Below are 139,123 nucleotides of genomic sequence, written 5' to 3'. Positions count from 1 at the left end.
TCTCAAGGTTTTGCTCGCCTGAGGTAGAGTATCTCATGATAAGCTGTAGACCAAAACTATTTACCAAGAGAGTTTTCATCTGTATTTTTCGTAGCTGTCTATATACCACCACAAACCGATGCTGACACTAAGACCGCACTCAATGAGATGTATATGGCCATAAACAAACAGGAAAACGCTCAACCAGAGGCGGCGCTCCTAGTGGCCGTGGACTAATGCAGGGAAACTCAAATCCGTTTTACCTCATTTCTAGCAGCATGTTCAATGTGCACATGGGAAAAAATGTGCAATGTGGAGAAAAAAACTCTAGACCACCTTTACTCCAAACACAGAGATGCATACAAAGCTCTCCCTCACTCTCCGTTTGGCAAATCTGACCATTTTATCCTCCTGTTTCCAGCTTACAAGCAAAAACTAAAGCAGGAAGCAGCAGTGATTTGGTCTATAAAAAAGTGGTCAGATGAAGCAGATGCTAAATTCAGGACTTCTTTGCTAGCACGGACTGGAATATGTTCCGGGATTCTACTGACGGCATTGAGGAGTGACCGTACGCACAAACCCCAACCAGAAGCCATGGATTACAGGCAACATCCGCACTGAGCTAAAGGGTAGAGCTGCCGCTTTCAAGGAGCAGGACCCTAACCTGGAAGCTTATAAGAAATCCCGCTATGCCTTCCAACTAACCATCAAACAGTCAAAGGGTCAAGATTGAATCGTACTACACTGGCTCCGACGCTCGTCGGATGTGGCAGGGACTTGCAAACTATTACAGACTACAAAGGTAAGCACAGCCGCGAGCTGCCCAGTGACACGAGCCTACAAGACGAATTAAATTACTTCTATGCAAGTAATACTGAAACATGCATGAGAGCATCAGATGTTCCGGACGACTGTGTGATCACACTCTCCGCAGCCGATGTAACACCTTTAAACAGTTCAACATTCCTGGTAAACCAACTGGCAAGTGTCTCCACTGACATTTTCAACCTGTCCCTGACTGCGTCTGTAATACCAACATGTTTCAAGCAGACCACCATAGTCCCTGTGCCCAAGAACACTAAGTAACCTGCTTAAATGACTTCCGACCCGTAGCACTCATGTCTGTAGCCATGAAGTGCTTTGAAAGGCTGTTCATGGCTCCCATCAACACTCTGATGTGAGCCACTCTGACCTCCTCCCTATAGGCTGTCTCGTCATTGTGATTTACCCTCTGATAAACTTGCTGCAGTCCTACGCATAATTTATGCAAGTATTGGCAACCAGTTCTTATTGTGATAGTAAGTTGTAGTTCATGGTTTATGTCACCTGCAGAGCAGAGCTATTCGATATGAACTCAGGAAAAAAAATGTCCTCTCACTGTCAACTGTGTTTATTTTCAGTAAACTTGTGTAAATATGTATGAACATAAGATTAACATAAGATTCATCAACTGAGACATAAACTGAACAAGTTCCACAGACATGGAATAATGTGTCCCTGAACAAAGCTGGCCGCAAGCTGTATTAAGTACTGCAGTGCATCTCCCCCTCATGGACTGAACCAGACCTGCCCGTTTTTGCTGTGAGATGTTTCCCCACTTCCACCAAGGCACCTGCAAGTTCCAGGACATTTCTGGGGGGAATGGCCCTAGCCCTCACCCTCCAATCCAACAGGTCCCAGACATGCTCAATGGGATTGAGATCCGGGCTCTTCACTGGCCATGGCAGAACACTGACATTCCTGTCTTGCAGGAAATCTTGCAAAGAACAAGCAGTATGGCTGGTGGCATTGTCTTGCTGGAGGGTCATGTCAGGATGAGCCTGCAGGAAGGATACCACATGAGGGAGGAGGATGTCTTCCCTGTAACGCACAGAGTTAAGAATGCCTGCAATGACAACAGGCTCAGTTTGATGATGTTTTTGGCGTCTCACAGTACGGACATTGCAATTTATTGCCCTGGCCACATCTGCAGTCCTCATGCCTCCTTGCAGCATGCCTAAGGCATGTTCACGCAGATGGATGAGCAGGGACCCTGGGCATCTTTCTTTTGGTGTTTTTCAGAGTCAGTAGAAAGGCCTCTTCAGTGTCCTAAGTTTTCATAACTGTGAACTTAATTGCCTACCGTCTGTAATCTGTTAGTGTCTTAACGACCGTTCCACAGGTGCATATTCATTAATTGTTTATGGTTCATTGAACAAGCATGGGAAACAGTGTTTATGTCCCTTTACAATGAAGATCTGTGAAGTTATTTGGATTTTTACCAATTATCTTTGAAAGACAGGGTCCTGAAAAAGGGACGTTTCTTTTTTTGCTGAGTTTATATGGTGTCCATATTAGGACAGACTTATTATGACTAGGTGGCAGTACGAATATGGACACCGTACTCATAAAATAAGTAAAGTATGTATAGGATCCAGTTTAGCGGGAGCAAGACAACACCAAAGTACCAGTCAAATGAAAGTATATTAGGGAGGATAAAACAGCTGTGATAAAATAATACACATTTTTGTAATTTCCCCAAATTGAGTACAAAATGTGGATACATCTAAAAGACACCTGTGATAGTGTTTACTTCTAATTCATAACTATAATCCCCATACATAGGCCTACTGAATGTGAATATGACAAAAACACTGAGTTTACAAAACGTTAGGAACGTCTGCTCTTTCCATGACATACACTGACCAGGTGAATCCAGGTGAACGCTATGATCCCTTATTGATGTCACTTGTTTAATCCACTTCAATCAGTGTAGATGAAGGGGAGGAGACGGGTTAAAGGAGGATTGAGACAATTGAGACATGGATTGTCTGTGTGTGCCATTCAGAGGGTGAATGGGCGAGACAAACGATTTAAGTGCCTTTGAACGGGGTATGGTTGTAAGTGCCAGGCGGACCAGTTTGTGTCAAGAACTGCAGCGCTGCTGGGTTTTTCACGCTCAAACAGTTTCCCGTGTATATCAAGAATGTTCCACCATCCAAAGGACATCCGGCCAACTTGACACAACAGTGGGATGCATTGAGTCTACATGGGCCAGCATCCCTGTGGAATGCTTTCGACACCTTGTAGATCCAATGCCCCAACAAACTGAGGCTATTGTTAGCGGGAAAAGGGGGTGCAACTCAACATTAGGAAGATGCTCCTAATGTTTTGTACACTCAGTGTATGTCAGACGAGGCTGATGGGAGGAGCTATAGGACAGGCTCGTTGTAATGGCTGGAATGGAATAAATGGAAAGGTATTACACATATGAACATGTTTAACTCCGTTCCAATAATTCCATTCCAGACATTACAACGAGCCTGTCCTATAGCTCCTCCCACCAGCCTTGTCAGGTGTAGGTAGTATATGATCTTATGCAACTGGAAGCTTTCACTTCTCTATGGCTACTTGGACAGTTACATTACCTATTTAAATAGGTAATGTATCTCTTTAGAAGACACAGGGTAACATTTTAAACAACTTTTAGAATTATTTTGAAGGTTTCATATCTATTATTTGAATTTATTTTCTTTATCAAAGAAATTAAGTCAAGCCCAAACGGGTGTGGTTAAAATATCTTTCATTAAAAACATTTGTTGTTTTTTTTCCTACAAATGTGGTTGATCAAATTTCATTTTCACAGCATTGATTCTATTAGGACGTACAACGGATTGTGCAAAAGCCGTTTCATAAAGAATCTAAAATAATATAAATAATATAATATTTAAATACAGTACTAGTATGTATTTTGAGATGGTATTCAAATTTTGGCGCATGTCTCCCATTGACATCGATGAATGATTTACACAAAAGTAAGAGTTAAACGTGAGGATCTCAACTCTGCATACCAACCAAAATGAATAACCTGTACTCCCTCCCCCTAAAACCTGACGTGAACCCTGTGGTTGTTATGGAGATATTTTGTGTGTGGTTGTTATGGAGATATTTTGTGTGTGGTTGTTATGGAGATATTTTGTGTTGTGAATACACATAGTAGAGTCTTGCATTTCGTCAGTTGGGGCTTCTTCCTGAGGGGTTTTCCTCTTATATTGTTAACATCCAACACCTGCTGAGAGACAAGAAGCAAAATATCATTTAGTCCTGAAGAAATGTCTCCAACAAAAAGTGGCCAAAAGACTCAAACATCTTATAAAATGGTAAAACTGTGCAGAAAGTGGCAAAGTGTTGCAAGAAAACTGAAAAACAACCAGAACAGCCAAAATATAGCAGTAAGGTAATTCTAGTACTAAGTGAGTCATAGTTAATCAAATCTAACCACTCCTTCAGACAATGGCATAGCGTATCAAACTTTATTAGGTGTTAATAGAGACACTGATTGATAAACGAGTCATCTAATGTAAGAGCTGTTAATCAGAGTGTGTGTGTACGTACAAGCATGCGTTTGTGTGTGTGAGCGTTGCTTTGCGCGTGAATGCGTGTGTAGCTGTGTGTCAGACCCAGTACACCTCTGTTGACACATACTCTGAGGTCTCTGCAGTGACACTAGAGGGATTGATAGCTGTACCGTTGTCATTTGCCCTTCAATTCATTACCATGGGGCTATTTCAGCTGAAGAATTGCGAAGGTTTCAAGGGTGGGGGCGCTATTTAGGGTGACACTCAAAAGGACTGCGACAGCTTTTCCATTCCCCCAAGTCTGACTCAGTGGTACCATCCTGAGAGGAATCCCTAGTTGGGCTTGGACTGGGCTGAGGGTGCTACTGATAATACAGAGTATACTGTATTGGGGAACTAGAAAAAGTATCACTGTCGGGTGAAAGATACATGGGCAGAAAGAGGTACTGTAATAAACGTATCAACTGGATGCCCATACAGTAGGTGCCAAGTCTTTCTGCTCTGGGTCAGTACAACTGCATCAGTAAATACTATGTTATTAGTCTCACTCAACAGCCATCGACCTACTGAGAGAACAAGCCTTTAAAACATTAAGGTTGAGTGTATAAGCCCGGTGACTTTGCTGCTTAACCGGCTGGTAATCCTCCACAGCACACAGGCGTAATGCAACAGTAATGGGACAATACATGCAGCTGCTCTGTGGCATGCACGGCATCAAGCCGACGCTCGGCACGGTATTCCGCTGCTCCTGGTGGCGTGGGGTGAACTACGTAGGAATGGGACTGCGTCCCAAATGGCACACTATGTAGTGCACTACTTTTGACCAGGACCCATAGACCCTATTCCCTATGCAGTGCACTACTTTTGACCAGGACCCATAGAACCTATTCCCTGTGTAGTGCACTACTTTTGATCAGGACCCATAGACCCTATTCCCTATGTAGTGCACTACTTTTGACCAGGACCCATAGACCCTATTCCCTATGTAGTGCACTACTTTTGACCAGGACCCATAGACCCTATTCCCTATGTAGTGCACTACTTTTGATCAGGACCCATAGACCCTATTCCCTATGTAGTGCACTACTTTTGACCAGGACCCATAGACCCTATTCCCTATGTAGTGCGCTACTTTTGACCAGGGTCTATAGTAGTGCAGTATTCAGTGAATAGGAAGCCATTTGGGAAGCAGGACAGTGACATGGAAGCCATCTAAGGAGTGTGAAAGGTTCTTTCTACAGGGAAACAAGGTCAGAGGGAACAGCCTCTTTAAATATAGAACAGCAATGCAGTGAGGCAGGGACCTTTGAAGGAGCCCAAGATGACAAGCAGATTTGATTTACGGTGGCCAGCGGAACACAAAGAGGACGATGGTTGTAGGAGTTGTGGACACCTGGTTTCCATGGGAGGGGGTCGTAAATCAATTTGAGGTGTGTGTGTGTGTGTCCGTCCTTCAGAAGAGACACTTTTCTTAGTCTCACCACCTTTTCATGGGTGACGATGTCAACCACAACAGGTTCGGAAAAGCCCTGTTTCAAAACACACACAGACAGACACCATGGTGAGAGAACTTGCTTACCATTTGTGACAGATTTGCTCGAGACTCCAACTGTCTCCTGTGAAAACAAATGAGACTGTATTTCAGGAGGTGTCCTGTCTTACCATGGGCCAATCATTATTACTTTTTAACATTTCTTTGTGGAGCTCAGATTCACAAATCTGAACAAAAAATGTAAAAGCAACACGCAACAATTTCAAGGATTTTACTGAGTTAAAGTTCATATCAGATAATCTGTCCGTTTAAATAAATTCATTAGGCCCTAATCTATGGATTTCACATGACTGGGATCACAGATACACCCCCCCCCCCACACACAAAAAAAAGATGACAACGTGGACCAGAAAACCAGTCAGTATCTGGTGTGACCACTATTTGCCTCATGCAGCGAGACACATCTCCTTCGCATAGAGTTGATCAGGCTGTTGATTTTGGCCTGTGGAATGTTGTCCCACTCCTCTTCAATGGCTGTGCAAGTTGTTGGATTTTGGCGGGAACTGGAACACGCTGTCGTACACGTCGATCCAAAGCATCCCAAACATGCTCAGTGGGTGACATGTCTGGGGAGTATGCAGACCATGGATGAACTGGGACATTTAAAGAGTCCAGGAATTGTGTAAATAATGTATTGTGATCTTTTGGAGTCACTTTTATTAGTTACAGAAAAGACCTTTGACCCTCTAACTTTCTCATCATTATTCACGATTCATACAGTACTGTGGTCCAATCTCTCATTTACCCCTAAATCCAACACACAATTATTGGACAGGTGTTCGCAATAATTATGGAATAATTCCACCGAGCTTGGTGAAGCTATCACAACATTGTTAACACCCATCAAATCCTCTCAGGTCCTCATAAGTGTCTGGGGCTAGGGGTTGATTTGGGACAGGGCCATCGTCTGGTCTACTAGCTCTTAGAAGGGGAGGAGCCCTTTGTTTCCCCATAGGCGTGCCATGGGGAAGGAGACATAGTGAGGCTGTAAATCATTTAATCTGAACTAAAGCCTGGATGGAACTACGCTGGATGCTAGCAAGTGCATCAATGTTTGGTGAATGATCATGAGTAAATGATTAATAATCTATTGGCTAACTGAAGGTTTGTGTTTCTATTAATGGTGCATTCAAGAATGTACTTTTTAAAGATATTAAATGCATCTCGCTAATGTAAAGTACGCTTTAGACCATACAATACCTGTCCCACAGTTAAAATGAAGCAGAAGTCAGAACAGGAAAGACCAAGAGGAGGAAAACTGCAGAACTAGTAAAGTAGAAGAGAAGAAAATAAGTTGCTAAGCAACAGTAACTGATAGATATATAGAAATGTCCTCAAAAGAAATAGCCTACCTCAAAGGCTAAATACAAATCTAACCTAAAGATTTTATATTGCAAGAGAAGAGTGCTATAGAACTTCTCTCCATGAGAGGGAAGCCTTGTAGTGTTCATGTAAAAACAACTTGGCTCGTACAAGTTCTTGTGGCTGGTAGGAATGGGACTAAAGATATCCCCTCATAAAATTGAGGTTAGAACAATGTGCCTTGTCAATCAACAGTAGGTCTGTATGTGGGAACATAGGTTCACAAACGGTCCCGAGTGTCTCTAAAAGAACATGAAAGATTAGCCTGCTAGCTCGTTATAAAGAATAGGACACATTCACTGTCATCACACTATTTCAAATGACCTTCATATCACTGGACATGGCTAGGATATGTGTACAGAAATGATCTAGTTTAACTCTCTAGTTTTGGTCTAAATTCGATTAAAACAAATCAACTGTTTTGAGAAAGAAAAAGTTGGCTGTTATGAAAATGGTCGTCAACTGAAAACATTTGAGGGACTTGACCTTTTGTTCTTGTCTTAAACAGAACTCCAGAGGGAGCCGCTCTCTGATTGGTCAAATATGGACAGTGTCACAATGTCACCAAGATATACAACGTATGCCATGATGTACTCTACCAGCGGTAAGATAACCTTGAACCCATAAGAGCCAAGCAAGGTGAAATATTGCCTCAGAGTGGATGGTGGGGTGAGGGCAGAACCAGGAAGTTATGTTGGCTCGATGCCACCTGCCACAGAGCTATCATTCTTCTACTGCTCGCTTGGTCTTCTTCTGAACTGGAGGCGACACGTTTGACATGATGTGTATACAAATCCTATTTCAACTTGTTTACACTAGTGTAGTAGACAGGTCTATGTACCCGTAGCTACCACTACCAGATCTCACGGTCTCATGTCAGAATAAGCCGTTCATCCATGTTTCCCAAAATGTATAAGTGTTTAAGGTTAAGTTTAGGTATTAACTCTGAATATTTAAGGTTAAGTCTGTCCTGTCTGTCTGTCCTGTCTGTCTGTCTGTCTGTCTGTCTGTCTGTCTGTCTGTCTGTCTGTCTGTCCTCACTCTCTCTTTCTCTCTCCATCACTCCATCACCCCCCCAACCACCACCACCGCCCCTCTCACCGCTCTCTCTCTCTCTCTCTCTCTCTCTCTCTCTCTCTCTCTCTCCTCTAGTCCCTTACCTTATTCATAGCTTTGGGGCATTCTGTGGCCCCCACAACGTTGCCTTTCTCCCACATGGTCTTGATGTTGCGGATGCTGGGGGTCTCAGGCAGTTCTGAGAATGGAGACGGATCTGACATCCTGGTTGGTCTGTGGAAAGTAGACATTTTATCAGGAGTTTATTTAACTTTTATTTAACCAGACGAGACGGCTAACAATACATTCTCATTTAGGAGGATGCCACATTTAATAAAAACGAGGGAATGGGAGCCGAAAAGGTATTGAACATCTTGCCTGATAGCATCTTTATTCCATGTCCACAATCTGTCCACAACCATATAGGATAGGATAAACTTAAAATCTGGGTGGTTCAAGGCCTGAATGCTTGATTGGCTGAAAGCCATGCCATATCAGACCGTATACCATGGGTATGACAAAACATTTATTTTTACTGCTCTAACTATGATGGTAACCATTTTCTAATAAGGAACTTTGTGTCAATATAACACAACGTTTTTATTTAAATGTTTTACCTTCATTTAACTAGGCAAGTCAGTTAAGAACAAACACGGACAACGCTGGGCCAATTGCGCGCCGCCCTATGGGGCTCCCAATCACAGCCGGTTGTGATACAGCCTGGATTCAAACCAGGGTGTCTATAGTGATGCCTCTAACACTGAGATGCAGAGCCTTAGACTGCTGCGTCACTCAGGAGCGCCACTGTTAGCAATACAGTACAGGTACAATCACCTAACATGTTTAACTTTTCCCAGTCTCTCTACTTTTTGACCTACGATTTTGACCTGTGAAGCGCTGTGTGCCCACTGCTTACATAATCATTTTGAGGATGCTATACACAGGAGGCTGCTGAAGGGAGGACAGCTCATAATAATGGCTGGAACAGCCCCAGTGGAATGTGTTTGATGTACTGTACTTGATACCGTTCCAGCCATTCCGCTCCACCCATTCCGCTCCAGCCATTCCGCTCCAGCCATTCCGCTCCAGCCATTCCGCTCCAGCCATTCCGCTCCACCCATTCCGCTCCAGCCATTCCGTTCCACCCATTCCGCTCCAGGCATTCCGCTCCAGCCATTCCGCTCCAGCCATTCCGCTCCAGCCATTCCGCTCCAGCCATTCCGCTCCACCCATTCCGCTCCAGCCATTCCGCTCCAGCCATTCCGCTCCAGCCATTCCGCTCCAGGCATTCCGCTCCAGCCATTCCGCTCCAGCCATTCCGTTCCACCCATTCCGCTCCAGCCACTCCGCTCCAGACATTCCGTTCCACCCATTCCGCTCCAGGCATTCCGCTCCAGCCATTCCGCTCCAGCCATTCCGCTCCAGCCATTCCGCTCCAGGCATTCCGCTCCAGCCATTCCGCTCCAGCCATTCCGCTCCAGGCATTCCGCTCCAGCCATTCCGCTCCACCCATTCCGCTCCAGGCATTCCGCTCCAGGCATTCTGCTCCAGGCATTCCGCTCCAGCCATTCCGTTCCACCCATTCCGCTCCAGGCATTCCGCTCCAGGCATTCTGCTCCAGGCATTCCGCTCCAGCCATTCCGTTCCACCCATTCCGCTCCAGGCATTCCGCTCCAGCCATTCCGCTCCAGCCATTCCGCTCCAGCCATTCCGCTCCAGGCATTCCGCTCCAGCCACTCCGCTCCAGCCATTCCGTTCCACCCATTCCGCTCCAGGCATTCCGCTCCAGCCATTCCGCTCCAGCCATTCCGCTCCAGGCATTCCGCGCCAGCCATTCCGCTCCAGCCATTCCGCTCCAGGCATTCCGCTCCAGCCATTCCGCTCCACCCATTCCGCTCCAGGCATTCCGCTCCAGGCATTCCGCTCCAGGCATTCCGCTCCAGCCATTCCGTTCCAGGCATTCCGCTCCAGGCATTCCGCTCCAGCCATTCCGCTCCAGGCATTCCGCTCCAGGTATTCCGCTCCAGCCATTCCGCTCCAGCCATTCCGCTCCAGCCATTCCGCTCCAGCCATTCCGCTCCAGCTATTCCGCTCCACCCATTCCGCTCCAGCCATTCCGCTCCAGCCATTCCGCTCCAACCATTACCGCGAGCTTGTCCTCTCCATTTAAGGTGCCACCAACCTCCTGTGATGCCATATTTGACATTCAATAACATGAAGTGTAGACCTAATGACAGTGTGATGGAATACAGTATACTCTATTTATACAGTGTGTTCCAGTGTGTTACCTGTCTGGGAGACAATAGGCGTGTGTGATGTCTTACAGCTGTAGGAAGAAGAACACAGGAAGCAGCCTCGGGCGCTCATCGGAGACCAAGTCTCTAATATGAACCCGAGTGGGCAGATCTCATCTACGAGGACAGCGACCGCTCCGTCTTTTCTGGCATGACCGGCAGAATTGAGAGAGAGGGTATGAAGATGTCTGGCGAGGACATACTGCAGATGAAGCAGGAGGACCTCAGCAAGCTGGTGAGAGTAACCCACATTCGACATAAGGTACAGGGACAACATCGACTGGCCTCAGTTTGTTAACCACATTCTGAAAAACACCAGCGAGTTCCAGCCCTCCTGGAAGGTGTCTGCCGAACCCCAGGTGCTGGTCGAATGGTGGTTCATGCTCGGACACATAGACAGCATGATGCTGGTCAAGAAGAGGACCGGGCCAGAGCACGTCTTTGTGGTGGAGAACAAGGGCACTGTGGGAACGATGGCAGGCCGCGCTTACAAGAAGGGAGCCGAAGGAGAGGCCTTAGTGGACCCGAATAGCGCATACAGTCTTCATGTGCAGGGTTACCTGATGATGTTGCCAAAACTCCTCACGCCAAAACTCCTCCCTCCTCCTGCCTTGGACTGGAAGCTCAACGATAAGGCCTTTCTGATTTTCAGGGACTCTCCCGTGGAGTACCACATCTACACAATCTCCCATTGCAAAAAACTGCAGACTGATCTGGAGTAGCTGAACCGCTACGTGATAGGCTTCGTGTTCAAGATAGTGCTGCTGGCTCTGGAGAGGGCTTATCATTTGTAGCAATCGTTCGAATCAATTGGTCAGTAAAATGGTCGAATGTAAAATTTGCTCAACCTATCCTTTCAAAACTTGTGCTTTTTATTACAATAAATAATAAAGACGGCCAGTTTTATTCATATCACTGCACATCCACAACAGTCTAGTCTTGTCAACAGTCTTAATGACAACAGGCTTAATCTCAATTCAATGTTCTTATATTCTTACTCAGAGCAATCTTTAAGAGACATGGCGCTTAAGTAGACCATCTTAATTTAGACAGATATGCAGTTTTTTTGTTTGTTTTACATGCAATTTTTCAGTGGGTCAGTGGGTCTCTATACTCTATACTCTGCAACCTCGGTGATACGATTCGTTTGCACGGTCTGCAGGTGCATCACATCATGGGGGGGTCATGGGTTAGTCGTCCTTTTCGGGCGGGTCGACGAGAAGCCCCCCACTCGGACGTGAAGGCCGTCTCGAGGGATATCACCTCGGTGCGGGCTGGGGGGGGGGAGCAACTCGAGGGACCCCGCTGGAATACTTCGGGTCTCAAGGGAGGGCTCTTCTTCGAGCAGTCGTGTAACTTCTTGTAGAGATCGACTCACTCCATCTCTTCGAAGACGACCATCGCGACTGAGACGATCAAATCGACCACGTTCCAGCTGTATTTTGCCCGTTCCAAGGGACTCCGCTTGATGTACCTGGGATCGTCGGAAAGGACTGGCCTGTTCAGGCAGTCCTTGAAAATGTCCAGTTCCTTCTCGGTGAGACGATCCATAACACTGCTCAGTTCAGATCGAGAGTAGTCCGTCTCAATGGGTTTCGGGTGAGGACTCCGACCGCCGCACTTCCACACTCTCGAGGAATCCTCCTTGTGAGAGAGCGCTGCGTGCTCAGTGTGCAGTCTCTCGTACAGCCGGGTGTTGACGCGGCTTAAGACTCTCATCACGATGTTCACTGCCAAGTCGCCGCACCGCCATCGGATCAAAGTCACCACATCCCAGGGTTTAGCGTATTCCAGGTGGCTCGCCGAATGACTGCTCACGGCAGGGAGCTCGGGGACCAGGGGACCTTGTCCTCGGGCCAGTTCATGTTCAAATCTATCAAACTCTGAGAACGTGAGGTCGTCCAGGTACCCTGCTAGTGCGGAGTCATCGATGCATTTCGACATCTCAGCAGAAGTGGAGGGATCTTGTGAGGCCAATGCTGGTGAGTACAAGGAGTCGTGGAGTCTGTTATAACAGAGTCCGGTATGAACGAGGTGGGGGCCGGCTCAGAGGTCGAAAGGTGCACTCGGCAGTTCCAACTTGGTCGTCTCCAAGGGGAGAGATGGTAAAACTTTGGAGTTTGCACCAAATGAGTCCCGGAGTCTGAGAGTCCCTAAACTGACAAAGAGGCCTAAGGTTTCTCATGTACGAGTCCGTCAGAGTTTGTACGAACCGTGTAATCTGTCGGAGTTTGGTATGACAAGGACTCCTTTTCTGGTTCCAATCTCAAATTCCTCCGTTTCCGAGGGAGAGTCTAAACTATGTGTGCCGACCGAGTAAACCGTGTATGTGGACCGAGTTCTGGGATCGAGTCTGATAATGCCGCCCCCAGCTTGACCCTATAAACACACACAGAGACTTCTGTGCATTTAGGAACGAGACATTGAAGTTCAACATTCTCCCGAGACAGACCAGATCAGAGACACACCGACCGCAGTTACCATCCAGGCCGACCCAGACATGAGTAGCCAAGACAGGGCTGACTTTGTGGACACATTTCACCGAGGACTCAGTTTTAGAGTGACCTACCTATGGCCGACGATTTATTGGGAAAGGGACTGCTAACTAGTGAGAGTTACCATGAAGTCGCAAAGAGAGAGCGGAGGGATACGGCTGGGATGTCTCGTCTGTTGGAAGAAACTACACTCCACCAGCATGTCTACACCCTACACTTGACTCACGAACCTCACCTGATGAGAGAACTCACCCAAAACTGTGATTCTTACAAAGATACGGTGAGCCTGAATCAAATTCCATGGTTATTAAACTCAATTCCCAGATTGGTTTGCGTTTGAATTTAGCTAATTCTGTGTTCTTTTTTTACAGGACCTATCAAGAAAGAGCTCATCGATTCCCACGTCGAGTATGTGGAGTTGTTGGCCAATTTGGGGGGTCGACAATATTTCCAAGTTGCTGTACTCTTCAGGTGTGTACCACAAGGAAGAACTGGATATTCTGACACTTATATTCCATTCAGTGTTCTGTTCCCAAAATAAAGAAAAGTATATCTCAAAACACGTGGTTCTTATTATATTTGTTGGGTAGTAAATCCGAGGTTTATTTTTTGTTACAGGTAATCCAAGTAACCATACATTTACCAGGTTCATTTACCAAAGGCATCCCGTCGAGAAAGGACAACTGAAGCTTTCTTTCCATCAGGACCTGAACCCCGCCGCTCGGCAGAGCTTTGTTAGAAACTTATTGAAACATATACCTTGATCTACCTAAGGTGGTAACATTTATCCTACTGATCTGAGAAAGTGTACCTTTCTTAAGGACAGTACAAAATAGTTTTGGGATGTTATACTTTGTGCGATAATAATAACATTTTAAATTCGGAAGAGAACTACATTGACCCAGTGTCCCCCAGAGATGTTGTTTTTATTATCAGAGAGATGTTAACCACACAGAACATACCAATATCTGAGATTATACAAAAGATACAATAAATAATGACACTTAGAAACACGAATTCAGGTTCATTACATCAGATCCGTCAGCTCGTCTCCCTCGTCGGCAGTACGTTTGAATTTCAACCTGCCGGAGAATCCCTCAACGCCCGGCTCACCGTCTCTGCCAGCCAGTTTCACAGTAACATCTTCGCCGGTGACAATCTCCAAGACGTCATAAGGGGACCGCTCAAAGGCGGTGTCCGTGACACTCCACTCTGAGGAGGAGTCGTCCGTGGTCTTTGTAGAAACACTGTAAACTCATTGAGGTGAAGTTTGATGTCTAGTGTCTCGCCGTTCTCGTATGATCGCAGCGTCGCGGTGGCGGAGGTCTGGTGTGGTTCGGGAGAATCGATAGCTACCTCAGGCCTAGGCCCCTTGATGACCACTTCCATCTCGGCCAGCTCCTTCTCCAGTGAAATCGATCGACATCGGCGCGGAGGTGACCAACAGAGATTGCAATCCGTTTATGGATAGGCAGCTGTCCAGGTTGTGTTTCTCCATTGCGTTTTTCCACACCTCCACCTCAGTGTCCCAACAACCATAATCGGCGGCGGTGGTGGGTGTTGAAAAAGCCGTTCTTGCTCCAACCGTCCACTGGCTTTGACCAAGTGACAATGCGTCCGTCGGCTGTATGCATTGAGAAATCTAAAGCTTGTTGTATCGACACCGCCTTGTCCAGGATAAAATCTCCATCCTCTGTTTCCTCGAGGACCAATGCAGCGAGGACGAGGTGAGACTTGACCAAAATGGCGGTGTTGGAGCTCCGTACACAGTCACGTTGTCACTTCTTCGAATGTCACCGTCGTGTGAGATCCGACTTCGACCAGACTCATAGCCGATTCGGTCCTCGCCCGTACCTCGCTGTCGGTCGCAGCGCAGCGTTCCCCAAATGCCCTCCTACCGAGAGTTTGGTGGGACTGCCGATGGCAGACAGAACTTCTATTTCCTCCAGAAGGATGTTGATCCCCCCCACCCATGACTCGCCTTGACACCTCGACCTACAGCTGAGGTACCCGCCCGCGAATCATGAGGACGTCACCAAGTTTTCCTCCCAGAAGCCGACCCCTTGCGGTGGTACCAGTCAGCAGAAAGACAGTGGGTGCTTTTGTGCTACCGACAATGTCAAACACACGGTTGACAAGAATCGCTCCCGGGAAGTCCTTCTGAGCAATCAGTATCTTCTTGCCATCGGTGTCGACCAGCAGATTCATGTACAAAATCATATCACCAGATTCGAGCCATTCCTGCTGAGAGCGGGATGCTCTTGTCGTCATCACATATGCCCTCACGGCAGAGTCTCCTACCCCAACTATAGCTGTAGTCTCGGTACATACACCCTGCTCCCTGCAAAGATAGTACGCGATACCATGGTGACTTAAACTTCCTAGTCTCTTCATTTTGACTCTTGGCACTCTGAACTTCCCGCATTTCATCTGAGTTGATAGCGTACCCTGAGGCCTGGACACTAACGAAATACCTAGAGACACAACCTTATCCGCTGCAAGGTTGGGTTCAAGCAGGGCTTCTCCGATGTTCCTTAACGCCAGTTTCATTAAACGTCTTGCCAGTAGATCCTGTTGCAAAACGTCTCTGCTAGCTCATGGCTCCGAAGGAGCTCGGTCCCCCTGCCTGTATTGCCGCAGCAATCGACATATGCGAGTCTGCTCCCTTGTCTTGCAATCGTAGTGTGTGTGCGCTATGCATATCTCCTGTGACATTGCGAAGCACAGAAAAATCTCTTGGAGGGGGATGTCTACAAATAGGTCAATTTCAGACAAGTCGTGTGCGTTTTGATGATTCGGTATAGTTGTTATCGTAGTCTGCGGCTCAATGCAGGTCCAACTTGTTCTTTACGGTCACCATCGGCGGACAGGCCACCACTGCCTTCGCGACGGGCATCTCCAAGGCGCTGTACATCGAATTCAGATCATTTTCCAATAGTAAGTAGTAGTTCCCCAATGAACCGTAATAGTCGACGACGCTCGGCATGCTGAAAAAGACCACCGCATGTAGCCTAGCCCGACCCAGCGTCGTCATATCCAACATAGTCCCAGCGTCCTCCAGTACAAGTCTAGCTTCTTCCAGCTGTACCGTTACAGTTATTGCAATGTCTACCAGCATCAGTGGAACAAATGTGTGACCCAGAGGCTTAAAGATCATACTGAGGAGCTGCTGTGTCGAGCGCACCAGCCCGTAGTAGTTCAGGGGGCGAGCATCGCCCGAGATCAACCGCCTCCAGACTCTGGGCAAAGACGAAAGCTTTCCTGCGATCTTAGTCAGTGGATTTTTAGTGAGCTTCTGAAAAACCGAGGACGCTGCTTGAGTCTTGGCCAACCGATGGGCTATCATATCGTTGACGGTCTCCGCTAAGTCTATGGAGGCAAAACACCTGGCCTGCTCATTCCTGAAAAGACAAACAGTATCAAGTGAAGTTATGTGTTTTTATTTCCCATTTAGAACAAACATCATAGGACGTACATCACAGGACTGATCGTTTGTGTGTGCTCAGTTTGTGAGCATCGACCCTAATTATATGTAGAATCCTCGCTTCTCGCCACCCAACCGCCTTTCAGAGACACCTCGAAGCCAAAAGCTGGCTTATGGTAAGGCCATAAACAAGGGCAGTTGTTTGTACACGGGTACTCCGGGATTCCTCCCCTCCGTGTATTCTTGCAGCCAACTGGTCATTGGTTTATGAGCCATTTTCGTTATATACACCACTCTATCCAATATCCACACCACGATGTAAGTCGACTTCGAGATTCTGGCGTGCACTGATCTAGACTTCTGCGTAAGTGAGAATTAAATACACGCGAGGCGGTGACTCGACAGGGACAATATGGGGCGGTACTTCTACGCAAACATCTGGTCCTCATACGTGTGCAACCCGAAACTAGGTCCCCATAGAGATACTCAAGGATTATGCCTTTTAAAAGTTATTGTATGTGATAATTTTATAATGTGCCTCTCTTAGCCCTGGGAGGGTCTAACCTGATAACTTATCACTTTAAAACTCTCCACTTAAACTCACCACGGGTCATAATATAACACTTAAACTCCCTCCGTCGGAGGGGGGCAAAACTCGGTCGCCGTACATGGGTTGACCATAACTCGGCTGCCATACATGGGTTGACCATAACTCGGTCACCGTACATGGGTTGACCATAACTCGGCTGCCGTACATGGGTTGACCATAACTAGGGCGCCGTACATGGGTTGACCATAACTCGGTCGCCGTACATGGGTTGACCATAACTCGGTCGCCGTACATGGGTTGACCATAACTCGGTCGCCGTACATGGGTTGACCATAACTAGGGCGCCGTACATGGGTTGACCATAACTCGGTCGCCGTACATGGGTTGACCATAACTCGGCTGCCGTACATGGGTTGACCATAACTCGGTCGCCGTACATGGGTTGACCATAACTCGGCTGCCATACATGGGTTGACCATAACTCGGTCACCGTACATGGGTTGACCATAACTCGGCTGCCGTACATGGGTTGACCATAACTAGGGCGCCGTACATGGGTTGACCATAACTCGGTCGCCGTACATGGGTTGACCATAACTCGGTCGCCGTACATGGGTTGACCATAACTCGGTCGCCGTACATGGGTTGACCATAACTAGGGCGCCGTACATGGGTTGACCATAACTCGGTCGCCGTACATGGGTTGACCATAACTCGGCTGCCGTACATGGGTTGACCATAACTCGGTCGCCGTACATGGGTTGACCATAACTAGGGCGCCGTACATGGGTTGACCATAACTCGGCCGCCGTACATGGGTTGACCATAACTCGGTCGCCGTACATGGGTTGACCATAACTCGGTTGCCGTATATGGTCGCCGTACATGGGTTGACCATAACTCGGTCGCCGTACATGGAGGTAGAATTTATACACATCATTTTAGAGATAATTGGTTTCCGGGTTTTTAACAAATGGGATTGTTTGTATTGTCGACCAACATAACCCAATTATGTGCAATTGAGGTATAAAATAAAAACATATTCTGGTGTATGAGTAATGCAGGACAGGTATGTTGTAGGAGGAAAAAGGCATTTACAAAAAAAATTCACTCTATATGAGGTGAGGAGTATGAGATTATACAAGGGTGTGTGAAAAAAGAGGAGACAGGGCAAGATGGAGTACTCATCAATCAGGAGGATGGTGTCAACCAGCGTCAAACGGGACCCTCATCCAAGTACTGGAGTATCTGGGATCGCTGGGTCCCTCCACCGAAGAACTGGAAGAGAACGCCTTTATGCCCACGCCCGACCAAGCCACAGCTCACAGTCACATAGTGGTCACCGGCCCTCCGCCAGTGAAGCGCAGTCCCCGAGACCTTCGGTTCTGGTGCTACCCCCAGCTGCTCAGCGACATAGTGGTCACGGGCCGGCGCTCCCCCCCCGAGACGATCGGTTTACACGCCCAGCTGCTAAGCGTGGAGAACATGGAGTCACTACTGGGAAATGAGGAAGCAGGCGGTAAAAAAGACGTGAATTATGGCAGAATAACGCATTGAGTCGGAGGATGGCAGCAGCTTTTTCTACAGGTTCGTCCATGACAATTAGTGTTCCGCCGTGTTCTCGGGGTTCAACGTCTCAAGACTTGTGTGTATTTGTGTGTATTTGTAAAACACTGAATGTACCCTGTCTCATAGGGTTTTTAGACCTGAGTCTCTTGGATATGTATTGTGGCGTACAGCAGGTCAGCCACCAGGGGGAGATTCATTGAGGCCTGGTGGCAAACGGAGTCTACATCACGAGGTAATGGCCCCCTCTGCTGGACGTGCCAGGTCTCGAAGGGCCTCTCCGGCCAGGACTAATTGGGGCTGATTGTGGTTGGTGGTTGGTTGCTCACCAACTGTATGAGTCCCATAAAGCTGCCAGAAGGGCAACATACAAGGAAAGGGACAGGGAGGAAGAAAGGTGACTTCTGTATAGTTGAAGACGGTGCCCGAGCTAAAAGGAGGGAGTTCAGTTCTTGTGCCCGACAGGATACAGCAAGACCCGTCTGCAACAAACTGTACCACAAGATCTCGGAGGATAGTGAGTGAAGGAGGCCTCCTCTGTTCGTTGGCCTCAACGTCCTGGCGGTGGACAAGTACGGTATGCTCAACGCGGACGGCTTCGCTGGTGGTGCTCTCCGGGAGCGTGTCTCAATTGCAGCCACCAGGGCGATGGGGCCCCGCTGTGGAAGGGTCTCGAGTTCGATCGAGAGCTCACCAGCCGCACTCCTCTGATTGTCAACAAGAGGCAATTTGACGACCCGCCTTAAGGCGAGGCCCTTTCCTACACCGTCACCAAGAACGCCAAGAGGATATTTCAGGCTTGGGCCTGTTTGCTGAACCTTGAGAAGATGTTGGACCCAGAGTTCAGACCTGCAGGACCTCTACACCAACGCCGTGTTGAAGAGCAAGGCGGACGGAGCAGTGTGCAAGCAGGTACAATGGATGGATGGGTACTTCCTGCCATAATGGTGGGAGGTCAAATCGAGAGAGAGCCCCCAGAGAAAGTGACCCCCTCACTATCCCTACAACAAGAAAAATAGAAAGAGAGAGGAAGATAGTGGGGGAGGGAGAAAGTGAGAGAGAACTGGAAAGATTTAAAGACAATCTTCTCTTTATTAACTCCCTTGTCTTGTTTTTGCATTCTTCTACTCTTCCTCCTCCCTCTCTCCCTCTTCCTCCTCACTCTCTCGCCGTTCCCACTCCCTCTCTCTCCCTCTTCCTCCACCCACCCTCCCTTCCTCTCTCTCCCTCTTCCTCCCTCTCTCTCCCTCCTCCCTCTCTCTTCATCTTCCTTCTCGCTCTCTCTCCCTCTTCCTTTTAATCGATCCCACTTCACTTCAATTAAATTACGTAGAACCAACATGGAATAGACATTGAATTGACGTTTGTGTCCAGTGGGAAGCTACCAGACTGACAAGAAGCATATGGAATAAGGCAGAGAGAGGGAGATAAGAGTGGCAGCTATTTACCTAACAAAAATAGGGAGGGAGGGAGGGAGGGAGGGAGGGAGGGAGGGAGGGAGGGAGGGAGGGAGGGAGGGAGGGAGGGAGGGAGGGAGGGAGGGAGGGAGGGAGGGAGGGAGGGAGGGAGGGAGGGAGGAGAGGAGTACAGTCCTTTCCAGTCTGCAGGAGAGGAGCAGAGCGGCTGCATCCCAGACCCACGGGAGTGAGCTCTGACAGAGGCCAGAGCTATTCTGCAGACTGGAGACACACACAGAGAAGGAGACCTAGCTCTCTAAACAGCACAGCCAACCTGTTATTTAATGGAAGAGCAAAGCAATAGAAAAATTCCCTTTAAAAGGTGCAGACAAAAACAGGCGATCGGAATCATTCTAGTGTGGAGTCAGTCAATTAGTCAGTCAGTCAGTCCGGTTTGGCCGAGGATCAACACTGCTGAAACTAACCAGGAAATGACTGAGGGACTGGCCCAAAGCTGTCTGGCAACAGTTCTCCAGTTATCCTGGGTGCTTGAATGCAAGCGAGTGTGTGCGTGCCAATACTGACTGAGGTTTACCAGTGCATGCCCAGCGGCAGGGATGAGTTTGGCACAGAGATCAGAAAACTCTTACTGAGCTCAGAGGAGAACGTCTCATCCACTATATTCGATCCATATCACATTTGTTCACATCCTGTATGCTGATGTCATTACTTTACTGCTTCCTGTCTGGTTTACTGTAAAACACCTTGTGACATCGATCGATTGATTAACAACTAGTGTTGGTATTATTACAAAGTGCATTACCTAAGGTCATAATATTTCCTACATGGGAAAATCTAAGCTGAACGTTATCACACAATAGCGTACAGAATGTACAGAATGATCATGACCTGCTGCACAACATGCTTGTTCCATATATTCCTCAGAGCCCATCCTCTGTTCCACCTGGATACACTGAACTAAGCAGGGGACTGTGAGAAAACCCTGCTTTTCTCACATCAGAGCTCTGGGTTCACACTCCTAAGGATGCAAGAATCACTCAACGGTTTGTGGTCATCAGCTATCCTTTAGCTCGAAAATCTATTGCCAGTTCTGTACAGCACGGCTTGGACCGGAAAATACCAGACCTATTTTTCTCTCCATGTCCCCGGATTTCTACCGCAAGCTCTGGACATTTATACCTGGATCTCACAGCTAGCTAGCTGCTATCCGTGTGACTGTCGGCTTACGTCGATCCCGGAGCAAACATCAATTATTCCGGAGCTCGCCAGCTGAAGAGTTCCATCAGCCACTCCTGGGCTACAATCACCTATCCGGACCCGTTTTACTGCCAACGAGGAGCACCACCGGGCCTTCACAACTGGACTACCGACGTTATCTGCCAGAGGGAGTTATCCAGCTGGCTCCTCCGTCGCGCCGTTACCTGAACGCCCATCTGCGGTCCTACCAACGGAAACGCACGAGGTGGCTAAAAACAGACCCTACTCAAAAAAGTTCAGGGACACTGTAAAGTCCATGGAGAATAAGAACACCTCCTCCCAGCTGCCCACTGCACTGAAGATAGGAAACACTGTCACAACTGATAAATCCACTATAATTGAGAATTTCAATAAGCATTTTTCTACGGCTGGCCATGCTTTTCACCTGGCTACCCCTACCCCGGTCAACAGCACTGCACCGCCCATAGGAACTCGCCCAAGAAATGGGGACATTTCTCCTTCTCCCAAATCCATTCAGCTGATGTTCTGAAAGAGCTGCAAAATCTGGACCCCTACAAATCAGCCGGGCTAGACAATCTAGAGCCTTTCTTTCTAAAATGATCTGCTGAAATTGTTGCCACCCCTATTACTAGCCTGTTCAACCTCTCTTTCGTGTCGTCTGAGGTCCTAAATTATATCTTAACCGCCATCGATGAGAAACATTACTGTGCAGCCGTATTCATTGATCTGGCCAAGGCTTTCGACTCTGTCAATCACCACATCCTCATCGGCAGACTCGACAGCCTTGGTTTCTCAAATGATTGCCTCGCCTGGTTCACCAACTACTTCTCTGATAGAGTTCAGTGTGTCAAATCGGAGGGTCTGCTGTCCGGACCTCTGGCAGTCTCTATTGGGGTGCCACAGGGTTCAATTCTTGGACCGACTCTCTTCTTTGTATACGTCAATGATGTCGCTCTTGCTGCTGGTGAGTCTCTGATCCATCTCTACGCAGACGACACCATTCTGTATACTTCTGGCCCTTCTTTGGACACTGTGTTAACAACCCTCCAGGCAAGCTTCAATGCCATACAACTCTCCTTCCGTGGCGTCCAATTGCTCTTAAATACAAGTAAAACTAAATGCATTCTCGTCAACTGGCTTCAATTTGCTTCCTATTTCGCAACAAAGCAGCCTTCACTCATGCTGCCAAACATACCCTTGTAAAACTGACCATCCTACCAATCCTCGACTTCGGCGATGTCATTTACAAAATAGCCTCCAATACCCTACTCAACAAATTGGATGCAGTCTATCACAGTGCAATCCGTTTTGTCACCAAAGCCCCATATACTACCCACCATTGCGACCTGTACGCTCTCGTTGGCTGGCCCTCGCTTCATACTCGTCGCCAAACCCACTGGCTCCATGTCATCTACAAGACCCTGCTAGGTAAAGTCCCCCCTTATCTCAGCTCGCTGGTCACCATAGCAGCACCCACCTGTAGCATGCACTCCAGCAGGTATATCTCTCTGGTCACCCCCAAAACCAATTCATTCTTTGGCCACCTCTCCTTCCAGTTCTCTGCTGCCAATGACTGGAACGAACTACAAAAATCTCTGAAACTGGAAACACATATCTCCCTCACTAGCTTTAAGCACCAGCTGTCAGAGCAGCTCACAGATTACTGCACCTGTACATAGCCCATCTATAATTTAGCCCGAACAACTACCTCTCCCCCTACTGTATTTATTTATTTTGCTCCTTTGCACCCCATTATTTCTCTCTATTTTGCACATTCTTCCACTGCAACTCTACCATTCCAGTGTTTTACTTGCTATATTGTATTTACCTTACCTCCCTTATCTCACCTCATTTGCTCACATTGTATATACTTATTTTTCTACTGTATTATTGACTACCAACACTTATCTCCCTCACTAGCTTTAAGCACCAGCTGTCAGAGCAGCTCACAGATTACTGCACCTCGACATAGCCCACCTATAATTTAGCACAAACAACTACCACTTTGCCTACTGTATTTATTTTTATTTTATTTATTTATTTTGCTCCTTTGCACCCCATTATTATTATTTCTACTTTGCACATGCTTCCACTGCAAATCTACCATTCCAGTGTTTTACTTGCTATATTGTGTTTACTTTGCCACCATGGCCTTTTTTTTGCCTTTATCTCCCTTATCTCACCTCATTTGCTCACATCGTATATAGACTTGTTTCTACTGTATTATTGACTGTATGTTTGTTTTACTCCATGTGTAACTCTGTGTAGTTGTGTGTGTCGAGCTGCTTTGCTTTATCTTGGCCAGGTCGCAGTTGTAAATGAGAACTTGTTCTCAACTTGCCTACCTGGTTAAATAAAGGTGAAATAAAAAATAAATAAAGTAGCAACTCTTAGGCTTAGTCCATGTGCAGCCCTCCCTCCTCTCTCAGAATATCAAGTCCACAGTCTGGTTTATATACCTCTGCGCTCTCTCCTACTGCACAAATCATTCCTGCTTGCTCTTTCAGCAGCTATAACTATCAGCCTCCCTCCCTCTTCCCTCTCATCCTCCCTCCCTCTAGCCTCTCATCCTCCCTCCCTCTCCCCCCCTCATCCTCCCTCCCTCGAGCCTCTCATCCTCCCTCTCTCTCCCCCCCTCATCCTCCCTCCCTCAAGCCTCTCATTCTCCCTCCCCCTTCCCTCCCTCATCCTCCCTCCCTCTATCCTCTCATCCTCCCTCCCCCTTCCCTCCCTCACCCCTCATCCTCCCTCCCTCTAGCCTCTCATCCTCCCTCCCTCTCCCCCCCCCCTCATCCTCCCTCCCTCGAGCCTCTCATCCTCCCTCCCCCTTCCCTCCCTCATCCTCCCTCCCTCTAGCCTCTCATCCTCCCTCCCCCTTCCCTCCCCCCTCATCCTCCCTCCCTCTAGCCTCTCATCCTCCCTCCCTCTCCCCCCTCATCCTCCCTCCCTCGAGCCTCTCATCCTCCCTCCCCCTCCCCTCCCTCATCCTCCCTCCCTCTAGCCTCTCATCCTCCCTCCCCCTTCCCTCCCTCCCCCCTCATCCTCCCTCCCTCTAGCCTCTCATCCTCCCTCCCTCTCCCCCCCCCCCATCCTCCCTCCCTCGAGCCTCTCATCCTCCCTCCCCCTTCCCTCCCTCATCCTCCCTCCCTCTAGCCTCTCATCCTCCCTCCCCCTTCCCTCCCTCGCTCTTTCCCCCCCTCTCATCCTCCCTCCCTCTAGCCTCTCATCCTCCCTCCCTCTTCCCTCACAGCCTCCCTCTCTCTCGAGCCTCTCATCCTCCCTCCCCCTTCCCTCCCTCTCTCTCCCCCCTCTCATTCTCCCTCCCCCTCTCATCCTTCCTCCCTCTTCCTTCTCCACCCCTCTCATCCTCCCTCCCCCTCTCATCCTCCCTCCCCCTTCCCTCCCTCTCCCCCCTCTCATCCTCCCTCCCCCTCTCATCCCCCCTCCCCCTTCCTTCTCTCCCGCTCCCCCCTCTCCCTTTCTCCCTCTGTGCTGCAGAAGACATTGTCTATGGCACTCCGTGTTGAACGTTTTCCATCTTTTCTAAGGTGTGTATGTATTGTTACATTTACATTACATTTAAGTCATTTAGCAGACGCTCTTATCCAGAGCGACTTACAAATTGGTGAATTCACCTTCTGACATCCAGTGGAACAGCCACTTTACAATAGTGCATCTAAATCATTAAGGGGGGGTGGTGAGAAGGATTACTTATCCTATCCTAGGTATTCCTTGAAGAGGTGGGGTTTCAGGTGTCTCCGGAAGGTGGTGATTGACTCCGCTGTCCTGGCGTCGTGAGGGAGTTTGTTCCACCATTGGGGGGCCAGAGCAGCGAACAGTTTTGACTGGGCTGAGCGGGAACTGTACTTCCTCAATGGTAGGGAGGCGAGCAGGCCAGAGGTGGATGAACGCAGTGCCCTTGCTTGGGTGTAGGGCCTGATCAGAGCCTGGAGGTACTGCGGTGCCGTTCCCCTCACAGCTCCGTAGGCAAGCACCATGGTCTTGTAGCGGATGCGAGCTTCAACTGGAAGCCAGTGGAGAGAGCGGAGGAGCGGGGTGACGTGAGAGAACTTGGGAAGGTTGAACACCAGACGGGCTGTGGCGTTCTGGATGAGTTGTAGGGGTTTAATGGCACAGGCAGGGAGCCCAGCCAACAGCGAGTTGCAGTAATCCAGACGGGAGATGACAAGTGCCTGGATTAGGACCTGCGCCGCTTCCTGTGTGAGGCAGGGTCGTACTCTGCGGATGTTGTAGAGCATGAACCTACAGGAACGGGCCACCGCCATGATGTTGGTTGAGAACGACAGGGTGTTGTCCAGGATCACGCCAAGGTTCTTAGCGCTCTGGGAGGAGGACACAATGGAGTTGTCAACCGTGATGGCGAGATCATGGAACGGGCAGTCCTTCCCCGGGAGGAAGAGCAGCTCCGTCTTGCCGAGGTTCAGCTTGAGGTGGTGATCCGTCATCCACACTGATATGTCTGCCAGACATGCAGAGATGCGATTCGCCACCTGGTCATCAGAAGGGGAAAGGAGAAGATTAATTGTGTGTCGTCTGCATAGCAATGATAGGAGAGACCATGTGAGGTTATGACAGAGCCAAGTGACTTGGTGTATAGCGAGAATAGGAGAGGGCCTAGAACAGAGCCCTGGGGGACACCAGTGGTGAGAGCGCGTGGCGAGGAGACAGATTCTCGCCACGCCACCTGGTAGGAGCGACCTGTCAGGTAGGACGCAATCCAAGCGTGGGCCGCGCCGGAGATGCCCAACTCGGAGAGGGTGGAGAGGAGGATCTGATGGTTCACAGTATCGAAGGCAGCCGATAGGTCTAGAAGGATGAGAGCAGAGGAGAGAGAGTTAGCTTTAGCAGTGCGGAGCGCCTCCGTGATGCAGAGAAGAGCAGTCTCAGTTGAATGACTAGTCTTGAAACCTGACTGATTTGGATCAAGAAGGTCATTCTGAGAGAGATAGCGGGAGAGCTGGCCAAGGACGGCACGTTCAAGAGTTTTGGAGAGAAAAGAAAGAAGGGATACTGGTCTGTAGTTGTTGACATCGGAGGGATCGAGTGTAGGTTTTTTCAGAAGGGGTGCAACTCTCGCTCTCTTGAAGACGGAAGGGACGTAGCCAGCGGTCAGGGATGAGTTGATGAGCGAGGTGAGGTAAGGGAGAAGGTCCCCGGAAATGGTCTGGAGAAGAGAGGAGGGAATAGGGTCGAGCGGGCAGGTTGTTGGGCGGCCGGCCGTCACAAGAAGCGAGATTTCATCTGGAGAGAGAGGGGAGAAAGAGGTCAGAGCACAGGGTAGGGCAGTGTGAGCAGAACCAGCGGTGTCGTTTGACTTAGCAAACGAGGATCGGATGTCGTCGACCTTCTTTTCAAAATGGTTGACGAAGTCATCTGCAGAGAGGGAGGAGGGGGGGGAGGGGGAGGAGGATTCAGGAGGGAGGAGAAGGTGGCAAAGAGCTTCCTAGGGTTAGAGGCAGATGCTTGGAATTTAGAGTGGTAGAAAGTGGCTTTAGCAGCAGAGACAGAGGAGGAAAATGTAGAGAGGAGGGAGTGAAAGGATGCCAGGTCCGCAGGGAGGCGAGTTTTCCTCCATTTCCGCTCGGCTGCCCGGAGCTCTGTTCTGTGAGCTCGCAATGAGTCATCGAGCCACGGAGCGGGAGGGGAGGACCGAGCCGGCCTGGAGGATAGGGGACATAGAGAGTCAAAGGATGCAGAAAGGGAAGAGAGGAGGGTTGAGGAGGCAGAATCAGGAGAAAGGTTGGAGAAGGTATGAGCAGAGGGAAGAGATGATAGGATGGAAGAGGAAAGAGTAGCGGGGGAGAGAGCGAAGGTTGGGATGGCGCGATACCATCCGAGTAGGGGCAGTGTGGGAAGTGTTGGATGAGAGCGAGAGGGAAAAGGATACAAGGTAGTGGTCGGAGACTTGGAGGGGAGTTGCAGTGAGGTTAGTGGAAGAACAGCATCTAGTAAAGATGAGGTCGAGCGTATTGCCTGCCTTGTGAGTAGGGGGGAAGGTGAGAGGGTGAGGTCAAAGAGGAGAGGAGTGGAAAGAAGGAGGCAGAGAGGAATGAGTCAAAGGTAGACGTGGGGAGGTTAAAGTCGCCCAGGACTGTGAGAGGTGAGCCGTCCTCAGGAAAGGAGCTTATCAAGGCATCAAGCTCATTGATGAACTCTCCGAGGGAACCTGGAGGGCGATAAATGATAAGGATGTTAAGCTTGAAAGGGCTGGTAACTGTGACAGCATGGAATTCAAAGGAGGCGATAGATAGATGGGTAAGGGGAGAGAGAGAGAATGACCACTTGGGAGAGATGAGGATCCCGGTGCCACCACCCCGCTGACCAGAAGCTCTCGGGGTGTGCGAGAACACGTGGGCGGACGAAGAGAGAGCAGTAGGAGTAGCAGTGTTATCTGTGGTGATCCATGTTTCCGTCAGTGCCAGGAAGTCGAGGGACTGGAGGGAGGCATAGGCTGAGATGAACTCTGCCTTGTTGGCCGCAGATCGGCAGTTCCAGAGGCTACCGGAGACCAGGAACTCCACGTGGGTCGTGCGCGCTGGGACCACCAGATTAGGGTGGCCGCGGCCACGCGGTGTGGAGCGTTTGTATGGTCTGTGCAGAGAGGAGAGAACAGGGATAGATAGACACATAGTTAACAGGGTACAGAAGAGGCTACGCTAATGCAAAGGAGATTGGAATGACAAGTGGACTACACGTCTCGAATGTTCAGAAAGTTAAGCTTACGTAGCAAGAATCTTATTGACTAAAATGATTGAAATGATACAGTACTGCTGGAGTAGGCTAGCTGGTAGTGGCTGCGATGTTGACACTACACTAATCAAGTCGTTCCGTCGAGTGTAATAGTTTCTACAGTGCTGCTATTCGGGGGCTAGCTGGCTAGCTAGCAGGTTGATTGCGTTACGTTACTTTAAAAGAACGACAATAGCTGGCTAGCTAACCTAGAAAATCGCTCTAGGCTACACAATTGTCTTAGATACAAAGACGGCTATGTAGCTAGCTAGCTACGATCAAACAAAACAAACCGTTGTACTGTAATAGTTACTACAGTGCTGCTATTCGGGGGCTAGCTGGCTAGCTACGTTAAAAGAACGACAATAGCTGGCCAGCTAACCTAGAAAATCGCTCTAGGCTACACAATTGTCTTAGATACAAAGACGGCTATGTAGCTAGCTAGCTACGATCAAACAAAACAAACCGTTGTACTGTAATAGTTACTACAGTGCTGCTATTCGGGGGCTAGAGAAAGGAGGAAAAGAACATCTGAAACATCTGAAATTCCCAACATATTGTAAATGTAAATAACAAAAGAGATTTAAGAGATAATGTTACACTGGGTATCTCTACCAAAACATATATATTATCCTATCTATAAAGCACTGTGTTAGTTAGTCATAATACATCTGTATTTAGGGCTGTACAGACAGGCAGACCAGGAGGGATTTAGTGAAGTGCAGTCCATTACGTAACATTAAGTCATACGAAACCCTTGCCAACTCACAAACTCACTAATGCCAAGACTCTGAATGACAGGCTGAAACAACTCCTCTGAACTGAGATGTCAAATATGCCAGAGCAGCCCAATTTCTTAAAAGATATGTCACAATAATAACTCAACATTATTTGATGTAAGAAATGTATGGTTTTCCGTTCACAAGTCACTGACTGACTTATTATCTGAAGGTTGTCCTGTTCAGAGAGAGTCTGCTTCCACTGAGAAGAGACGTGATTGGCAGATACAATAACAGAATAGTCGTTGAGGAATGAACAGATGCTGAAAGAAGTGAATTATGGGATGGGTGTATGTTCATAACTACTGCCAATGAAATGCTCTTTTAATATGATCCTGATACTGACTGGTTATGTCATTGACAGCTACTGTAAATTCACAGCTCACTGCCAACTCTGTCCAGAGTGAGACAAACAGGGTGAACAGAACAGTCGCAGAGTAAGGTAACACAATACGTCATTTCTGAAGACTGAAAATGCAGGGTTTTTTCCTTCAGTCTCAGAGAGTAGGGGAAGGAGAAAGAAATCAGAGACCAGAAACAGTTCAAATTCCAGACATTTTGGCTTAGAACAGCTAATAAAAATAAACCAAAACTCCTTGTTTTTGTTTGAAGCTACAGTTTCCTGTGCATTTTCTGAAACATTTAAGATATTAGAGGCTACGATCAATTTAAATTAGGCCTTGGTTGTACTACACGTCTCCCAGTCCATTCAGTAATAATGATAATGTGATAATACTACATGTTATTTCTGGAAAGATTCCACAATACTCAATAAGTTGGAATAGTGAAGTGTGTATATTTGGCTGCTTTGTGCAAGTTCTCCCGTTCAGAGACTGTTACATGGCAGCCACAAAACAAATCCAGCAGAGCGAGCAAGCCTTTCTTCACTGTGGGACCTTCCTTTCCCAGGCGTTCCACTAAAGTGTGGTCTGGGTAGTGTTCAGTAGGGAGAAAATGTTTTGAAACAGAGTGAAACAGGGGGGGTACAAACTGAACATGTCCAAGTCGAGCACAGAGCTCTGGAAAGTATCATGCTGTAATTTCATTGGAAACTATTTATGTATATCCATGAGTAAAGTTCTGCAGTTTGAGTATATTTAAGAACAATTAATTCAGACAGAACAACTCAAACAGACAGATCCACATGAATGTTTATGTACCCAAACAATTTGTAAGATTATCGTACTGAATACAGAAATAGTTGCAGCTGAATCTGAGAAGGGAGCAACATCTACTGAGAATGACTGGGATTCCTAATGAAACCACATTCTCTGGGATACAGCTGTCTTAAAGAGAAGGAATATAATATCTATGGTTTACAGGAAACTCATTCAACAATTTTAGATGACGGGTTGTGTGGGAAAAGGACTGGGGGTGAAATATACTTCTCAAATGGGTGAAGAAACTCAAAAGGGGTGATGATATTAATTAACAGTCATTTTGATCTGAATGTGCAAATTGTCCAAACAGATCCTCAAGGAAGATGGATGATTTTAAATATGTTATTGGACATAAACAGATATGGCTCATTAACCTTTACGGACCAAATAATAATGATCCACGTTTCTTAGAAAATATATAATAAATTATCAACCCTACAAGCAATACAAGATTATATTATTATGGTGGGAGATATGCACTTAAGAAAATCACGAATGTCATGGACACTGTTGGATATATGGAGGCTTAAATATCCAGACCTCGTGAGATATACATGGCGGAGGCTCAATCAAGCTCGTCGTCTTGACTACTTTTTTATGTTATTCTCGTTGGCACCAAAAGTTAAAAAGTGTTGATAGGGGACAGAATGCAGTCGGACAATCAGATAATTGGCATATACATTCCTCTTACAGAATTTCCACGTGGGCGAGGATATTGGACATTTAATCAGAGCCTATTGGATGATAACTTATTTTTAACAAGGACATAGGAATGTATAACTGAACTTTTCCGACATAGGTACAGCAGATCCCCCTCCGTATTGTATGAGACACTTTTAAATGGGCCTTTAGAGGCCATGCAATTCCGTACTCAGCTCTAAAACAAAAGCAATTTAGGTCAAAAGAGTCCATATTAACAAAGGATATAGAAGGACTAACAGTACAGATAGATAGCAATCAAAAACTGTACCATAGAGGCACAGAATAAGTCAGAGGGAAAAAAATGGAGGAACTTATTCAAGAAATATCAAGTGTAATTTATTGTAAAAATAAAACAAACTGGATGGAATATGGGGGGGAAATGCACCAAATTATGTTTTTATCTTCAACATAGAAATGCAACCTAAAATAATTTACTGAAACTTCGTCCATGATTCAACAAATTATATTTTCAAAGAGGAAGCAAAGTACTTTAAGCATATGGTTTCGTTTCAGTCTCCTCCATCTCCTCTAACCGAAGATAATTGTATGGATTTCTTTCTATTAATAATGTCAAATTAACATCTGTACAGAAAGACTCGTGTAAAGCCAAATTACTGAGGAGGAACTTCTTAAATGCAATTAAAGACTAAGTCCAGGAAAACTCCAGGGCTCAAGAGGACCGTTATTAGCATGTTTTAACCACTCCTATATGAATGGTAGATTATCAGACACGCAACAAGAAGATCTGATTTAATTATTACTGAAACAGGATACAAGTGGTAAATATAAAGATCCATTCCATTTAAAAAATTGGCGGCCCCTTACACTTCAGTGTTGTAATGCAAAAAATTATAGCTAAATGTATAGCGCATATAATTAAAAAGGCACGGGCTGACCCAGCACCAGGCAGGCTGACTAACATTATGTGCGAACCCTGACCATTGTACGCAAACCCTGCCCAAATGTAGCCTACACGTTGTGTGCTCTTGTAGGAAAGCAGTAACTCCCCATTGCAGACCTATACTTATCTATTACTGGGCGAATAACTCGCTAACTAGCAAAGATTATCAACAAATGTGCACATGCGCGACTCTGCGCTCTGATCTGAAAAGCGCCTTCACTCCCAGGTGATTGAAAGACCACTCTTGGGCTACCCCAGCCAATAGAATTCTACTCCGTTGTGCTCTGGCTCTGCCTACAACATAATCACAGACCCAATCTTGTAAAATTAGATTTGTTTTGTTTTGTTGCATTGAAACGGGGCTGATATAATGTTGATTCGATCACAGAAAAAACGTTGATGTATATAGTCCAAACTAGTAAGGGAACTCAGTGAAGATCAATCTATCTCTTGCGTCTCTGCGCTGCATGATATTTATTTTGAGCGGCAGTCTTTGAAGAGGTGTGCGACCGCGAACACGCGTAGCGTAGAGGGACATTGGACAAAACTCTTTCAATCAATATAATGTTTTTACAGCTTTTAGTAGGGACCAGGGAGGGTGTCAGCATCTCATCCTGAACTAAACATGCAATTCAATTCTAATTTCTAAGCTGCCTTTATGACAGTGACACATGAGAGAGAGAAGTCTCAATACTGGTGCACACTGAGGATAGAATCACCTGAGTTCAGAGTTTCACAGGGGTTTCACAGTGGTGAAACACACATGAGACCTGATACCTGAATATTTACAATAGGCAGAGTTGCAAAGAAAAAGCCATATCTCAGACTGGTCAATAAAAAAAGAGATTAAGATGTGCAAAAGAACACACAGTGGACAGAGGAACTCTCTCTGCCTAGAAAGCCAGCATCCCGGAGTCGCCTTTTCACTGTTGACGTTGATATCAGTGTTTTGAGGGTACTATTTAATGAACCTGCCAGTTGAGGACTTGTGAGGTGTCTGTTTCTTAAACGAAATAATTTAGTGGCTCATATCAAATTTGTGCCTAAACTGGAATAATACATTGTGGCCTTTCTCTTGCATTTCAAAGGTGATTTAAAAAAAATAAAAAATAAAAAACATTTTTCTTTGTATTATCTTTTACCAGATCTAATGGGTTATATTCTCCTACATTAAATTCACATTTCCACAAACTTCAAAGTGTTTCCTGTCAAATGTTTAAACACTAAGACACAGGTTTAAACACTAAGACACAGGTTTAAACACTAAGACACAGGTTTAAACACTAAGACACAGGTTTAAACACTAAGACACAGGTTTAAACACAAAGACACAGGTTTAAACACAAAGACACAGGTTTAAACACAAAGATACAGGTTTAAACACTAAGACACATGTTTAAACAACAAGACACAGGTTTAAACAAGACACAGGTTTAAACACAAGGACACAGGTTTAAACACTAAGACACAGGTTTAAACAACAAGACACAGGTTTAAACAACAAGACACAGGTTTAAACAACAAGACACAGGTTTAAACAACAAGACACAGGTTTAAACACGAGGACACAGGTTTAAACACTAAGACACAGGTTTGAACTATAAGACATAGGTTTAAACACAAGGACACAGGTTTAAACACTAAGACACAGGTTTGAACACGAGGACACAGGTTTAAACACGAGGACACAGGTTTAAACACGAGGACACAGGTTTAAACAATAATACTATTTTCCTATAAGTATAAGGACACAAAAACACAGACCTAGACAGGTCTATCGACAGGTCTATCTACAGTAGACCTAGACAGGTCTATCGACAGGTCTATCTACAGTAGACCTAGACATGCCTATCTACAGGTGACCTAGACAGGTTAATCTACAGGTGACCTAGACAGGTTAATCTACAGGTGACCTAGACAGGCCTATCTACAGGTGACCTAGACAGGCCTATCTACAGGTGACCTAGACAGGTTAATCTACAGGTGACCTAGACAGGTTAATCTACAGGTGACCTAGACAGGTTAATCTACAGGTGACCTAGACAGGTCAATCTACAGGTGACCTAGACAGGTTAATCTACAGGTGACCTAGACATGCCTATCTACAGGTGACCTAGACAGGTTAATCTACAGGTGACCTAGACAGGCCTATCTACAGGTGACCTAGACAGGTTAATCTACAGGTGACCTAGACAGGTTAATCTACAGGTGACCTAGACAGGTTAATCTACAGGTGACCTAGACAGGTTAATCTACAGGTGACCTAGACAGGTCAATCTACAGGTGACCTAGACAGGTTAATCTACAGGTGACCTAGACAGGTTAATCTACAGGTGACCTAGACAGGCCTATCTACAGGTGACCTAGACAGGTTAATCTACAGGTGACCTAGACAGGTTAATCTACAGGTGACCTAGACAGGTTAATCTACAGGTGACCTAGACAGGTCTATCGACAGGCCTATCTACAGTAGACCTAGACAGGCCTATCTACAGGTGACCTAGACAGGTCAATCTACAGGTGACCTAGACAGGTTAATCTACAGGTGACCTAGACAGATCTATCTACAGGTGACCTAGACAGGTTAATCTACAGGTGACCTAGACAGATCTATCTACAGGTGTATCAGAAAGAGAGCCTTGTGCTCTTTTCTACAATGAGATTCACAAATCCCATTCTCATAGCCACTGGCTGTGTAGAAGAGAGGAGATGAGGGGGAGAGAAGGGTTGCAGCCAGAACAAATTCCTGCTCACCCACTCATTGTTCATCAGCAGATGATGGCTCACAGACACACACACACACACACACAGTCGTGTACAACTAATCTTGTGGGGACACACAATTCAGTCCCATTCAAAATCCTATTTTCCCTAACTCTAACCCTAACCCGTACCCTTACCCTAACCCTAAACCTAGTTCTTAACCCTAAAACTAACCCTAATTCTAACCTTAACCCTAAACCCCCTAGAAATAGCATTTGACTTTGTGGGGACTAACAAAATGTCCCCCAGTTGGTCAAATTTCTGTTTGTTTACTATTCTTGTGGGCACTTCTGGTCCCCACAAGTATAGTTAAACACGTCCACACACACACACACACACACACACACACACACACACACACACACACACACACACACACACACACACACACACACACACACACACACACACACACACACACACACACACACACACACACACACACCCTCCAACACAAAGTGGCTCTGGTTTTGGACTCTATTCTCAATACTGTACCATCTAATGAATAGGAGCCTGACTTGGAATGTACTCTGCTTTTCCACTACAGGACGTCTGCTTAATGTATGGCAAACGGAACGTTAAGTCAAATTATAAACTTCTTGGTTCGCGCCCTGAATGCTGATTGGCTGACAGCTGTGGTATATTAGGGCGGCAGGGTAGCCCAGTGGTTAGAGCATTGGACTAGTAACCAGAAGGTTGTGAGTTCAAACCCCCGAGCTGACAAGGTACAAATCTGTCGTTCTGCCTCTGAACAGGCAGTTAACCCACTGTTCCCAGGCCGTCATTGAAAATAAGAATGTGTTCTTAACTGACTTGCCTGGTTAAATAAAGGTTAAAAAAAAATATCAGGGGTTTGACAAAGCATGTCTTTTTACTGCTCTACAGTGCATTTGGAAAGTATTCAGACCTATTCCCTCTTCCACATTTTGTTAATGTTACAGCCTTATTCTAAAATGTATTACATCATTTTTCCCCTCATCAATCTACACACAATACCCCATGATGATAAAGAGAAAACAGGTTTTATAGATATTTCTGTACATGTATTAGAAATAAAAACGAGAAATACCTTATTTACATAAGATTTATTTTTTATTATTTCACCAGGTAGGCCAGTTGAGAACAAGTTCTCATTTACAACTGCGACCTGGCAGTATTCAGACCCTGTCTGCCGCATTGAAGGTCCCCAAGAATACAGTGGCCTCCATCATTATTAAATGAAAGACGTTTGGAAACACCAAGACTCTTCCTAGAGCTGACCGCCTGGCCAAACTGAGCAATCGGTGGAGAAGGGCCTTGGTCAAGGAGGTGACCGCTGGTCACTCTGACAGAGCTCCCGATTTCCTCTGTGGAGATGGAAGGACAACCATCTCTGCAGCACTACACCAATCAGGCCTTTATGGTAGTGGCCAGACTTCAGAAAAAGGCACATGACAGCCCGCTTGGAGTTTGCCAAAAGGCAACTAAAGACTCTCAGACGATGAGAAACAAGATTCTCTGGTTTGATGAAACCAAGATTGAACTCTTTGGCCTGAATGCCAAGCGTCACGTCTGGAGGAAAGCTGGCACCATCCCTACGGTGAAGCATGGTAATGGCAGCATCATTCTGTGGGGATGTTTTTGAGGGACAAGGACTGGGAGACGAGTCAGGATCGCGGCAAATATGAATGGAGCACAGTACAGAGGTCCTTGATGAAAACCTGCTCCAGAACGCTCAGGACCTCAGACTGGGCCAAAAGTTAACCTTCCAACAAGACAACAGCCCTAAGCACACAGCCAAGACAACGCATGAGTGACTTCGGGACAAGTCTCTGAATGTCCTTGAGTGGGCCAACCAGAACCCGGAATTGAACTCGATCGAACATCTTTGGAGAGATCACAAAGTACTGAGTAAACGGTCTGAATACTAATGTAAATGTGATATTTCTGTTTTTTTCTAAAAATCTATTTTTGCTTTCTCATTATGGGGTATTGTGTTTAGATTTATGAGAGGAAAAAATGGAAATTTATGGAAAAAAATGCTACTTAAGTATGATCCCCAATTAGAGACAACGATTACCAGCTGCCTCTAATTGGGAATCATACAAATCACTAACATAGAAAACAAACCTAGAACAACCCCCCAGTCACGCCCCCAGTCATGTCTAGTGTCAGTGGAGGCTCTGGTGCGGGACGAAGTATCCGCTCATCCCGCAGATCCAGCCATGGACCCAGACTGACCACTGTGCCTGGACTGGACCACGGCACAGAGTAGGGCTCTTGCCATGGAGCTGGACTGGACCACGGCGCAGAGTAGGGCTCTTGCCATGGAGCTGGACTGGACCACGGCACAGAGTAGGGCTCTTGCCATGGAGCTGGACTGGACCTCGACGCAGAGTAGGGCTCTTGCCATGGAGCTGGACTGGACCACGGCACAGAGTAGGGCTCTTGCCATGGAGCTGGACTGGACCACGGCACAGAGTAGGGCTCCTGCCATGGAGCTGGACTGGACCTCGACGCAGAGTAGGGCTCTTGCCATGGAGCTGGACTGGACCACGGCACAGAGTAGGGCTCTTGCCATGGAGCTGGACTGGACCACGGCGCAGAGTAGGGCTCTTGCCATGGAGCTGGACTGGACCACGGCACAGAGTAGGGCTCTTGCCATGGAGCTGGAGGTTCCGGACTGTGGACCGTCGTTGGAAGTTCCGGACCGGGGAACGTCGCCGGAAGCTCTGGGCTGTGTAGGTGCACCGGAGATCTGGTGCGTATAGCCTGCATCAATGCTACCGGTTCGATGACACACCTCACACAGCAAGTGCGAGGAGCTTGCACAGGACGTACTGGGCTGTGAAGGCGCACTGGAGACCTGGTGTGTATAGCCGGCATCAATTGTACCGGACCTTTAACACACTTCTCAGGACTAGTACTCAGGTGGCATCGGACGGCTGATACGCTCCTCAGGGCGAATGCCGCGCATACTACGCCAAACCAACAGCTCTCTCGCTTCACTCGCCTCGAAGGTCTCTAACTCTCCCCTCAACTTCGCCGACCACCCCGTGTGGCCCCCCCCAACATTTTTTTTGAGGCTGTGTCTTGGGCTTGCGTCGTGGCCTCGAACCCTGGCGTCGTCACTGTCCTCCATTATCTCCTTCTGTCTCCTGCCAGGATTTCTTCCCAAGTCCAGGATACTTCCTCCTCCTGGGCACGCTGCTTGGTCCTTTCTTGTTGGGATATTCTGTCACATTCGCTGGAATGAATATCGGACCAAGGCGCAGCGTATGTTGAGTTCCACATCATTTTAATGAATAAAGTGAAACTCAGCAATGACAAAAACAAATAAACAATAAACTAACAACGAACCGTGACTACAGAGATGCTATGTGCACTAACTCAACACACATACATTCAAACAATATCCCATAACCCACAGGTGGAAAAAAATGCTACTTAAATATGATCCCCAATTAGAGACAACGTAGAAAATAAACCTAGAACCCCACATAGAAAATAAACTAGAACAACCCGCCAGTCCTGCCCTGACCTACTCTACCATAGAAAACAAAAGCTTTCTATGGTCAGGACGTGACCGTAGCAAAATGTGTACAAAAAAAATGAAGGGGTCTGAATACTTTCCGAAGGCACTGTAAATGCATGCAAAGTTTATATATAATGGAAAACGTACCTGTACTGCAGAAAGCCACTTGTTTCTTTAGGTTTGAAGTCAGTAGCTTGGGAGAGAGAATTGGAACAGTTTATTCACTGGCTACGGTAGTTTTGGCTTGTCCTGTCTCTAAGATGTTTAACTTTCATTGGCTATACTTGTAGTTCACTAAGTGGACGAGGGACAGTTGACTTCGCCTGTTATGAAACACTCATGATGAAAGCAATAATAAAGAGCTTTCATTTATTTTACTTCTAAAAAAGTAAACATTCCTTTCTAATATGATGAAGCAACCTTATCGCCACAATTAAACTTCAGCATGAAAATAAATGAACAAGAAACATAATATTGGAACTTTCTCTGGGCTCAACTACTTGTGAAGAAAGTTGGCACTATCCCATTAGCCGTGGAGCTATAGCTGCCCATATCCTGTAGCAGGCTTGGTGACGGATGTTAAATGTACAAAAATATGCCAGAGCAATGAAAACAATCCTATAATTCTGGCTGATTCCACACCTGCAAAAACAAGAGAGGGGATCCGTGATGCTGTCCAGGTGGAAATGTCTGATTCTCCCTTTAAACAGTTGAAGGTAGAGACCATACAACTCAAAGCGCATTGGGTATAACATCAGGGCTTTAAATAAAGATGTGGGTAGGTTAATAACAAGTTTATTAGTGAGGTTAATAACTAGTTTATTCCTATCAGGTCCGGAGTATTAGTGAGGCTAATAACTAGTTCATTACTATCAGGTCCGGAGTATTAGGGAGGTTAATAACTAGTTCATTACTATCAGGTCCAGAGTATTAGTGAGGCTAATAACTAGTTCATTACTATCAGGTCCGGAGTATTAGGGAGGTTAATAACTAGTTCATTACTATCAGGTCCGTAACCAGGTCCGGAGTATTAGGGAGGTTAATAACTAGTTCATTACTATCAGGTCCGTAACCAGGGTCGGAGTATTAGTGAGGTTAATAACTAGTTCATTACTATCAGGTCCGGAGTATTAGTGAGGCTAATAACTAGTTCATTACTATCAGGTCCGGAGTATTAGGGAGGTTAATAACTAGTTCATTACTATCAGGTCCGTAACCAGGTCCGGAGTATTAGGGAGGTTAATAACTAGTTCATTACTATCAGGTCCGTAACCAGGGTCGGAGTATTAGTGAGGTTAATAACTAGTTCATTACTATCAGGTCCGGAGTATTAGTGAGGCTAATAACTAGTTCATTACTATCAGGTCCGGAGTATTAGTGAGGCTAATAACTAGTTTATTCCTATCAGGTCCGGAGTATTAGTGAGGCTAATAACTAGTTCATTACTATCAGGTCCAGAGTATTAGTGAGGCTAATAACTAGTTCATTACTATCAGGTCCAGAGTATTAGTGAGGCTAATAACTAGTTCATTACTATCAGGTCCGGAGTATTAGTGAGGCTAATAACTAGTTCATTACTATCAGGTCCAGAGTATTAGTGAGGCTAATAACTAGTTCATTAGTATCAGGTCCGGAGTATTAGTGAGGCTAATAACTAGTTTATTCCTATCAGGTCCGGAGTATTAGTGAGGCTAATAACTAGTTCATTACTATCAGGTCCAGAGTATTAGTGAGGCTAATAACTAGTTCATTAGTATCAGGTCCGGAGTATTAGTGAGGCTAATAACTAGTTTATTCCTATCAGGTCCGGAGTATTAGTGAGGCTAATAACTAGTTCATTACTATCAGGTCCGGAGTATTAGTGAGGCTAATAACTAGTTCATTACTATCAGGTCCGGAGTATTAGTGAGGCTAATAACTAGTTCATTACTATCAGGTCCAGAGTATTAGTGAGGCTAATAACTAGTTCATTCCTATCAGGTCCGGAGTATTAGTGAGGCTAATAACTAGTTCATTACTATCAGGTCCGGAGTATTAGTGAGGCTAATAACTAGTTCATTACTATCAGGTCCAGAGTATTAGTGAGGCTAATAACTAGTTCATTACTACCAGGTCCGGAGTATTAGTGAGGCTAATAACTTGTTCATTACTATCAGGTCCGGAGTATTAGTGAGGCTAATAACTAGTTCATTCCTATCAGGTCCGGAGTATTAGTGAGGCTAATAACTAGTTCATTACTATCAGGTCCGGAGTATTAGTGAGGCTAATAACTAGTTCATTACTATCAGGTCCAGAGTATTAGTGAGGCTAATAACTAGTTCATTACTACCAGGTCCGGAGTATTAGTGAGGCTAATAACTTGTTCATTACTATCAGGTCCGGAGTATTAGTGAGGCTAATAACTAGTTCATTAGTATCAGGTCCAGAGTATTAGTGAGGCTAATAACTAGTTCATTACTATCAGGTCCGTAATCATATTCAAAGGACAGTATAGAAGTCTACATCCCTCCCAAAGCGCTACGATCTATACAGACCTGGGTTCAAATAGCATTTGAAATCTTGCTTTAGCCTTTCTGGAGTGCAAAGTGGGTGGGTTTTTCATTTTGGGGACTTTATTGGTTCCATTACAACAGGCAGCTCAATCAAGTGTCTCTGCCCAGAGTGATGGTTTCTGGCATAGTCCCTTCATCCACTCCTCCCTTTCATCCACTCCTGGGCACATAACTAAAACAGTGCAGAAACGCAGGGCAGCTTCTGCCTGTAACCGTCCGAAGTTCTCCTGGACAATGAGATTAATTTGTCTGGGCTATGCTCATTTCAGATCACGTGACTATCATGATTTATTAGGAAAAACTATAGCTCCAACTGGTAGGATACGGACATTTATCATAATACACGACTGTACACTTAAGTTCCACATGACCATACAGTCACATCCTTGCCATTATTACCACACCAAAAAAAAGCAATCTGAGACAGTCATACTGTTACTGAATGGGGCATGTTTTCAGTTCCTTTATTTCATTTCCACCATGCAAACCATCAGTCCAATACTTCCTATCGTCACCATTTAGGATGACTGTGGGTATAACACATTACAGAACTACAGTATTTTCTAGTATCAATATAAAATTTACACATTTACAGTTTTAGGGCTCAACGAAATGATAGTCAGCATTTCCTTAAATGACCCAAGATAGTGGTTATGACAGATGGATAGAGGATAAAAAAATCATGACAGTTTCCAACAACAACACAAGAGGCACACATACATGCATGTCTCTCCTGTGTAAAAAAAAAGAAAAAAAAAAGCATCTCAATAAATGCCCCCTAAAACCATGCACAAACAGATGTAACACACAGTGCAACACTCATAAGGAGTGAATCATTTTCCCCTACATTAACAGTGCATAAAAATTGTGTAACAATCACAACAAGTGGTTGTTCATCAATTCACAGTCATTTTTGTTATCGTCAACCTCTGAAATGTAATATATTAAGTTCCACAAGAAAATATGATTTAAAGTGGGAAAAGGGGGGATTTGTCTAAGCATGTGCATCAGACATTTAAAAAAACAAGCCACTATATTAATAATTGTACCCTCATCAGGTACAACCTTTAGTAGCACTGTACTACATTGTAAATGCAGTGGTGTTCAGTGTAGAGCATAAGAGTATACTGAACATAGTTTAGGTTAAGTTAACACTCGACTCAAATGTTTGTTTGTCGTCACTAAATGAAATAAAAGCCACACAAAAAAAACGACGTTGATAAGTTGGGTAGAGAAGAAAAGGTACGATGGGGATATTTTCCTTTGAACATTAAAAATGGAAATAAATGATACAATGATACAGCAAATCGTGAATCTGACTTTATTACAGCATGTCAATGTAGGTATTTTATGAATAAGCCCTACAGTTATTTCATATGAAAGTCTCTCAAACTAGCATGAGGCCTATAAGAAGACATCACAGGAAGTTGGTGGCACCTTAATTGGGGAGAATGGGTCCGTGGTAATGGCTGGAGTGGAATGGTATAAAATACACCAGACATATGGTTTCCATGGTTTCCATGTGTTTGATGCCATTCCATTCGCTCCGATCCAGCCATTATTATGAGCCGTCCTCCCCTCAGCAGCCCCCACTGGAAGACGCTCTTATCAAGTTTGCCCCGTTGGTTTCAACAACATTTACAGAAATTCTATACTAAAAAAAAAAGCTTCACACAATCGCCGCTCTGTCTTGGAAAGAATAGCCAGGCTGTCGGGTCTCACTGAGGTAATATTTGTTATAAAGGTGCTTTTAAAAAGGGTTTTGATAAATAAATTAACCTGTACTTGTTAGTGCTGGATCATCACCTGCTGGACTCTGTCAGTCATAATTCACCTGTAAAAACTAGCTACATCGCATTGCAAAAGTCCCACAGAAAATATTGGCAATGAAGGCACGTGTGACAGATTTTTCAAAAAATGGTTTTGTTGGGGACACATCTTAGTATTTCCCCAATTCTAAAGAACCTCAATACAAGGGTCAAATCAAATCAGCCTATTATCATGTTAAATGTTAACTTTGAGAGGGTTTTATCTTGGCAAACAGAAGTTAAATCTAGTAAGCACAGCACTTAACAAAACAAGATAGTTTGTCCTTCTGTTTCCACATTGTACCAAATAGGATCCAGTCCATAACACAATTATGCAGTCAGTTGACTACAATTCAGAATGACTAGAATCCAGTTGACTAAATTCTACAATCCAGGATCTAGAATGACTATAATCCAGTTGATTAGATTCTACAATCCAGAAAGAGTCTAGTCATTCTGGATTCTAGTCATTTTAGATTCTCTAATCTAGCCAAACAGATGCTAGTCAATTTGGCTAATCATCTAAAATGACTAGAATCCAGTTTACTATATTCTACAATCCAGAATGACTAGAATCCTGTTGACTATGTTCAGGCTGTTTGTTTGACCTTACCCTGGTCCTCCACCTTCCTGATGGCTGCCTGGATGGCTTTCTGGTCTCCCAGGAGCTGCATGGGTTTGGTGGGCCGGAAGTTCTCATCCAGCTCAATCAGAATGGGTGTCCCAGTGGGTAACGTCACATTGACGATATCAGCATCTGATATACCTGTTGATATAATACTGAATGTTGTGTTATTCTGCTTCGGTAAACCACAGTAAAACAACCATACTATCGCCATAAACATAATAAAACCGTTAGCACAGCTTTCGCCTATGCTGTTACGTAAAGCGCTAGCAACATGAACAATTAAAACCAAAATACACAGATAAGAGAATAACTTTGTTTACGTCGTGATCGTTACACTTTTTTTTTTGTCCAGCTACATAGCGACGATAATTTCTAACATAACGGCCAATAAAGTACCTGACTGGCCAACTACGACAAACGTGATCTCTAGAAGCCTGTGGGGAAGAGAAACGGTCAATGTGGATCTACTGGCAGTAGCCTGATGTAACATAAACCTAGTGGCCTTTTTGTACAAGTTCAACCGCGTGACATTTCTGGAACTAATATACAGTATAGTCCTCTCATCCAAATGGGAGTGAATGATAGTTACAAACTAGGTCTAAAACACAGAGGCCCTAGTAATCTCCAATACAACGGCCTTTGTGGATTCAAACATTCAAATGCAAGTGAAAGTGGCCATGCAGCTCATACTAAAATCTGCAGGAACAAAAGAGAACAATAGCAGTGCAGCAAAAGTCAATGGTAATAATGGTACTGCAACTGATGCAGTCCAGCCGAGCAGGGTTGGCACACAGAGACACACAGACACACGAGGAGCCACCAGGCATACCTTCCAGGTGTTTCAGCAGGGCCCTGCAGCTATTCCCATGCCCAGAGATGAGCACCAATTTCCCCCGTTTGATCTCCGGCACAATGGTGCCGTCCCAGTATGGCTGGAGCCTCTCTAAGACATCCTTCAGGCTCTCTGACTTCGGAAGAAACTCTTTAGACACATCACAGGTAGAATACCGGCGGTCATTGTAGATCTCCAGGAAGTAAGGGTGTGATTCGTCGATAGGGGGCGGCGTGAGGTCATAGCTCCTCCTCCACTGTTTCACCTGCTCCTCACCGTGGTTTAGGGCCATCTCAGCTCTATTCAGCCCGATCAGAGCACCATAATGGCGCTCGTTGAGTCTCCACGTCCTGACCACGGGGACCCACTCCTGCCCCATGGCTTCCAACAACAGCCAGGCTGTGTGGATGGATCGGCTGAGCAGGGAGGTAAATACTACATCCAGCTGGTAGCCTGCTTCCTTCAGGAGGTGACCGCACGCCAAAGCCTCCTTGACCCCGTCCTCACTCAGCCTCTGGTCCACCCAGCTGCAGAAGCGGTTCTCTTTGGTCCAGGCTCCTTCTCCATGCCTCATCACAAAGACTTTGTACTTTGACATCCGGAAGGACTGGCTGGCAGCAGCAGCCTGTACTCTACACAAACAATGAGTTTACAGTGATCAGATGAGGGTGATGCTGGACTACTGCAGTAACATATGGTACTGTACTGTGGCCAGACACTTACCACGTAAGTGGAAAACATTATTCAACAAGTCTCTTGATGAGTTTCAGCGACCTAAATATCCAACAATATTTCAGTGGTGTTGTATATTATTAGCTATACACAACTCCACTCACTAGAGCCTAATATTTTACTGTTACTATGGAACTGCTGTTACTAAGCTTAATGTCAGAAGCAGTCGCCATGTCATTTATTCTGGGGGTGGGTCTAGTGGGGTCAGCAAATGTCCGGCAGTTCGAGTGGTTAAAAGGCTACATGCCAACACAACGGGTTATTGTTTAACTCCAAATTAAAACAGGATAATTCAGTAACTAAACATGGAAATATAGCTATTGCACATCCCCTAATTAAATACATTTGACATAATAACAGTCAAATGGTAAAATAAATGAAAAGACCTTGCCTTATGCACTTGTCATCTCATTGGTAGGCTGCTAACGGTCATGCGTTTACGCGCGAGACAGCAAGCTACAAAACACACATGTACCGGAACATGCATCATAATAATAGCATGAATACGATCTTACCCTGCGAGTTACGAGTCCGTCCCAATAGTCGTGACTGTTGACAGAAATTTGGACAACCATCGAGAGCATTTAAGAAGTCAGCGATTGAAAGCTTGTGGTCCAATCGAAACGGAAAAGCTCAGGTTAGGGCGGGATTTGTGTCATGTGTGCTGCCCATACGTGGAGAGAGATGAGAGAAAAGGCCCTCGAGAACGGTCGTCATGGGGGAGAAGGCGTGGCATGACCGATTCTACTCGCTACATTGTAACAGTCACTGAACGTGGCTAGACAGTAAAAATACAGTATGATCTATGATTGATCCACAATGCAAATTACACGCACACACACACACACACACACACACACACACACACACACACACACACACACACACACACACACACACACACACACACACACACACACACACGCACACACACACACACACACAAGATCACCTTTGTAGAATAAACTGTGTGCAGCTGACGGTTGACCATACACGTGACAATGATAACACAAGTAATTTATTGTCAGTAACTCAATCATATTTGGATAACTTCAAACATCCAACATTTTGCATGTCAATACCATATAATATACACTACTGTTCAACAGTTTGGGTCACTTTAGAAATGTCCTTGTTTTTAAAAGGAAAGCACATTTTATTGTCCATTAAAATAACATCAAATTGATCAGAAATACAGTGTAGACATTGTTAATGTTGTATATGACTATTGTAGTTGGAAACGGCTGATTTATTTATGGAATATCTACATTGGCGTACAGAGGCCCATTATCAGCAACCATCACTCCTGTGTTCCAATGGCACCGTTTTGTTAGCTAATCCAAGTTTATCATTTTAGAAGGCTAATTGATCATTAGAAAACCCTTTTACAATTATATTAGCACAACTGAAAACTGTTGTCCTGATTAAAGAAGCAATATAACTGGCCTTCTTAAGACAAGTTGAGTATCTGGAGCATCAGCATTTTTGGGTTAGATTACAGGCTCAAAATGGCCAGAAACAAAGAACTTTCTTCTGAAACTCGTCAGTCAATTCTTGTTCTGAGGAATAAAGGCTATTCCATGCGAGAAATTGCCAAGAAACTGAAGATCTCGTATAACGCTGTGTACTACTCCCTTCACAGAACTGCGCAAACTGGCCCTAACCAGAATAGAAAAAGGAGTGGGAGGCCCCGGTGCACAAATGAACAAGAGAACAAGTACATTAGAGTGTCTAGTTTGAGAAACAGATGCCTCACAAGTCCCCAACTGGCATCTTCAATAAATAGTACCTGTCAAACTCCAGTCTCAACGTCAACAGTGAAGAGGAAACCCCGATATGCTGGCCTTCTACAACATTAACAATGTCTACACTGTATTCCTGATCAATTTGATGTTATTTTAACGGACCAAAAAAATTGCTTTTCTTTCAAAAACCAGGACATTTCTACGTGAGCCCAAATTTTTGAACGGTAGTGTATATAATGACAACATTCCATAACATATTATTATTTTATTGAGTGACTATAATTATCACATGATATAAATGTTATTTGCGTGCACACACAAAACATATGTACACATAACAACGCAAGAGACTCTGTAGCTACGTAAAACCATGCAAACTAACTCTGTTCCTTGTCATAATGTAAGTTAAACACTGAGAAGTCATAATGATGTCATCGTTCCACCCATGGCTATTAGGAAGCAGTGAACATCTTCTTTCTGCCCTCCATGCCAGACATGGCATCCACATTCTTACGCCAATCACTCACCTCCTCTTTCTGTGGGGATGACAGAAGTATTGCACACACAGTTGTATTGCAGGTGCACATTACAAAAAAAAAAAAAGTAACGAAAAGAAAGCATTGGGACAGGCTGTACTGTGCAGTGAATGTCCTTCTTACCTTCTCCTCTTCCTTCTTGACAGTCTTGAGGTTGGCCTTGAAGTCGACAGACTCTTTGATCTTGGCTCCCAGCAGGGCCCCCATCATGGCTTCAGCTGATACTCTCACCCTCTTCAGCTGAGGTCGCTTCTTGCCCTTCAGCTCAATGATCTTCATGGTCAGATTTTCAATCTATATAGCAAGGTGTCAAAAAAAATAAAAGTCTCCATTTCAAAATAAAAGTCCCACATACCAACACAAATATTCACTCTGTGATAAAATGTCACTCCGTGGTAAGAGTACCCGACTCAAAGCCACAAGAGGGTAGACAATTTTTCAAATGTTGCTGTCTGTACATTGATTTGATTGAAATGTTATTGTAAAAAATAAATGCTTATGTTGCCTTTATGTTTTTTTTTTACAATATTGACCTGAACAAAGGTTTAGTAAATACTAGTCTTCTTCATAAGATATCCCATACTTGGATAGAGTATGCATTGAAAGATCATACATTGAAGTGAACTGTTTGTAATATTTGAATTTGAGAATCTGTGGATCGGGTACCTCTGCGTCACTTTTGGAGACTTTCATTGCGATGTCGTACCGCTCTTCATCAACAACATCAATTTTCTGGTGCAGTTCTTTACAAAGAGTCTGTGAAGAGAAAGCAGATTGATATCTGAATATACCGTACTCATACCCATAGTTCCTAAATATTTCAGAATATACCGAATGTACTAAACTCAGACTGAATATACCTAAATATACAAACAAACTCATATTCATAGTACTCTTCCTGAATACAACTAACTATACTGTAGTCATACTCATAGTAACCTACAGATGTGGTCATTTTGATCACTCTGTTGTCCCAGAGAATTTTCCTGAGCCACAGGATTTACACGAATTCACTGAAAATCTGCAGTTCTCCTTCTCTCTCGCTTGTCCAAATGCTAAAGCACCAGACCAAATACATGTCCTACTACTGTAGGAGGTCCTATCAAAACGCATTTCCTGTTAGAAAGTATAACTTTTTGGGGGAGAATAATCAAATCTTCCTGGAGAAGGATTATTTTACTCCTGCGATGAATCTGATCAAATTAAGATCTGACACCTGTACCTAAACCTGAACATTCCTAAATATACTTATACCATAGTACTGTACCTAAATGAACATTAATATACACATTGTACTGTACCTGAATATACATGACTATACTCATAGTACTGTACCTGAATATACATGACTATATGCATAGTAATGTATCTAAATAATATTCCTATATTAATAGTACCTGCAGGTCCTGTATAGACAGCCCAGAGAGGTTGAGTGCTGGGACTCGTTCACTCAGTGTGCTTTCTCTGTCAATCACCTTCTGCTCCTTTTCAGCCATCAACATAGCCATGGCCTTCTTCACCAGCTTGGTCTGGGATACAACACCATATCATTACTTTATACTATTATGTATTAGCAGTGTACTTGTAGCACAACTGCTATTGTGTTTTATATATCTATGTATGCGTTAGCCACAAATCACAACTCACACACATTATGGAGAAGTGTTGTTTAGTTGTGACTGTGACAGTAACAGGGAAGTAAAGACACAAAAGCTACCTTCAAGAAGAGTCTGCGAGATGCAGAGATCTTCGACTTTGGTTTTGGCTGAAATGAAGACAGAGAAGATGTCTTAAGCTCATTGCTAAACAAAGAATAAACACTAATATTCACAATCAATATTTTCATGTTAAATTATTAATTGGCTTTTATGGACGGTACCCTTAAAATGTTTGTCTTTGTATTGCTGCTGCCTCAAATTAGCTGATGTAACAAGGGCTTTATATAACACATTTGATTGATTTGATCAAAAGTCCTGCAATCCAGAATATAAAATAGCCTGATCTTCATGCTATGCTGCAACTGCACCTTCTAGGCCAGCGCAGTGAAGCATAAATTATTGTGATAATAGACCTGTATCCCTTCTTTCTTTTCTTTCCAAAACACTTGAGTGTGCTGTCTCTGACCATCTATCTCTTTTTCTCACTCAGAACGATCTTCTTGACCCTAACCAGTCACGTAGGCTCTCCGCTCTGCCCAAACTGACTCTCTCCCCTCTGTTCTCATCCTCCTAGATCTATCTGCTGCCTTCCACATCCGTGACCCATCAGATCCTCCTCTCCACCCTCTCAGGGTTGGCCGTCTCAGGCTCTGCACACTCCTGGATTGCATCCTACCTGGCGTGTCGCTCCTTTACGTATTTGTAATACAACAAATAGTCTATTACCAGCGTGATAATATACCTAAATGTTTTTAATTTAAAAATGGTCTGAGAAGAACAAAATTGGCAGGACAGTTCAAGCATAGTGATAATGTATTGGGTCTATAGCTTACTGTACATACTGCACCTCATTGCTACAGAACTGTTTTTAATTGGTTAATAGGCTTAGGTTTTTTAAGACATGTTAAAAAATGGAGTGGTAGATCTCGGCTTGCGTTTTTACTCAGAAATTGATCTTGGTGACCACTGCTCTACAACATCCGAAGAGTACGAGCTTTCCTCACACAGGAAGCAGTGCAGATTCTTATCCAGGCCTTTATCATTTCCCGCCTAGACTACTGCAACTCTCTGTTGGCTGGGTTCCTCGCTTGTGCCATCAAACCCCTGTAACTTATCCAGAACGCAGCAGCTTACCTGGTGTTCAACCCTCCTAAATTCTCCTGTGTCACCCCGCTCCTCCGCACACTACACTGGCTTCCAGTCAAAGCTTGCATCATCTTCAAGACTCTGTTGCTTGCCTACGGAGCAGCAAGGAGAACTGCCCCTCCTTACCTTAAGGCTATGCTCAAACCCTACATCCCAACCCCCCCCCCCCCCCCCCCCACCACTCCGCCCCACCTCCAAAAAAAGGGACTTTTCTTTTCCTACTAGCATTATCTGCTGTTGAGGGAAAATGTACTTGATACGATTGTGAGATGTCTCACCTAGCTGTCTTAAGATGAATGCACTAATTGTAAGTCGCTCTGGATAAGAGTGTCTGCTAAATTACTAAAATGTAAATGTAAATTACTCCTGTCAAGAAGATCATTGTGTAAGGGCAGTGTTCATTTCTGCACATTTGTTCTGGTTTGAGTATGAAAATTCACTTACCGGCCTGGACCAACATCAACCAATTGGAGAGAAAGAAACCAAAACCCCAAAAGAAGAAGATTGTTACATTTATGTTCTTTGCATATTGTTTACTGCAGTGCCTACAAAATGTCTACACCCTCCTTTGAGTTCTTCACATTTTATCGTTACAAAGTGGGCTTAAAATTGATTTAATTGTCAATTGTTTTAAACAAGCTAAACAATTTTTCTTTAACAATCTAAAATACTCTCGAATGTCAAAGTGTAATATTTTTTTTTTTTAACATTTATTAAATATGAATGAAAAATAAAACACTAATAAAGTATTCACCCCTGAGTTAATGCATGTTAGAAACACCTGAGGTGGCGATTACAGCTACAAGTCTTCTTGTCTCATAAGGGTGGGGGCTACACTGGGGCGGCAGTGTAGCCTAGTGGTTAGAGCGTTGGACTAGTAACCGGAAGGTTGCAAGTTCAAGCTGACGAGGTACAAATCTGTTGTTCTGCCTCTGAACAGTTCTTAACTGACTTGCAGAATTTGTTCTTAACTGACTTGCCTAGTAAGATAAATAAGACCATTACACACATCTATTGTGTAATCTGTCAAGGTGTTGGGATCATGTCTACACAGCAATGTTCAGGTCTTGCCATAGATTTCAAAGTGGATTTAAATTCAAATCTGGGCTTCTCAGGAAAATGTGCTGCCTTCTTGGTAAGCAACTTCAGTGTAGATTTGGCTTTTGTTGGTTATTGTCCTGCTGAAAAGTGAATTCCTCTCCCAGACCGAAGCAGATTTTCCTCTAGGATTTTGCCTGTGCTTAGCTACATCCTATTTCTTTTCATCCTGAAAAACTCCCCAGTATTTGCCAATGTCAAGTATAACCATACCATGATGCAGCCACCACCATGCTTGAGAATAAGAAGACAGTTACGCAGTGATGTGTTGTGTTTGCCCAAACATAAGGCATTGCATTTATGCCAAAAAGTGTATTCCTTTGCCATGTTTTTTTTTCAGTATTACTTTAGTGGCTTATTGCATACAGTACATATGCATGTATTCTGTATATTTCTATTCTTCTTTTCACTCTGTGATTTAGGTCAATTTTGTGGAGTCACTGAAATGCTGTTAATTTATCCTCATTTTTCTCCCATTATTGTCACGCCCTGGCCATAGAGAGGCTTTTTATTCTCTATTTTGGTTAAGCCAGGGTGTGACTAGGGTGGGCGTGCTATGTTCTTTTTTCTATGTTTTTGTATTTCTTTGTTTTTGGCTGGGTATGGTTCTCAATCAGGGACAGCTGTCTGTCGTTGTCTCGGATTGAGAACCATACTTAGGTAGCTCTTGCCCACATGGGTTTTGTGGGTAGTTATTTTATGTTTAGTGGGTGTTGCACCTGACGGAGCTGTTTCGGTTGTGCTGTTTATTACTTTGTATTTAGTGTTCAGTTATATTTAATAAAATGCTGAACACGTACCATGCTGCACCCTGGTCCTCACCTTCTTCCACCGACAATCGTTACAATTACGGCTATTGCACACTGTAACTGATTAAAAATGTCCAATTGCCTCATGGTGAAATCCCTAAGCAGTTTCCTTCCTGTCCTGCAGCTCAGTTCAGAAGGATGACTGTATCTTTGAGTTGTCTGGGTGGTTTAATACATAATCATAATTATTAACTTGACCGTGCTTAAAGATATAAACAATGGCTTATTTGTTATTGTTACCCATCTACCAATCACTGCCTTTATTTAGGAGGTTTTCGAAAAGCTTTGTAGTTGAATCTGGGCTGGAAATTCAATACTTGACTGCGGGACCTTACATATGTTGTATGTATGGGGGACAGAGGAAGGGTTAGTCATTATGTCACCCCCTATTACTGCATACAGAGGGAGTCCATGTTTCTTATTATATGATTTGTTTTAAGCCACTAATTTAGGCTTGCCTAAACAAACGGTTGAATACTTACGCAACGACTATATTTTGTATTAATTTGACAAAAAAACAATTATAATTTTATTTTCACTTCGAGTATTTTGTGTGGATCAATTACAAAAAAAAATACAATTAAATCTATTTCAATCCCACTTTGTAATACAACAAAATGTGGATCAAGATCAAGGGGATGTACACTTTCTAAAGTCACTGTATATGTTGACAGCAATGCAATGAAATATGAGACGTCGATACTTACGCTTCAGACATGGTTGCGGTTCTCTGTGTCTCCTACATATTTCACAATGTAAAAAAGTTCAACAGTTACAACAGACTGAAAGATGTTTTCAAAACTACATCATATTACAGACAGCTTATTTTATCACGGACAGTTTTCAGCACGCCAAACTATAGCTCAACTATTTTAGATCAAACATACATAAAACAATACATTTAGTTCATTTTGATAATATTCTTTAACTACAGCAAATGACTGTAATAAAATCGTACAACATACAACTAAAATACATGACCTTGCAGAAATAAAATAATGGTTGAAAGTCAGTACTGTTAACACACAATAAATCTGTCAGAGTAGTATTTTGTCTTTATTTTATTCAGTGTTTAATTTAGGATTTAGAAACATATCTGACTAGTGTTTAGTATTTGGGGTATTATCCAAGAATGCTAGTATGCAGATTTATAACTTAATGAAGAAAGGTCTTCTCCCAAGAGAGCTCCTTTTTATTATTGTAGACTTTAGACTGCATGAATTGTGCACACAAATGGAGATGGAGTTTTGAGCTCAAATAGCTAAACTGGTTAGCGATCTTCTGTAATATCTCACAAAAATCACATATATCAAACATACATAACATAAAACAATTCTCTGGTTGTCTGCCAATTCATAAAATTACCACGAAATGTACCATGAAAACAAAAAATGCAATAAAGTTCTGGTCTTACCCGATTGCAATAGAAATTGTTGGCAAACTAGAACAATCCTGACATAAATCACATGTACAAACTTCAACTTCAACTTGACATCTCTTTGTTGGGGTATCTACTCACACTGACAGCAAGCTACTGTCAAAAACATACCCAAAAGAAAATCCTTTACCACAATCAGATTTGACACTTTCCTCCTTTGAGGCGTTATGTTAATAGTGGAAACGTACCTTTCAGGTGAAGAAAAGCTACTGTAACGTTACTAGTTGTCTTTGTGAAGCTGGAGGGATGAAAAGTGGGTTACTATATAGATTCTGGACCTCATGTGAGTGGCTCACCAAAATAGACCCTCTGTCCTCACCATTCTTATTATGTGTGACCTTCCACACATAGTAACTTGATTTGAGTTTTAGTGGTGATACTTTATATTCTACTACATGTTATTTGAGAGTGTAAATAAATCTATGTAAGTGATACATTATATTTGGTGAACACAACCAAGAGCACTTCAGAGAATTTGATTCATGTCACATAACTAACTGTGCAATGCCATGTCGCTTGGAAATGAATAATGATCACACTGTACCCGGACGGTTTATTATAAGAATTAAAAGATAGATGTACACTACCGGTCAAAAGTTTTAGAACACCTATTTTTCCTATTTCTACATTGTAGAATAATAGCGAAGACATCCAAACTTTGAAATAACACACATGGAATCATGTAGTAACCATGGCATTCTCTCAACCAGCATCACCTGGAATGCTTTCCCAACAGTTCCCACATATGCTGAGCACTTGTTGGCTGCTTTTCCTTCACTTTGCGGTCCGACTCATCCTAAACCATCTCAATTTGGTTGAGGTCGAGGGATTGTGGAGGCCAGGTCATCTTATGCAGCACTCCAACACTCTCCTTCTTGGTCAAATAGCCCTTACACAGCCTGGAGGTGTGTTGGATCATTGTCCTATTGAAAAACAAATGATAGACCCACTGAGCCCAAACCAGATGGGATGGCGTATCACTGAAAAATGCTGTGGTAGCCATGCTGGTTAAGTGTGCCTTGAATTCTAAATAAATCACTGACAGTGTCACCAGCAAAGCACCCCCACACTATAACATCTTCTCCTCCATGCTTTAGGGTGGGGAATACACATGCAGAGATAATCTGTTCACCCGCACTGCGTCTCACAAAGACACGGCAGTTAGAACCATAAATCTCTCATTTGGACTCCAGACCAAGGACAAATTTCCACCGGTCTAATGTCCATTGTTTGTGTTTCTTGGCCCAAGCAAGTTTCTTCTTATTATTGGTGTCCTTTAGTATTGGTTTCTTTGCAGCAAATCGACCATGAAGGCCTGATTCTCCTCTGAACAGTTGATGTTGAGATGTGTCTGTTACTTGAACTATGTGAAGCATTTATTTGGGCTACAGTTTCTGAGGCTGGTAACTCTAATGAACTTATTCTCTGCAGCGGAGAAAACTTTGGGTCTTCCATTCCTGTGGCGGTCCTCATGAGGGCCAGTTTCATCATAGCACTTGATGGTTTTTACGACTGCACTTGAAGAAACTTTAAAAGTTCTTGAAATGTTCCGTATTGACTGACCTTCATGTCTTAAAGTAATGACGGACTGTCATTTGTCTTTGCTTATTTGAGCTGTTCTTGCCATAATATGGACTTGGTCTATTACCAAATAGTGCTATCTTCTGTATACCACCGCTACCTTGTTACAACACAACCGATTGGCTCAAAAGCATTAAGAAGGAAAGAAATTCCACAAATTAACTTTTAAGAAGGCACACCTGTTAATTGAAATACATTCCAGGTGACTCCCTCATGAATCAGGTTGAGAGAATGCCAAGAGTGTACAAAGCTGTCATCAAGACAAAGGGTGGCTATTTGAAGAATCTCAAATCTCAAATATATTTTGATTTGTTTAACACTTTTTTGGTTACTACATGATTCCATATATGTTATTTAATAGTTTTGATGTCTTCACTATTATTATACAATGTAGAAAAAAATAAAAAGAAAGAAAGAAAAACCCTTGGTGTTCTAAAACATTTTACCGGTAGTGTACCTCTGTCTAAAAAAAGTATATTTTGCACAAATTGGCAATAAATGTACAATATACACCCCAAGCCAATGGATATCCATAGTATTTACTTCCTAAATAGAGAGAGTATATGAAGAGTACTGTCCTGTCTTCCGCTGTTTGATTAGCTCTCTCTCAAAAAAAAATGGTTGAATCCCAATCCCTACCACAGCAATCCATAATGCCCCCATAATCATTTCACAAGCAGTTGTTTTACAATTGAGTTAAAGGTTTATTTAATTGGTATCAGTTTTGAAACAAGTAACTCTTGATAGGGTGTATATAGACATTCAATAGTACATTTGTACAGTAGACAACCAATAATAGAGAAAAATAGCAACTTCGTGGGTCGAAGCAACGTTCTCCGACCTCAAGCTAACACTGCCATCATCAGGCAGTTGAGGATAATATTGTTCATCAAACAAGAAACTGCACTTGGAATACTACAAATAAAAAAGGATTGGCTTGTAACTTCTACATAAACACATTGAAAATAAGGAAATGCATTTGCTCAAACACACTAATATTAAGTTTATTGTACACACACTATCTGTTTTCCCTTCAACATTCCCATACAGTCATTTAAATCAAAACCTTTATTTCACGTACAAAAAAGAACAAATGTTTGTATGTATTTATTTTTCTTCTCCATGTGTTCCCTCAGTTATCTCCTACAGTTATTCTTCATACCTTCAGTTGCCCTCTCTGTTGCATCGTCTTTTATCTTCAATCAAAGCCATCGTTGGAGGATAACGTGATAATCATCACTAATCTGCAAAACATGATGTATTATGTAAGTATTCACACTCCTTGACTTTTTACAAATTGTTTTGTGTTACAGCCTGAATGTAAAATGGATGAAAGTGAGATTTTATGTTATTTTATGCAATTATAAGTCCCCATAATGGCAAAGTGGAATTAAGTTTTTAGAATCGTTTTGAAATTAATTAATTAAAAAGGAAAATCTAAAATATCTTGAATAAATAACACCTTTTTTATGGCAAGCCTAAATAAAATCAGGAGTACAAATGTGTTTAACAAGTCACATAATAAGTTGCATGGACTCTGTGTGCAGTATAGTGTGTAACATGATTTTTGAATGCCTACCTCATCTCTGTACTATGTACACACATACAGATAACTGTAAGGTCCCTCAGTTGAGCAGTGAATTTCAAACAAATTCAACCACAAAGACCATGGAGATTTTCCAACGCCTCACAATTGATACTTTAGATTAAAAAAAATAAAAAAAAAACATGTAAATGCAGATATTGAATATCTCTTTGAGCATGGTAAAGTTATGAATTACCCTATGGATGGTGTATCAATATACCCAGTCATTACAAAGATACAGGCTTCCTTCCTAACTTAGTTGCCGGAGGGGAAGGAAACCGCTTAGGGGATTCACCATTTATTTTTTATTTTATGTTATTTAACTTGGCAAGTCAGTTAAGAACAAATTCTTATTTTCAATGACGGCCTAGGAACAGTGGGTTAACTGCCTGTTCAGGGGCAGAATGCCAGATTTTTACCTTGTCAGCTCAGGGATTTGAACTTGCAAACTTTCAGTTACTAGTTCAACACTCTAACCACTAGGCTACCCTGCCACACCATGAGACCAATGGTGATTTTAAAACAGTTACAGAGTTTAATGGCTGTGATTGGAGAACACTGAGGATGGGTCAACTGCATTGTAGTTACTCCACAATACTAACCTAATTGACAGAGGGAAAAGAAGGAACCCTGTACAGAATACGAAAATTCCCAAAATATGCATCCTGTTTGCAACAAGGCACTAAGGTAAAACTAAAAAATGTACTTTATTGTCCTGAATACAAAGCGTCATGTTTGGGACAAACTCAAATCAACACATCATTGAGTACCATTCTTCATATTTTCCAATCATGGCTGCATCATGTTATGGGTATGTTTGTCATCGGCAAGGACTAGGGAGTTGTTTGGGGGGATAAAAATAAACGTAATAAGCTAAGCACAGGAAAAATTCTAGAGTTAAATCTTGTTCAGTCTGCTTTCCAACAGACACTGGGAGATGGATTCACCTTTCAGCAGGACAATAACCTAAAACACAAAGCCAAATACACACTGGAGTTGCTTACCAAGACGACACTGAATGTTCCTGAGTGCCCTAGTTACAGTTTTGACTTAAAAATGTCTGTCTAGCAATGATCAATAACCAACTTGACTGAGCTTGAAGAATTTTAAAAGGAAGAATCTACAAATATTGTACAATCCAGGTGTGCAAAGCTTAGAGACTAACCCAGAAAGACTGACATCTGTAATCGCTGCCAAAGGTGATTCTAACATGAATTCACTCAGGGGTGGGATTGCGGATGTAAATGAGATAATTCGGTATTTCATTTTCAAGAAATTTGCACAAATGTCTAAAAACACGTTTTGACTTTGTCATTATGGGGTATTGTGCGTAGATGGGCCAGAAACATTTTGAATCCATTTTAAATTCAGGCTGTAACACAACAAAAGGGGTATGAATGCATTCTGAAGGCTCTGCAGGTTGAATGCTAGAATTGACCTTCTCAGTACAGATAATGTTTTGTGTACCTTTCAAGCGTCAAACATCTTCTTTCTGCCCTCCATGCCAGACATGGCATCCACATTTTGACGCCAGTCGGTGACCTCTTCTTTCTGGGAGGACCATAAATGTATTATCTACACTAAATCAATCATTGAAAACAAACTACTTTGAGAATAAACAACAAGTTCATAATTTGTCCGAGAGATGAAGAGGTTCTCAGATTTCAACCGCCTGTAAGAGTCGCTAAATAACATGTAAAAGCAAGTAGACATCTTGCACGTGAAGTACAACGGGCATGCACCAGTCTTACCTTCTCCTCTGGTTTCTTGACTGTCTTGAGGTTGGACTTGAAGTCGATGGTCTCCTTATGCTTGGAGCCAAGCAGAACACTGAGCATGGCTTCAGCTGAGATCTTCACCCTCTTCAGGTTTGGCTTCTTGAATTTGCTCTGCAGCTCAATGATCTTTAGTCCTAAATCATGGATCTTGCAGAGCACAAAGAACAAAGGACATTTTTACAGTTTAGACATTTAAGTCGATGCTCTTATCCAGAGTGACGTATAGGTAGTGCATTCATCCTAAAGGAAAAATCCTTAGTCCTTAGTGTTGATACAGTCCCAAAATGTTTGGCATGTCATCAGTCAAGCTTTCAAGATGTGTCACTTACCATATCATCATGATGATGTGACAAGTGACACTTTGCTTCTTGAATGTCCAATATCTTGACAACTTGACTACTGACATGCCAAACATTTTGGGATTGTATCAACAGTGGGCCGATGAAAAAATGTTTGAGTTTATTTTTCTCGTAGAGTAGCTGAGAGAAGCAGCCACATGTCACAGTCACAGTAAGCAGGATTTTAGCTACTTTCAGGTACAACAAAGGCTCGCACATTAACTGTGACCTTTGACATCGTCTACGTCCCAAACGGTACCCTATTCCCTTTATAGCGTACTACTTTGGACCAGGGCCCATATTTCTATCAGTCCAATTTGCACACTTAGTCCTCCCAGTTGTACAGTAACTAGTATGTACTGTGGCTGACCTTCGCTCTAAATGTATGTTTTAAACTTAAAACCACCGGGAGGCAGTGTTTTAACAGTGTCATCTTTAAATGTACAGTCCAAACATTCAAAAAAGGTGCATGTTGGACTGATAGAAGTAGAAGTGATTTAAATGTTAGAGGAATAATGCAATCCTTTTATGATATCACAGGAGCAATTCTATACCTTACATACAATAATCTATAAAACATTTCAACTATCTTTTGTCATTTCCCTCAGGAATGATTTGTTTTCTACAAATTGTTTTGGGGTATCCTACCTCCTTGTCATTTTTGGTAACTTTGAGTCCCACGTCATATCGCTCCTCATCTACCACATCGATCTTATGGTGCAGATCTCTGCACAAATCCTGCCGAGAGAGCAAAAGACAGCTAATTTATCGTATTTTATTTTGTTACACTGTCTGTAAGGAATTTCAACTGCGTCGTGCATTATAACGCATTATGCCTGGCTTATATGGCATTATAAATGCACTCAAAACAGTTTTTTATACAATGTGTATACCTGGAGCTCCTCCACAGACAAGCCAGACAGTTTGAGAGGAGGGACTCTCTCAGACAGAGCTTCATCTCTTTCTCTCTTCTTCTCCTCCACCTCAACCTCTAGCATCTGGCCAGCTACAATCAGCAATCTGATCTATAGGAGAATAAAGCTACAATCAGCAATCTGATCTATAGGAGGATGAAGCTACAATCAGCAATCTGATCTATAGGAGAATAAAGCTACAATCAGCAATCTGATCTATAGGAGAATAAAGCTACAATCAGCAATCTGATCTATAGGAGGATGAAGCTACAATCAGCAATCTGATCTATAGGAGAATAAAGCTACAATCAGCAATCTGATCTATAGGAGAATAAAGCTACAATCAGCAATCTGATCTATAGGAGAATAAAGCTACAGTCAGCAATCTGATCTACAGGAGAATAAAGCTACAGTCAGCAATCTGATCTACAGGAGAATAAAGCTACAATCAGCAATCTGATCTACAGGAGAATAAAGCTACAATCAGCAATCTGATCTACAGGCGAATAAAGCTACAGTCAGCAATCTGGTAACTACTGATCTTTAGGGAGGAGCAAAAAGCTAGAGTCAGCAATCTGGTAACTACTGATCTTTAGGGAGGAGCATAAAGCTAGAGTCAGCAATCTGGTAACTACTGATCTTTAGGGAGGAGCATAAAGCTGGAGTCAGCAATCTGGTAACTACTGATCTTTAGGGAGGAGCATAAAGCTGGAGTCAGCAATCTGATCTATAGGAGCATTAACATCCAAAAGATGTTAAAAAGGGTCACAAGAGGTCAGGGTTCATGAGCTACACATTATGGCATGCATTCTGTTTATATAACATTCATGTCGCAAATGTAAGACGACTAGTTTGTTTCTTGTGTTGACAATGGAATGCAACGCTCACCTTCAAACCCAACCGTCGGGCTGAGGAGATCTTGGACTTTTCTTTTGGTTTTGGTCTGTGTCATTAGGAGGGGGGAGGGAGAGAGATAACATGTGCTAACCTGTCATTTATATGTGGTTCATTATTAAAATACACACCATGGTTATTATACTTCTGTGTTTTTATATTCATTTTTATTTCTATTAGTTTTAAGATTTTTATTACAAATTCAGATCCACTTTACCATTTATAAAACATTTATATTACATTTTTATATGATTCCGTTTTACTTTTACTGTTAGGGACAGAAAGTATCCTATGTGTGAGAGGAGCCATGTATGTTTGTATGGTTTGTTTTTGGGGATGTCACTTTTTGCCACTCGGGGGCAGTAACACATAAAGTGATGGGTCAAGTTATCGGTTACGTTAGGTTTAAAGATGGATCCCACAGTAGTCGAAAGCAGCGCCACGGTCGCCCCACTACAGTTTTATTGTTTTTGTTGCCGAGCTGAGGAGCAGTGTTGCCAACTTAACGACAATGTCGCTATATTTAGCGAGTATTCAGACCCCTCTAGCGACACATTTTCAAAAAAGCGACAAATCTAGCAACTTTTTCTGGTGTTATTGGAGACTTTTGGAGACTCTGACGTGAAAGTATCTTTCTTACTCTTCTCAACGAGCAGCTGGTGCTGCCGTGGGCCCCATCCCAAAGCACTCACAGGCGGCCCAGTCCTCGCGCAGCAGTCCCTCCCAGCTGCAGTCAGAGGAGATGTTCACCCCTCCACGTCCAGACTGCAAATGAATCGCGCATGTGGGAAGCCGCCGCTGGCTGATCCCGCCCTGGCTTACATTTAAAAAAATAAAATAAAAATTAAACCTGAACTAGGGCCAGACGAGTTACCATAATTTTCTCACATTGCCATTGACAGTTTTTTATATTGTCTCTTTTTGGTCCATTTAGATTGTTAATGTAGATTGTATACACACAAAAAAAAGCGTTTTTGTTTTACTGTGACTTGTTGTAGGCTCCTAAGTGGACCATAAGGTTAAAAACAAAAACAAATTAAGAAAACTAAACTAAAAAACAGAAAAATTAAATAAAAAATAAAAAACGAAGTAACTCCGCCACTGTCTCTTTTGGGTCACTTTAGCCGGTCCCAAGATAAAGGAGGAGGGTTGGAATTGTGACATAAAAAAACAAGAATCCACAGAAGAAAGCTAATTTGTAGTTCTAAACACATTTAGGGTGGTTTTTTTTTTACACACGTTTTGTCTCTACCACGACGTTATTCCTCTCTGCTACAGCGTCCATCACAATTACACGCACATGGCCAACTTTCCTTACTGAGGAGTTGGCAACACTGCTGAGACGTCGAGCAGCATGGTAAAAAAAAATGGCAGTACATCTCTCTTCTATCATCCATACAATGATGTCTGAGGAGGAAAACACTTTTGGTTGTTTGCAGTAACTTTGTTGTTGTAATATTGCAAATGGACATGGCTGTTTCACGGTTGAGGATTTCAGCTTAAAGGTAGACTCAGCGAGATGATGTAGATGCATGAAGTAAACAGTACTACTGGGTCGTACTTTTAAAAAAACATGTATTTCTCCTTTATTTAACCAGGCAAGTCAGTTAAGAACATATTGTTATTTTACAATGACGGCCTACCTCAGCCAAACCCCCCCCCCCCCCCCCCCCCGGACGAAGCTGGGCCAATTGTGTGCCTCCCTATGGGTCTCAAAGCACGCTTCTTCTGTTCCTCGGACACACAAAAAATAGGAATAAAACCAGCTCTTGTGACTCTTGCCGGCGCCACCTCACCCAAATGATCCATCATACTCCTTGTGACTTCAAACAGATCCCCCAGGTAACATTGATCCAAAACCCTCACTCTGACTATAAACTAATCTAGGGATTTCTTAGTTTCCATCACAACTGTACTTAATTTGTTTCCTCCCTCTCTCTCTCTCTCTCTCTCTCTCTTTCTTTCTCTCTCTCTCTCTCTCTCTCTCTCTCTCTCTCTCTCTCTCTCTCTCTCTCTCTCTCTCTCTCTCTTTCTCTCTCTCTCTCTCTCTTTCTCTCGTCTCCGTGGAACTGCTTCGGGTCTCCTCAGTGGTCTGGTCTCCAACTCGGTGACCATTGTTGGTCACGCCTTTCAAAGTGTTTTGCTTTCTGGGAATACACATTTTCTGACAATAACGCCTCCAGACAGACATGACTGAAACAGGAACCAATTTGCCATGATTTACAGTGCATTCGGAAAGTTTTCAGGTTCCACATTGTGTTATGTTACAGCCTTTTCCTAAAATGGATTAAATAAATACAAATTATTATCAATCTACATACAATATCCCATAATGACTAAGCCATGAGGTCCAAGGAATTCTCTGTAGAGCTCAGAGACAGGATTTGGTCGAGGCACAGATCTGGGGAAGGGTACCAAAACATTTCTACAACATTGAAGTCCCCAAGAACACAGTGGCCTCCATCATTCTTAAATGGAAGAAGTTTGGGACCACCAAGACTCTTCCTAGAGCTGGCCGCCAGGCCAAACTGAGCAATCGCGGGAGAGGGGCTTGGTCAGGGAGGTTCCTCTGTGGAGATGGGAGAACCTCCCAGAAAGACAACCATCTCTGCAGCACTCCACCAATCAGGCTGTTATGGTAGAGTGGCCAGACGGAAGGCACTCTGACAGACCGCTTGCAGTTTGCCAAAAGTCATCTAAAGGACTCTCAGACCATGAGATGTCTGATGAAACCAGATGTAACTCTTTGACCTGAATGCCAAGCGTCACATCTGGAGGAAACCAGACACCACTCATCTCCTGGCCAATACCGTCCCTACAGTGAAGCATGGTGGTGGCAGCATCATCCAGTTTCAACTGTTCTGCCTTATTATTATTCGACCATGCTGGTCATTTATGAACATTTGAACATTTTGGCCATGTTCTGTTATAATCTCCACCCGACACAGCCAGAAGAGGACTGGCCACCCCACATGTGCTCTCTCTAATTCTCTCTTTCTTTCTCTCTCGGAGGACCTGAGCCCTAGGACCATGCCCCAGGACTACCTGATATGATGACTCCTTGCTGTCTCCAGTCCACCTGGCCGTGCTGCTGCTCCAGTTTCAACTGTTCTGCCTTATTATTATTCAACCATGCTGGTCATTTATGAACATTTGAACATCTTGGCCATGTTCTGTTATAATCTCCACCAGGCACAGCCAGAATAGGACTGGCCAACCCACATAGCCTGGTTCCTCTATATAAATAAATTTGATTTGATTTGATTTGATGCTGTTGTTCAGTGGCAGGGACTGGGAAAGTGGTCAGGATCCAGACCCTCAGGACCTCAGACTGGGGTGAAGGTTCACCTTCCAACAGGACAACGACCCTAAGCACACAGCCAAGACAACGCAGGAGCGGCTTTCGGATAAGTCTCTTAATGTCCTTGAGTGGCCCAGCCAGAGCCTGGACTTAAACCAGATCGAACATCTTTGAAAAAAGCTGTGCAGCGACGCTCCCCATCCATTCTGACAGAGCTTGACAAGACCTGCCGAGAAGAATAGGAGAAACTCACCAAATACAGGTGTGCCAAACTTGTAGCGTCATACCCAAGAAAACCCGAGGCTGTAATCGCTGCCAAAAGTGCTTCAACAAAGTACTGAGTAAAGAGTCGAAATACTTACGTAAATGTGATATTTCAGTTTTATATTTGTAATAAGTTTCTAAAAACCTGTTTTTTCTTTGTCTTAATGAGGTATTGTGTGGAGATTGATGAGGGGGAGAAATACAATGTTATCCATTTTAGAATAAGGCTGTAACATAACAAAATGTGGAAAAAGTGAAGGGGTCTGAATAATTTCCGAATGCCCTGTATATATGCATTGTGATATGTGATATTTGAGGCTCTCTATCACAAATTAATTTTATAATGTGTACACACATATTATTAAAATGATGTTTCTAAACAATGGCAATACAGCCATGTGGATCTGAGCCTTGTTAGAAAACCACATTAGTTTCCGACTTTCGCCTGTGGCAGATGACCCGGCGTCACTCCTCGACTTTTGTCTACAGTCGGTTGCTTTGGCTTTCCAACTCAAAAATGCCAAATATCAACGGTGCTGCTATTGGCAACATCATCTTGCGAGTCTAAACTAAACTAAATCTCAACGTGATCTGCCAGATTCAGAAGCTTGAAAACCCCATTAGAAGTAAAATAAACATTTTTAAAAGCTTTAAAACCCCATTGAAAACCCCACTCGCTTTTCAACCCCCCAAAAACTAAAATTGAATATAATTAATGTTAATTTTTGCTTGATTTGGAGTCAAATTTAATAGTTTTAGTGTAGTAGTTTTAGTTTTAGTTTTTCAAATGTATTTGTTAGTAATGTTATTTCAGTTGACTAAATCGTTTTTTCATGATTATTTTTAGTTTTAGTTTCAGTTTTAGTTTACTATAATAACCTTGATACACACAGTGAACATGAATACTTACGCGTCTGCCATGTTTTCCTGCTTATCTTACTGAAATTTAGATAGAAAAAGGAGTTAGCATTTTTACCCCACGTGAAAAGAAAAACAGTAAACCGAACATTCAGGCTTATGTTCTGTTCTGTACATTTTATGTTCTGTACATTTTATGTTCTGTACATTTTATGTTCTGTACATTTTATGTTCTGTACATTTTTATGTACTGTACATTTTATGTTCTGTACATTTTATGTTCTGTACATTTTATGTACTGTACATTTTATGTTCTGTACATTTTATGTACTGTACATTTTATGTTCTGTACATTTTATGTTCTGTACATTTTATGTTCTGTACATTTTTATGTTCTGTACATTTTATGTTCTGTACATTTTATGTTCTGTACATTTTTATGTACTGTACATTTTATGTTCTGTACATTTTATGTTCTGTACATTTTTATGTACTGTACATTTTATGTTCTGTACATTTTATGTTCTGTACATTTTTATGTTCTGTACATTTTATGTTCTGTACATTTTATGTTCTGTACATTTTTATGTACTGTACATTTTATGTTCTGTACATTTTATGTTCTGTACATTTTTTATCCATTGATGATTTTGTTTTTATGTGGGAACATTTTTCCTTTATTTATATACTATGTTATTAATTTGGTTGTCAAATGTATTGGAAATACAATTCAATGACTGTATCTTTCACTTCTGCATCAATTGAGCTGTTGCCAATGCTGAGGATGGGGTTTGATGACTGGTTGAATGGTCTTTGGGTCAGCTATGTCACGTACTCAGAGCATGTGCTGCCTCATTAAACCTCTCTTTAGATAATTTATTGTGCACTGCTGGTGTGTCCAAATCCAAAAGAGGCCTCAGCCCATACTTGACGAAGGGAGTTATTTTATTGTAGCACATTTGAATTGTGTACAGTATGTGAGGCAGTACAGGGTTATTGTTATTTGCAGCTCACATGACCTGATTCCAAAGGTCAACATTTCACACAAAGAAACTTTGAGATATTATTATATATCACATATCATTATTTTCTGTGAAAATGTCAGAGCATGTAACACCCAAATGACAAACCATTACAACACATTTTACATTTCGACCACAATTTCAAAAGCTGTGGTGGTTTCTTTTTTGCCCCCAAGTTTTTGGGGAGCAGAGTAGCAGAGTAGAAACAATGTGCCTAAATGTTATATTTAAATAGTTAAAATATAAATATTGTGAAACATTTAGTTGAAAATATAAGATTTACAATGTGAGGAGCTAACGTTTATCTCCGTAACTGACAAGAGTCTCTGCATAGGTGTCAGTGTAGTCCAAAGCCCACTAATTTAAAGGCATGTGAACTAATTAACACTATCTTGCTGTCTATGGCAAAATATTAATCCAATGTGTCATCATTTCATCAATTTCATATCTGAATTCCGGCAGACACTCCAGAAATAAATATAATTCACCCATACTGAAAAATCACACATTCCCATACTGTTTTCCTCTGCCTCCTCAACACTCTTTCCGCATTCATAGTGTACCTACAATATAATACATGTATTCCACACAGAAGATGAAATATAAAAAACTAAGTTCCTTAATATCAAGCCAAAGTGGTCATTGAGAGGTACCCTACCTTTAAGATGTAGAAAAGGCTGAGAGAGGGAGAGAGTGAGGGACTGAGAGAGGAGAGGGGGGAAATCATTCAGATTTATAGTTTCTAACCCCTGTGTGAATGGCTCACTAAAATAGACTGCTCTCTGTCCAAGCCACTCTCCTGCTGACGTTTACAAACATTATTCAGGCAGGAAAGGGCTGCAATAAAACAACTTATATGGACTTGGATGTTTGGGCAGTACACTGTCTGTCTATCGCGTGGTTCTGACGCCACCCGTTGGTGGCAAGTTAACATGAAACATTTATTGTTAGAGCCCCTCTAAAACCTTCCCTTGTGGCGTGTCTGTAGACTCATACAGCATCCTATGGTTAGTTGCCATAGGAGTCTACCAACTTGTCTCAGGGCAAGTCTAGGCAATCAAATCCAACCAAATCCAATCAAATTGTATTTGTCACATGCGCCGAAATACAACAAACCTTACCGTGAAAAGTTTACTGACCAGCCCTTAACCAACAATGCAGTTCAAGAAATAGAGTTAAGAAAATATTTTTGAAATAAACTAAAGTAAAAAAAATATATATAAAATAACACAATAAAATAACAATAACAAGGTTATATGCAAGGGGTACCGGTACCGAGTCAATGTGCGGGGGTACAGGTTAGTCGAGGTCATTTGTACATGAAGGTAGGAGTAAAGTGACTATGCATAGATAATAAACAGCGAGTAGCATCAGTGTAAAAACAAATGGAGGGAGGGGGAGGGGGGACAATGTTAATAGTCAGAGTGGCCATTTGATTAGTTGTTCAACAGTCTTATGGCTTGCGGGTAGAAGCTGTTAAAACTTCTTAGGGATAGGGGGCTGGATTTTCACGTCCGGATGAAAAGCATGCCCAAAGTAAACTGCCTGCTACTCTGGCCCAGAAGTTAGGATATGCATATAATTTATAGATTTGGATAGAAAACACTCTAAAGTTTCCGAAACTGTTAAAATAATGTCTGTGAGTATAACAGAACCTATTTGGCAGGTGAAACCCCCGGGACAAACCATCCAGGGAAAAAAACAATTGAGGTTAAAGTATTTCCCAATGTTTTTGGGAAGCACTATTTAATAGCAACCTGGTTGCAGTTCCTATGGCTTCCACTAGATGTCAACAGTCTTTAGAAATTGTTTGATGTTTTTCTTTTGAGAAATGAAGAAGTATGGCTGTTCTTTGTAAGTGTCACTCTGAAGGTCTCTAGTATTTTGGTGCGAGTGAACGCTTCACGTTGTTTTTATCCGGTATTGGAAACAGTTTATCCCGTCTTAAATTTTATAGATTATTTACGTTTTAGGATACCTTAGGTTGGATTAGGAACGTTGTTTGAAATGTTTGGACCAAGTTTACAGTTTTGCTACCTCTGTAGTCAAACAATTTCGTATAAATCGGAAATTAGCTAGGTTGAATTTGGTTATTTGAATGACCTTTTTCACATGTTTTTTAAAAGAGAGGTTGGAATTAAATATGATGCAAAGGTACTTAAAATCAGATACCACCTGGAGCTTCTCCCCTGACACATAGACATCTGGCTCAGTAGCATCTGTTGCCCTCTTTGTGAAGAACATGCAAACAGTTTTTTTCACATTGAGATGCAAACACGAGTCACTGAGCCACTTTGTAACCTGGACCATTACAGTAGTGAGTTCTTGTGAAGCTTGTTGTTTGCTCTTTGCATGCACGTATATCACTGTATCATCTGCATACATTTGAACTTCAGACCCAGTACAGACAGAAGGCAGATCATTAATGTACAGGCTGAACAGGAGTGGCCCCAGTATTGACCCTTGGGGCATGCCCACATCATAGCTAAGAGTGGGCGACAGCTCATTGCTCACTCTGACACACTGAGTTCTGCCTTTAAGGTATGATTTCCTCCATCTCAAGGCATCAGGGGAAAAGTTGAACTTGGACAATTTTGTGATGAGAATCTCATGGTTAACAGTATCAAAAGCCTTCCTTAGGTCCAGAAACACAGCCCCAACAACGCCCCCTTTGTCCATCTTGGACTTCACATTTTCCAGAAGAAAGCAGTTGGCTGTTTCTGTGGAGTGTTTTACCCTGAAGCCAAACTGCATGGTGTGTAATGTGAAGGGGCTGTTGTTGAGGTGGGCAATCAGTTGTTCTGCTACACACTTTTCAACAACCTTTGACACCACAGGTAGACGTGATGTACCACGTCACGTTTAGGTGTCTTTATGTGATAATTAGCATCACACATCAGACCGCCACCTATGACCTGAGAACAAACCATATAAATCTTAGCGGTGCTTTATTTAGAGTGGGACTAACAGGTGTTAGTGTAAGGTGGCAGATTTTAATGTGTTGTAACCTCAGCCAGAGTTCATTCTCTATGTGAATGCAGTAAGTGAGGTCAATGGTACAAAGGAAATAACCACTTTGATATCTTCTACATTTATCAGGTCTTTGATATTCTTTATATTTATCATGCCTTTGATATCCTCCACATGTATCATGTCTTTGATATCCTGTATATTTATCATGTCTTTGATATCCTGTATATTATCATGTCTATATCTTGTATATTTATCATGTCTTTGATATCCTGTATATTATCATGTCTATATCTTGTATATTTATCATGTCTTTGATGTCCTGTATATTATCATGTCTATATCTTGTATATTTATCATGTCTTTGATATCCTGTATATTATCATGTCTATATCTTGTATATTTATCATGTCTTTGATGTCCTGTATATTATCATGTCTATATCTTGTATATTTATCATGTCTTTGATGTCCTGTATATTTATCATCTCTGATGTCCTGTATATTTATCATCTCTGATGTCCTGTATATTTATCATCTCTGATGTCCTGTATATTTATCATGTCTCTGTGGAACAGCCTATCAGTTACAGTAGGTGGCGCCTAATGAAAATGAGTATCCTGTCAGCATAGTAGTCAGCAAATATACTGTGGTATTGGACCACTTTTTTCAGTGGTTCAATACTATTTTTTGGTAGATCTTCTTAAAAGATGTCCATTGAGTGCGATCTGTAGTTTTACCTGGTCAGGTCACACGGTCAGGATAGACTCCTGGCCCCACACAACACTAAACTAAACTCCTGGTACACAACCCCACGTGTCTATTGTCAATCACAACATCCTCGATAAAAGCCTTTATTACGCAGCCCGTCTCTACGGGTATGTGAGTGAAGGAATGGCGTCCTCTCGGGCCTGTGGCCAGGCAGGCCTCTTTGAACCACATCGTTGAACAATAGCAACCCTGACCCTGTGACCGTTACTATGTTTGGAAAGGTCAAATAATCCTAATATGTGTCTCATGTCTTCTTTGATTTACAAACGTTGTTAAAAAAACATAATGGCTGACTGACTGTTCTCTGAGGAGACCTTGAAGTATAACGAGAGACTGAATGTGGATACAATGACCCGCTAGCTTATCGCTGAGGTACTCTCTAGAGTAAAATGCTTTATAATACCCAGAAGCTTATCGCTGAGGTACTCTCTAGAGTAAAATGCTTTATAATACCCAGAAGAAGCTTATCGCTGAGGTACTCTCTAGAGTAAAATGCTTTATAATACCCAGAAGCTTATCGCTGAGGTACTCTCTAGAGTAAAATGCTTTATAATACCCAGAAGAAGCAAAGTAATTAGTAAGTAAGTGAGTAATTTGCAAAAGCAGCATCTACTCTTCCTGGTGTCCACACAAAACATGAAACATTACATAATACATAATGTAAATAGACAAGAACAGTATGAAACACCGTTCAGGTCGTTGCGTGTCAAAAAAGATAAATAACACTTTGACGCGCCAAATGAGCTTGTTGACCAATCAGGACCTGAATGCGACTGCACGTCACACAACACTATGATGTGTCATGTAAGCTTGTTGACCAATCAGGACCTGAATACGACTGCACGTCACATAATAATTTAACACATTCATTCATTTTATATGTAGTTATTACACATTGATTACACCATCACTCGTATTTCATGTCACAACGATTCACCGATTCGGATGCCATGGTGCCGGTAAAGTTTTGTCTCACATACATGCAGCTGCCGCACGAGCGCAGGCGTTTCCCCAAGTCCTGGACAGTTTACGAGCGCAGGCGTTTCCCCAAGTCCTGGACAGTTTACGAGCGCAGGCGTTTCCCCAAGTCCTGGACAATGCTGGTCATAAGAAAAGTTAGCTGGCTGATGGATGGATGCAAGCAGTGTTATTCCCCAAACACATAGCAAAACGACAATCTGTTTCAGTAGCTAGCTAACTATCTATATAGGTGTCATCATTTAAAATATCCCTCTCATACTGGTATTGTTCTCTCATACTGGTATTGTGTTCTCATACTGGTATTGTGCTCTCATACTGGTATTGTGTTCTCATACTGGTATTGTGTTCTCATACTGGTATTGTGTTCTCTCGTACTGGTATTGTTATCTCATACTGGTATTGTGTTCTCATACTGGTATTGTTCTCTCATACTGGTATTGTGTTCTCATACTGGTATTGTGCTCTCATACTGGTATTGTTCTCTCATACTGGTATTGTGCTCTCATACTGGTATTGTGCTCTCATACTGGTATTGTTCTCTCATACTGGTATTGTGCTCTCATACTGGTATTGTGTTCTCATACTGGTATTGTTCTCTCATACTGGTATTGTGTTCTCATACTGGTATTGTGTTCTCATACTGGTATTGTTCTCTCATACTGGTATTGTGTTCTCATACTGGTATTGTGCTCTCATACTGGTATTGTTCTCTCATACTGGTATTGTGTTCTCATACTGGTATTGTGTTCTCTCATACTGGTATTGTTCTCTCATACTGGTATTGTGTTCTCATACTGGTATTGTTCTCTCATACTGGTGTTGTGCTCTCATACTGGTATTGTGTTCTCATACTGGTATTGTGTTCTCATACTGGTATTGTGCTCTCATACTGGTATTGTGCTCTCATACTGGTATTGTGTTCTCATACTGGTATTGTGCTCTCATACTGGTATTGTGTTCTCATACTGGTATTGTGCTCTCATACTGGTATTGTGTTCTCATACTGGTATTGTGTTCTCATACTGGTATTGTGCTCTCATAAGGGTATTGTGCTCTCATACTGGTATTGTTCTCTCATACTGGTATTGTTCTCTCATACTGGTATTGTGTTCTCATACTGGTATTGTGCTCTCATACTGGTATTGTGTTCTCATACTGGTATTGTGTTCTCATACTGGTATTGTGTTCTCTCGTACTGGTATTGTTATCTCATACTGGTATTGTGTTCTCATACTGGTATTGTTCTCTCATACTGGTATTGTGTTCTCATACTGGTATTGTGCTCTCATACTGGTATTGTTCTCTCATACTGGTATTGTGCTCTCATACTGGTATTGTGCTCTCATACTGGTATTGTTCTCTCATACTGGTATTGTGCTCTCATACTGGTATTGTGTTCTCATACTGGTATTGTTCTCTCATACTGGTATTGTGTTCTCATACTGGTATTGTGTTCTCATACTGGTATTGTTCTCTCATACTGGTATTGTTCTCTCATACTGGTATTGTGTTCTCATACTGGTATTGTTCTCTCATACTGGTATTGTTCTCTCATACTGGTGTTGTGCTCTCATACTGGTATTGTGTTCTCATACTGGTATTGTGTTCTCATACTGGTATTGTGCTCTCATACTGGTATTGTTCTCTCATACTGGTATTGTGTTCTCATACTGGTATTGTGCTCTCATACTGGTATTGTTCTCTCATACTGGTATTGTGTTCTCATACTGGTATTGTTCTCTCATACTGGTGTTGTGCTCTCATACTGGTATTGTGTTCTCATACTGGTATTGTATTCTCATACTGGTATTGTGCTCTCATACTGGTATTGTGCTCTCATACTGGTATTGTGTTCTCATACTGGTATTGTGCTCTCATACTGGTATTGTGCTCTCATACTGGTATTGTGTTCTCATACTGGTATTGTGTTCTCATACTGGTATTGTGCTCTCATAAGGGTATTGTGCTCTCATACTGGTATTGTTCTCTCATACTGGTATTGTACTCTCATACTGGTATTGTGCTTTCATACTGGTATTGTACTCTCATACTGGTATTGTGCTCTCATACTGGTATTGTTCTCTCATACTGGTATTGTGTTCTCTCATACTGGTATTGTTCTCTCATACTGGTATTGTGTTCTCTCATACTGGTATTGTTCTCTCATACTGGTATTGTGTTCTCTCATACTGGTATTGTTCTCTCATACTGGTATTGTGTTCTCATACTGGTATTGTTCTCTCATACTGGTATTGTTCTCTCATACTGGTATTGTGTTCTCATACTGGTATTGTTCTCTCATACTGGTATTGTGCTCTCATACTGGTATTGTGCTCTCATACTGGTAGTGTGTTCTCATACTGGTATTGTGCTCTCATACTAGGATTGTTCTCTCATACTGGTATTGTTCTCTCATACTGGTATTGTGTTCTCTCATACTGGTATTGTTCTCTCATACTGGTATTGTGTTCTCATACTGGTATTGTGCTCTCATACTGGTATTGTGCTCTCATACTGGTATTGTGTTCTCATACTGGTATTGTGCTCTCATACTGGTATTGTGCTCTCATACTGGTATTGTGTTCTCATACTGGTATTGTGTTCTCATACTGGTATTGTTCTCTCATACTGGTATTGTGCTCTCATACTGGTATTGTGCTCTCATACTGGTATTGTGTTCTCTCATACTGGTATTGTTCTCTCATACTGGTATTGTGTTCTCATACTGGTATTGTGCTCTCATACTGGTATTGTGCTCTCATACTGGTATTGTGTTCTCATACTGGTATTGTGCTCTCATACTGGTATTGTACTCTCATACTGGTATTGTGCTCTCATACTGGTATTGTTCTCTCATACTGGTATTGTGTTCTCTCATACTGGTATTGTGCTCTCATACTGGTATTGTGCTCTCATACTGGTATTGTGTTCTCACACTGGTATTGTTCTCTCATACTGGTATTGTGTTCTCATACTGGTATTGTGCTCTCATACTGGTATTGTGCAGTTCTTATTTGATTATTGTAGTTATTGGCTGGCAGCAGGGCCTCCATCATGGCTTCAGCTGATACTCTCACCCTCTTCAGAGTAGGTCTCTTTTTACCCTTCAGCTCAACTATCTTCAGATTCAGATTCTCAGTCTTTGGCAAATATAGCATAATAAAGTATATTAGGGATATAAATAACAAACCCTATACAAAGCATTCATAATGTTAATGCTTGGGGTAGTGTTTTCCACAGAGTTTGTGTATGTAAATATTTACATATAAATAAGTACCTCTTTGTCATTCTTGGACACCTTCATTGCAATGTCATGCCTCTCTTCGTCTACAACATTGATCTTGTGGTGCAGTTCTCTACACAGTGCCTGTGCAGAACTTAGATAGGATGACAGGCAAAGTATTGCATCCTGTCAATTATGTTCCAGTTAGGCTCATGATTGATCAACCCCTATGACCATTTTTATTTTTTTATTTTACCTTTATTTAACCAGGCAAGTCAGTTAAGAACAAATTCTTATTTTCAATGACGGCCTAGGAACAGTGGGTTAACTGCCTGTTCAGGGGCAGAACGACAGATTTGTACCTTGTCAGCTCGGGGGTTTGAACTCGCAACCTTCCGGTTACTAGTCCAACGCTCTAACCACTAGGCTACCCTGCCGCCCCATTGTCCTATGACCTCTGGGACATACCTTGAGGTCAACCAGAGCCAAATCAGAAAACCTAAGAGGAGGAACTCTTTCACTCAGAGCCTCTTCGTCTTTTTCTCAGCTACCAGCATCACTCCTGCCTTTGTCAACAGTTTGGTCTGAAATAACAGGAGGAATATTTATAATTATAATATCATAATGCATGACTTATGCCACTAAGTATCTCCTATCAAATAAAGACATGTTATCACAAATATAATTGATTTCCTAGGCCTCCTGAGATCTCTTTGAATGTGTTTGTGTCTTGTATAGCTGTTGGGATTTTTAAAAGTATTTATTGAACTAGGCAAGTCAGTTAAGAACAAATTCTTATTTACAATGACGGTCTACCCCGTCCAAACCCTAACCCGGACGACGCTGGGCTAATTGTGCGCCGCTTTATGGGACTCCCAATCATGGCCCGTTGTGATACAGCCTGGAATCAAACCAGGGTCTGTAGTGACGCCTCTAGCACTGAGATGCAATTTGTAAGTCGCTCTGGATAAGAGCGTCTGCTAAATGACTTAAAGGTAATGTAAATGTTAGACCGCCGCACCACTCAGGATTGGGGAAGAAAATAGCTTTAGAGCCAATCAGCGGGATGCAGCGATCTTCGTGCATTTCTCCCATATCAAGCCTCTGGTTGAGTGATGCCCATGCAGCTGAAGCTAAATATGTGAACTATTCAAGTCATGGTATGCTAAAACGCAGGCACTTAGCCTTTCAATTAGCACCAGGCCATACTTGAATACTATAGATTGTTCAAAGAAATTGACTTGAAATATATTTTTGAGAGGCATACTGTACATCTGACCCTATTTCAGAAAGATCTAAAGATCTTTTTTTTTTAATTAAATATCTTTCTTGTCCATAATGTGTCTACATAACAATGGTAGACATTAGTCAATTGTGAATATGACATATTAAAATATATACTGATATTCAATATTTCATTTAGTATAAGAATCTTTTTTTTTTCCTTTATTTAACTAGGCAGGTCAGTTAAGAACAAATTCTTAATTTCAATGACGGCCTAGGAACAGTGGGTTAACTGCCTGTTCAGGGGCAGAACAACAGATTTGTACCTTGTCAGCTCAGGGATTTGAACTTGCAACCTTCCAGTTACCAGTCCAACGCTCTAACCACTAGGCTACCCTGCCGTAACTGATATTGTACTATAAAATGATACATAATTAACTTCACATCTTGATATCTGAACTCAGAGCATGCTCCCATGCCACATCGGATGTTAAACAAACTTACCTTTTTCTCTGCAGGAAGAAAACCTGGAAGAGTGAGCTATTCACTGGTCGACAATGTGATAACTAGACACTAGGATAACTAGACAATAGGATAACTAGACACCAGGATAACTAGACAATAGGAATACCTAGGATAGGATAAAGCTATCCTTCTCACCCCCCCCACCCCCCCCCCCCCTTGAATGATTTAGATGCACTATTGTAAAGTGGCTGTTTCACTGATGTCAGAGGGTGAGTTCACCAATTTGTGGGTCGCTCTGGATAAGAGCGTCTGCTAAATGACTTAAATGTAAATAACTAGACTATAGGATAACTAGACAATAGGATAACTAGACAATAGGATAACCAGACAGTGGGATAACTAGACAATAGGATAACTAGACACTAGGATAACTAGACACTAGGATAACTAGACAATAGGATAACTAGACACTAGGATAACTAGACACTAGGATAACTAGACAATAGGATAACTAGACAATATGATAACTAGACACTAGGATAACTAGACAATAGGATAACTAGAGAATAGGATAACTAGACAACATGATAACTACTGTATGACCTCAGTAAAATGTCATGACCTCTTTTAGGTGGACAACTCAAATAAACCCACTGTCCTGAGGAACCAGGATATAATATCTAAACACTATATCATGAGTGTAGAACTCCCCCAGTCCCCAATAGCAGGTCCCCTACTACACTCCAGTGTTCAGCCCTAGATGGGATGAGAGGATGTTGTTCTGGAACTTGTCAAACACCTGCAGCAGCCACCTTTCCACAGTAATAAAAAGTGAGACACCAGACTGCAAAACTATCAAGCTCTATTTATTAAATAGTGGAGTGGCATTTACATTCATATCAAATAAATACATCACTTTTAAACCATTCAGTCAAATGTAGCAGTGTGTACACCAATTCTGTACATTCAGTCAAATGTAGCAGTGTGTACACCAATTCTGTACATTCAGTCAAATGTAGCAGTGTGTACACCAATTCTGTACATTCAGTCAAATTTAATGTAGCCTACAGCAAGTCTGTACATTCAGTCAAATTAAATGTATGTAGGCTACACCAAGTCTGTACATCAAAATAACCTGGCTTCACTCTCAGTAGCGATCGTCTTTTTTTATTTTGCTAAATCAACTGAAAAGATACAACTTTTCAGATACTGTACAGATACTGTTAATATCATCACATTCCTGGCTCTGACCTGAAATATCTATTCAGATGATATTGACAGTTATCCATCCACCTACAGAACTACAATCCCTTACAGAAAAACACGTGAATTTCACATGTGAAAACATGATCTCAAGTGAAATAAATGTGACAACATGTGATGCCATGACACTACACCTGTGATAACATGTTTTTCACATGTAAAAACTACAAATTCAATTTTCACATGTGAATGTTTCTTACATGTGAACTTGCAATTCCACATATGCAGGTCCTCCAGTACCCCCAACTCATTGCTGTTGTGACCCTGGACAAGCACACCCCATTCAACTCATTGTTGTTGTGACCCTGGACAAGCACACCCCATTCAACTCATTGTTGTTGTGACCCTGGACAAGCACACCCCATTCAACTCATTGTTGTTGTGACCCTGGACAAGCACACCCCATTCAACTCATTGTTGTTGTGAGCCTGGACAAGCACACCCCATTCAACTCATTGTTGTTGTGACCCTGGACAAGCACCCATTTAACTCATTGTTGTTGTGACCCTGGACAAGCACTCATTCAACTCATTGAGGATCAAGGTGCTTGTCCAGGGTCCCAATAAACATGTGTACTGTTGGGGGTACTGGAGGACCAGGCATGGGAAAGACTAATGTAAAGTAAGATAGGGGTTTAATATGCAATGCAGCTTGTCTCATATGTCATGACAACAATAGAAGGGTTGGCTAAACATTCTGCCATACAGAATCGGAACAGGCTAGTGAACCATATGACCGTACACATAGTTAGTACTTATTCCACATACACTTATAAGGAGTGGACTGAGAATGTTTTGTAGGTGGATAATGAATGACCTCAGGCAAGTGAAATCATCATATTATCCTAAAATAGAAGTCAACGATGAAGACCGTGACAAATTCGATTTTCACATGTGAAAATGCAAATTTCACAAAATGTTATTCTCCTCACATGTGAAAAGTTGGTGTTAAATTATGAACTCTAAATGTAATATACATGGTTTCACATGTGAAACTGCACCTTTCACATTTTTTGTTTGTAGGGAAATAATGAAATGTTTGGGGGGGGGTTAAGGTAAATGGTACGCTGCTCAGCTGAAATAGTGCAAAAATCTTTCACCAATAGAAAAATGATTACATTTTACATGATCACTTAGTAGACTTTTCAATATGACCCCACCTGGGAATTGGGCGACGCTGATCTTTCTGCTGCACCACAAAGGCTGTACCATTCTCAGAAATCCCCTACACATTCATTACCTGTAATACATCTCTGCATAACTAAGATTTTAGTTATCATTTAATCTGACTATTCTCTCATTGATTTAGTTTACTTATTTCAGCAACTTGAGGGTTTTCTGTATAGTTGTCTGATGTTGGTGAATCACGATGATAAATATAATAGATTTTCTTGAGTGTATTATACAAAGCTGAGATGAACTTAAAGTCCAATGTGTAGGAATACAGGTGAAATCAGTCATTGACACAGACATGGTGGCATGGCAGGAAGGTGAGGACATGTTGAATCATAATTACTGTATAAATACACATACAGGAGGTTGGTGGCACCATACTTGGGGAGGATGGGCACGTGTTAATGGCTGGAGCAGAATAGGTGGAACGGTATCAACAACATCAAACACATGGTTTCCATGGTTCTATTATGAGCCGTCCTCCCCTCCACTGAAATAAACATGCACAATATAATCTGTGTGTCAAATATGTAAGTTGAAAACACTGCATCTATTTTGTGACAAATTATTGTATGCAGGGCATCATCACCTGTGAAATCTCATGTGAAGAATATACACAAGTGAACATTTGAATCCACATGTGAAACTTCATGTGAAATATAATCACATGTGAAGTGTTCCAAAACCACATTGGTTCACATGTGAAAGATAATGTGATCAGGTGAAAATCCATGTGAAATTTAATGTGAAATATCCTCATATGTGAAGTGTTCAATAACCACATAGTTTATACCACTTTTACATCTGCAAAATGTGAAAATTTCACATGTGAAATCATGTGATTTTCCACTTGAAATCATGTGGTTTTTACATAAGGGATACTACCAATAGATCATAAATAACTGATTCTATCAACACATAATTTATAACACAACTATCTATCTACTATCTATCTACAATATATAATATCAACAATATTCCCTGTGAACTAGCAAACTCTCATATCACATTAAACAGGGGACACACACGTAAAATTGACATGGTTGACATGATTCTTTATAAAATTCATTTCATATCACAACATGAAATTCACATCTCATCTAGAACTGACCTCCTCTCTCTCTTCTTTGTGGGTTCTTACAGTCTTGGCATACATCTCTCTTAGTGGTGGTACAACATGACCCTGTAGTAATATTAGAATCGAGATTAGAGATGAGAATAAGAATTAAATGAAGAAGGTTAGTATTTAAGCACTCCTTGACAATATATCATAAGTGCAAAAGACACTTTCCATTGTCCGAAAGCAGGGCTGTCAAACTCATTCCATGGAGGACCTAGTGTCTGCGAGTTTTTCCTTTCAATTAAGACCTAGGCAACCAGGTAAGGGGAGCTATTTACTAATTAGTGACCTTAATTCAGTAATTCAGTCCGGGGAATTAGTTTGACACATGTCCTAAAGTGTCATTTAGCTAATGTCGCTAATCATAATCAATACCTGCTTATTTTCCAGCATCAAACAGCTTCTTTCTGCCCTCCATGCCAGACATGGCATCCACATTCTTACGCCAGTCAGTCACCTCTTCTTTCTGAGGAGACCAGATATCATATTATTAGGTTTGATTAGAAAAATACTTTCAGATTTCTGTTTTTCATGGACCCTTGGAAGATTATGGTTGCATCCCGAATAGCACCCTATTCCATATATTGTGCACTAGTTTTGACCCCTATTCCCTATATAGTGCACTACTTTTTTTTCTTCTTCTTTTTTTTTTTTTTTACCAGTGAGCACTATATAGGGAATAGGGTGCCATTTGGGACAACCATAGACCTCATTGTTGTCTTAAAACAAACAAACCTTCTCCTCTTCCTTCTTGACTTTCTTGAGGCCGGATGTGAAGTCAGCCTTCATTTTGCCAGTGTCGGCCACGGCTCCAGACAAGGCGTCGGCGGCAGACTTTTTCACCCTCTTCAGAGTAGGCTTCTTCGACCCCTTAATCTCATCGACCTTCTGGGTCAGCGACTTAATCTGTGGACAGCGTTGATGATGTGCTGCTTTTTAGTGTCTGATATTTTTGTTGTGTATTTATTGGTGTTGTTTGTATGGCTTGTGCAATCAGATCGGATCTCCCTCAAAGGGATTAATAAAGTCCAATCTTAGCTTATCTAGCATGTGTCCAATCAGTCAATTGCTATTGCTGTTAATTATTAGGAATACGTTCCTTCTCATGGAGGCACAAGACAAGGGTGTACACTCTCAGCACTTTTTTATTTAATATAGTTAGGAATGTAATAATTTAATTACTGTAAAATACATTCTAGAAGATGAGTCATCATTGTGGACAGGTTTATGGTTGGGTGAATATATCAAACACAATAACAGAGAACATAGCATACCTCTAAATCATTTTTCCCCACTTTGATTTCCATGTCATATCGTGCCTCATCTACGATATCAATCTTTTTGTGTAGGTCTTTACAAAGGTCCTGCAAAAATATGATATCATGTAGAAAAGACAACCAACAACACATTAGACATAACGATATTATTGAAATGACAGATTATTTCAAATATTTAGCCAATCAATTGCAAAAGAAAGAACTTATAGTTGTTAGACAATTCTATATTAGCAGATTTGTTGAATAAAATATTTTTATGGAGGATTCTCTGCCTATTTAACCACCTCCTAATATGGATGGATATACTGGAATATATTTGATAGTATATATGGTGTATTATAGATATATTAAGAATTCTAGATAATTTAAGTATTATAGATACATTAAGTGTTATAGATACATTAAGTATTATAGATACATTAAGTGTTATAGATACATTAAGTATTATAGATATATTAAGTATTATAGATACATTAAGTATTATAGATATATTAAGTATTATAGATACATTAAGTATTATAGATACATGAAGTATTATAGATATATTAAGTATTATAGATACATGAAGTATTACAGATATATTAAGGCCTACCTGTAGCTCCTGCACAGACAGGCCAGACAGTTTGAGGGGTGGGGCTCTCTCATTCAGAGCACTCTCTCTTTCACGTTTCTTGTCCGCAAACTCAGCCACCAGCATTATCCCTGCCTTTTTCAGCAGTTTGGTCTGAGGAAGGACAACACCAGCAGTTAAACCCTGCCAATTTTCCTTCTCACAGAATGACACAGATTTGTGTTTTACACCAACAGTTAATCACTTTTAATGTGGCATTTGGTAAACAGGTAAACATCTCTTTTCAATTGAAGTTAACACTGCTTATCATGTATTAGAATCCATTCTTAATAAAAGGTGTAGCTGCACAATCTAGAACCTTAAATAGTACGTTGGCTGTTCCTTTTTGGTTTCAGGTAGAACCATTTTTGATTCCATATAGAACCATTTCCACTGTTTTCTAAGTGTGTGTATGGGTAACTGAGCAGTTGTTTCCATTCTAAATTAGCAGTTGACCCCAAATATTAGTTGTCCATATCCAGCTCGAACGACCAATAAGCAGCCAGGAAGTTGAAATAAAGGGACAACCTATAGGGATTCAAAGGGCAGGTCCATGTCTGCAGACCTGGAGTCTTTAATTCTGGAGTCTTTAATATGGATTCAATGTGTATCCATATTGTAGGGGCACATGCAGATAACTAAGGCCTCCTTGTTTCTGTGAATTCTGTCATCGACCTACTGCCGTCATCAACACAGCAAGGCCTGAGAGTGAAACCTACCTTTAGGAGCAGCCGGCGTGTTGCCGAATACTTTGACTTTTTCTGAAAGAGACAAAACATTTTCACTATGGACAATATACACCAGTGACCTCTGTATATAAGCAGCTGCTTTAGATGTGTTGATGTGGATAAAGGACAGGGTACTCACCGGTCTTTTTCCACCATTGGTAAAACAACAATAAGACAAGAGCAGTTAATTGACAGTACATAACATATATTTTGACCAAGCTTTGGATCAAGAGAGGTTAAAGTCACTACTCACCCTTCAGACATGGCTACTGTCGGTCAGGTTACCTGTGGAACCAATTCAAACAAGCGTTACAAGCTTTATGGAACATTTATGCTGATACAGTAATCTCCCACAGATCATTTAATGATTACAGTTAGGCCTGGTTGTCTCATAGGACTTGATGGGGACAAAATGTCAGTGTGCTCACATCATGGGATAATACTTCTCTTTGTTATCAAGGGCTAAGGTTGTGTGAGAGCTCCTGTCTGGCTATATTTGCGTAGCACATTTCTCCCGTGCTGTCCTTTGGCCCAGATAGACATTAAGTAGCAGCTGTGGCCTTGGTTATGCCAGTCAAAGGACTGGCAATAGAAGGCCTGTCGATAGAAGACCTGACAGGAAAGAGGTTTTGGCAGGACACTGAGGATGATCTAGCTGTTTTCCCATCTCTCTCTTTCTTCTGTTTCTTTCTGTCTCTGGTAGGAAACAGATTTAATGTGACTCTCCTTTCAGCTTCCCTGTTGGACATGGCGGCTGGTGTTGAAATATAGCAGAGAGGACCTTTACAATACATGGCTGACAGGGAAAAAATCTTGTTGTTGAAATATTTGGATGAAAAAAAACATTTTTTAAAACTATTGTAAACTGTAAACTAGTAGAGGAAGAATGGCCTTTGACCCCAGATTCTTGACCACTAAAGAGGATTCAAGCTGTGAAGTGGTTGTAACCTGCCATCAGACGTTTGGCAATTGGGGTGTGTATAAGCTTCAGGTTACATGTTTTTCTCTTTGGGGCGACAGGTAGCCTAGTGGTTAGACCATTGGGCCAGTAACCGAAAGCTGACAAGGTAAAAATCAGCCGTTCTGCCGCTGAACAAGGCAGTTAACCCACTGTTCCCCAGTAGGCCGTATTGTAAATAAGATATTGGTCTTAACGGACTTGCCTAGTTAAATAAAGGTAAAAAATAAAATCAGTCAATCATTCATGGTGTTGGCCCAGATGGGGGCAAAATAAGTCACACACAATCGGACGATTGCTCTGACTAAGCCACACATACAACAAAAGTAGTGGCATAACACAGATTCCATGACGTAAATACGAACAGCAGCAGTATCCGTGTCACAGCTGGTCACAATGATATGCAATCTTCACTAGTCCCCGGCATTAAAACAAAGGCTAGTCTACTGGCCTCAGCACATTTGTACAGTGTAGAGAGAGAGCCTGAAACACACCCAGGCAAATGCACTTCTGTCTCAACGTTGCTGTGCAGGAGCTACAGCTGGGCTCCATTCTTCCTTCCACTGTATCTTGCAACGTCAGACGTTTTATCGTTAAGTTGCCCTTTTTAATGTAAATCTGATTTACTTACATTTTTTCTTCCAAATTCAAATACATAACTTTACACAATACCCATTTAATTTTACGTATTTCTATTACTTGATTATTGTATCAAACTTACCTTCAAGGTGAGGACAATCAGAGAGAGTGAGAGGAGTGTCAGAGGACAGAGGAGAGGAAAAAGTATTTTATGATTTGAGATGATAGATTTATGGATTGAAAGCCTCGTGTGAATGGCTCACTAAAATAGACCCCCTGCAACGCCTCTCCTAGTCCTGACATTTAACATTTAATAGAATGCATCGCTCTTTGTTCCCCAACCTACTATACATCCGCTCCCAGATGATGTGCATATAAAAGCTGTAAACAGTTCACACACTCAGTTACACACACAGTTACGCACGTTGCACACAAGTATGTATACGCATACGCACACACACGCACGCACGCACGCACGCACGCACACACACACACACACACACACACACACACACACACACACACACACACACACACACACACACACACACACACACACACACACACACACACACACACACACACACACACACACACACACACAGTACCATGAAACTACTTCTGAATAATAAATAATTCTAACAAACTGGCAGAATGATATCTAAGACCACCTGCTGTAAGACCATAAACATGGAGCCATCATCTGATGCCAGTTTCTCTAGCAAAATAGATTCTTAGACACAAGGTCCAGCTAGAAATCATTGCTCAGGGTCATGAGTGCTTCACACAGGGATGATTGGCTTGTATCATACTGTAAACAGAGATGCAGTGTAATAGAAAACAATAAAAACGGAAATGTCTTTCAACACAGCTAATCCTTATGTGAAATACTGCACACCAAACGCTGTTACAAAGATCAGCACCGCCACGGTTATTAAGATCACCAATGCCACTGTTATAAAGTTCACCACCGCCACTGTTATAAAGATCACCAACGCCACTGTTATAAAGATCACCACCGCCACTGTTATAAAGATCACCACCGCCACTGTTACAAAGATCACCACCACCCGGTTATAAAGATCACCAACGCCACTGTTATAAAGATCACCAACGCCACTGTTATAAAGATCACCAACGCCACTGTTACAAAGATCACCAACGCCACTGTTACAAAGATCACCAACGCCACTGTTATAAAGATCAGCAACGCCACTGTTACAAAGATCACCAACGCCACTGTTCCTTTCTAGCTGGAACAAAGCACTACTGTAACATCTATTTTAAATTAAACAATTTGGGATCAAAAATAAACAAATACCATGATGGTGTCTGTCTGAATTCGATTGGAGTGTGCATTTGATTCGATACAACGTTCAGTGCTCATGCACTAGTACACCCTCATCTAGCAGAGGTAGGCGACCCTTGGTCCTGGAGCGTCGCAGACACTTCGTGTTTTTATTTAAAATTTTACCCAACCTGAAAGACCAGGTGTGTTGAATTTAGGCAATCGCTGAACTGATCAATTAGCTCAGTTGGTCAGGTGTGGTGCCTAGTTGGAACAGAATCCTGCAGTACCTTCAGAGTTCCAGGAACAGGGTTGCCCTGATCTATGTAATGGATCCAAATAGCAGCTAGAGGGCAGGTGTCAATCTTTAGCCTGGTCCCAGATCTGTTTGTGCCGTCTTGCTAACTTATACGGCCATAGCAGACATAGGAGTTGGCAACTCAGCACAAACAGATCTAGGACCAGGCTAGTCAATCTGCCATAGTGTTATGTAAGCTGATCTGACTAGAGCTTTGTCTACATCCCAAATAGCACCTTCTTCCCTACATAGTTCACTATGGGCGCTGGTAAAAAAACAAAAAAAACATTGTGCACTATGTAGGGAATAGGATGCCATTTGGGACAGAGCTCTTAGCTGGCTGTCCGTGAACAGTACAGAAACAGCTGTAAGAAGAGCCAGGACTGAACACACACAATCCCTGGTCACAGATCAATCTTTAGGATGTAAAACCCGATAATGAAACAACTGACGCTGGGATATTTGGGGTTCAGTGTAGATATGCCGGCAACATGTTTGTAGATCACAGTGTTGAGCCTGTGATTGAGGTTGAGACTGTATACAGATCCTTTGGGGATTCGGCTGAGAGAACATTCCCACACATTCCCACTCGGCGTTGATGAGTAATGGTGTATTCTCTGGATTAGAAGTAGTAGGATTAGACTACAGTTAAACATACAGTAATCAACACGTTCATTTTTATACATGAGTTATTGGATGTATTTTTATGAATACTAAGAGGTTTCAAAATCCAAACATATTTTGTTTTTCTATAGTGTAGAAATTGGACTATATACGGTCAGAAAGGCATAGATTGGCTAATATCCATATGATCCAAATACAGTATACCAAAACCAATCTAGAATACTTGAGGATCCTGACGAGACAGGGCAAAGACATCTGGTAGGTGCCTCCCTCTAGTGGCTGATGTTTGATAAGAAAACAACCTAATGTGTCATTTCCTTCAAATTATGATGTTTATCAGTACAAATTCACCAGAGACAGTACATTTACCTCAAAGCATTTCCTTGTTCAAACCTGCACATGTCCTACCTGCAAGCTACCTGTATTTCATTCTCAGAATTGAAGGCTTCACATTGTACCATCACAACACATCTCCAACACGTGTTATCCTTATTGTGTACATAGGCCTGCGTTTTCAGGGACGTGCAGAACATTTCTCGAGGACCATGGACCCGTACTGTGTTTGGTTGATCATCTTTGGACTGACTCTGACGTCAACTCTCAGGATTCTGGAATGGCCACCCATGAACTGCACACAACTGGTATGTTTTAACCAACACAGTTGTTCTTTACTGTAATTAACTGTAGAAATGCATCGCAAATGATCAAAACACACTGGGACTATGCGCACTGGAGAGCGCCCGTCACGTGACACATTCCACTCATTGTATTTTACTAATTTGGCGCAATACAGCCAAACACACTTTGAAAATGTTTTTTTTGTTGTTTGTTCATGTTTCAAGCGTACGCCTGCTAATAGTACACATGTCCCAAGTGTCTATATAAAATATCACACGCGAGAAGGAAGTTAAATAACAAATTCATTTTAAATTGACCTGTACTCAGAAGCGAATTGTGGTGAAAACACGCCACTGATAATGAGAGCGAAAACCAGTCACGTCACATTTGTATCCAGCAGGCTCTCAGGAATTTAGATGTTCTATTTTCATAGCCACTGAGGGCTTTTTCCTAATCTTTATTCATTTAATGTTTGTGTGATGTTATGTTCTGAGATGTTGAAATGTATAGGCTAATACATTGAGAGTATTGATTATATAATAAGATATTGTCATTGAAGAAATACCTGTTGAGGTGCATTTTGGATTATACCAGTTTTAAGGGTTGGGTTTTTCATCTGTTCAGGTTGCTTATAGAGCTCCACAGTGGAGGTGTCATAATACCCAGAAAACCTAGTGGTCAAACAAGGAAATGGTTCCAATCGTTTTTTTCCACGATCAATTTTTCCCATAGGGGATTTTAGAAACACAAAATAAGGGCTGTTTTAGGCATAGTTTTACCCTGGCGTGATGTTTTGATAACCATGTAATTCTCTCGGAGAAGGTGACTTTTATCAATATATTCAGCTTTATTTACTCTCAGATCCGAAAATGCTAACTATCATCAAAGTAGACATCATCAAATCCCCACAAGCTCCTGCACATCATCTCTTGCAGACACCTTTGCTAACAAGTATTGTGTCAATTTAAAAATTGCACAGAACAGTTCACAGAATTGTCAATTTAAAGAAATGTAGCCAATTTATTCATTACTAAATTTAGCTAACATTAGATAGTTAATCCAGAGATTCATAACTTTGCCTCAATTTGGCAGTCTCATCCAGATCATTGTGGCATTTGTAGTTCTTTATGATAGCCACATTAGCAGATAATTAGCATTTCATTTTTGTGGGGAAAATACAGGTGAATATATTGATAAAAGTCACCTTGTCTTAGAGAGATTTACACGGTTATCAAAATGTCATGCCATGGTAAGACTACATGAAATACAGCCCTTTTTTTTAAGCGTTTCCAAAATCCGCTATGGAAAAAATGAATGGTGGAAAACAACTGGAACCATTTCAAATTGAAATCAAATCAAATCAAATGTATTTATATAGCCCTTCGTACATCAGCTGATATCTCAAAGTGCTGTACAGAAACCCAGCCTAAAACCCAAAACAGCAAGCAATGCAGGTGTAGAAGCACGGTGGCTCGGAAAAATTCCCCAGAAAGGCCAAAACCTAGGAAGAAACCTAGAGAGGATCCAGGCTATGAGGGGTGGCCAGTCCTCTTCTGGCTGTGCCGGGTGGAGATTATAACAGAACATGGCCAAGATGTTCAAATGTTCATAAATGACCAGCATAGTCAAATAATAATAATCACAAGCAGAACAGTTGAAACTGGAGCAGCAGCACGGCCAGGTGGACTGGAGACAGCAAGGAGTCATCATGCCAGGTAATCCTGAGGCATGGTCCTAGGGCTCCGAGAGAGAGAAAGAAAGAGAGAAAGAGAGAATTAGAGAGAGCATACTTAAATTCACACAGGACACCGGATAAGACAGGAGAAGTACTCCAGATATAACAAACTGACCCTACCCCCCCGACACATAAACTACTGCAGCATAAATACTGGAGGCTGAGACAGGAGGGGTTAGGAGACACTGTGGCCCCATCCGATGATACCCCCGGACATTTCCTTCATTGATCTCTAGGTTTTATGGGTATTATGACTCATACTGTGGTACACTATTCAGGGGAGTATTAGGCTGTTTGTTATTTAGCGATTCTACGTTTACATGCCAGTATTCGTCAACGTTTTGTAAATATCCACGTGTTCAGCTCACCTTCTGCACCTGGAAATAAATACCACAATTTTGCACCTGACTCTTTATGCTTCTCAATCGGACCGCCTGACAAGACTGCCTAGGATCCGTTATCTTCCTCTCACTTCATTGTATTTGTTGTAATAGCCTATTGCACAGTAAACCCTTTTTTTATTTTTGTTTTCCAGGATCTTCAATGCAGCGTTCAAATTAGTAAGTGTCATCTGACTATGGGGAAAGTATCTTGTCTTGATTGCTGTAAATACCGGGTACACAGTTGGAAAAACCCAAGGGGGTCTCTGTATTCTAAAAATGGCATAGTGAAATGGTAAATCATGACACGTGCAGTTGAACATAAATATTGTTAACATGTACAGTATTTTGTTCAATACATTTCAATATGTTCAATGATGACAAACACTGTGAATACAGATCATTCATTGTCATTACCATCTATTGAATCTGCCAGATAACTGTTCAGACGACGGGTGGATTAAACCCAGACACCAGGCGCCTAACGGTCCTCTGTGGCACTCAGGTTCACAGCAGCATGTGTTTGTGAGGAGAGGGGAGAGTGGTGATCTGCTACCCGTGATGTCTCTGAGCTGGAGCCTTCAGATCAATGGTAATGTACACAGCGGTTCTTATTATTTGATAGGCAAGTAAAACTGGATGCTTGCTTCTGCTGTTGTGCCGTTGAAGCAAGGCATTTCATCCCTAATCTGTTCCCGGTTCGCTGCACTGCGTTGTGACAGACCCTGTGCTCTAGCAGCTCCAACGATGATGTAATCATCTTCTTCTTCCGTTGTCTAATCAACAGGAGGTGTAATCAATGGGACCAGTGGGACCGAGGTGCACGTCACTGAAGAGGACAGTAATCAAAGCATATGTGTCCGATACATCTTCCATAACAAAATACAAAACATGATGATTAACTGGAAGCCGGTAAAACAATGATACTGGATGTGAATCTGAGTGATGGAGGTTTGCTGAAAGGTGGAAATGAATAGTCAGATATGAAAAGAACCTTCTGTTTTGTTAGACTGATATCTATTTACTTGACTTTCTTTTAGTGGACATTTTCCTTGGACAGAATTGTGGTGGACCCCGAAAACAAGTATTCTGTTTCGATCTACAACTTACCAAAACCAGACCTGGGGAATTACAGACTTGACAAAATCTTTACAATCCCAGGTGAGGCAGGCATGGAATTCGATTGGAAAAGTGATTAGGTTAAACTTCTGAATGTGTATTAAAATGTACACCTGTATGTTATCATGTTCAGGATGCAAGGATCCAAGCATAAAAGCAGCCAAGGTGTGTTTGGAAAACGGTAAGGCTCACAATTGCAGTCAGGTAATAGTTAATACAGAAAGTAATCAAGGGCTTGGATATATCTACAACAACACTGAGTATGTTGCATCATTCCAGGCAGTGGTTGGGATCCCCAGTTGTCCTGGAGTGTGTCAGTGGATGGAGGAGAGAGACTGATCATCACAGTGGGTTTTAATACAGCTGAGTTCTCTGACGAATACCAGATATCCATCCAGAACACTCAACACTCACAGCATGTCATGAGGGTAGGTATCTGTGGTCAACAACACTCACAGCATGTCATGAGGGTAGGTATCTGTGGTCAACAACACTCACAGCATGTCACGAGGGTAGGTATCTGTGGTCAACAACACTCACAGCATGTCACGAGGGTAGGTATCTGTGGTCAACAACACTCACAGCATGTCACGAGGGTAGGTATCTGTGGTCAACAACACTCACAGCATGTCTTGAGGGTAGGTATCTGTGGTCAACAACACTTACAGCATGTCTTGAGGGTAGGTATCTGTGGTCAACAACACTCACAGCATGTCTTGAGGGTAGGTATCTGTGGTCAACAACACTCACAGCATGTCACGAGGGTAGGTATCTGTGGTCAACAACACTCACAGCATGTCACGAGGGTAAGTATCTGTGGTCAACAACACTCACAGCATGTCACGAGGGTAGGTATCTGTGGTCAACAACACTCACAGCATGTCTTGAGGGTAGGTATCTGTGGTCAACAACACTCACAGCATGTCACGAGGGTAGGTATCTGTGGTCAACAACACTCACAGCATGTCACGAGGGTAAGTATCTGTGGTCAACAACACTCACAGCATGTCACGAGGGTAGGTATCTGTGGTCAACAACACTCACAGCATGTCTTGAGGGTAGGTATCTGTGGTCAACAACACTCACAGCATGTCACGAGGGTAGGTATCTGTGGTCAACAACACTCACAGCATGTCACGAGGGTAAGTATCTGTGGTCAACAACACTCACAGCATGTCACGAGGGTAGGTATCTGTGGTCAACAACACTCACAGCATGTCTTGAGGGTAGGTATCTGTGGTCAACAACACTCACAGCATGTCACGAGGGTAGGTATCTGTGGTCAACAACACTCACAGCATGTCACGAGGGTAGGTATCTGTGGTCAACAACACTCACAGCATGTCACGAGGGTAGGTATCTGTGGTCAACAACACTCACAGCATGTCACGAGGGTAGGTATCTGTGGTCAACAACACTCACAGCATGTCACAAGGGTAGGTATCTGTGGTCAACAACACTCAATGATGAAACATTGGTAATTGATTACTGTGTTCTGGAACTTATTACTGTGTCATGATTTCTTCAATTCCCGTTTCAGAAGAATAGAACATCATTGAATGTGACTTTTGAATTGAATGTATGGCAGCTGCCTCCATGTGAAATGCTAATTGTGGTAAGTTTCATTTCCTATAGCAACCATTTGTTTTCAATTTCACTGACTGACCTAACCACAAACATACTTTTTTTCTCAAAAGATTCAGCCATTTTTTATACGGTGCAAGAGCAACTGTTTACATCACCAGACAAAGTGTAACTACTGCTCCTGTGAGTAAAATGTATTTGCCATCTAAATGACTTATTTTGTCCAACGGTCATCTCATTGATTTCCACTTTTATCTTTGTCTGATCAATTGAATGTATTGTTTTTTCCCCCAGACTATCAAAGGCCTGCCACTTACAGCCGATCATTGATAATAAAAGCATTACTGGGGCTAATCATGGCTGGTGGTTTCCTGACTTATTTGCTGCAAAAAACATCCCATACAGGTTTGTTGGTTAATAGATTAACCTTTCACTAAATAAAAACAGAATAGTAAACTACATGCCTCAACTGGTAAAATATTGTTTATATTTCTGCGCACTCTATTCCATTTCTTCTTCTCCTTCCTAGATCCAGGAAGCCAGCTCCTGACCACGCCCAGAGGTGAACCGGAGGGAGTCCAAATACAAGAGAGAAAAAGAAAAGTACTCATCATCTACTCTCTGGACCATCCTCTGTATATAGAGATCGTCCTGAAGCTCTGTGCTTTCCTCATGGCTAAGTGTGGCATCGAGGTGAGAACGAGGACCACAATGGACATTTTCACTGTTGTCTGATGATATTATTCTGTTTTTAATCCTCTATGATTTTTTTTATGTATGTAGTGTGACTAGGGCACCTCTATGGGATGGTTCTAGCCTAGTCCTGGATTTGAAATCCTACTCAATAATGAATCTCCATTGAAATAGCGTTGTGAAATACTGTAGGCTTAATCTGTGTCTGGAAACCAGCCCTATATGTACATTCAATTTGTCAAATAAAGTTAATTAATTGACTCATTTAGGTGGTGCTGGACCTGCTGGACTCTGCCCGGCTGGGCATTGTGGGTAGTGTCCAGTGGCTGGACTGGCAGAGGGAACAGATTGTTAAATCCTCAGACAAGATCCTAATCCTGTGTTCACGAGGGGTAAGGGCCAAATGGAGAGCAATGTGTGATGGTGCCGAAACCCGGGTGATCCTGAGAGAGGATGTACGTTCCCCCATGGGGGACATGCTCACCCCTGCGCTCAGCCTCCTGGTGCCCAGCTTTGTGAGATCTGGAACGTTCCAGAACTACATGGTGGCTTACTTTGAGGACGTTTGTTCTGAGGAGGATGTTCCGTCTCCGTTTAACATCATAGTGAGGTACTGTCATAGGGAGGGAGGGAGGGAGGGAGGGAGGGAGGGAGGGAGGGAGGGAGGGAGGGAGGGAGGGAGGGAGGGAGGGAGGGAGGGAGGGAGAGGGATACCTGCCCTGACTCATTCCTGTTCCCCTTTACAGGTACAAACTCATGAAGCATTTTGAGGAGCTCTTCTTCAGGCTCCTGGATAAAGAGAAACATGAGCCAGGGCGAGTGAATCGCATTGAAGGCATCACCGAGGACGAGTATTTTCAATGTCCCTCAGGGAAAGCATTGCGGGAAGCAGTGGAGGCTTTCCATGCCTATCAGCTGGAGCATCCAAACTGGTTTGAGGATGAACTCGTAAAGGACACAGATGAGGACGTGGAAGTGGAGGAACCTTCCCTGGAGCATCATGCTATTGAACAACCAACTGAGAGCCCCCTCACCATCAGACAGAGTGTGCCAAAGTGCATAGAAGATGGACCTTCCTCTCCCATCAATGATGTGACACCGTCAGAGAGGGATCACACGGTGTACTCTACAACCCTTCACATGACAGAGGGAGTCAAAGGTCCCACTTCGAATGAATCCAAACCATTTCCTCTCTCGGCGCCCACACATATATATGTTTCCCATCCAGCTGAGCAAGATGGGTCCTGTAACTCTGTCTTGGTAGGTTGGTATCCCGCTGTCAGCACACTTAAAGAAGGAACAGCAGTGTAATTTCATTGATGCCGTTAGGGAGTGATCCATCCCCAAGCCCACGCAGTGCACCACATCATCATCTTGAAGACATCTTGGGTTCAACTAATGTCTGTATGGGGTCAACAGGGACATACCAAAGAGAGGTCTATGAGAGGGTGTCAGTGTCACATACTGCAACTCATCTAACGTTACAGGCCCCACCACAAGCATATGTGGACCCTGTTGCACGGTGTCTTCCTTTGACCTTTGAGACTGAGAGTGAAGATCGCGCACGTGTAACAGTCGAGGGGGAAGCTCATAATGCTCTCAGTTGTGGAGTGAGGGGAACATGGAATGTGTCCAGGACACAACGAAGTAACTACTCTCAAACCCACCTGCAACTCAATACAGTTTAAAGGCATTTAACATTTTGGTCCAATGCTCTTAACCAGAGCAACATAGTCAGTGCATTCAACTAAGGTAGGTAAGACAACCACATATCACAGTCATTGCATTTTTAAAACTTAAATGAAGCAGCTATCACCAAAATCAGTGCTAGCTAAAAAAGACAAGTGTTTGTGCAAGAAAATCAAGTACAGCAATAAGGTTTTCATAGAGACTCACTGTGTTTAGTTCACTGTACTGTTATCCTGCTGTGTTCAGTAAGTAAGCATTTCATTGTACTGTGTACACTACACTGTATATTATGCATATGACAAATAGATTTGATCAGGTAACTCGGTAGAAGGGACAGTTTTATATTTACTGGGGTGAGGGAGTGGTCCAAAATAGGGGAGGGTTGTCAAACTTTATTTTTGCTTTGGGGATGGTTGTGTAGTTTTTTATTTGGCACAGAGGAGGAGGGTAGTGTGTTTTTTCGCTGGTTTACATTACCCACCTTTATTGTGCAATCCCAGTCACTTTTAAAAATATTTTTACTGTGTACATATATATTTATGTATTTTTTTTTTTACTGACAAATAAAATCAATCAATCCAAACTGTGCAGCTGCCATTTGATAAGTTGAGAGAGACAACTGTTTAAAAACACCCCAAAAGTTTAATAATATTCTGAGATTGTCAATCCAAGTCTTTGATACTGGGTAGATCTACAAGGTTGGGAGGGATGTATTTTCTGCAGTGGTGGAAAAAGTACTCAATTGTCATACTTGAGTAAAAGTAAAGAAACCTTAACAGAAAATTACTCAAGTAAAGGTGTCACCGAGTAAAATACTACTTGAGTAAAAGTCCAAGTAATTGGTTTTAAATATGCTTAAGTATCAAAAGCAAATGGAATTGCTAAAATGTGATTGAGTATCAAAAGTAAAAATCATAAAAAATTCCTTATATTAAACAAACCAGATGGCAAATCAATCAATCAAATGTATTTATAAAGCCCTTCTTACATCAGCTGATGTCACAAAGTGCTGTACAGAAACCCAGCCTAAAACCCCAAACAGCAAGCAATGCAGGTGTAGAAGCACGGTGGCTAGGAAAAACTCCCAAGAAAGGCCGGAACCTAGGAAGAAACCTAGAGAGGAACCAGGCTACGAGGGGTGGCCAGTCCTCTTCTGGCTGTGCTGGGTAGAGAGGAACCAGGCTACGAGGGGTAGCCAGTCCTCTTCTGGCTGTGCTGGGTAGAGTGGAACCAGGCTACGAGGGGTGGCCAGTCCTCTTCTGGCTGTACTGGGTAGAGAGGAACCAGGCTCTGTGGTGTGGCCAGTCCTCTTCTGGTAGTACTGGGTAGAGAGGAACCAGGCTCTGTGGTGTGGCCAGTCCTCTTCTGGCTGTACTGGGTAGAGAGGAACCAGGCTCTGTGGTGTGGCCAGTCCTCTTCTGGCTGTACTGGGTAGAGAGGAACCAGGCTCTGAGTTGTGGCTACGAGGGGTGGCTGTGCCGGCATCATGTCTTATTTTATTTTTATTGCCGAATTGCCAGGGGCCCTCTCCAAAACTCAGCTATAATTTACAGACGAAGCATTTGTGTTTAGTGAGTCCGCCAAATTAGATGCAGTAGGGATGACCAGGGATGTTCTCTTGATAAGTGTGAATTGTCCTGTAAAAATGTAACCAGTACTTTTGGGTAAAAAAAAAGTAAAAGTACATTATTTTATTTCAGAATGTAGTGAAGTTAAAAGTAAAAGTTGTCAAAAATATAAATAGTAAAGTACAGATACTACTTAAGTAGTACTTTAAGGTATTTTTACTTAAGTACTTTACACCACTGATTTTCTGTTTGTCAAGATTGACATAGTCTATTTATTGTGGTGTTGAAAACACAACCCATGATTTTGAAGTGCCCAAGTCAGTATGTTTTGTTTATTGGTTGTGTGGTATATTGGCACTGTCACGACCTGATCATAGAGAACCCTTAGTTCTCTATTGGGGAAGTAGGTCAGGCAGTGACTAGGGGGTGATCTAGTATAGATATTTTTATGTGGGTGCTAATATGGTTCTCAATTAGAGGCAGCTGTTTATCGTTGCCTCTGATTGGGGATCATTTTTAAGTAGGTTGTTCCCCACCTGCATTTGTGGGATATTATTTTGTGTTTTGTGCATGTGCACCATGTAGTCACGTTTCGTTGTTAGTTTATTGATTTATTTTGCTTTGCTCTTGTTAAGTTTCACTTTATAATAAATATGTGGAACTCAACATCCGCTGAGCCTTGGTCCGTCTCTCCTCACTCACGTGACAGGCACAGAAACCTGTTGGTGTAAAATGTGTTGTGTGGGCCTTGTGAAAGAGGCAGGGAGAATGAGCTTGCATGGAATACACCATATTTTATTTAATTACTCATGTGTTTCATTATATATTCAACTTTTTGATACCAGAGTAGCTCTTATCTTAGCAAATTGTGTAACTGTGATAATAATGGATATATTTTAAGATATAGTTTTCTTATTCATATCATGTTAATTCCCAATTGCATAAACTCAAACTGGGTGAAACTGGGTGAATAGATACAGGTCAGAGTTCTCATGGTAAAGGCAAGCAAACTGTGTCAACAAAAGGCATGGCAGGGTCAAAGTTCACTCACTTTTCTGGCGAAAAAGTCTCTCATTCCTGAGTTTCTCAGACACTGGAGAAGGTAAGCATTAAGAGCAGTATTGTTGGTAATGAGCTGATATGAATTATGGGAAATTGAATGCCTAGTGCCATGTATACAAATATGTTAGTTATTATCAATTAATTAATATGCCTTAAATAATAACGGCATACTTGGGGATTTTGGCAATGAAACCCGTTATCTACATCCCCAGAGTCAGATTAACCTGTGTATACCATTTGTATGTCTCTGCGTGCAGTTTGAAGGAAGTTTCTAACTAGCTTTAGCGCATTTGCTCTAGTTAGCATTGGCTCTATTCAGGAGTTAGCTGTGTTGTTGGCTAGATATTGAACAAGAGTCCTGAAGAGAGAGCACATTTTCTATGCCAGGTGAAATCGCGCATCACTAGCTCATTGTTATGTGTGTATCAAAATAAATATAACTAGAAAACAGCTTAAACATATACAGCTACTTAGTTATTTTGGCTGCACTGTTTGACATGACTGTAAATTAGCTGTAGTTGATTTAACAAGCAAAGGATAGGAACGTTACCAGCCAGTATGGAAATGGGCCATTTAGAACGAACGGCTTGGGTCGCGTCCAAAGATGCAGAACAGACGGACTGAACGACTGGGTACAGAACATGAAGACTGAACGACTGGGTACAGAACACAAAGACTGAACGAATGGGTACAGAACACATAGACTGAACGACTGGGTACAGAACATAAAGACTGAATGACTGGGTACAGAACAAGAAGACTGAACGAATGGGTACAGAACACATAGACTGAGCGACTGGGTACAGAACATAAAGACTGAACGACTGGGTACAGAACATAAAGACTGAACGACTGGGTAGAGAACATGAAGACTGAACGACTGGGTACAGAACACAAAGACTGAACGACTGGGTACAGAACATGAAGACTGAACGACTGGGTACAGAACATAAAGACTGAACGACTGGGTACAGAACACAAAGACTGAACGACTGGATACAGAACATAAAGACTGAACGACTGGGTACAGAACATAAAGACTGAACGACTGGATACAGAACATAAAGACTGAACGACTGGATACAGAACATAAAGACTGAACGACTGGGTACAGAACATAAAGACTGAACGACTGGGTACAGAACATAAAGACTGAACGACTGGGTACAGAACATAAAGACTGAACGACTGGGTACAGAACATAAAGACTGAACGACTGGATACAGAACATAAAGACTGAACGACTGGGTACAGAACATAGAGACTGAACGACTGGGTACAGAACATAAAGACTGGGTACAGAACATAAAGACTGAACGACTGGGTACAGAACATAAAGACTGAACGACTGGGTACAGAACATAAAGACTGAACGACTGGGTACAGAACATAAAGACTGAACGACTGGGTACAGAACATAAAGACTGAACGACTGGGTACAGAACATAAAGACTGAACGACTGGGTACAGAACATAGAGACTGAACGACTGGGTCGCGTCTCTGGCAACCGAACCAATAGAACGAACGACCAGACGGATTTGGGTAGAAACCCTATGTGTCAGAACTATATCTTGTGAAAGGCTGAAATAGTGTGAATAAATTCATCAATAACATTAATGAAAATATGTCAATCATTTTAACATGTTGGTAACCCGTTATAATATGTCACTTTGGCCGTCCTGAGACGAACAACCGTGCCAATAGATCCTCCAAAAACCGGCTTCTCGGACATTATCACTTAAATGTATCACTGCTGTTCTAGCATAAAAGGCTAACTGTGACGATTCAGCCTTTATTATTTAAGTGGTCATTTGTGGAATAGACACCGGCTGGAATGCAGTTTTAACCAATCGGCATTCATGATTAGACCCACTCCTTGTATAATTAAGCAAACGCACCCAGGTTGGCACCGTAGGGGTCCACTTTGGGCTGTAACAAAAGGCCCGGCTTGGGCTACATGCACTGGGCCCGTGGGTTTTTGCTCATGGGCAAATAGTTGGCCCCTAATTTTTGACAGCCCTTATTCAGCCCCAAATAAGTGTGGGCAGCCCAGTATCAGCCCACAAGAAGCCTTATGTTATTTGGCCTGCCCTGATTGGGCCAATTACAGTCCAAATGAAAGTTTGATGGCCTAGTGATAAATTCCTAAATATTACAAGCCTTCTACCCAAACAGCTGCATTAAACCTGTTAATTCTGGAGGTATAAAATCAATATTTTAAGTTCCAAAAAATGTAATAAACAAATACCACATGTTCAAATTCAATAGATTTTGTCAATATTAAATAACAGTTACAGTTGAAGTCGGAAGTTTACAAACACCTTAGCCAAATGCATTTCAACTCAGTTTTTCACACTCCCTGACATTTAATCCAGTAAAAATTCCCTGTTTTAGGTCAGTTAGGATCACCACTATATTTTAAGAATGTGAAATGTCAGAATAATAGTTGAGAGAATGATTTATTTCAGCTTTTATTTATTTCATCACATTCCCAGTGGGTCAGAAGTTTACATACACTCAATTAGTATTTGGTAGCATTGCCTTTAAATTGTTTAACTTGGGTCAAATGTTTTGGGTAGCCTTCCACAATTTTGGCCCATTCCCCCTGACAGAGCTGGTGTAACTGAGTCAGGTTTGAGGGCCTCCTTGCTCGCACATGCTTTTTCAGTTCTGCCCACACATTTTCTATAGGTTGAGGTCAGGGCTTTGTGATGGCCACTCAATACCTTGACTTTGTTGTCCTTAAGCCATTTTGCCACAACTTTGGAAGTATGCTTGGGGTCATTGTCCATTTGGAAGACCCATTTGCGACCAAGCTTTAACCTGATCTCTTGAGATGTTGCTTCAATATATCCACATAATTTCCCTTCTTCCTGATGCCATCTATTTTGTGAAGTGCACCAGTCCCTCCTGCAGCAAAGCACCCCCACAACATGATGCTGCCACCCCTGTGCTTCAGAGTTGGGATGGTGTTCTTTGGTTTGCAAGCCTCCCCCTTTTCCTCCAAACATAACGATGGTCATTATGGCCAAACAGTTCTATTATTGAGAGGACATTTCTCCAAAAAGTATGATCTTTGTCCCAATGTGCAGTTGCAAACCGTAGTCTGGCTTTTTTATGGTAGTTTTGGAGCAGTGGCTTCTTCCTTGCTTAGCGGCCTTTCAGGTTGTCGATATAGGAAAGTAATCCTTCTCACCCCCCCTTAAATGATTTAGATGCACTATTGTAAAGTGGCTGTTCCACTGGATGTCATAAGGTGAATTCACCAATTTGTAAGTCGCTCTGGATAAGAGCGTCTGCCAGATGACTTAAATGTAAATGTTTTACTGTGGATATAGATGCTTTTTTACCAGTTTCCTCCAGCATCTTCACAAGGTCCTTTGCTGTTGTTCTGGGATTGATTGGCACTTTTCGTACTAAAGTATGTTTATCTCTAGGTGTCTCCTTCCTGAGCGGTATGATGGCTGCGTGGTCCCATGGTGTTTATACTTGCGTACTATTGTTTGTACAGATGAATGTGGTACCTTCATGGGTTTGGAAATTGCTCCCATGGATGAACCACACTTGTGGAGGTCTTCAATTTTTCTGAGGAAATTGTAGAGGTCTTGGTTTTCCCATGATGTCAAGCAAAGAGACACTGAGTTTGAAGGTAGGCCTTGAAATACATCCACAGGTACACCTCCAATGATGTCAATAAGCCTATCAGGATCTTCTAAAGTCATTTTCCAAGCTGTTTAAAGGCAGTCAACTTAGTGTATGTAAACCTCTGACCCATTGGAATTGTGATATAGTGAATTATAAATTAAATAATCTGTCTGTAAAAACAATTGTTGGAAAAATTACTTGTCATGCACAAAGTAGATATCCTAACCGACTTGCCAAAACTATAGTTTAGCAAGAAATTTGGAGTGGTTGAAAAACGAGTTTCAATGACTCCATCCTAAGTGTATGTAATCTTGTGACTTCAATTGTAAGTACCTCAGCTTCTGAATGGCGTCTTAGGTTAATATCAAGTAAATACAATACAATTTTCAATTAAGAAAGTATGCTTTCAAAGTGAGTTTATAACTTCAACATGCACAACACTGACATTTCATTAACATAACATTAACATTTTAATGGTTTAAATATACAGAGACGCACCACACCACACAATTACAAATACATCAGCTGCTGGACAGAGTATACAGAATGTATGATTCTCATGTATAGCTCTCACAGCTGCTGGACAGAGTATACAGAATGTATGATTCTCATGTATAGCTCTCACAGCTGCTGTACAGAGTATACAGAATGTATGATTCTCATGTATAGCTCTCACAGCTGCTGTACAGAGTATACAGAATGTATGATTCTCATGTATAGCTCTCACAGCTGCTGTACAGAGTATACAGAATGTATGATTCTCATGTATAGCTCTCACAGCTGCTGTACAGAGTATACAGAATGTATGATTCTCATGTATAGCTCTCACAGCTGCTGTACAGAGTATACAGAATGTATGATTCTCATGTATAGCTCTCACAGCTGCTGTACAGAGTATACAGAATGTATGATTCTCATGTATAGCTCTCACAGCTGCTGTACAGAGTATACAGAATGTATGATTCTCATGTATAGCTCTCACAGCTGCTGGACAGAGTATACAGAATGTATGATTCTCATGTATAGCTCTCACAGCTGCTGTACAGAGTATATAGAATGTATGATTCTCATGTATAGCTCTCACAGCTGCTGTACAGAGTATATAGAATGTATGATTCTCATGTATAGCTCTCACAGCTGCTGTACAGAGTATATAGAATGTATGATTCTCATGTATAGCTCTCACAGCTGCTGTACAGAGTGACAGTTTAGTTTCTCAGGCTGTTTTCACATCAGAAAAGGTTGACTGTGGGGCTAAAATGTAAACACAATCCCCATTTTTGACCTTGGTTCCAGCAACCAAACGTTTAGACGTGAACCTCAAGGACTAGGCTGATACCTATCTGTACAGACAGCCTCCGAGACAAAGTAGTTCCAGTTCTCTCTCTCCACCTTTCCGCCCCTACTCTTTCTTCTGTGTAGCAACATCTCAGATTGTCTTGTGCACCCCTTGCTCTCTTTCACCCATCTTGTCTTAGTGTGTAGTTAGCTCCTCCCATTAGTCTCTCTCAGTCCGTTAGAGTGCAGGTGAGTTGGAGTGATTAAGAGCCACCTCACTGACAACTTTGCAGTGAGCACCACACAGTCACCCACAACTATACCCTCTGTTAGTGTGAGACGAGTCTCAGACAAGACGGGTGAAAGAGAGCAGTGGGAGCACAAGACAATCTGAGATGTTGCTACACAGGAGAAAGAGTAGGGGCAGAAAGGTGGAGAGAACGAACACTGGAACTACTTTGTCTCGGAGGCTGTCTGTGTACAGGTAAATAATAGCCCAGTCCTTGAGGTTCATTTCTAAGCGTTTGGTTGCTGGACCCAAGTTTAATGTCAATTCAACTCTCGCATAGCAAATGTATTGAGCTCACTCTTCCCCAAAGTCTTGTGTCTGTTGCCTCAGATGTCTTTCAAACCGCTCCTTGCGTCCTCCACTACGGTCACGTGAGTTCATCAACCAGATCTTGATCTCCTCTTCAACTGTTGCATCTTGAGGCCTGGGTTGGATAGGGCTTTTCCTGACTGTATCTGAAAAAAAAATCACATTTGTAACAATGAACTCGGTGTGGTATGCAATATGAAGATGACCAGACTCTGTGGACCCGGTGACAGGTCCAGTTGAAGACCCTAGAGCAGACAGACATATAGGGGTCAGATTATAGGATCGCCATATATCATGAGAAAGCATGGGAAGATGGCAGAAACCATATTTTACACTACGATAAACTCCCCCCCCATATAAGCAGCATATGTCATGCTTACTATAGCCAACAAGGTTCCCATGGCGACACATTGATATTCTACATAACTCTTCAATGCCATACAAATTCTCAAACTCACTGAGGAAGTGTTTGAGGTCATCTGCATAGCCACAGTAGTAACAGCACAAGGCAGGGAAGTTGCTGTAGTGGGAGAAAGAAAGGATGTCTTGCAACACGACAGGGCCTGCGTATAATAAGAATTGGCGGAATTCGGTTCCTTTCCATCTGTCTATTTCTTCCAGTCCTCTTGGTTCTCTGAAACTCCATTGGAATGTGCTGTCTGATTTGACACCAACCTCTCAGAGGTGGCGCTCACTGCCCGAGATCCCAATCTACAAGAAAAATCCCCTTTCATCTAAAAATACATCAACTTCCGAGTTACTCTAAGACAAACAAGGTGCATGTAGTCAATAATGAACGTTGTGACCATGCCTATGTTCAACAGGGTAACAGGAGATTGTCCTTTATTGTGATTTTCATCTTCCTGTCTCAAACTGATCTGTGTGGAGTGTAGCTGTTTTATCTCGGAACGTCATGATTCTCGACATAGACCCCTTCCTGAGTGCAGCGCTCACACCCACTGTACCCATAATGGCCCTTAATGTTATTGTATGGAATAATCTTGCTGGAGCATCACAAATGAAACAACCAAAATTTAAAGGAATGATTTCCCTGCCACATCAAAACCCTCCTGTAGTCCCCCTACCTCCTCCACAAAGTCAGACAAATATTCCCCCAAATCATGTGGTTTACTCTTGCCAGAAAACAACAATCACAAAGGGCTCCTTCTCAAGAGATTTTGCCTAAAATTGTCCACAACTGCAAAGAATAGAGCTTGTATAAGGGCGAACCATCAACATTCACTTGGAGGCCAATGGTGTTGTTGGCAATGTTTAAGTGGCGGCTGGATATTATCTTAAGACGCAATGCCAAGATGTAAATAATCACCACCCTTAATGGTTTGAACGTTGGATTCTATTTCTGCTGTTTGTAGGACAGTGCGAGCTTGCCTTCCTAGATTTAGATGGAATTCCTTCAGCACACCAAGAAGATCTGAGAGGGTGTTCTGTGGTGTATAATTTCTCAATGCCCACTCACATAACACCTTGCATAACTTTGCGGAATTATCTTCCTCCTCGTCAAAGCTGTCACTTGTCTCATCACTATCGTCACCAATGAGATTTTATCAAAATAACTTAAGCAGTCCAGATACACATCATCTTCTTCATGATTAGGCTCCTCGTGGAGATTCAATTCTGGATGAATGTCTTCTAACACTTGAGAATCATTAATATCTTCTAGATGATTAATTGGCAAACGATTGGAGTATTCTAAATGTACGCCTTCGTTTCATCCAATAACTTCTGCCAGACATAACTGCCTTTGGACAGCCATTACTACTGCAAGTCAATTATGCTTCAGACAAACTGACTAAATTCAGAGGATGACTGACCTTAACTCTGAGGCTTTGGTTCAGTGTAGGTTTCAGCAAATCTGAAAAAAAGAAGAGGTGAACCAGTGTGGTTTATGTGGAAAATGTGGGTTAAGTGTACGGGATATGGTACAACTAAATTATGGACACATCATTTGAGCCATTCATGTTACTTGCCTTGCAAAAGTTAGACAGTTACACATTAAATGAACAATTTTACTGTATCCAAATGAGCTAACTGTCTATTGAATATCACCACAGAAAAGTATGGTGGCAACTAACTTGCTTAGCCAGTCAAGTTAGAAGTGCACACATCTAGATGCTAGCTGTGGTAACGTTAGCCCAAAACCAGTAACCTTAAAATAGCAACCTAGTAAGTTACATAGATGTATAAGCTTACTCCCCTGCACTACATGTATACATTTATCTCAAGTTAGTTCTGCCCCCTTTTATAGATGTTACTTAGCTGACGACTTACATGAGACTTATTAGCCAAGTGATCTTAATCCTTTTAGGCTTTGCTTTGTGGTATTTTTATGCTAATCGTGAGCTAAAATCGTAATGGCTGTAACCAGAAGTTAACTTTGGGTAAGTGACTGATTTTCTCATCTATGGTGGCGGTTAAGCTTCAACATTAAATAACTTAGTCATAGTGCTAACGTTAGCCTAGCTAGTTAACGTTAGCCATTCTAGCTCTTGATAAATTAATGTTGTTGGCCAGACGAGCAATGTTACTGTTACGGAGTCTAGTCTTTATTCATTTATCCAACATATCATACTGAAACAGTTATCATCGGTAAAATATTCAAACCATTTTAGTCTAGGTATCGTACCCGTTTTTACTAAGTTATTAACAAAACGGTTAACAGATGTTATGGCTGAGCCGATCGCTTACCTGTGAGTTTGTGAAGTCGACCGTTCCCTCAAAAACCGTTCACATTTAAACGCGGGCTCGTGTACGTCTTTTAAGAGTGCAGAGTCCAATCCCAACCGCTCAGTGGTGGCCCATGAGGTTATCAACCAGAGAGGGGCCACTGATGGTTTATTTCATAGCCCCATCTCAGTCCCAAGGGCCCCGCTCAGTCATGTTTGCTGGGTAAGGCCCGAGGAGGTGTGGTATATGGCCAATATACCACGGCTAAGGGCTGTTCTTTTTCACGGTAGAGTGCCTTGAAACCGCCCTTTGCCATGGTATATTGGCCATATACCGCAAACCCATGAGGTGCCATATTGCTATTATAAACTGGTTTCCAATGTAATTAGAGCAGTACAAATAAATGTTTTGTCATATGGTGGTATAGGGCCTGATATACCATGGCTGTCAGTCAATCAGCATTCAGGGATTGAACCACCCAGTTTATAATGTGTAATAAGGCCTTTTTTTGTGTATGAACTTTATACATTATGTGACCCTAACTTTGACAGAGCCCTTTCCTCATTTATTTTTAAAGTAGTAGTTCTATTAAGTTACAATTGACTTGGTTTTTCTCTACCAGTATGACTTAATATGAATAAGTATACCTTTATTTTGAATCAGTTCTTGAATGTAGCAGGCAGCACTGATATTCCGGGTGTAGCTTTTACTGCTGTGTGCCCCAATAGGGGGGGTTACTTTATCCCAACTAACTAGAGCATGGAAATCTACTTAATGGGTGAATTGTGTGTGCCTTGCAGTGACTTGGTTGGCTACTCACTGCTGCTTTTGATGCCCGGGAATCCAAGGCTGAGAAATCTGTTTTGTTTTCCATCATGAAATTAAGGTAACTCCCTGTGATTACGTTTTGTTCTGTAACTTGGATATGCAATTTTGACAAAAGTTTGGTTGTTGTTTTAAAATGTTATTCTTGAATTCTGATTAGTTTATTCTGCTGTCATTGTTTCCCTTAGATATTCTGAGTTGAAGTTGCTGAAGGAAGTATCTGCACAACTCCTAAAACGTGGCATCACAACATTTCACAGGAGATTATGCAAAAATGGTCAAGTCAGCCCCTGCTATAATAATGAAAATAATATTAAAAGACTTGACTTTGAACTTACCCTCATTGTAGTATTGAAGTCGGATTCAAATATTTATATTCTTTATATTTCTAAAAAAGTATCCCCCCCCCTCTCCAGATGGTCTCTTCCTTGTCCACCCGGCAGTGTCCCAGGCATTGGCAGAAAACAGAGCAGTGGTGGCACTAGAGAGCACCATCATCACCCATGGCATGCCATACCCACACAACCTGAGGTATGTGCTACAAAGATGTCAAAATGGGAAGGACTTTGTTAGACAGAAAGTCCCTGATATAAAATATAATCCATGCTATCAAGTTGATTTATTCTAGCAACCTTACATGTACCTACCTCGTTTAGCAGACGCTCTTATCCAGAGAGACTTACAGGAGCAATTAGTGCCTTGCTCAAGGGCACATCGCCAGATGTTTCACTTAGTTGGCTCAGGGAATCGAACCAGCAACCTTTCTGGTTACTGGCCAAACGCTCTTAACCACTAGATGACCTGCCGCCCTTAATTCAGTATTAGAAGTTACTGCTTTCAACAGTCACTGTTTTTCCTCATTCAGCACAGCCAAAGCGGTAGAAGCCATAGTAAGGACAGAGGGAGCCATTCCTGCCACTGTTGGGCTGCTCCAGGGGAGGGTTCATGTGGGGTTGTCTTCAGAAGAACTGGACTACCTAGCACGGAGTAAGACGTCGCTGAAAGTTTCCCGCCGAGACCTGCCCTACGCCATCAGCAAGGTGAGCACCTGTCAAGGTTGGACAAACAACTGAAAAGCCACTCCATTCAGTCTTATTCAGATTGAATACCTTGCTTACCGGTGTGTGTGTGTGTGTTCTCCAGGGTCTCTGTGGTGGCACTACGGTTTCAGGCACCATGATAGCAGCACACAGAGCCGGTATCCATGTCTTTGTCACTGGGGGTGTTGGAGGAGTGCACCGAGATGGAGAGAATAGTAAGTACAATATCCCAACGTGAAATGTAATTGGTTGGAACCTACTGTAGCCTCAGTGAAATGTTATTGGTTTGAAGCTATTGTAGCCTCAGTGAAATGTAATTAGTTTGAAGCTACTGTAGCCTCAGTGAAATGTTATTGGTTGGACACTACTGTAGCCTCAGTGAAATGTTATTGGTTGGATGCTACTGTAGCCTCAGTGAAATTACACAGCAGGGAGACTTCATGTTTAGGATACAGAAATAGAAAACAACAAAATGTATTGAAATTGTTAACTGACCATCTTCTCAGGTATGGATATCAGTGCAGATCTGACAGAGCTAGGCAGGACTCCCATTGCTGTGGTCTCAGCTGGAGTGAAGTCCATTCTCGACATAGGGCGCACCCTGGAGTACTTGGTTAGTGGTTATTGCTAGATGGTTTTATACATGGACAAATGCAGAGATTCCATTGCAAGACATTCCATTGCAGGAGATTCCATTGCAAGACATTCCATTGCCAGAGATTCCATTACATGAGATTCCATTGCAAAAGATTCTATTGCAAGAGATTCCATTGCAATAGATTCCATTGCAAGAGATTCCATTGCTTGGGTTTCCATTGCAAGAGATTCCATTGCAAGAGATTCCATTACATCGCAAATAATTATCAACAATTGTGTTTTCTTCAGGAGACACAGGGTGTGTGTGTCGCCACATTTGGGACCTCCATGAATTTCCCCGCTTTCTTCTCTCCACAAAGTGGGTTTACCTCCCCTTACCATGTCAACAATGCTGAGGAGGCTGCAGATCTCATTGGTGACGCAGCTCAATATTTTATGTCTGAGTAGCAACATTTTCCAACTGACTCGAAATTGCTGTTATTATAAGATATCATGCTTATGACAAATCTTACAATGTATTGTGACTGCATCATAATGTACTATACCTGTCTCTTTCCCCTGGCCTACAGTGGGTAACCTGTCCCTGGGTCTACAGAGTGGCCTGCTGCTGGCTGTGCCCATCCCTAAGGAGCATGCAGCAGCTGGACAACAGATTGAGAATGCTATACAGGCTGCACTGGCAGACGCTAAGTAAGGAAACACTGCATTGTAACATATTATGATCTCTCCACCTGACTTGACTGGAGTTGAATTAAGCAATAAGGCCCGAGGAGGTGTGGTATATGGCCAATATACCACGACTAACGGCTGTTCTTTAAGCACGACACAACGCGGAGTGCCTGGACATAGCCCTCAGCCGTGGTATATTGGCCATATACCACAAACCCCACAGGTGCCTTGTTGCTATTAAAAAACGGGTTACCAACGTAACTAAAGCAGTAAAAATACATGTTTTGTCATACCCGTGGTATATGGCCTGATATACTACGGCTGTCAGCCAATCACCATTCAGGGCTTGACCCACCCAGTTTATAATCCCCAATACATGTTTTTGGATATGTATGTTGCCTACTGGTAAATACCCATTAAATTGCTGGGTGTTTATATATGGAGTGTGCGACTTTCTTTATTTTCATAGTTTATAGTTTATTCGCCGTTAGTCGGCACCTCCACACAAACACATTTTTTCTGGGTGTGCGCCAGCTCATGTTTTTTTTAGCCTACTAAGGTATTGCTATAAAGCCCTATTTATTGAGAACTTTTCATGGTCTGTCTGTGCTGGTGTAGTTTTCTGAACAGTTATTTCCTGATCTCTAGATAGCCGCTTGCATGACTGACAACACGGGAAGTTGCTTATCAGAGTTCCTGTTTGGTTGCCTTGATATGACAAGAAAAATATCAGCATTTCACCAGCCACACGATTAACTCTCTGTTGCCTTTGTACGTATTTCCCCTGTAGTGTTAAAGGTATCAGAGGAAGAGATTTGACACCCTTCGTTCTTCAAAAGGTCAACGAACTGACCCGAGGAAAGTCCCTCCAGGCTAGTATCCTTCTCTGATCAATAACGTGGTGTGCGAAAACCACGCTGCAGAGAGAGAGGGAGTGATCATATCAGAGTCATTCTTAGTGTAAAAATATGTTTTAAAAATGATAATAATCTGACATCATAATTGTGGTTTTTAAAACTTGTTTTATCGATGTCTAACTTTAATGTTTATATCATCATTACATTAAGGTCCCTTAATCTGATATTCCCAAAGATATCGCTCTCATTCATAATAATGCCAGGGTAGGCAGTCAGATAGCCTGTGCACTGTCTAAACGAATGCAGAAGAAGACTTGGACACCTGCTCCTCACGCAAAGGAGAGAGAGAAAGATTCAGACTCTCAGCCAAACATTGTGAGTACTAGTCATATGTTCATCATCAATACACGTGAACCAATCACTCTTGTCTTGCAGAGCACATCATTTTTCTTACTCTAGTTTTAGCTTGATAGACAGTGTGTAACAAGCTTACTGTGCAATAACACTGGCTCTTTCATCGCAGGTTGTCATAGGTGGTGTGAATGTGGATTTTATTGCCAAGGGGAAAACAGATAAGCTAGTGGTACGTTCACACAAACTCTGCTAATGTCAAGCATCTACTACTGCATGTCTGGAATATTCAATTCATGTCAATGACACATGGGTTTGTTTGATTGCTCAACAGTTTGGACAGACGAATCCTGGAAGTGTCTGCCAGTCATTTGGTGGAGTAGGAAAGAACCTTGCTGGTTAGTTATTTAAAGCAATAAGGTACCTCGGAGGTTTGTGGTATATGGCCAATATACCACGGCTAAGGGCTGTTCTTATGCACCACACAACGAGGAGTGCCTGGATACAGCCCTTAGCCGTGGTATATTGGCCATATATCACAAACCCCAGAGGTGCCTTATTGCTATTATAAGCTGGTTATCAACGTAATTAGAGCAGTACAAATAAATGTTTTGTCATAGAATGCTGTTCATTGAATACAGCTCGGCGTACAACACCGTAGTGCCCACGAAACTCATCACTAAGTCAATGACCCTGGGACTAAACACCTTCCTCTGCAACTGGATACTGGACTTCCTGACGGGCCGTCCCCAGGTGGTAAGGGTAGGCAACAACACGTCTGCCATGCTGATCCTCAACACTGGGGCCCCTCAGGGGTGCATGCTTAGTCCCCTCCTGTACTCCCCGTTTACCCACGACTCCATGGCTAAACACGACTCCAACACCATCATCAAGTTTGCTGACGACACAACAGTGGTAGGAGGTCAGAGACCTGGCAGTGTGGTGCCAGGACAACAACCTCTCCCTCAATGTAAGCAAGACAAAGGAGATGATCATGGACTACAGGAAAAGATGGGCTGAACAGGCCCCCCCATTAGCATCGACGGGGCTGTAGTGGAGCGGGTCGAGAGTTTCAAGTTCATTGGTGTCCACATCACCAAAGAACTATCACGGTCCGAACACACCAAGACAATCGTGACGAGGGCACGGCAACACCTTTTCCCCCTCAGGAGATTGAACAAATTTGCCATGGGTCCCCAGATCCTTAAAGTTATACAGCTGCACCATCGAGAGCATCCTGACTGGTTGAGTCCCCATCTGGCATAGCATCTGACCATAAGGCGCTACAGAGGGTAGTGAGGACGGCCCAGTACATCACTGGGGCAGAGATTCCTGCCATCCAGGACCTATATACTAGGCGGTGCCAGAGGAAAGCCCTAAAAATTGTCAGAGACTTCAGTCACCCAAGTCATAGACTGTTTTCTCTGCTACCACACGGCAAGCGGTACCGGAGCGCCAAGTCTAGGTCCAAAAGGCTCCCTAACAGCTTCTACCCCCATGCCATAAGACTGCTGAGCAATTAATCAAATGGCCACCAGACTATTTACCAGACTATTTACATTGACCCCCCCAGCTGCACCAACGTGTCGGAGGAAACACCGTGCACCTGGCGACCTGGTTAGCGTGCACTGCGCCCGGCCCGCCACAGGAGTTGCTAGTGCGCGATGAGACAAGGATATCCCTACATCCCGAACCCAGAGTCTCTGGTGGCACAGCCAGCACTGCGATGCAGTGCCCGAGACCACTGCGCCACCCGGGGGGCCTACTGTGTTACTTTTTATTATTTTTTACTTTAGTCTACTTGGTAAATATTTTCGTAACTCTTTCTTGAACTGCACTGTTGGTTAAGGGCTTGTAAGTAAGCATTTCACGGTAAGGTCTACACTTGTTGTATTTGGCGCATGTGACAAATAAAGTTTGATTTGATATCAGCATTCAGGGCTCAAACCACCAGTTTATAACGTGCAATTATGTCTACATAGCTCCTATATGTGGAAAAAAGGTTAATGAAACTTTTGCATTGAGTGAAACAGTTTAATGTTGAATTCTTGTGTGATATTTTACCCACCAGACTCTCTGAGCAGAATGGGCCAAAGACCTCTCTTCATCTCAGCTATTGGAACTGACTCTCACAGTGATGCTGTGCTGAACTACTGTCGGCACATGGTATGTATGTGGAGAAGATTTAGAGAGGTGTTCTGAGTTGAGATCAGCACGTTTCCATTCAAATCAGAGTTGTGCGAGTTACTTATCTCAACTCTAAATCGGGCCTTTAATAAGTGGTAACAACTGAATGTTATGACCATGTGCAAAGCGGAATGAATCCCTCTCTCCCATAGTATTCTGGAATGACATTCTTTCCTCTTTTGATTTTCCTTTAGAACACCAGTGGTGTTGCTGTACTTAAGGAGCAGCGGACCGCCACTTATTGTGCCGTAATCACTGAGAGCGGGGATCTGAGTCTGGGATTAGGCGACATGGACATTCACCAGCAAATCACAGAGCAGTATGTGAGTATTTCTGGGGCTCCCAAGTGACGTAGCGGTCTAAGGCACTGCATCTCAGTGCTTGAAGGGGTCACTACAGATCCTGGTTCGATTCCGGGCTGTATCACAACCGGCCGTGATTGGGAGTCCCATAGGGCAGCGCACAATTGTTCCAGCATCGTCCGAGTTTGGCTGGGGTAGGCCACCATTGAAAATGTAACTGACTTGCCTAGTTAAATAAAGGTTTAATAAAAATAAATATTTCTGAAGCAGGTACTTCATCTACATTTAAACTGTAAGAATAATCTGAATTACTACACATAAAAGTACACATATCTAATGTTCTTGTTCATTATTGTGTTTTTTATAGAATAGCACTGAAAAATAACAACTTTGCCCATCTCTACATACAGGTGTCCCAGTTTGAGGAGAAGCTCTCAGCAGCCTCTCTCATGTGTCTGGACGGCAATATACCCGTCTCCACCATCAACTATGTTTGCTCTGTCGCCAAGAGGCATGCAGTGCCAGGTTAGCATATAGAGCTGAACGCTTTGACAGTCATCAATAGTGATCAATCACCATTTTCTTACCATCAGTGCATCGCTGTGTGATCAGGGCCCATATTCACAAAGGATCTGTGTGGGAGTGCTGATCTAGGATCAGGTCCTCCCTCCCAATGTCATCTTTTTCATTATGATCTAAAAAGGCAAAACGATCCTATATCAGCGCTCCCTCTCTGAGACGCTATATGAATACAGACCCTGATGTGATAAACTTGTGTTGCAGTGTGGTATGAGCCAACTGATTGTGACAAGGCCTGCAAGCCTTTCCTGTCAGACAGCTGGAAAGCCCTGGCCTACACCTCCCCCAACCTGGCTGAGCTGTGTACCATGAACAAGGCATTGGGCCTCCTGACACCTGCAGGTATGATAGTCAGTAATTCCTGCACTGAGATCATTTCTGGAGCCTACTGTATATAATATGTAATTAGCCTGGACGCAGCTATGTTTGTGCTGTGGAGCCAACTCCTATGCTTGGTGTAACAGTGACCATAGGAGTTGACACTTCGCAAGACATCACAAACCGATCTGAGTCCGGGCTAGTATAATAGGTAATGCACACACTATGAAGTCTTTGTTTGAAAGCTCATCATCATGCACAAACTCCTGTCTGATTAATGAGGATGAGATCTTGTCTTGTGGTGTCAGTGCTGCCTAGCTCTGTGGAGGAAGTGCTGAGCTGTGCCATGGCTCTCGCACGCCCCCTGCTGGACCACCTGCAGTGTGTTGTGGTGACCCTGGGGGCCATGGGAGTGCTGCTGTGTGGAGAACATAACGCTGGGTCTGTAGACCTGCAGCCTAGGAGAGGAACAAGGGTAAGATGATACTATGTGTGTGTGTATATATATATGTGTTATATCTCCGAACATTATGGTGATGATGTTTTTTTGTTTTCCAGAAGGGTCGGCTATGTGCCGTCCACTACTCTGCTCTGGCTCAGACCGCAGCCGAAACGGTGAATGTCTCAGGAGCCGGAGATAGGTTGGTAGCTATCTAGGGACGGGAATAAACCGTCATTTAAAAAAATCTCCATAAGTGAATGTTGGTTTCCCACACACCCCTCTCTTCCCTCCTCAGTCTTGCAGGTGGGATATTGGCTGGTATGTTCCAGAGCAGAGACACTCACAGCTGTGTTAGGATGGGGCTCCTGGCAGCACGCCTGTCACTGGCCTCCCCACATCCCGTCTGCACCACTCTGACCACAGACTCTGTGGACCCAAACAAGTTCCAACCAGCCCAATCGTGGCCTCAACCCAACCTCCTGTGGATGGAGGAATGAAGAAAGATCCATTACTATTATGTTATTATCTTGTTCAACCATCAACATAACTTTTCAATGTTTAGTTCAGGGGTGTCAAAATCATTTTATTCAATGGGCTGCATCGAGGTCCAGAGAGCTGCACTGAAAATTGGTTATATTTCATCGCTGTCAAAATTTGCTAAATATTGTCCATCGTTTTGGGAATTTATTATCTTTATTTTACTAGGCAAATCAGTTAAGAACAAATTCTTATTTTCAATGATGGCCTAGGAACAGTGGGTTAACTGCCTGTTCAGGGGCAGAACGACAGATTTGTACCTTGTCAGCTGGGGAGGTTAGAACTTGTAACCTTCTGGTACTAGTCCAACTCTCTAACCACTAGGCCACCCTGCCACCCAATTATGCTCCCTGACTGTCTAGCATTCCATTATGTGATTGTTTGACACCCCTGATGCTGTTCATTTGTATACATTTTGTCATAATTTTCAATAAAATACTTTAATGCTTCGACTTACTAAACTACTGTATTTCAAATACCCTATCCTAGGCCTATCATGGGTATGTTGACTGAAAATACAATTAACTATATTTCCCACAATGCACTGTTGATAACCTTCTGCGCCGCCGCAGTACGTACTGAATGCTTGCTTCATTCACTCCTCCCTATTTTAATGCTAGCTAAGATGGTGGTTATAGCGTATCTTCTTTACAGATAAAAAAAACAAAACAAGAAAAGGACAAAACATCTATCAAGCTTTTTGAATTATAGCGCAATAATAAGCCTAACATAATCTCAAGTGTCTATACAAATCTGGACAGTTCAGAGACATCAGCAATCCCCGCCCAATTTGGTGTGACTGTCCATTTGGATTGGAATCCCTGTAATACGTACAGGGTAAGTAGCTAGCTAGTCGAGACTATTATTGTAACTGTCTGCTGGTAATTTTGTGGTAACATAACATTTAGCTTGAACGAATTTATACAGTGCATGAACGAATGTATACAGTTTCTGCCTCAATGCCAATCATTTTTGCATTGACGCCTATCTAGTTGTGGATTTAATCTAATGTCAATGGTTTACTGTGTCTTGAGTCTGTTAGCTCGCAAGCTAACGTTAGTAGGCCGCAGTCGCTAACTAGCCTAGATTCTGAAGTTAGCTTGTTTGCTAATATTAGCCTCTTAGCACTTTCGTTGGTTAATAACAAGCTGTCACTTTGTATTCACACGACAGTGCCTGTCATGTGAACGTTGGGTATTTACTCAAAGCAAAATGTCAAACGGACGGCATTTGACTCGTTGACTTGAGTCTTACTCCTATTTTAATTGTTTAGGCACCTGACCGGCTTTTTTTTTTGCGAGCTAACTAACATATGTTAACACAGGAGATAATCATTGCAAACCATTAGCAGCATGCTAACGTCAATTACCTAGCTATTTGGCTTCATAGTATCAGTCATCTGACCATTGCTGCTTATAGTACTTGTATACCTGCATCATTTGTTGAGGGGAATGTTTGCTATGTCCGCTGGAGTTTAGCAACGGATTTAAATATGCGTTTGAACTATTATATTGTTAAGTACCTAATGTTAGTTGGTTAACTAGTGTTACCCATGAAGCTAACGTAAGCTAGTTTGTCAATGGCCGTTACTTGTAATCAGCTAGCTAGCTCACTGGTAGAGTGACTTCCAGTTTGCAATCTATTTCTATTAAAGACCAGCGCGAACTCCTCAACAAACCCCAAGATTCTGTTTTTTTAATCAGTCTTTGATCTATTACAGTTGACAGCTACAAGAAGGTACGCCCTCCTACTGTCTAAACAACATCACATAATGTGTTTGTGGCTGGCTGTCCTTACCACAATCTGCTACTTTCGTATCAAGCTGTTGCCAATTGGCAGAAGTTGGTGATGATCCTCATAACATTCAGCTTCGACTACTAAAATATTAAGACACCAGTACCACTAGTTAAGTGAGCAGGTCTGATTTAGGCCTACGTTTTGCGTTGTCACTAGTGTACTATTAATGTTCTTCACTATCCAGGTTTCCGATCCAACCTTTTTAATGCGAGTAAATTATGTCAGATAAAAAGTTTCTACAAGCTTGATGGAAACAGCAGATTTGTTGTTAAAACATTTTTTTTTTAAGTCAACAAAACAAAATCCGCTACAAGAGGTGATCTTTTTGTGTTGGTAAAATTAATTATGTGAGAAATGAAGGTGTTTATGTGCAAATATTGATATAAGAGCCATATCAAACTAACTTGATGGGAACACATCTCTGGATGGAAAATGAGCATCTTACTTTTTATGGGGATTTTTGAATATTTGCATGCAAATCTGTTTCCAATTGGATGGAAACCTATCAATTGTTGACCATTTATTTACCTACTTAGAAAATAGTCAAAATAGAGTCTGTGAGTAGCAGAATTGTCTTTCCAGTCTCTATCCTATCTCATCTGCACATGAAAGGAAATGTCTATTTATTGCTGCACTTTTCAACAACGACTGTCCCTTTTTATCCATCTCATTGTTTCATGTATGTTTTCATGTTTATTGTTGAATCCTGACTGCACAACATATTTCCCAATTGGGAAAATTAAGATAACTTGATGTCTTACTAAAGCTCCCATCCTGTACTACGCTCCTCCCTCCCAGCCGTGACACCTGCTCCCTTCACCGTACCATAGGATGTCCCACAGCCCCGAGATGAAGGACGACTCCATGGAGTGCCCTCTGTGCATGGAGCCACTGGAGATTGACGACGTCAACTTCTTCCCCTGCACCTGCGGCTACCAGATCTGCCGCTTCTGTTGGCACCGCATCCGCACAGACGAGAACGGCCTCTGTCCCGCCTGCAGAAAGGTACGTAATCTATCCTAACCCCCTAGCCCTTCTGCTGGCACCGTGTCCGCACAGACGAGAACGGCCTCTGTCCCGCCTGCAGAAAGGTACGTAATCTATCCTAACCCCCTAGCCATTCTCCCACACTACTGCTGGCACCGTGTCCGCACAGACGAGAACGGCCTCAGCCCCGCCTGCAGAAAAAGGCTGGTTCGTTGGTGTTATGGAAATGTGACCTACAGTCTAGGACAGGGCTTTTCAACCCTGTTCCTGGAGAGCTACCCTCCTGTAGGTTTTAGTTTCAACCCCAGTTGTAACTAACCTGATTCAGCTCATCAACCAGCTAATTATTATAATCGGGTGTGCTTGATTACGGTTGGAACGAGAACCTACATGACAGTAGCGCTCCAGGAACAGGGTTGGAGAGTACTGATCTAGTATGATGTAATACTACATTATTCATCCATCAGAGACAGAAATGATTCTACTCAGCTCCTAACTCTCCCCAGAAGGATATACCTATAGTCTGTACAGGTGAGTTTACCTGTCTATCTCTGCTCCTACCATCCAGCCGTACCCGGAGGACCCTGCGGTGTACAAGCCCCTGTCACAGGAGGAGATCCAGAGGATAAAGAACGAGAAGAAGCAGAAACAGAACGAAAAGAAGCAGAAGGTGACAGAGAACAGGAAACACCTGGCCAGCGTCAGGGTGGTGCAGAGAAACCTGGTGTTTGTGGTCGGGCTCTCTCAAAGGCTCGCAGATCCAGAGGTGAGACACCTATGAGCTTACTACATTAATATACATTGAGTGTATATTAGATGTTCTTTCCATGACATTGACTGACCAGGTGAAAAGGATGATCCCGTATTGATGTCACTTGTTAAAACTGCCCCATGTAGATCATGGGGCTGCAGGTAGCCTAGTGGTTAGAGCGTTGGGCCAGTAACCAAAAGGTTGCCAGATTGAATCCCCGATCTGACAAGGTAAAAATCTGTCATTCTGCCCCTGAACAAGACAGTTAACCCACTGTTCCTAGGCTGTCATTGTAAATAAGAATTTGTTCTTAACTGACTTGCGTAGTTTAATAAATAAAATGAAGGGGGGGAATGGGTGAAATATTTTCTAAGCTTTGAGAGACCATTGAGACATGGATTGTGTATGTGTCATTCAGAAGGTGAAAGGGAAAGACAAAGTCAAGTGCCTTTGAATGTGGTATGGTAGTAGGTGCCAGGCAAACTGGTTTGTGTCAAGAACTGCAATGCTGTTGGGTTTTTCATGCTCAACAGTTTCCTGTGTGTGTATAAAGAACAGTCCACCACCCAATGGACATCCAGCCAACTTGACACAACTGTAGGAAGCATTGGAGTCAACATGGGCCAGCATTCCTGTGGAATGCTTTCAACACCTTGTAGAGTGCGTGTCCTGGTGAATTGAGGCAGTTCTGAGGGCAAAAGGGGAGGTGTTCCTAATGTTTGGAATACTCCGTGTATAGATACTATATCAGTATAGGCCAATCAATCAAATGTATTTGTAAAGCCCTTCGTACATCAGCTGATATCTCAAAGTGCTGTACAGAAACCCAGCCTAAAACCCCAAACAGCAAACAATGCAGATGTAGAAGCACAGTGGCTAGGAAAAACTCCCTAGAAAGGCCAGAACCTAGGAAGAAACCTAGAGAGGAACCATGCTATGAGGGGTGGCCAGTCCTCTTCTGGCTGTGCCGGGTGGAGATTATAACAGAACATGGCCGAGATGTTCAAATGTTCATAGATGACCAGCAGGGTCAAATAATAATAATCACAGTAGTTGTCGAGGGTGCAGCAAGTCAGCACCTCAGGAGTAAATGTCAGTTGGCTTTTCATAGCCGATCATTGAGTTTCTAGATCCTTTTTGTTAAGGTGGCAAAATTCCAGTAAACTTTCCAGAAATTGGGAATCCTACCACTAGGATTTTCGGAAAACATGGGAAATTTGTGAGTTTCCTGAATTTTGCAACCCTAGTTGAACTACCCTTTTTTGAGGATTTTCCTCTTGAAGCCTCACCAACCCAAAGGTGAGTCCATCATCGATAGTGTAGGAGACATCTAGGTAATTAGTTGTTTTTAGGATGTCCATATTTTCTCATCTGATTTCAGACAAATGCCATAGGTTTCTTCTATAAGTAACGTGGTCTACTATCCCATTCCTTCTTCAGTTAACCTATGCATACTTTTCTTTTACCAGGGAAATGTTTTTTTGCTGCTTATGTGCAGAGTGCATAGTTTTATCGTAGAGTATTTGATGTTCACAGATGCCGGTGGAGATCAAAAGCACTTAGCACATTGATTGGAAATAGTTTATAACACGTCGCGTTAAATCTACTGAAGTCCCCACCCCTCCACTTTGCTTTAAAGGGTTACTGCAAGATTTTGAGACTTGGGGTTGTATTTCTCATAGAGATGTATAGAGGTCACAATTGTTGCATCTGTCCCATTATGGTGTCTGTTAGTCCGTGGGAAATCCCATTGAGACGGATACAACATTGTGATCTCTGTTGCTACAATGGGACAGAAAATGAGGAAGTGGATATCCATAAAAAAAATATATATATATATATATATAATCAGTAAAATGTATGACTTTATTAAATATTGATGACTGTGTAGTTTATTAGCATTAATAAATAACTACCCCAGCTTTACAGTAGTTAGATTTATTTTCCTGCTTTTGAAAGGAGCTGGCTGCTGTACCAGCAATTGCCCTAAGCTAACGTCAATCATCTCAACTGCACACAGAGACATACAAATTGTATCCATGAGTTGTTCACTCCAACCCTGTTCCTGGAGAGTTACCATCCTGTAGGTTTTCACTCCAACCCTAGTTCAACACACCTGACTCCAATAATTAGTTGGTTGATACGCTGAATCAGGTTAGTTACAATTGGGGTCTGAGTTAAAACCTGAAGGGGGGGATGCTCTCCAGGAACAGGGTCGGAGTGAACCTGAAGTAGGGGTTGCTCTCCAGGAACAGCGTTAAGTAGTTGGGACAAAGATATTCAGAATTTCATCTCACTATTCTGTTATTTGATCATATTTCTGGTCTAGTGACCAAGCTATATTTGTTTCCCTCAACTGTATTTATGAAGCTTTGTTTGTGAAAAATGTCTCCATCTCTATTCATTTCTGCACAGGTTCTAAAAAGGCCAGAGTATTTTGGGAAGTTTGGGAAAATACACAAGGTGGTCATCAACAACAGCACATCATATGCAGGTTCACAGGTAAGAACTGGTTCTTTGTGGCTCACTTGGGAGGAGGGTACCACACTTAGATTGGTAACGGAGAACAGTTCTATCGCCATAGGGATCACATACTAAAATATATACAGTACCAGTCAAAAGTTTAGACGCACCTACTCATTCAAGGTTTTTCTTTATTTTTACTATTTTCTACATTGTAGAATAATAGTGAAGACATCAAAACTATGAAATAACACACATGGAATCATGTAGTAACCAAAAAAGTATTTTAAAAAGTCAAGATGTGTTTTGTATTCTTCAAAGTAGCCACCATTTGCCTTGATGACAGCTCTGCACACTCTTGGCATTCTGTCAAACAGCTTGACCTGGAATGCTTTACCCACAGTCTTGAAAGGGGTTCCCACATATGCTGAGCACTTGTTGGCTGCTTTTCCTTGACTATGCGGTCCAACTCATCCTAAACCATCTCAATTGGGTTGAGGTTGTGTGATTGTGGAGGCCAGGTCATCTGATGCAGCACTCCATCACTCTCCTTCTTGGTCAAATAGCCCTTACACAGCCTGGAGGTGTGTTGAGTCATTGTCCTGTTGAAAAACAAATGATAGTCCCACTAAGCGCACACCAGATGGGATGGCGTATCGCTGCAGAATGCTGTGGTTGCCATGCTGGTTAGGTGTGCCTTGAATTCTAAATAATTCACTGACAGTGTCACCAGTAAAGCCCCATCACATCTCCTCCTCCATGCTTCACGGTGGCAACCACATGCGAAAATCATCCGTTCACCTAATCTGCGTCTCACAAAGACACGGCGGTTGGAACCAAAAATCTACAATTTGGACTCATCAGAACAAAGGATAGATTTCCACCGGTCTTAAGTCCATTTCTTTTGTTTCTTGGCCCAAGCAAGTATCCTCTTCTTATTGGTGTCCTTTAGAAGTGGTTTATATGCTGCAATTCTACCATGAAGGCCTGATTCACACAGTCTCCTCAGAAAAGTTGATGTTGAGATGTGTCTGTTACTTGAACTCTGAAGCATTTATTTGGGCTGCAATTTCTGAGGCTCGTAACTTTAATGAACTTGTACTCTGCAGCAGAGGTAACTCTGGGTTTTCATTTCCTGTGGTGGTCCTCATGAGAGCCAGTTTCATCATAGCTCTTGGTTTTTGCGACTACACTTGAAACGTTCAAAGATTTTGACATTTTCAGAATTGACTGACCTTCAGTCTCTATACTTATGAGCTGCTCTTGGCATAATATGGACTTGGTATTTTACCAAATAGGGCTATCTTCTGTATACCACACCCACATTGTCACACAATTGATTGGCTCAATGCATTAAGAAGGAAATAATTTGGAATTTAACTTTTAACAAGGTGGGCCTGTTAATTGAAATGCATTCCAGGTGACTACCTCGTGAAGCTGGTTGAGAGAATGCCAAGAGTGTTCAAAGCGATCATCAAGGTTACTTTGATGAATCATAGATTTAACACTTTTGGTTACTACATGATTCGATATGTGTTAGTAAATATTTTTGATATCTTCACTATTTTTCTGCAATGTAGAAAAAAAATAAAGAAAAACGCTTGAAGGGACAGGTGTCCAAACTTTCGGCTGGTACTGTTACAAACTCACTGTACCGTCAATTACTTTGGCGAAAAGTCTGATCATAAAAAGTGGGATTGAATGCAAAAGTGGGTTCCTCTCAATACATCTCTAACAAAGCAGTGTGTTTTCTTATGACCTCTTCTGAATATTATTATTATGATCCACAGGGTCCCAGTGCCAGTGCCTATGTCACCTATATCCGCAGTGAAGACGCCCTCAGAGCAATACAATGTGTAAACAATGTAGTGGTGGACGGCAGAACACTCAAGGTGACCGAAACAGACATTCAGGGCCAGTTTCTTGGACACAAATTAAACCAAATCCTGGATAACAATTCTCAATGGAGAAATTCCATTGAAGGTGCATTTTAGTCCAGGACAAAGCTTAATCTGTCTGGGAAACTGGTCCTAGAAGTAACTGTTTGTAGACTTATTGTAAGGAACGTTATCAAATAAAGTATGATCTTATCTTAAATGCTATATGACCTTTGTCTTAGATATGTAATAATATGATTTAGAGGGCAACAACTGAAGAGAACATTTGTCAAGTACATTTTCACTGAGCTCTCCTTTCTGTATTTAAAATAATGTTTTTTTTTTTAAATGCAGGCTTCTTTAGGTACAACAAAATACTGCAGTTACTTCCTCAAAAGCATGCAGTGTCCCAAACCAGACTGTATGTATCTACATGAGCTGGGGGACGAGGCGGCTAGCTTTACTAAAGAGGAGATGCAGGTAACATCCTTTTTTTTTTCTTCCTGTGTGATTTGTTGGTGGGTGAATAGAGATGCCTAACAACTTTCTCTTGACGTCATGTACTGTTCTTGCCTGTGTGTATACCTTGTCCCAGGTTAGATCTTGTTCTTTTATTTCCTTTTGGATGTTTTAGTATATGCCTTTTCAACCATGTTCTTACTTCAAGTGACTTTGGACCTCAGCATTAATGTTATTTGAAGCTAGCCTGGTCCCAGATCTGGATGTGGTGTATAGCCAATTCCTAATGTCGTTGTCATGCTAGATCTGGATCTAGGTGGAAGCTGCGACACAGTTGAATTGAGTAGGTGTCTGTGGTGAACAGTGGGAGCTTTGAGTCAGGTGTCTGTGGTGAACAGTGGGAGCGTTGTGTGTTTATGATTCACTGCTTAAATGACTTAACGTTATTATGTTTGTCCTTAGGCTGGGAAACACCAAGAATACGAGCAAACACTACTCCAGGACCTCTACAAAATGAACCCTAGCTTTCTACAAACGTCACCGTGTGCAGGGGAAAAGTCAAAAAGCCGATCTTCAAATTCTACACACAGGTATGTTTGGTATTTTGGCTTTCCCCCATCTACCCAACAGTAAATATTTGCCCCGTAGGCTGTGGCACTAACCGCTTGACCACCTTAGGCTTCTATCGATTTCCACCACATCTCTTTATTAGATGTTTGTCCATTTATCACAACAGACCCAACAATGGCAAAGATGGGTGGCCGATTCTATCGGGGTACGGTGGCAAACTGGCCAATGGCCTGTCAGAAGACAGGAAGTCTCCTCCGCTGCTAGACTGCTGCCTGGACCCAGAGGGCATGACCTCCGATGGGTTAGGACTTGGGCTGGACACCGAGCTGGGGATGGGGTCTGGTCAGGGTGCTGCCCTGTCCCCCTTCTCCTCTAACTGTGACAGCAACAGGTAATATGGAACAGGGCTTCTCAAACCTTTTGGGTAAAGGACCACTTTTGTGAAAGCACCCCCCCATAATCAGAACATCACTTGAGTGCCATTTTAACAAATAGCCTACAAGGAATTTTTTACTATGACTTCTGCATTACATGGCCAGGCGAACCAAGTCTCAGCCTCGGGGAAGGAACGTTTTAAAAAGGCCCACATTTTGCCATCGGAGAGAAAATAATTCCGATTTAAAGCGAATTTCCCGTAATTCTACACTTTTTGCCATTAGGCAGAGAGAACTTTGCAGTTTTAACTTAAATTACAGTGCAGTTAAGTACAATTTTTTTTTTTTTTTTTTTTTATTAAATGGGGGAGGGAATAGTATTGAGTTGAAAAATGTATAATTGGAGTACTGTGGATACCGTAATGTCTGTCAGCCTCCGAGGCCCATGTTGCCCAGAGTTAAGAACATACATTATAGATTAATATTACACACTTTAAATATATTGCATGGATCCCTTGGCCAAAATTCTCTTTTTGTATTCTTAATTTTAAAAAATTGTGTGTGGATGGATATAGATTGAGAGATCTGGCTATAGACCCCCTGCAGTACCTGGATCCCACTTTGAGAACCCCTCATATACAGAGCCTTCAGAAAGTATTCACACCCCTTGACTTATTCCACATTATGTTGTTACAGCCTGAATTCAACATGGGTACTCCATAGTGACAAGGAAAACATGTTTTTAAAAATTGGTGCAAATTTATTGAAAATGAATTGCATAAATATCTCATTTACATAAGTATTCACAATCCTGAATCATCTTTGGCAGTGATTTACAGCTTTCTTGGTAAATCTCTTAGAGCTTTCCACAACTGGATTATACACTATTTGCCTATTTATTATTTTCTAAATTCTTCAAGCTCTATGAAATTGGTTGTTGATCATTGCTGGACAACCATTTTCAGGTATTAACAGATTTTCAAGTAGATTTAAATCAACTGTAACTCGGCCACTCAGGAACATTAGCTGTTTTCTTGGTAAGCAAATCCAGTGTAGATTTTGCCTTGTGTTTTAGGTTGTCTTGCTGAAAGGTAAATTCATTCCCAGTTTTTGGTGGAAAGTAGACTGTACCAGGTTTTCCTCTAGGAATTTGCCTGTGCTTAGCTCCATTCAGTTTTTTCTTATCCTGAAAAACTCACCATTCCTTAAAGATTACAAACATACCCATAACATTATGCAGCCACCACTATGCTTGAACATATGTAGTGGTACTCAGTAATGTGCTGTATTGGATTTGTTCCTAACGTAACACTTTGTATTCTGGACAAAAGGAAATGCTGAACACGTTTTTTTTTCAGTATTACTTTAGTGCCTTATTGCAATCAGGCTGCATGTTTTGGAATAGTTTTTTTCCTGTACAGCCTTCCCTTTCACTGTCATTTAGGTTAGTATTGTTGAGTAACTACAATGTTGTTGATCCATCCTCAGTTTTCTCCTATCACAGCCATTCAACTCTGTTTTAAATTCACCATTGACCTCATGGTGAAATCGCTGAAATTGTGAGGCATTGGAAAACCTCCCTGGTCTGTGTGGTAGAATCTGTTTGAAATTCACTGCTCAACTGAGGGACCTTACACTTATCTGTATGTGTGTACATAGTACAGAGACGAGGCAGTCGTTAACTGTACATGGTACAGAGACGAGGCAGTCGTTAACTGTACATGGTACAGAGACGAGGCAGTCGTTAACTGTACATGGTACAGAGACGAGGCAGTCGTTAACTGTACATGGTACAGAGACGAGGCAGTCGTTAACTGTACATGGTACAGAGACGAGGCAGTCGTTAACTGTACATGGTACAGAGACGAGGCAGTCGTTAACTGTACATGGTACAGAGACGAGGCAGTCGTTAACTGTACATGGTACAGAGACGAGGCAGTCGTTAACTGTACATGGTACAGAGACGAGGCAGTCGTTAACTGTACATGGTACAGAGACGAGGCAGTCGTTAACTGTACATGGTACAGAGACGAGGCAGTCGTTAACTGTACATGGTACAGAGACGAGGCAGTCGTTAACTGTACATGGTACAGAGACGAGGCAGTCGTTAACTGTACATGGTACAGAGACGAGGCAGTCGTTAACTGTACATAGTAAACACTATTATTGCACACAGAGTCCATGCAACTTATCATGTGACTTGTGAAGCACACTGTTACTCCTGAACGTATTTAATCTTCGCCATAACAGTTTGAATACTTATTGACTAGAGACATTTTTAAATTTTTAAAATTAATTTGTAAAAACATTATTCCACTTTGATTATGGGTCAAAAAAAAATAATCTACATTTGATCAATTTTAAGGTCAGACTTTAACACAACAAAATGTGTAAAGTCAAGGGTGAGACTACTTTCTGAAGGCACTGTACAAGAATAAGACTTTAGTCCATTTTACAATGACAACAGAAATGTTGACATGTCACAGGCAATATATACTGGAGGGTTAAACCAAGCTTACTGAGAAGGCAGGCAGTACTATTCTGTACTGCATGGTTACACATTCACTATAGTTGCTGGAAACGTGTTGAAAAGGGCTGTGTGAAGAGAGAATCCAAGCCAGCCCTAGTTTGGTTCAGGTCAGCACAATAAAGTGAAAAGGCTATTATTCACAGGCCAAACCGGTCTCCTTTTGGTCTGTTTTAAATGCTGGTGGTGGGCCATGAAGATCATAGTCTGTTTCTCTTTAGTCCCAGCGACAAACCTCCGGAATCAATAAGTATGGTGAATGGAGAGACATTGCAACAGGTACGAAGACCTTTACTAATGACTTAATGTAGACGTACAGAAATGTTTTAACCTTTCTACATGTGTTTTCAAGATTTGTATAAGTATATAGATAGTTACTATATTACATGAAGAACATATTGATGTTATTTAGGGAAATTATTGTTAAATATATGAATACAGATTCTTCTGAGCCATTTCAAATATAGCTGATTTATTTCTTACAAATGTTACATTGTCACAGACATTACCAATGTCTCCCCCCCCCTCTCCAGATGCCTAACAGTGAGTCCCCCTCCTCTCCTCCGGGGCTGACCAGACCCCCGAGCAGTCTGGTGGTTCCTATCAGTGTAGTGGACCTCACCGCCCGCTCTCCCTTCGAGGGGGCTGCTGCAGAGTCCCAGTCGCTCTTCTCAGACAACAGTAACTTCAGACAACCCAACCCTATCCCGTCTGGCCTGCCCCCCTTCCCTAACACACCTAGAGGGGGATCCGACTGGCCCATGACCCCTGAACCACAGAGCCTCTTCGCATCAGGTGGGTTGTGTGGGGTAGACACTGAGACACACACAATGTTTAGTAGACAATGCTTCCTTTAACAGTGCAGTGTTGCCTCCCGGGTGGAGCAGTGGTCTAAGGCACAGCATCGCAGTGCTAGCTGTGCCACCAGAGACTCTGGGTTCGCGCCCAGGCTCTGTCGCGACCGGGAGGCCCATGGGCCGGCGCACAGTTGGCCTAGCATCGTCCGGGTTAGGAGGGTATGGCCGGCAGGGATATCCTTGTCTCATCAAGCACTAGCGACACCTGTGGCGGGCCGGGCGCAGTGCACGCTAACCAGGTCGCCAGGTGCACGGTGTTTCCTCCGACACATTGGTGCGGCTAGCTTCCGGGTTGGATGCGCATTGGGTCAAGAAGCAGAGCGGCTTGGTTGGGTTGTGTTTCGGAGGACGCATGGCTCTTGACCTTCGCCTCTCCTAAGTCTGTACAGGAGTTGCAGTGGTGAGACAAGATTGTAACTACTAACAATTGGACACAACAAAACAAGGGGTGAAAACAAGGGGTGAAAACAAGGGGTGAAAACAAGGGGTGAAAAAACGGTCTGCTCCACTGGGTTTCAGCGTTGAAACATAACCACTAGATAAGTTTTCCATGGTTCTCTTCCTTCCCCAGACACAATACCGGTCTCGTCCTCCACAGACTGGCAGGCGGCCTTCGGCTTCGGCTCCTCATCCAAGACACAACAGCAGGACGACGACCTAGGCTTCGACCCCTTCGACATCACGAGGAAGGCCCTGGCTGACCTCATAGAGAAGGAGCTGTCAGTCCAGGACCAGCCCAGTCCGCTGGGGTCCCCCGGCCCCTTCAGCCTCCACCACCCCGGTTCCCACCACGGCCTTCACCTCCCCCCCTCCAACCCCAACCATTTCCCCAGTAGCCTTGGACCTCCACCCCGCCTCTCTCAGCTCCACCACAGGCAAATCTATAGTTCCTTTAGTTTCCCTGGTTCTCAGAGTCAGAGTAGTCATCAGGCTGCCCAGGCCGCCACAGCCTCTCGGCATCCCTGGATGGACATGTCTCCCTCGGCACGCAGCAATAATCACCTCTCACACTTGAACCACTCGGCCAACGCTGGAGGGGGACACGGAAACTTCCTGGACTTGAGCATGCCTCCTCAGCGCCACAGTACAGGGCTGGGAGGGATCCCCATATCAGGTAGGTTGTTATAAGACACTGGCTCTGTCTTCTTGGAGTATTGAGTTTAGTAGTAAGTTATGTAAAAAAATTGAAATGAGCATTTCAGTTTAAATCCTGAATGGACTGAATTGAAATTCAGTTGACCCCAACCCTGTTTGAGTCATGTTTAATACAGTCTGTCCAGTAGGACTGTAACAAGCATTGAATGTCATCATTTGCCGATTTCTCCTATGTTTCCTGCAAGGTCAAAATGACAAATTACATGTAGATGTAGTTCTGTGTTTTGGCCACAAGATGGCAGTCCAAAGCCACCTGTGAAGTTGTGGATTCATAAAATCTGTATTAAATGAAGCAAATGAGCACTGCTTATTTTCTAATTAAATATGTTTTCTCTCTAGAAAGCAGCTGTTCTATAGATGGCCTCAATGTGAAAGAATGGCAGGCTGGCCTGAGAGCTCTCCTCCCCAACATAAACATCAACTTCGGCGGTCTCCCCAATTCCTCCTCTTCCTCCTCCTCGTCCTCCAGTGTGAACCACATCGGGCGGCCCAACCACCTGGGGGGTCCTGGGGGGCTAAATGGACCAGGGGGGCTATCACACAGCCTCAGCTGGGACGGTACGGCCAGCTGGATGGACCCAGCCATCATCACAGGTAGTGAGTAACCCCAGAAGTATTTATTACATGGGTACAATACGATGATGATAATGACTTAATTCTGTCATATAACATAGCAAAAACCAAAGCATGCAGAGTTTGGGAAACTCTGTCCTACAGTTCCCACTCACTCATCCATCTCTCTCCTCTCTTCAGGCATCCCAGCCTCGACAGGTAACAGTTTAGACCTTTTCCAAGAGGACCAAAACCCTCCCCACTGGCTCAAGTCCCTCCAGGCCCTGACAGAGATGGACGGCCCTGCCCTGCCTAGCTCCTCTCTCCCCCAGCAGCCCCAGAACCAACAGCACCTGTCCCTCCACAGCCACCACCACGGCCTCCTAGACCAGGCTGCCTCACACCCACACCTCCCCCTCCACCACAGAGCTGGCTCCGGCTGGGCCCCTTACCTTCCCAGCCTGGCCCAACCCACACAGGCCAACCCCAGCCAGTTTCACAGCCCTCCCCCAGGCTTCCAGACAGCCTTCAGACCTCCAGGCCAGAGCGCTACCGAGCTGCTAAACAGTACCACCGCCGGAGACCGACACTAAAGACAGATTACAGCAGTGTCCCAACCCGATACAGATACAGTGTACACACACCAATCTGCAGATGATCAAATTATGAAGAATTATTAGCTAACAAAATAACAAGGCTGCTCTCTTTGTCCTTTAAACTTCTATCTTTTTGTTCTGTTCTGACGGCCTGTTTGTTCCTTTTTTTTTTTCTTTTTTTTTTTCCGTGTCACATGACATGCTTTGCTAGGTACCCTCCCTTTTGGTCTGCCACCGACCAAGTCAATGCCTTACTGTGAGCTCCAGTAGTCAGGGGGGGGTTTAGTAGTTGTGAAACATTTTGAAAAAGGAAAGTGTTTCTTATTGGACAGATAAATCCATGTAGTCCCTGCCGGTTTCTCTTAGTTTTCTTTCGTTTGGTGCATAATGAATATGACCCGGGTGAATTGTTTGGGATCAGACACTGCTGTGAGCTTCACTTGAGGTCCGTACTTTATGATCTAGACGAGCACGGAGAACAGGAGCAGTACTAGGTTTGGTGACGCCGATGTGGATAACTCCAAAACGCACAGGAGACCAGATTAACGTGGGTCATTTTAAGAAGTTAACTCGTGATATGAAATGGATGCAAGAAGTGAAGTCACGATTACTCTTTGAGGATGAAGCAACCAAATGAATGGAAAATCTGCTCTTAAAGCTTTGCCCTAAATACCCTCATCAACCCCACTTTCAACAGAACAGGAGACCTGGATGAAACTCTACGCTCCCTCGCTGCAGAGAAGCCCTGGAGTGGTTCACTTTGGGCATGTGACAAAATGCCTCAGTTTAACGGTTTAACAGGTATGGTTGAGAATCATTAGAGAACTATTGTTGAGGGACTTGTCGTAGTTGGTTCAGATGACAGGAAATTCTGCAGACAGAGATGGGCAGACTAAGATGTTAGGAGGGGTGAGATGAGGGCACAGGTAGGCTATACATGCTACGGTTTCCATGTTAGACACACGGTCACAATGGTGACGTTCCAGGCCGACTCGATTGTAGTCGTGCTGCACTCAATGCAGCAACCAATGATCGACCTTTGAAGTCGGTGTCAGACTGCTATATCACATGTGGTTAGCTGAGAACTGATCAGCTATAGCTGATTTAACTGGTTAGCTGAGAACACCTATCCAGGCGTTGTGAAATCTGGCAGGCGACTGCAATGTAGTCTGCCTGGAACGCGCCCAACCAATGACTTGTCTCATGCAGGTCATTAAAACCAACGTTCATCCCTTTGTGGTCAGGGGTCATGGTGCCCCGTCCTGTAGTAGAGGGAAGATTCAGTTGAACCTCTGTATCAGAGGAAGTAGCACCACCTAACAGGAGGGCTGGCCGACTGGTTAAAGAGTCTCGCCACTGTTCTCGGGTCGGAAGAAGAATAGGTCAAGACTCGCGATACCAGACCTCGGCACGTTAACTGCTAATTCTGGTGAAACGGAGCGGTTGGCGTCGAGGCTAGGGGGGAAAAAAGTACAATATTTAAAAACTGTTGGGAGTATTACAGGCTAATACTGGGACATCCTGAAACCGGGATTTGGTCTTATACACAGTGCCACTGTGTGGCACCTCCAGTAGCTAAACCCTTATCAGGAGAACTACCAGAAAGCAGACAAAAGAGAAATGAAGAGGTTGATGAAAAGGCTTCCAAGATATGCAGGTCAAAACTAATACTAATAAGGGTAGCCAATAGCGTTACAAGTTTACACCTTGTTAGACCCGTGAGGGCTTTCAACGAGGCCTTACCATGAATTAATGAGAGGCGCTTGAGTGATTGGGAAATGGTGTCACGATGTTCTGATATGTATCTGTATAAAACGTCTGAGAATGGAAATAATGCAATGTGATATCGTAAAGTGCTACAAGACAAGCTGACAAACGACGGCTTGCAATTTAATCCAAGGAGCTCTCTGCCTTCCTCTGGGCCAAGATAATTAATAACCTCTCCTCCCTTCACAGACTCTGTTCTTTTAGTCTTAACTCATGATCTCTCCTCTCTCTCTCGCTCTGTTCATCGCTCCCTCTTTCTCCTGCTGTCCCCTATTAAAAGCAGTATTCACCAGAAACAAGAACTGATCCAGGAGAAGCCAACAGTCAGTCGTACTCCCGTGGTTTTGAACATGATGCTGAGTTAAACACTCATTGAGGAGCGTAAAGGAATTGAACTGTCCTCTGCTGGTCTGGAAATAGAAACCTTAAATAAAACGGAAAAACCCCAGTGCTCGATTTGGCTCTTTTTGTTTCACAGATTCACACTTTGTCACATTTCCTTGTCGTTAGAACAGTCAATGTAATACCTTAAACTGTCATAACATGTTGATACAACCAGTGTTACAACTCGTAGGGTCTGTTTCCTGGACACGGATTAAATCCTATCCTGGACTAAAACCCTGTTTCAATGGAGAATGTCTCATTTGAGCATGCTTTCTACTCCAGCACTCGATTTGTTCTGCGCCTGGGAAACAGACCCCTAATGTTTCTGATGTAACGTCAGCTTGATTTCCACAGTGCGAAGACCTGCATTTTAAGACCAGTAGGAAATATGAATGATCTTAAATGTGACACCACATAAACTCAAGTCAATAAATCATTACTTAAATGTTAGAGAGAAATTTCTTCAGGACTGTATTTTTACTTTCTCTCCACTAGGGGGCAGAGTCTTCTCCCTGCTGAGGCTCTGCAACCCAAATTTAGTTTGTTGTATCCCAAATGGCCCGCTATTCCGTATATCGTGCACTACTTTTGACCAGAGCCCTGTATTGTACTACATAGGGAATAGGATGCTGTTTGAGACGGAGACCCTGTCTCCCCCGACAACAGTTGGGAGAGCTCAGTGGGATGTTGACGCTCAGGTACTGAAGGTTATCTCTAAGTACATTGCGTCTTTGTTGTTTATCTCCTGTAAAACCCCTGTAATTGTTTTTAATTCTGTCCCAACTGATATCAAATTGACATTGTCCTACATTGATTTATTGACTTTGAAAAGCTGGCAGGAGTATGTGGCCAGCTAGATGGTGTTCTCAGATCTGAGAGGTAGGGGTGTGTGTGTGTTCTTGCATACTGTATGCAGTCCTCACCCACCTCCTGTGCAGTGCAACCTGGTCCACGCAGCCAGCCAATGCAGTACTATGTGGCTACCTGCAGCAGAATAGCAGTGTACTGCTATAGCTCACTGTCCTGTAGGACCTCTGACAGATCAAAGTAACACTGGGGAAACTGATCCTGTGACATCACGACTGTCAGTTATGTACTGTGGCGACAGAATCCCGCTGTGACTTCAAAACCTCACGCTGGTAAAATGTTTACCGTTTGTAATTTAATAAAATGTCTTTGTATTAGTTACATAAGGGATAGTCCAAGGACATGCTAATGCATCATGACTTTATAAGAGTCCAACACTTGTTTTACTTCCTCTCTTTCCTGTGAGATCTCACCCCATGCGTTCATTCATGGACTGCGGTGAAAAAATTGTCATTTTAGGTTGTTATTCTTGCCTCGGGGTGTTTGAATGAATGTCTCTACTGTTCATGAATTAGTTTAATCCAAAGCAAGGTTAAAAGGGCATGAATCCAACATTGTCCCTGTTACCTGTGGTCTTCCCAGTGTTTTTTTTGTTTTTTCCAAACCCCAGGCTTCTAGAATGTTGTTCTGAACCTTCTTGTTAATCAATGTCTTCCTACGAGTTAAAGCAGTCAGGCAAGTCAGAGATAATCAAGGTTATGCTAATGAATCACAATATGAGAATCCAACCTTGTTCATAAGTTACCTATGGTCTACCCAGACTGTTTGGCCTACACCACCTCGTCAGCCATGTTGTTTACCCTCGTACCTAAAGCTGTACATTTAATGTCCTCTTATGTAAATGCAGTGTTACTTTCTGAGGCAAAGGTTATGCTATGAATCCAATGTCATCCATAATGTTACCTCTGGTCTTCCCACTGGGACTTCTATACGCTGCTGGAATATGCTTAACTATATTTATCATTTTCACGGGAGGCAAAGCAGCGTTCGTTATCCTCTTTTATTTGCCTCTGGTCTGCTGGGCATTGTGACTGGTTGTTCCTCTTGGAGGTGAGGTGTTTCCTGGCCAGGGTGGCTGGAGCTGTCCTCCGATACCCCCATGGTACTAAAGTCAGCCCGTGTTGCTCAATATTTTCAGCCTTATAAACAATAAAAAGTTGTAGATCCGTAAAACGCTAACAGTGATTTTTTTTGGGGGGGGGGTCACAGGGCAGGCCAAGTGATTTAGGGCTGGGGAGGTTGGAAATGCCCTCTGAGACAAGTCCCCCGGCTCCCACTGATGCCTGGCCCCTAGGGCCTGCACGGCCATCCCAGCACTGACCCCACGGACCAGCACAGTCCCCATAGCCGGCTAAGTCCAGGTGCTGAGGAGACAGTACCAGTTAACAGAGGAAGGTGAGTCAGTGAATAATGCAGACAGCCAGCAGATTCTGGGGCAGTGACAATGAGTCAGCAACACAGAGGCAGTAGAGGGGGAGGCACTGCTCTCTCTCACTACTGTGTTGCCGATCGGACACACAGGCACTTACGCGCACAGACAAGCAGGAAAATAGAGTGCTTTCACACAGCAAGCACTTCACATACTCACAGCTGAAGTGATATTGCACAATGTATGCCTGATATATATATATATATATATAATTCCTATATAAGTTTTTCATTAATGATTTGTAATAAATAAGTATTACCTGTAGTGGAAAGTAAATATAGGTGGTGGGTCACAGGGTCAGGGAAGTCTGTAGGTGTTCCAATATGGAGTGTGTTCATAAATTCAAACTGGAGTGTCAGTAAATTCAGAGCCACACTGGACGCTCCGGTCGAGGAGTAGTGTTGATCCGAGCGTTCTGACCTCACAACCGCAGTCAAGCACCCAAGCTAACTGGCTAATGTTGGCTAGCTTTCTCGCTACTTCCAGACACATAATGAGAGAACACCTCACTCTGACCATTTTACTCGCCCTAGCAGAGCTGGTTAGGCTGTTCATGTTATCCAGAGAGTTGGTGACTGGAACTGTGCTGCTGACAACAATTTAATGACGCTTTTTTTTGCCGACGTTTACTGACATCGGCCATGTTCAACGGGGGTTCAGCGTTTTGTAAATGTGTCAATTATTCTGCGCTCTGGCACACTCAGAGAAGAGTGCTCTGAAATCAGATTGATAACCAGAGAGAATTTGCAAACACACCCATTGTTTTGTTTATTTTTTATATATAACTTCTGTGTATGAGTTGGCAGGGTTGGCCAATCAGATTCCTCTAGTTAGCTTTTGTCTTGGGCAGGGCCAGGTAGAGAATATGCTATTTTGAGTGGTGAGTACAAGCTGGCTACTTTTAAGTGTTCAAACAAATTTAAAAATGATTGATTAACTTATTAATTCCCAGAATTTGCTGAAATAGTGTATTCACGCTAGTTACCGTTGTGCTGCTTGCTATGGGAGTACTACAGGAACCAAGCGGTGGGTGGCAATGCATGTATAACAGTAACGGACATAGAGATTAATCATACTCTAATTATGCCATCGTTGTTAGCATTATCTTGGGGAGATGACAGTTTTTTTTTGCTTGCAGCAAAGAAAAAGCTTCTGATCTGGGAATGTAGTTGAGTTTCAATCAGACACACACACACATACACACACAGCAGCTGCAGAGTGGAGGGTGTACTCTCTCTCGCTGCAGAGTGGAGGGTGTACTCTCTCTCGCTGCAGAGTGGAGGGTGTACTCTCTCTCGCTGCAGAGTGGAGGGTGTACTCTCTCTCTCGCTGCAGAGTGGAGGGTGTACTCTCTCTCTCGCTGCAGAGTGGAGGGTGTACTCTCTCTCTAGCTGCAGAGTGGAGGGTGTACCCTCTCTCTCTCTCTCTCTAGTTGCAGAGTGGAAGGTGTACCCTCTCTCTCTCTAGCTGCAGAGTGGAGGGTGTACCCTCTCTCTCTCTCTCTCTCTCTCTCTCTCTAGCTGCAGAGTGGAGGGTGTACTCTCTCTCTCTCTCTAGCTGCAGAGTGGAGGGTGTTCTCTCTCTCTCTCTAGCTGCAGAGTGGAGGGTGTTCTCTCTCTCTCTCTCGTTGCAGAGTGGAGGGTGTTCTCTCTCTCTCTCTCTAGTTGGAGAGTGGAGGGTGTTCTCTCTCTCTAGTTGCAAAGTGGAGGGTGTAACCTCTCTCTCTCTCTCTCTCTCTAGCTGCAGAGTGGAGGGTGTACTCTCTCTCTCTAGCTGCAGAGTGGAGGGTGTACCCTCTCTCTCTAGTTGCAGAGTGGAGGGTGTACCCTCTCTCTCTAGCTGCAGAGTGGAGGGTGTACCCTCTCTCTCTCTAGCTGCAGAGTGGAGGGTGTACCCTCTCTCTCTCTCTCTAGCTGCAGAGTGGAGGGTGTACTCTCTCTCTCTCTAGCTGCAGAGTGGAGGGTGTACCCTCTCTCTCTAGCTGCAGAGTGGAGGGTGTTCTCTCTCTCTCTCTCTCTAGCTGCAGAGTGGAGGGTGTACCCTCTCTCTCTCTCTCTCTAGCTGCAGAGTGGAGGGTGTACTCTCTCTCTCTCTAGCTGCAGAGTGGAGGGTGTGTACTCTCTCTCTCTCTCTAGCTGCAGAGTGGAGGGTGTACCCTCTCTCTCTCTCTCTCTCTAGCTGCAGAGTGGAGGGTGTACCCTCTCTCTCTCTAGTTGCAGAGTGGAGGGTGTACCCTCTCTCTCTAGCTGCAGAGTGGAGGGTGTACCCTCTCTCTCTAGCTGCAGAGTGGAGGGTGTACCCTCTCTCTCTAGCTGCAGAGTGGAGGGTGTACCCTCTCTCTCTAGCTGCAGAGTGGAGGGTGTACCCTCTCTCTCTAGCTGCAGAGTGGAGGGTGTACCCTCTCTCTCTAGCTGCAGAGTGGAGGGTGTACCCTCTCTCTCTAGCTGCAGAGTGGAGGGTGTACCCTCTCTCTCTAGCTGCAGAGTGGAGGGTGTACTCTCTCTCTCTAGCTGCAGAGTGGAGGGTGTACTCTCTCTCTCTAGCTGCAGAGTGGAGGGTGTACTCTCTCTCTCTCTCTAGCTGCAGAGTGGAGGGTGTACTCTCTCTCTCTCTCTCTAGCTGCAGAGTGGAGGGTGTACTCTCTCTCTCTCTCTAGCTGCAGAGTGGAGGGTGTACTCTCTCTCTCTCTCTAGCTGCAGAGTGGAGGGTGTACTCTCTCTCTCTCTCTCTCTCTCTAGCTGCAGAGTGGAGGGTGTACTCTCTCTCTCTCTCTCTCTCTAGCTGCAGAGTGGAGGGTGTACTCTCTCTCTCTCTCTCTCTCTAGCTGCAGAGTGGAGGGTGTACTCTCTCTCTCTCTCTCTAGCTGCAGAGTGGAGGGTGTACTCTCTCTCTCTCTCTCTCTAGCTGCAGAGTGGAGGGTGTACTCTCTCTCTCTCTCTCTAGCTGCAGAGTGGAGGGTGTACCCTCTCTCTCTCTCTCTCTAGCTGCAGAGTGGAGGGTGTACCCTCTCTCAATTCAAGGGGCTTTATTGGCATGGGAAACATGTGTTAACATTGCCAAAGCAAGTGAGGTAGATAATATACAAAAGTGAAATAAACAATAAAAATGAACAGTGAACATTACACATACAGAAGTTTCAAAACAAATACATTACAAATGTCATATTACGTATATATACAGTGTTGCAACGATGTACAAATGGTTAAGGGTACATAAGGGAAAATTAATGCCCTTTTCTCGTGGCAACAGGTCACATCTTGCTGCTGTGATGGCACACTGGTATTTCACCCAGAATATATGGGAGTTTATCAAAATTGGGTTTGTTTTTGAATTCTTTGTGGATCTGTGTAATCTGATGGTAATATGTGTCTCTTATATGGTCATACATTGGGCAGGAGGTTAGGAAGTGCAGCTCAGTTTCCACCTCATTTTGTGGACAGTGATTACATAGCCTGTCACTCTGTTTAGGGCCAAATAGCATTCTAGTTTGCTCTGTTTTTTGTTAAATCTTTCCAATGTGTCAAGTAATTATCTTTTTGTTTTCTCATGATTTGGTTGGGTCTAATTGTGCTTCTGTCCTGGGGCTCTGTGGAGTGTGTTTGTGAACAGAGCCCCAGGACCAGCTCGCTTAGGGGACTCTTCTCCAGGTTCATCTCTCTGTAGGTGATGGCTTTGTTATGGAAGGTTTGGGAATCGCTTCCTTTTTGGTGGTTGTAGAATTTAACGGCTCTTTTCTGGATTTTGGTAATTAGTGGGTATCGGCCTAATTCTGCTCTGCATGCATTATTTGGTGTTCTACGTTGTACACAGAGGATATTTTTTGCAGAATTCTGCATGCAGAGTCTCAATTTCGTGTTTGTCCCATTTTGTGAAGTCTTGATTGGTGAGCGGACCCCAGACCTCACAACCATAAAGGGCAATGGGCTCTATGACTGATTCAAGTATTTTTAGCCAGATCCTAATTGGTGTGTTGAATTTTATGTTCCTTTTGACGGCATAGAATGTCCTTCTTTCCTTGTCTCTCAGATCGTTCACAGCTTTGTGGAAGTTACCTGTGGCGCTGATGTTTAGGCCAAGGTATGTATAGTTTTTTGTGTGTTCTAGGGCAACAGTGTCTAGATGGAATTTGTATTTGTGGTCCTGGTGACTGGACCTTTTTTGGAACCCCATTATTTTGGTCTTACTGAGATTTACTGTCAGGGCCCAGGTCTGACAGAATCTGTGCATAAGATCTATGTGCTGCTGTAGGCCCTCCTTGGTTGGTGACAGATGCACCAGATCATCAGCAAACAGGAGACATTTGACTTCGGATTCTAGTAGGGTGAGGCCGGGTGCTGCAGACTTTTCTAGTGCCTGCGCCAATACGTTGATATATATGTTGAAGAGGGTGGGGCTTAAGCTGTATCCCTGTCTCACCCCACGACCCTGTGTGAAGAAATGTGTGTTTTTTGCCAATTTTAACCGCGCACTTGTTGTTTGTGTACATGGATTTTATAATGTCATATCTTTTACCCCCAACACCACTTTCCATCAGTTTGTATAGCAGACCCTCATACCAAATTGAGTCGAAGGCTTTTTTGAAATCAACAAAGCATGAGAAGACTTTGCCTTTGTTTTGGTTTGTTTGGATGTCAATTAGATTGTGCAGGGTGAATTCATGGTCTGTTGTAAGGTAATTTGGTAAAAAGCCAATTTGACATTTGCTCAGTACATTGTTTTCATTGAGGAAATGTACGAGTCTGCTGTTAATGATAATGCAGAGGATTTTCCCAAGGTTACTGTTGACGCATATTCCACGGCAGTTATTGGGGTCAAATTTGTCTCCACTTTTGTGGATTGGGGTGATCCGTCCTTGGTTCCAAATATTGGGGAAGATGCCAGAGTTAAGGATGATGTTAAAGAGTTTTAGTATAGCCAATTGGAATTTGTTGTCTGTATATTTGATCATTTCATTGAGGATACCATCAACACCACAGGCCTTTTTGGGTTGGAGGGATTTTTTGTTGTTGTCCTGTAACTCATTCAATGTAATTGGAGAATCCAGTGGGTTCTGGTAGTCTTTAATAGTTGATTCTAAGATCTGTATTTGATCATGTATATGTTTTTGCTCTTTATTCTTTGTTATAGAGCCAAAAAGATTGGAGAAGTGGTTTACCCATACATCTCCATTTTGGATAGATAATTCTTCGTGTTGTTGTTTGTTTAGTGTTTTCCAATTTTCCCAGAAGTTAGTCTATGGATTCTTCAATTACATTGAGCTGATTTCTGACATGCTGTTCCTTCTTTTTCCTTCGTGTATTTATGTATTGTTTTAGTGATTCATCATAGTGAAGGCGTAGACTCAGGTTTTCCGGGTCTCTATGTTTTTGGTTGGACAGGTTTCTCAATTTCTTTCTTAGATTTTTGCATTCTTCAAACCATTTGTCATTATTGTTAATTTTCTTCGGATGTCTATTTGAGAATTTTAGATTTGATAGGGAAGCTGAGAGGTCAAATATACTGTTAAGATTTTTCTAGTTGCAGGAGGGTGTACTCTCTAGTTGCAGAGTGGAGGGTGTTCTCTCTCTCTCTCTCTCTCTCTAGTTGCAGAGTGGAGGGTGTTCTCTCTCTCTCTCTCTCTCTCTCTCTCTCTAGTTGCAGAGTGGAGGGTGTTCTCTCTCTCTCTCTCTCTCTCTCTCTCTCTCTAGTTGCAGAGTGGAGGGTGTTCTCTCTCTCTCTCTAGTTGCAGAGTGGAGGGTGTTCTCTCTCTCTCTCTCTCTCTAGTTGCAGAGTGGAGGGGGTTCTCTCTCTCTAGTTGCAGAGTGGAGGGTGTTCTCTCTCTCTCTAGTTGCAGAGTGGAGGGTGTTCTCTCTCTCTCTAGTTGCAGAGTGGAGGGTGTTCTCTCTCTCTCTCTAGTTGCAGAGTGGAGGGTGTTCTCTCTCTCTCTCTCTAGTTGCAGAGTGGAGGGTGTTCTCTCTCTCTCTCTCTCTCTAGCTGCAGAGTGGAGGGTGTTCTCTCTCTCTCTCTCTAGTTGCAGAGTGGAGGGTGTTCTCTCTCTCTCTTGAGTTGCAGAGTGGAGGGTGTTCTCTCTCTCTAGTTGCAGAGTGGAGGGTGTTCTCTCTCTCTAGTTGCAGAGTGGAGGGTGTTCTCTCTCTCTAGTTGCAGAGTGGAGGGTGTACTCTCTCTCTCTAGTTGCAGAGTGGATGGTGTTCTCTCTCTCTCTAGTTGCAGAGTGGAGGGTGTTCTCTCTCTCTCTCTAGTTGCAGAGTGGAGGGTGTTCTCTCTCTCTCTCTCTCTCTCTAGTTGCAGAGTGGAGGGTGTTCTCTCTCTCTCTCTCTCTCTAGCTGCAGAGTGGAGGGTGTTCTCTCTCTCTCTCTCTCTAGCTGCAGAGTGGAGGGTGTTCTCTCTCTCTAGATGCAGAGTGGAGGGTGTTCTCTCTCTCTAGTTGCAGAGTGGAGGGTGTTCTCTCTCTCTAGTTGCAGAGTGGAGGGTGTTCTCTCTCTAGTTGCAGAGTGGAGGGTGTTCTCTCTCTCTCTAGTTGCAGAGTGGAGGGTGTTCTCTCTCTCTCTCTAGCTGCAGAGTGGAGGGTGTTCTCTCTCTCTCTCTCTCTAGCTGCAGAGTGGAGGGTGTTCTCTCTCTCTCTCTAGTTGCAGAGTGGAGGGTGTTCTCTCTCTCTAGTTGCAGAGTGGAGGGTGTTCTCTCTCTCTAGTTGCAGAGTGGAGGGTGTTCTCTCTCTCTAGTTGCAGAGTGGAGGGTGTTCTCTCTCTCTAGTTGCAGAGTGGAGGGTGTTCTCTCTCTCTAGTTGCAGAGTGGAGGCTGTTCTCTCTCTCTCTCTCTCTAGCTGCAGAGTGGAGGATGTTCTCTCTCTCTAGTTGCAAAGTGGAGGGTGTTCTCTCTCTCTAGTTGCAGAGTGGAGGGTGTTCTCTCTCTCTAGTTGCAGAGTGGAGGGTGTACTCTCTCTCTCTAGTTGCAGAGTGGAGGGTGTACTCTCTCTCTCTAGTTGCAGAGTGGAGGGTGTTCTCTCTCTCTAGTTGCAGAGTGGAGGGTGTACTCTCTCTCTCTAGTTGCAGAGTGGATGGTGTTCTCTCTCTCTATCTAGTTGCAGAGTGGAGGGTGTTCTCTCTCTCTCTAGTTGCAGAGTGGAGGGTGTTCTCTCTCTCTCTCTCTAGTTGCAGAGTGGAGGGTGTTCTCTCTCTCTCTCTAGCTGCAGAGTGGAGGGTGTTCTCTCTCTCTCTCTCTCTAGCTGCAGAGTGGAGGGTGTTCTCTCTCTAGTTGCAGAGTGGAGGGTGTTCTCTCTCTCTAGTTGCAGAGTGGAGGGTGTTCTCTCTCTCTAGTTGCAGAGTGGAGGGTGTTCTCTCTCTCTCTCTCTAGTTGCAGAGTGGAGGGTGTTCTCTCTCTCTCTCTCTAGTTGCAGAGTGGAGGGTGTTCTCTCTCTCTCTCTCTCTCTAGTTGCAGAGTGGAGGGTGTTCTCTCTCTCTCTAGTTGC

General features: G+C 43.1%; 7 protein-coding genes across 10 annotated transcripts; 3 read left to right on the top strand and 4 right to left on the bottom strand.

Moving 5' to 3' along the window:
- Nucleotides 1–40,802: 40,802 nt before the first annotated feature.
- Nucleotides 40,803–44,972, bottom strand: bpgm (2,3-bisphosphoglycerate mutase). The gene is made up of 3 exons (XM_064929260.1): nt 44,888–44,972; nt 43,638–44,272; nt 40,803–42,946 (listed from the first exon to the last, which is right to left on the bottom strand). Exons 2-3 carry the CDS (start codon nt 44,236–44,238, stop codon nt 42,771–42,773), a joined length of 777 nt encoding a protein of 258 aa, XP_064785332.1. The 5' UTR covers nt 44,239–44,272; nt 44,888–44,972; the 3' UTR covers nt 40,803–42,770.
- Nucleotides 44,973–46,569: 1,597 nt separating this feature from the next.
- Nucleotides 46,570–48,182, bottom strand: LOC135508999 (troponin I, slow skeletal muscle-like). The gene is made up of 4 exons (XM_064929264.1): nt 48,051–48,182; nt 47,320–47,409; nt 46,777–46,947; nt 46,570–46,653 (listed from the first exon to the last, which is right to left on the bottom strand). Exons 1-4 carry the CDS (start codon nt 48,159–48,161, stop codon nt 46,570–46,572), a joined length of 456 nt encoding a protein of 151 aa, XP_064785336.1. The 5' UTR covers nt 48,162–48,182.
- A 7,056-nt stretch (nt 48,183–55,238) lies between these two features.
- On the bottom strand, nt 55,239–59,934 carry LOC135508998 (troponin I, slow skeletal muscle-like). The gene is made up of 6 exons (XM_064929263.1): nt 59,887–59,934; nt 58,978–59,109; nt 58,733–58,822; nt 57,720–57,893; nt 57,436–57,519; nt 55,239–55,627 (listed from the first exon to the last, which is right to left on the bottom strand). Exons 2-5 carry the CDS (start codon nt 59,080–59,082, stop codon nt 57,439–57,441), a joined length of 450 nt encoding a protein of 149 aa, XP_064785335.1. The 5' UTR covers nt 59,083–59,109; nt 59,887–59,934; the 3' UTR covers nt 55,239–55,627; nt 57,436–57,438.
- An 18,970-nt stretch (nt 59,935–78,904) lies between these two features.
- LOC135508997 (troponin I, cardiac muscle-like) lies at nt 78,905–90,446 on the bottom strand. The gene is made up of 6 exons (XM_064929262.1): nt 90,411–90,446; nt 81,132–81,167; nt 80,395–80,526; nt 79,800–79,889; nt 79,261–79,431; nt 78,905–78,991 (listed from the first exon to the last, which is right to left on the bottom strand). The coding sequence occupies exons 1-6, from the start codon at nt 90,444–90,446 to the stop codon at nt 78,905–78,907; spliced, it is 552 nt and encodes a 183-aa protein (XP_064785334.1).
- On the top strand, nt 85,286–93,293 carry LOC135508995 (interleukin-17 receptor A). The gene is made up of 13 exons (XM_064929259.1): nt 85,286–85,528; nt 87,776–87,800; nt 88,057–88,212; nt 88,408–88,532; nt 88,661–88,781; nt 88,873–88,920; nt 89,019–89,167; nt 90,280–90,354; nt 90,437–90,506; nt 90,618–90,728; nt 90,853–91,016; nt 91,286–91,626; nt 91,763–93,293. Exons 1-13 carry the CDS (start codon nt 85,433–85,435, stop codon nt 92,325–92,327), a joined length of 2,046 nt encoding a protein of 681 aa, XP_064785331.1. The 5' UTR covers nt 85,286–85,432; the 3' UTR covers nt 92,328–93,293.
- Nucleotides 93,294–95,321: 2,028 nt separating this feature from the next.
- Nucleotides 95,322–112,698, top strand: zgc:136858 (uncharacterized protein LOC678543 homolog). 3 transcript variants are annotated; one of them, XM_064929256.1, is made up of 20 exons: nt 95,322–95,375; nt 104,343–104,428; nt 104,556–104,644; nt 104,784–104,898; nt 105,233–105,407; nt 105,511–105,622; nt 105,914–106,020; nt 106,293–106,419; nt 106,574–106,694; nt 107,464–107,549; nt 107,766–107,905; nt 108,054–108,113; nt 108,216–108,279; nt 109,953–110,047; nt 110,263–110,391; nt 110,781–110,895; nt 111,154–111,291; nt 111,576–111,742; nt 111,826–111,908; nt 112,005–112,698. In XM_064929256.1, exons 2-20 carry the CDS (start codon nt 104,418–104,420, stop codon nt 112,204–112,206), a joined length of 2,136 nt encoding a protein of 711 aa, XP_064785328.1. In that variant the 5' UTR covers nt 95,322–95,375; nt 104,343–104,417; the 3' UTR covers nt 112,207–112,698. The 3 variants fall into 3 exon arrangements, with proteins under 3 accessions (XP_064785328.1, XP_064785329.1, XP_064785330.1); XM_064929257.1 differs by lacking the exon at nt 95,322–95,375 and having other exon boundaries at nt 103,905–104,428; XM_064929258.1 differs by lacking the exons at nt 95,322–95,375; nt 104,343–104,428 and having other exon boundaries at nt 104,560–104,649.
- A 130-nt stretch (nt 112,699–112,828) lies between these two features.
- On the top strand, nt 112,829–129,934 carry LOC135508992 (CCR4-NOT transcription complex subunit 4-like). 2 transcript variants are annotated; one of them, XM_064929255.1, is made up of 13 exons: nt 112,829–113,083; nt 114,842–115,048; nt 115,599–115,796; nt 118,197–118,283; nt 120,035–120,136; nt 120,476–120,601; nt 121,043–121,170; nt 121,317–121,541; nt 124,273–124,330; nt 124,585–124,846; nt 125,480–126,022; nt 126,403–126,657; nt 126,817–129,934. In XM_064929255.1, exons 2-13 carry the CDS (start codon nt 114,875–114,877, stop codon nt 127,206–127,208), a joined length of 2,550 nt encoding a protein of 849 aa, XP_064785327.1. In that variant the 5' UTR covers nt 112,829–113,083; nt 114,842–114,874; the 3' UTR covers nt 127,209–129,934. The 2 variants fall into 2 exon arrangements, with proteins under 2 accessions (XP_064785327.1, XP_064785326.1); XM_064929254.1 differs by having other exon boundaries at nt 126,403–126,660.
- Nucleotides 129,935–139,123: the final 9,189 nt, after the last annotated feature.

Source organism: Oncorhynchus masou, chromosome 22 (assembly GCF_036934945.1).
Source record: "Oncorhynchus masou masou isolate Uvic2021 chromosome 22, UVic_Omas_1.1, whole genome shotgun sequence".
NCBI classification, from domain to species: Eukaryota; Metazoa; Chordata; class Actinopteri; order Salmoniformes; family Salmonidae; genus Oncorhynchus; species Oncorhynchus masou.
Note: the sequence above shows the minus strand (reverse complement) of the source record. Positions and strands in the feature narration are given on the sequence as shown.

What these genes read in the sequence shown, in the direction of transcription:
- bpgm (XM_064929260.1), bottom strand. Translation starts at nt 44,238, where the DNA reads ATGTCAAAGTACAAAGTCTTTGTGATGAGGCATGGAGAAGGAGCCTGG. An exon ending in CCTGCTGAAACACCTGGAAG is followed by an intron (nt 42,947 to 43,637) that starts GTATGCCTGGTG and finishes TTATATCAACAG; the next exon opens with GTATATCAGATGCTGATATC.
- LOC135508999 (XM_064929264.1), bottom strand. Translation starts at nt 48,161, where the DNA reads ATGGCTATGTTGATGGCTGAAAAGGAGCAGAAGGTGATTGACAGAGAA. An exon ending in TGTCTATACAGGACCTGCAG is followed by an intron (nt 47,410 to 48,050) that starts GTACTATTAATA and finishes TTCTCTTCACAG; the next exon opens with ACTCTTTGTAAAGAACTGCA. An exon ending in TCTCCAAAAGTGACGCAGAG is followed by an intron (nt 46,948 to 47,319) that starts GTACCCGATCCA and finishes CTTGCTATATAG; the next exon opens with ATTGAAAATCTGACCATGAA.
- LOC135508998 (XM_064929263.1), bottom strand. Translation starts at nt 59,082, where the DNA reads ATGCTAGAGGTTGAGGTGGAGGAGAAGAAGAGAGAAAGAGATGAAGCT. An exon ending in TGTCTGTGGAGGAGCTCCAG is followed by an intron (nt 58,823 to 58,977) that starts GTATACACATTG and finishes CTCTCTCGGCAG; the next exon opens with GATTTGTGCAGAGATCTGCA. An exon ending in TTACCAAAAATGACAAGGAG is followed by an intron (nt 57,894 to 58,732) that starts GTAGGATACCCC and finishes GTGCTCTGCAAG; the next exon opens with ATCCATGATTTAGGACTAAA.
- LOC135508995 (XM_064929259.1), top strand. Translation starts at nt 85,433, where the DNA reads ATGGACCCGTACTGTGTTTGGTTGATCATCTTTGGACTGACTCTGACG. An exon ending in CCATGAACTGCACACAACTG is followed by an intron (nt 85,529 to 87,775) that starts GTATGTTTTAAC and finishes TTTGTTTTCCAG; the next exon opens with GATCTTCAATGCAGCGTTCA. An exon ending in TCAATGCAGCGTTCAAATTA is followed by an intron (nt 87,801 to 88,056) that starts GTAAGTGTCATC and finishes TGAATCTGCCAG; the next exon opens with ATAACTGTTCAGACGACGGG.
- LOC135508997 (XM_064929262.1), bottom strand. Translation starts at nt 90,446, where the DNA reads ATGGCTGAATCTTTTGAGAAAAAAAGTATGTTTGTG. An exon ending in TGGGGAAAAATGATTTAGAG is followed by an intron (nt 79,432 to 79,799) that starts GTATGCTATGTT and finishes CGCTGTCCACAG; the next exon opens with ATTAAGTCGCTGACCCAGAA. An exon ending in TCAAGAAGGAAGAGGAGAAG is followed by an intron (nt 78,992 to 79,260) that starts GTTTGTTTGTTT and finishes TGGTCTCCTCAG; the next exon opens with AAAGAAGAGGTGACTGACTG.
- zgc:136858 (XM_064929256.1), top strand. An exon ending in AGGAAAGTCCCTCCAGGCTA is followed by an intron (nt 107,550 to 107,765) that starts GTATCCTTCTCT and finishes ATATTCCCAAAG; the next exon opens with ATATCGCTCTCATTCATAAT. An exon ending in AGTAGGAAAGAACCTTGCTG is followed by an intron (nt 108,280 to 109,952) that starts GTTAGTTATTTA and finishes TTTACCCACCAG; the next exon opens with ACTCTCTGAGCAGAATGGGC.
- LOC135508992 (XM_064929254.1), top strand. Translation starts at nt 114,875, where the DNA reads ATGTCCCACAGCCCCGAGATGAAGGACGACTCCATGGAGTGCCCTCTG. An exon ending in TCTTCAAATTCTACACACAG is followed by an intron (nt 121,171 to 121,316) that starts GTATGTTTGGTA and finishes TTATCACAACAG; the next exon opens with ACCCAACAATGGCAAAGATG. An exon ending in ATGGAGAGACATTGCAACAG is followed by an intron (nt 124,331 to 124,584) that starts GTACGAAGACCT and finishes CCCCCTCTCCAG; the next exon opens with ATGCCTAACAGTGAGTCCCC.